At 43.7% G+C, this 115,846-nt stretch overlaps 2 protein-coding genes across 3 annotated transcripts; one reads left to right on the top strand and one right to left on the bottom strand.

Moving 5' to 3' along the window:
* Positions 1-9,357: 9,357 nt before the first annotated feature.
* On the bottom strand, positions 9,358-28,858 carry ZBTB21 (zinc finger and BTB domain containing 21). 2 transcript variants are annotated; one of them, XM_082278662.1, is made up of 3 exons: positions 28,827-28,858; positions 20,335-20,389; positions 9,358-17,546 (listed from the first exon to the last, which is right to left on the bottom strand). In XM_082278662.1, exon 3 carries the CDS (start codon positions 17,531-17,533, stop codon positions 14,357-14,359), a length of 3,177 nt encoding a protein of 1,058 aa, XP_082134788.1. In that variant the 5' UTR covers positions 17,534-17,546; positions 20,335-20,389; positions 28,827-28,858; the 3' UTR covers positions 9,358-14,356. The 2 variants fall into 2 exon arrangements, with proteins under 2 accessions (XP_082134788.1, XP_082134789.1); XM_082278663.1 differs by lacking the exon at positions 20,335-20,389 and having other exon boundaries at positions 28,730-28,839.
* A 26,885-nt stretch (positions 28,859-55,743) lies between these two features.
* On the top strand, positions 55,744-97,023 carry UMODL1 (uromodulin like 1; the record flags this gene model as incomplete). The annotated part of the gene is given in 21 exon segments (XM_082277860.1): positions 55,744-55,981; positions 62,351-62,421; positions 62,423-62,513; positions 62,921-63,027; positions 64,098-64,290; positions 65,131-65,218; positions 65,220-65,269; positions 66,043-66,162; positions 67,419-67,673; positions 69,108-69,220; positions 71,732-71,951; positions 75,749-75,886; positions 76,467-77,105; positions 79,991-80,103; positions 84,569-84,782; positions 87,882-88,339; positions 89,157-89,299; positions 90,417-90,653; positions 91,475-91,634; positions 94,229-94,316; positions 96,836-97,023. Coding segments are annotated over 21 exon segments (3,864 nt in total). The 5' UTR covers positions 55,744-55,803.
* Positions 97,024-115,846: the final 18,823 nt, after the last annotated feature.

The following is a 115,846-nucleotide window of genomic DNA, read 5'->3' as shown; positions in this document are numbered from 1 at the left end:
GTGGTCTTTTTTTCTTACTACTGATGTTTCTTAAATTCAACCTTCACCGTTTTGGAAGAATCATTTAAGTCACAGTCCTGCAGTGATGTCTCTAGAGAACCACCTTCCATCTGTGCCCATTCCTTGTGGATACAATCCCAAAGGACCAGCATGTAATCCTTTCAGGATGAGAGGAAATGGCCTTCCATTCCCCCGGGAGAGGTTCAGATTAAATATTAGAACAAGTCTTCCCTGACACAGTGGTCAGGTATTGGAAGAAGTTGCCTAGGGAGGTGGTAGAGTTGCTGTCTCTGGAAGTGTTGAAGTTGTCTGGATGGGATATCTGGGGACGTGGTGGTGCTGGGGGGCCAGTGGGACTGTACCACCATCAAGGTTTCTTCCCACCTTGATGATTTTCTGGGATTCACCCCTGAGCCACCCGGCACCAAGTGTCCCCCATGGGTGCTGCTTTGGGGGCTGGCCACACCGCTAACTTTTGGTCTTGGGGAGATGCCCTTGGGGTGATGCAAAGCAGCTGGGGATTGCTCAGCCTGGATGGGCACGTCTAGGCAAAGGCAGCCCGTGTGGCTCCCTCAGGACACCGGGCAGGCTCCGGGCCGGCCGCCACCTGCGGGGCCCGGCCTGGCGCGGGCAGCGGTCACTGATTGTCCGGCCGTGGCCTCAGGCAGGGGCAGCGGAGCAGCGCCCGCAGCGCCCGCAGCGCCCGCCTGAAGCGGGACAGGCGATTCTTGGGGGCCGCCAGCCGCTGCCCGAGGGCTCCCGGCTGGGAAAAGCACAGAAAGGAGCTGAGCGAGGCAGGCACCGAGCTCTCTGTCCCTGCCTCTGGCACCTGCTCCTCGAAGGCAGGAGAAGCTGCGTGTCCTCTGAGGAGCCCTTGGGCTGCCAGGTGGGGAGGCGAGGCCCAGAGCAGCACTTGGTGGCACAGTTCAGCTGCCCCACGCTCAACCCAGGCCTCCTGAGGGACAGGCACTGGGAGCCCGTCTTCTGCAAAAACTCCCAGTCTCTGCTCCCTGTCTTCTTCCTCACTCAGCTCAAAGAAGCTCAGTTTGTCCCACACGTCCTCCTCCTGCAGCAGGGGCTTGACCCCGATGCTGTGGACGCTGACATGTTCCCACTTGTCCTGTGTGAGCTCTTTGTCATTGTCGTCTTCCCAACTGGACTGCACGGACGGTCTGTTACCATTCCCTTTGGACAACTCCTGACCAATGGAGCCTTCCTCTTTGGAAAGCTCTTGGCCAACAGAGTCCTCCCAGCCAGACAGTTCTGGGGAGCTACTGACTTCTCCCTGGGACAGCCCTTGCTCCAAGCATTCTTCCCAGTTGGAGAGTTCTCAGTAGCTAAGGGCTTCTCCCTGGGACAGCTCCTGCTCGCTGCACTCATCCCAGTTGGAGAGTTCTCCAGAGCTACTGACATCTCCTTGGGAGAGCTCTTGCTCAAGAGATTCTTCCCAGTTGGAGACCTCTTGGTAGCTCCTAATATCTCCCCACTGGGAAAGCTTGTGATCCCTCTCTGATTCCCATTCTTCCTCCATGTTGACAAAGGCCCCCTCCTCCTCAGTCTCTGACAGGGGCAGGACTGAGCCACCCACTGCCCCCACCAAGTGCCCACTGAGGGCCTGCTCTTCTGGCCAGCTGGGCGAGGGGCTGGGTGGCTGGGAGTTGGGGTTCACTTTGTCCTACTCCAGCTCTGTCGTGCTCTAGTGCAGAGATACTGGGAGCGGCTTCCTCCTGAGAGATGCCCCGGGGCTCTTGAATGGCCTCCCCAAGGACACAGACAGTGGATCCAGCTCATCCTCAGCACCTTTGCAGGGACGGGAAGCTGAGCAGGGCAGGGGCACCACGGAAGGCGGGGGCCGTGCACAGGGACCTGGACAAGCTTCACAAGTGGCACCACAAGACCCTCACGAGGTTCAACGAGGCCGGGGCCAGGTCCTGCACCTGGCCTGGGGCAATCCCCGAGCCCCGGATTCATGAAGGTCGGAAGAGACCTTCAAATGCCTCCGTTTAGCGCTGCCTCCCTGGCCGCTCCCAGCACCTCCAGACCAGCGCTTGCTTGGGCCCTGGGGCTTTGCCCTGCCCGTCCCCGCTTCCAGCAGGGCTGGCCCGAGCGGAGCACCCGCAGCCTTTGCCTCTGCCCCACAGCCCCTCCGGTGGGGAATGTCCCTGCAGCCTCAAGGGCCGGGGAAAGCCCAGGGCCGAAGAGTCTCTGCCCTGCAGGCCCCGCTTGTTCGGGGCTGAGCAACAGCTGGAGCCCGGCACTTGCTGGTAGCAGCGGGGGCGAGCCCCGCGCTGCACGGAAAAGGGGGCTGGGGCTGAGGGCGATGGGCCGAGGCCCCTCCCGCTGTGTCCCGGGGCCAGAGCCCGGGCCGGGCTCGGTCCCTGCTGCCCCAAGGGCGCTGCCCAGGGCTCCCCGCCCGCCGGGGCCGGGCCGGCGCTGAGGGGCGGCCGCCGCCCGCTCCGGCCCCTTGTCCCGGCCCCTTGTCCCGGCCCCGAGCTCGAGCAGGGCCAGCCAGAGCCGCTCGTGCAGGACCACGGCCACACTGATGGCTTTGGAACATCTCCTTGGGCTCTGCAGCCTCTCTGAGCAGCCCGTTCCAGTGCTTGCTCACCCTCCCAGTGAAAAACTGCTTTTCCTCCTGCTCAGAGGGAACCGCCTGCGTTTCAGTTTGTGCCCTTTGTGTCTTGTTCTGTCTCTTGGACACCAGAGCCAAGAGCCTGGCTCTGTCCTCTTGGCACCCTCCCTTCAAGCATTTCTATACCCTGATCAAGCCCCCCATGGACTTCTGTAGCCTCTCCTCCCCAGTTCCCTCAGCCTTTCTTCCTCTGAGAGATGCTCCAGCCTGTGAATCATCTTCATGGCCTTTCAGTGGCCCCTCTCCAGTGGAGACACAGCACTTCAGGAGTGGCCTCACCATTGCTGAGGAGAGGGCAAGGACTCCTTCCCTCAGCCTGCCAACAACATCCCTAACACTCAAGTATTTTCCTTGTGCACCTGTGTACTCGGAACAGCCCCTGTGAACATTCAGGATCTTACCCATGAAAGCATAGCTCTGGGGATGTGATTAATAAAGCAATTAATTTTTCATATCTCCATGAACTTTGAGCATGGGAACTGACGTGCTCCTAGTCTCTGCTCTGTGCTGGTTTTTTATAAAGGAACTTGTGTACTTCCCAAATTCCAGATTTCCTTTTAATTTGCAAGTGTATATGTATCTCTGTCAGTGATGGCTGCAAAGCAAATTTTGAAAACGTAAAGTGAGGGAGATTGATACAGAGGTGACTTCACAATGGTTGTGGAACAAGGGAGTTATGAATGCATCTTCGTCAGGGTTACCTCACATCTGGTTTTGGTTCTTTGAAGTATGAATTTCGTTCACTGTTTCACTCCATGTTGGAGAAGCAAAAAGAAAACTGCAGACCTGGAGCTTTCTCTGACCTAGAGTGATGTCAGAGTAGTTCTAAAATGTTTTGCTGGTAGAGCTACCCAAGGCACATGAACGACTAAGAAACATCTCACCTGTCAGCTAGTGCTGCCACGTTCTGCATCTGCTCTGGATGCTCTTTTTCACCCCATAGACAGAATCAGGGCAGAATTTTAGGACCTTGACTATGGGTTTGAGGTTTCAGATTTTTTGCAGGTGGGTGGAATGGTGGCTTAGACTTGACACAGATAAATGTGTATGACAGGGTGGGACATAGCAGGGCGTACACTCTGGAAAGTCTGGAAAGTGTTGGATCTGAGATTACCCGGAGTCCCGTCTTACAGAAATAAGCATCATAGCTTATAGTTGTTCATAGCTATTTAATTAATTTAATCATAGTTATTTAATAAATTTCATTTTTAAAGCTGTGAACACAACAATTTAGGAAAAAAAGAGTATATTCAGTCACTGCAATTACAGTAACAAATACAAAACCAAATACACCGGAAAGAGATAAAATCAATACAAACTTTTCCCATTAATTCTCTGCCTCTGAACTCTAGAGTCTATTTTCTACACCTGAAAGGAAGAGAAGGTTCACAAGAAGCCATACATGCAGTCTAACATGAAGTTTGAAACAAGTGCTTGGTCAGGAGAGTGGAACAGTGTAGAATATGCTTAGTTCATAAAAACTACACTTTGGCCAGCAGAGCTTTGCAGCAGCATCCCAAGACTCTGTGTGATGCCACCTTTACCTCTGAGGTGGCTCTAACCATGCTTTTATAGAGATTTTATAGCCTCAGCCTGACACGGTACCACCGCACACTCCTCACTGACAGCTCTGCTGGCAGAGGCAGACCTGGTAATCTTCATTCCTGAAAGGTGATCCCTCAGCTTGTTACTCCTCAGGGAAGAGGGGACCATTTCCCCTTTCGCATGTAGCATTTCAGCCTTTCCCCCAGAGACAGGAAGCAGCTCTGTCCTTCTGCCTGCTGCCTTCTGACTGTGGCAGGTTTGCTCAGGAGTTGTGGGGCCAGGAGAGGCACAAACCCAAAGCCAGAGTGTGGGTGCCCCATTTGGTCCTGTCCTCATGTGCCCTGTCCAGTCTGTTTTCTGTAGCCCCTTTCTAGGTGAGACTCAGCACGTGTGACACATCCCATCCCTTGTGAGTCAGCACTGTGAGTCGTGGTGACAGCTGTCTGAGGAGGAGGGTGACGGGCGTGCAAAGATGTGGCACAGTGGCCAGGTGGGATGCCCAGAGAAGCCTCTTTGGAAGGTGGTCAGCAGCCTGGCACCAAGGACATGCCTCCAAGTAAGCTTCCACAACCTGGAGCTGGTGTGGGGATGAGGAGGCTGGTGCACGTCTGGCTCTTGATCTGGAATAACCCTCTCAACTCGTGTCTTCCAGAGAACATCCTCTTAATGAAAGAGTCTTGCTCCATACAAAAAAAGCTCAGAGGTGATGACATCATTGGACTTCCACTTCAGCTAACTGCTCTTATTTTCAGTTCATTTGCAAAATCAGGAGACATCTGATCTATCCAAACACCAATCTCTGTAGAAGAAAATGTAACATGTCCACCATGACCTCATAGTAGTAAAACTGCAATTCATTTAAGGTCATTTAGCTCTTCTTTGCCCAAATGCCTACATCTCTTAATTGCTTAAGAAGACACACTGCCAGGAGCTGAGTGTTTCATTAGATCAGAAATTAGCTTTGCTATTAAAATACAGGCCTGGTCCTAAAAATGTCTGGAAAAAAACAACATTCCCCATGAATATAATTGTTGACAAATTGGCTAAGTTTCAAAGCGAACGAGTCACAATGTTTTATTTCATCCAAACATAGTTTTGAATTATGTATTTAGATATAAAGCAAAGCTGCAGAGCCATGTTTCAATTCTATTAGAATTGACCCAAGTTGGTTCACCCTGGGTACTTGTACTCGCTTTTGAAGCCCTTTGTGCACTAAAAATGCAGCCTATCACAGGGTCATGGTTTAACCCCAAAACCAGAACACAATGAAAAAGAACAACATATGAAAACAGACAAATAATGGCACCGTGGTGTTTGTATCAATCCCATCCCACCAGTATTCCACTCACTGATTTTGCAAGTGTCATAAATTGTAAGTGTCATTGTTTTGTCATATTAACAATTACATTTTTTCCTGTAGGATTGCACTTTTCCCTTTCTCCAAATTTGGCTTCAAACGGAGAGAGAGCAGGTTTAGATTATATTTTAGGAAGAAATTCTTCTCTGGGAGGGTGGGCAGGCCCTGGCACAGGGTGCCCAGAGCAGCTGGGGCTGCCCCTGGATCCCTGGCAGTGCCCAAGGCCAGGCTGGACATTGGGGCTTGGAGCAACCTGGGACAGTGGGAGGTGTCCCTGCCATGGCAGGGACTGGAACTGGATGAGCTTCAAGATCCCTCCCAACCCAAACCATTCTGTGATTCCATATCTGGTAATTAATCTATTCCTGAGCAGTCACAATTTTGCAAAAGGGACAAGGCTAACAAGAAACATTTTGCCTGGAATGTATCTGGCACTGCAATGGAAAAAGGAAAAATATTTTTGGGGCTATTATTTTTTTCTATGATGATGACTCTTCAAAAATATATTGACCAAAACTTCAGTGAAATACCCCAAGTTTTTAGAAACTAAATCACGCCAAGCTGCTGGTTTTTTTTTGTTTTGTTTTGTTTTGTTTTGGGGTTTTTTTGTTTTGTTGGGTTTTTTTTTGTTTTGGTTTGGTTTGGTTTGGTTTTTTTGTTTTGTTTTTTTTGCCTCCTGTATTTCACTGCTGGATCCGGTTCTTTTCTCTCCACCAGAGAGCGCCAGGATCCCCAGAGGTGCTGATGCTGGGACTTCCAGGAATGTGTGCTTCTCCCGGGCAGTACAAACACTTGTGTACTCCTCAGACAGATGCTCGAGGGCACTCAGACCAGCTGGCTTTGGGAATGTGGGACGTCAGAAAGAAAAAACGACTTGGTAAGTAGGAAAAGACATCTTCATGTTTTAGACTCAGAGCAGCAGCACTTCAAGGAATTTTGTAGGAAACCAACAGGCTTTGAAAAATGCCCTCCTCCAGAAGAACAGTGAAAATGCTCCGATTCAGCTGGACAGTTAGAAAATCCAAGGACCTGTGCATATATAGAGAGAGGGCTTCACCTTCAGTGTGATGCTTTTGAGGTCACTGTGATGGTGCAGTCTTTTGTTTCTGCCTCCTCCTTGATTCCTGTACACAGCATTAGAGGCACAGGATAGATTATAGGATCATCTCCATAAAACAAAAGTTTTATGTGATTCTGCCTCTCTTAAGCCTTGTAGTAAATACTTGGTAAAAAAATACCCAATTTCATATCTCATTTTAGTATGTGTGAATCCCCTCTAGACTTAGAATTTGGTGTTTTTACAGGTTTTTTTCCTCAGGATTTTAAAAAATGCATTTACATGCCTTTACATACCTCTGTCAAATTTCTCCTGAAACAAATAACCTGAATGTCAGCTAACAAAGCAAAGTTTTCTTCTCGTGGCATTTGGCTGCTCAGAAGACTGATGAGTAAAGAAGCATCAGCAGCAAATATTGCACAGCTGTCATTGTCACATCTGGGGAAGCCCTCAGGACTGCAGTCTTCAAAGCCTGTTCCAGAGCACCAAAACTTCCCCCAGTGCAAGACTGTAGAGGAAATATTATTAAATATCTTTTGGGTAGATTTTTCCCTTAAACTATTTCATAGACTTTATAGCATAAACTAATGGATGACAAGAGTAACTGATGTAGTTTCTGTCAGCCAAAAAGGGTTAGAGGTGTCACACCCCAGGAACACCTCATTCATTAAGGAAGAAAGTAGTAAGTGGGAACCAGAAAGAGCCATATTAATCACAAATGACACCTTAAAATAGAGGCTGTTCTTTTTCTTGCTGTTGTTTTTGGCAGGCTCGCAGCGTGCTCTCTTCTGTATCTTACATTCTTCTGCTGTTGTCATCATACTTTCTTGGGCCTCTTCTTCTGGCTCATTGCCCTTTGTTCCTTCAGCCACCTGCCTGCAGAGCCTGCAAACCTCAGCATGGTCTCTTCCTTCCAGCAGAAGCATCCCTGGATGTCAGTAATCCCAGCAGGTCTTGTTTCTAACACCAGTGGACTTCACTGAGAGATGCACGTGGCTGGGTGAGAGCCTGAGCCCTCAACCATCAGCTCAAGCTGATGACTACAACCAGAGCTCCATGACACTGAAGAGCTGAATCCATCCCAGATCCTTGACTGACATGACATTAATAAATTGAAAAGTGTTTATCGAAACTGCAGAGGCAATTTAAAGCAAATTCTTTGTCAGCAGAAATTGACTTTCAATGTACTCTTTCAACACATGTAAAATGAAAAGGAAATAAAAGTTGTATATGTTGCTTCATTGCAGCCAACACCTTGAAAATTTTTATTGCCAGAGTATTTCAGGACTGGAAACAGAAATATTATCCACGTTGGTCTAATAGTAGGGATGCTCCTGTTAGTGTTTGTATACTGAGTGATAGATGGAGATATCATGTGAATGGAAAAGTAAACATTACTGGATTTGTTTGCAGACCAACTGTCTTAGAAGGGGACAGCTGGAATTAGAACAAAAATAACCACAAAAAAACAGGTGCAATGCTCATGACATTATCAGTAACTTTTTATCATTTTGGTTTGTTTCTTGAGTTTTATGTCAAACACAGGCTGTATGGTCTCTGGAGTATTTTCTGTGAACTATTCAAGCAGAGGTCAGTCTGTGCTGGAACAGTGATGGAGAGAGGGCTGCATGTCAATATTAACTGGATGCAGGAAGAGCTGAAGGAGTTCCTATCTGAAAGGAGAGAGAGCCAAATCTTTCGGGATTTAAGACTGTGAATGGGTCAGAAAGCAGCTCTCTGCCCTCCTTCTGCCTTTTCCACAGCTCCCCTAACTTGTGAGGGGCAGGGATAGCCCACAGAGGGACAGGCCAGGAGCCCTTTGTCCCTGCTTTCAAGGAGAGGCCCCAATCCTCCCAAGCTCAGTGCCTTTTCAACCCCTGACCCAACCACTTGGCAGAGCTGGTCCTTCAGCTCTGCCCTGTGTTCTGCCTGAGCCATTGCCCGCTCCCTCTGACAGTCAGTGCACACACAGTGACAAGGGCTGGGGTAGAAAGTGCAGGTAAGTGCTCAGCACCTCCTCTGTGCAAACATTCTCCTTCCCACTGACACCATTCCTTGACACCCAGGCAGTGATTTGCATGAAATGTGTGCGACATTAACACTCGAGACCTTGTCTCCTCTGTTAAATGTGGGTGAAACTGGTCAGTGGGTCCAACCACACTGGACAAGGCAAAAATGGCAAAGGACAGCAAATGTGGAGTCCAAGAAGTTGAGAAAACTGGCTTAAGTGTTCTCTAAGATAGATCACATCTAGTGTGAAGAGAGGAACTGAGTAAACCCCGTTCCCAAAAGATAAAAAGTTCATTTGCTGCGTTATGGGAATCCACACGCTACATTCCCACACAGGGGATTTTGAAGAGGGAAATTCATGTAGCAAAACTGCTTTGGATGAGAGTGCTGCAAAACACCAGAAACATTGCTGTATCTTTTCAAACATCTGGCTCAGTCCAGTTTGAGATGGAGACACTTCCTGCCACAAACTCCCCTTTTAATCACTGATTCCACATGAAGCAGGATTTGGGCTGTGCTCAAGTTTTTAAGAGGTTGTCTAGAGCAGTTGGTTTTCCTGTATTTTCCAGTAAAAGGTTCAGTGAGGCATTTACTAAAACAAACAAACCCCCATTCGTTTAGTAATGTACAAGTAGCACTTACATCCAACAAACAGAACAAAAGATGCTCTTTTACAAACACACTTCCCACCCCACAGACACAATGGTTTGTGCAATAACACCACCCTCTGCCAAGAGATTCCAGCAGAAGACACGGTGACTCAAAAGAAACAAAGTGTAAGTTTATTGGACGTCAACATTTCTTAGTCAAGATCTAAGTAAAGAAAACACACAGTAGAAAAAGTTGTACAAAGCAGCAATGGATTTACATTACATTAAAGAAAAACTTGCCTTAAGCTATTAAGTCTCAGTCCTAAAAAAAGTAAAAACCCATCCTGGTGTATTGAACAGAGATAGAATGTATAAGGTATACAGGATTATAAACCCAGAATTGCTTGTCTTACCTCTATAATCCTTTAAAATGACAAGTGATTTTGTGTAACTAACCGGAAACTCTCTAGAAAATATATTGGATAATTCCAATTTCTAGTAGGAAACTATTCCCCTGTACCCAAGCACTTAAAGTGATCCCATTTTCCTGCTTTTTAAAAAGGGACACTGTCAAGAATAAGCCTTAAAAGACATACTTTATGTGTATTTTGCACTTAACGCTGCAAAAGAGGGTTTGTTCTGGTTTTCTGTACATATTTGACTTAAAGCTGCTGCTGCAATAGTGGGAAGCTTGTGTCTTTAGAGTGTACTACTGAGAGACTGGAAAAGGTAAAGGAGGATCGAGTCCTTTATTCTGAAATAGTGAGAGGAAAAGCAACAGGAAAAATCAGCTCAACCCACAGAATTCAGATATATTTTCCAGACATCCTTGCAACAACTGAGGCTGCCCATAATGGGACTTACATGTCCAAAAAGCTCAAGTGTTATGACTCAATTTGTTTTTAAATTCTTCAATATTATTTATTAATATCAAGTATTTCTAATGTAGGTATGTCCATTTTCTGTATCCAGCCTTTCTCTTGATAGTGTCCCTTTTTGTAGAGCAGTTACAGTACAGTTTTTCACAAGTCATTTTAAATAAACAAGAATCAATAACATTAAAAATACTATCAGGCTGTGTTCAGCAACAACAGAAAGAGATTTTAACACTGATTCAATAACAGCAACACTAAAAAAAACCCCAACCAAAACAAACAAAAAAAAAACCCCCCCAACGAAAAACAACCCCCTAAGCTTGTTTTGATTTTTATCTAAATCTTCTGGTAGGAAAATGTAAACAATTGTATTGAACAGTATAGGCACATGCCAGATTACAGGCTCATGCCAGATATTTGCACCCTCACTGTTAGAGCCAAGAAATTAGGCATAGTCTGTCCTTATCCCATGGGAGGAACTCAGTTTAACACTGGAAGCTTGGAACAGAAACAGAGAACATGCAGAGCTTTGGAGCAAACCTGCATGTCCTACTTGGGGGAAAGCAAACAACATCAGGCAAAAAAAACCTCCTGGATGTTCCTGCCTAAACAGGAAACACAGGCCAAGCCTCTAAGAGCTGTTTGGGGTCACAGATAAGGCAATATCTCATTTTTGAAACACCCCAGACAAACTCTGGGGTCAACCACTTCACCAGGTTATCTTCTCCATCACCTTTCACAGGGTGTTTCGCTCTCCCTTACAAAAAAACCCCAGAACTAGAGACAGTTTCGTGACTGGTTCATGTGTTTTGCTGCCCTTGCTCACTTTCAAGGTTGATCATGGTCCCAATTCAGCAAAGAACTTGCACAGAACATTTTAAAAACATTAAGACTGATTTTAATGGACTTAAGATAGAGGCTTTTAGAGGCTTTGCCAACAGAGTGCCTGAAAGGAAAAAAAGTCCCAAACCAAAATACATTTCATGGCTCAACCCTGCTCCCCTGAAATGCAACACAAGTTTCCACTCCCACTGACAAGATAGTTCTCTGAGATTTATCTGACAGGTTATAAAAATAGCAAAAAAAGGACAGAATTATAGATTCTAATCTATATATTAAAACATCTGCACATTCCTGTCACAAATTTTAGAAAAAAAAAGCAAAACACTTTTTATATTTAACAAGACCTCTAACTTTGTGTCACTTCAGTACACAGCTATAAAATTAAACAAAATATGATGAAGAGAGGCTTTTGTATCAATAAATTTGCCTTTTATTTTGGCTGTGGCCAAACTAGACACTCTTCAAAAACCTTTATTTATAAACAAGCAACTAACATTTTTTTTTTCCATAATTTAAATTTTAAGACATATATTAAAGTTATATAAGTGGAAGCATATTTATTCCGTATCCTCCAAAATAAACACTTCTATCAAGGGCTTTTAAAGATACTGTATAAAAGCTAATAGAAAACCAGAACTGCTATATAAACATCTCATATTTAAATTTTAGAGATCCTGAATTCCTTTACTAAACAACAGGAACCAAATGTAAAAAAAAAAGAAAAAAAAAATCACACAGAACATGCTCAAAGTGGAAAACAAAACTTTAAAAACCCCCCAAAAACCAAAGCAACTGAAGAAAAACTTAGGAGGCTACTTAGACCAAAAATATTTTATGGATTCTTTATAATACCTAGTAAACTAGGAAAAAGGTCAGGGTTTCTTCAAAGATGTTGCACAAAGTTTTGATTTAAAGTGTGTAGAATTTATCATCATATCACAGAGCAGAATCCCAGCTGGAAGGGAGATGGCTGTGACCCAGCTGAGCTGGTTGCCACCTTCCTTCAGAAAGCACACTGAATTTTAAAAGGCTACAGCTCAACTTTCAGGCTGCTGTGCAGAGGAATCACTGGGGAAAACTTAGGAACCATTCTACAAAAACACGTTCATATTTTATAAACACAAATTTCTTAAATATATATAAAGGGTACTTAGCAAGGCTTTATGTTTTTCTGATTTTTTAAAACCAGGTTTAAGTGCAATAACCATTTTATTCTGAAATTGTATCTGGTAAGAAAGAAATGTATAGTCTTATTAGGTGGAATAAAAAAGTCAGTAACTGGAAATGTCACTATTAAGCAAGTACCTTGTTTTAACTGCAATGCCACTAAAGAGTTTAACTGATACTCAAGCAAATCAGCTTAATCATACTCAGCCAGAGTTTGCCTGAAAGAGGACAAAAAAGAACATGTTACTTTTAGAAGTGTCTAGCAGCAATTTTAGATTGTAATAAAAATGAAGCAGAAGAGGCTTGAAACTAACATTGCAACTTTTTTGGTAGCCGAAAAAAAGTCAGGGGTCCGTCCTGAGCTAATTCTTTCAAATTTCACCTACAGGAAAAATAATTTAAAATCTGTTGGGGAAAAAAAATGGTAGCACACTTGGCTTTCACTGAGAAAAATCTGGTGTGTGCCTGAGGGTGCCCATCCTCAGAATCTTAAGAGTTAACACTTGTGCTTGATTTTGCTGAATCTCAGCATCAGCTTGGAATTCTAACTTCTGAGCTTGGGATACTGAATAAACAGTTACACACATGGTTACACAGAGAATTCAAGCCTCACTCCTGCTGCCCCTGAAATTGGTGACCAAACACGCGCTGGTTTCACTGGACACAGACTGGGCTCTGACTCAGCAGTGTGGAATTACATCCCCTTTCTCCCAACCCTGCAGGGGGAAAGTTGGTCAGGATCATAAACACTGTTTGCATCATTTTTGTTCACTCTAATCCACCATCCCTCCATTAAGTTTAAATTCTAGCAGAAAAATATCTCACTGTAGGAGGTCGGTTCACCTCCTACTTCTGGGTAAATATTTCCTTGACTTACGGAAAAAATTGGACCCTTACCATAACTCCTGGTAAATATGTGTGATCCTACTTACACTAAATGCTCCAGTTGCCATTTGAGGTAAAATAATGGAACCACACAGAGTAGCTGCAGCCCATTATTACCACAATTTTCAACAAATTGGAAAATGCAACACAGCATCACATATGATAGAAAGCGGCAGAAAGAACTACTCTATATCCATTGTATCCATAAAATGCAGTGATTGTAGTGTGATTTTCTCCTCTGCTTTGAGCTGGATATGTACGCTTAATACAAATTTCAAATACATACTTCTTCATTTATACAGGTGTCTATATAAATATTTACATTTTTAGGTTTTGTTAAAACATATCTTTGTACTCATGGCCGAGCTTATTATTTGTGTTTAGAAACACAACTCCTCTTCTGTCCCTTAATGAGCTCTCTCTTGTTGATTTAATAGTTATACATTCCTTTGTAGTTAGAATTACAAACAGTTGTACAAATAGTGGAAACAAAACTATGAAACTTGTCTGACATCCATCCAACCTCAGTTCATGTTATAAACAGTACCATTTGCATTATCATGGCTGTTACACAATGACTCCAGCTACCCAAGTATCCATAGGAAATTAGTCTTTGGGACATTATATAAAGCAAAGTACCCCCTCTCTCAATTTTCCTTAGAAAGTTATAATTAAATGGCTGAAAGCAGGCTTGCTGCTACTTCTTATATAAAATCTTAGTAATAATATTGCTGACTTTAGATTCTGTTTTAATTTGCACAAGTTCCATACAACAACAAAACAATTCTATGTTCCCTTAAAATAGCAAACATTCGTATCCAATAACATCAGGATTACTCAAACTTGAGGTTTATTTGTTATTGCTAAAGGTTTCTAAGACCTAAGTCAATACAGCAAGACGCTCCATCCACTTCCTCCCAAACTGCCAGCACATGGCAACCACTTATATGGAGCTTGTGTGTGTTGGTTTCTTTTTTAAAAACAAATTAATGACGTCAGTTACAGTATTTCACTACTATAAGCTCACAGTTAGAATCCAAATTGTTGTTTCTCTTTCGTTTAATATATAACTTTATATATAATACACACGCACACACCAACATCAAGGGATGAAGATCCATGCATACAATCCAGATGCAATTGTATTTCAAAGTCAGATGAAATAAAATAAAATTTATTCTGTTACTATTAGATCCCAGACCACGGTATTTTAAATTACTCTGCTTTCTACCTACTAATCAAGTTAGTTTTCCCTAATCTCCAAATCCAAGCAGCATCACAAATTCCAGATTTTTCATCATCGTTTTGATCCTCTTAAATTTGTAGTCTATGTGGCAGACCTCTGAGATCCTGAACACAGGCCCCCAAACCAGCTCTGCAAGGGTTCTGTTAAAGCTAATTGTGTGTCTGTTCATGGCTCCAGAGACTGAAAGCTGTCTTGAAAGTCCTGTGGCAGAGTTTGCACATGTATTGTCTCTTGAAGGTGATTGCGGAGAGCGGCGGGGCGTGGTAGAAGAGCGTGTCCGACTCCTGCGGCACGAACAGCTTCTCAGTAGTACTGGAGCTTTCCGGCAAGCCTGTGGGGCTGTCGGGCTCCAAAGGCTGGATTTTGGGGAGTGGTGGGGGTGGGGGTAAGGGTGGGGGTGATGGGGAATTGGCTGGTGGACATATCTCAGGCTCCTTATTTGTGGACTCCTCTGCAGCCTGGGACATGTGAGACTGGAAGTGGCTCCAGAGCCGGAAATTCGTTCGGAAGGCCTTGTTGCACACGTGGCAAATAAACGGCTTCACGGAGCACAGGAGCTCCTGGTGACGCTCCAGCTGTTTGCGTAAGGTGAAAATCTTCCCACACTTTTCACAGGGCCACAAACTGGGATCTTTCTTGGAGACTACTTCCTTAGGTTCCCTGCTTGTTTCGGTGACCTCGTCCTCTATATCATCTGCAGGCTCTTCTTTGATCTGGATTTTGAACTGCTTGGAAACACTTAAGTCTTCAGGCAGGCATGAAGAGTCTTCAGAATCAAAATTGATTTGTTCTGACGAATCACTGAACACACCGTCCTCCTTTGCAGCAACAAAATTGTTCATTTTATTGGATTCTGACTGCGGAGGCGGCCGTGACGAACTGGTGATTTCTCCATTGTGATCCATGAGAGGTAAAGAAAAGTTCTCTGATGGAGCCATTGTGTTCTGATTGTGAACTTCAACCTGATGACGCCAGATGCTGAAGGATGATTTGAAGGTGCGCATACACTCAAGGCAAGTCAGCTTCTTGTACTCACACTTGCTTTCATGCTCGTGCTTCAGCTCTGAAGAAGAAAACCTAAGGCTGCAGTAAGGACAGACAGTGGCGTTTCTGCAGAGTCGCTCGTGGTTTCCCTGTTCAATAAGTGAGGAGAGCTTGGCATTGCAGAGACGACACTGATAAACCTCCTTGTTTTCCACCGGGTTTTCAATATGAATGTGATCTTTCTGCTTAGGAGCCTTATTCCCTCCAATGGGTTTCTCCCCTGGGTGCATTTTTATGTGCTGTTTGAACTGGGAGAGGAAACGATAAGCTTTCCCACAGTAGGTACAAATATAGGCTCCTTTGGTTCTCGACCTCAAATTCCTTTTGATGACTTGTTGTACTTGTGAAGCAGACTGGCCCGGAAAGCTCTGCTTGCCACGTCTTAGTTTCACAATCAGAGCTTTTTTGATTTCTCTCTCCCTCACTATATCGATCAGTTTTCTTTGGAATTTTTCATCCAAAAGGGCATGTGAACTGGAAGCTGGTGAGGGATTCTTCACGATTCCATGTTGTGTCTGGCAGTGCGTCCACACTTTGAAATTGGTGTGGAACCTCTTGTGGCATATGTCACAAGCATAGGGCTTCTCTGGATTGTGATACATGTTAACATGGCGATGAAGACCTGCTGTTGATCTGAAAATTTTAAGGCAGTGTTTACATTTAAATTTTTTATTTGGTCTTGCTTCTTCCATCTCGCTGTATTCATCTTTACTGACATCAGAATCAGGGAAATCTGCATCGAGGTGCGTGGGGCTCGAGCCTTCCTCAAAGTTCTCCTCTGAACCAGGAGAACGCTGCTCATCTGCCTTCAGTTTCTTGAACGGTAGCCTCTGATCATCCTGGAACCTCCTTTTCGCTGGAAGTCTGCTTGGTTCCTTACGGTCATCCTCAGTTTTAAAAGCAAAGTCTTTGTTTGCTGATGCTGAAGCATCACCCACTGTAACTCTTATGATTTCAGCAGGATCTGAGAGGGGACTGCTGGGCTCAGTTTTTATCCGCACCTCTGAGAGAGGGGACGCGACCTCCCGATCCGTTGACTGAGAGGCACTGAAAGACCTAAGGCGATGTGGGTGTATTACCTGTGGCTTTTCATCCAAGGCTGACTTCTCCGATGACTCTTTCGAGGATAACTTTTGGGATGCAACATTAAATGTCTTCTGGGAATCGTTAGTTCCTGGTGACAGGGACGAGGATACCTGTGCAGGTTTTAGGTCAACAGAAGGTGAGTAAATAGGAACCTGGCTATCCATGGACAGTGACCTTCGAAGGAGACTTTTTACAAGGGGCCCACTTCTGTCAATACTTTGGTTTTCTGGGCCAGACCCACTAGATGGGATTACCAGCCCTAACTTGGAGTAGTAGAGCAAATTCCTGTCTTCCCCTTGACCATTTCCTTTTCCTGCCTCTCTCAACAAAAACGTGGATTCCACTGCCCCACGCAGAGATAAGACTGGTGGACGTGGTCTTTTCAATGACATCTCTGCAACTTTTCCTCTCAGAAGCTGAGCACTGCTTCCTGGCTCGCCACTTGCCATTTCTTTCTCTGCTAAAGACATCTGAGGCAGCACCATGTTCCTTTTCACTGAAGCACCTCTGCTCTGATCCTCCACAGTTCCAGAAGTTTCATGAACCTTTGTGTAACTCACAGGGCCTTCTTTCAGCCACCTCCTTTCAGTCAGTGATAAGTTGTGAAGGGTTTCAGTTGGTTTTGTTACCTGTGGTCTGCTGCTAGCTTTGACAGCCACAGAGGGTGAAGGTTTAGGAGTATGGCTTAAGTCATGTTTTGTTTGATTTACGCTTTTCACTTGTGCTTCGATTCTGTTCTGACAGACAATAACACTTCTCTTCTGAGAACTACTTTCATCTTCATCTTGATAGAGTATTTTTTTAATAGGACAAGAAGGAAAAGGAGCTTGAGGACTCTTGGAAACAATGTTTGTAAGAAAAGATATTCCAAGACTGTAACCCAGTTCTTGCACAGCTGCGAGACTGCCTTTCTCAATGAACAAGGATGAAGAATAAATGTAGTTCAACACATTATCAAAAGCATCTGGCTCACAAAAGTCGAGCTGAAACACTGACTGAGACTCATTCTCCTTATTTGTGAACAGAGTCTGGAAGTATTCACTGCTGGCAGCCAGAACGTTCTTATGAGCTCGGAATTTCTGGTCTCCTACGATCAGCACAACGTCACACAGCTGTCCCTTGAGACGCTCCTCGTTCAGGGTGCTTAGGAGGGAAATGGCATGTGCTGGATTTATGTAATGCAAGAGCCCCTCCATGATTCTGATGGCCCTGAAAAAGAACAGCAACAACAAAGTTGTAGGTTGCCTTATGTAAACTGGTAGAGACAAAGTAAACACACCTCCTGTAGTTTGTAAACTGGCTAAACCACCATCAAACAGTGATTATAGGAACAGCTTGTGTGGAGGAAAGGTCTGGGAATGAAAATACCACTGTTAGCTCCAACAAAAGCACAGCCATGGGAAGAACCAGCTCATCTGCCCACTTTCAAATATCCTTTTAACTGCCGATCATATACCAAGAATATTACACCCAGCTAACTGAGGGATGGATGGACAGATGGATGAGCTGTGTTCTCTTCCTGTAATACACCTCTCCACAGGGAGGAACAGTTCAATCATTTCACTCTTGATCATCTCTTTTTCTGCTTCAGCTTTATGAAGATCTATCTTGACAACTGGATTGATAAACTCTTGGATCAGGTATCTAAAGCTTAGGTAGAGGTACTCACCTTTCTGAGGCTAAGCAACCCTGACAGTCTCTTACTGACTAGACAAATTAAGGGGGTTTTGTTGTCACTTTTAATAGGATGATGGAAAAGGCATTAATACTGGGAAGGGAGAAGGAAACAGGATTATTGTCTGTAATCTAAATTCATCATATTTACTTACGCTTAGTAAGTGCTCTTAATATCTACTTCTAACTGTGTGTGTCACTTAAAACTGCACTGGCAGGATCTGGTTTCTGGGAAATATCACAGTTTTCACTGAAGTATCCCTGCATTGCTTTGCTCAGGATAAAAAGCAATCAGAGAACTGAAGTCCCCATTTCATTCATTAGCAGAAGAGCACTTTATGCCCACAACCCATATATCTGAGGAACAGTTACCCTTGGCTGCATCCAAGAGTACAATAAGCACAAATTAAGCTGCAGTGCAGAAATCTACATGATCCGTATGCTTCAAAACACAGCCCACTCCATACTGCAGGATGTCTTGATAACTCAATACACTGCTCCTGATGAGAGCTTAACAAAAGAAGAGAACCAGGTTTTAAGTTAGTTTAAACAAAGAACTTCTGTGGCAGGAGTTGCAATTTATATATCTGTGCACAAGAACACACACACAGAAATCAACAATATTCAATTTTCTTATTTTTTTCATGGACACTCTCTACACTACCTCCATGGTGGTCATAAAACAAGTCAATGATGTGTTAAAAGCAATTCTCTTATTTTTACAGCTGATTTGAGAAACTACTTTTTAGTTTCATTTGTACATGATGTATGCAACTACAACAAAAAGGTTTCACTGTTCATCAGCTTACAAGCAAAACTGTAAAGTTTATCAAAATAAAAAAACAACACCGAGAAGCTATAACCACATGGTTAATAAATGAGGATGGTAAACCTTAGAACTAGTGGATATAAATAAGTCATCAAAGTCTAAACTGGTATTATTGAGAAATGACTTAAAGGATGCTGCATGCAATGTCTCAGGGCACTGATCATACTAAGGACTGAGCTACCACTTCTACACCTAAAAATACCAAATGAGTTAATGGTGTCATGGCAATAGCTAAAGCAGAATGCTGTTTCCTCACCAGATCAGTCTTTACTGAGTATTTCAGTGCCTTGCACTGTCATTTCATAAACACTAATTTATCCTTAATTCACCTTACATAGTTATAATGCATAATTCCCCCACACCTCCATCTATAAAAAGCAGTACAGTCAATCTTAATTTAAGAAAGCAATCTGGTTTGTTTTGCTTTCTACGTTTTGCTTAAAAATGCTGGGAGGATGGAGGTGGGGGTGTGAGAATGGTGGTTCATTACCCTCCTCGTTTGTGGATGCCACTGCAATTTAAAGTGGCAGGGTTTGACTGGTCCTAATCCAGTTTCACGGTCTGAGCACCCATTAACACATACAGAGTTATAAGTGCTCCAGGAGGGCATCTTTCCCTTTCCCTTCACCTGTATGAAAGCGAGTTTGCAAACTCAAGTGATTCATCTGGAATGCAAGTTGCAGAAGGTACACGGAGGTAACAGATCAACAGAGCTTAGGAAACTTTAACTGTGGTATAGAATGACACCCAATAGAAGCTGCTGCATAACCCACACTTCAAGGACACAGTGGAAATAGAGTGTATTAGTCAAATGTTTTGAAATATTTTAAGATCTTTCATTTTAATCTGCTTTTCCCAGGCCTTGTGTTTTTAAGACTTGCAGAATAAACACCATGTAATTACGAGGTGTCCCTCTACCCGTGTAACACAGCAGTGCAGTATAAGCAGTAGGGACTGGTGTAAAATCTGCAGGACTAAAGCAGAATCCAACAGTCACCATCCTTCTGGCCACAGTTTCCTTCTTCATTCCTACAACACCTTCAATTCATCACATTAAACACAACAGACATAAACATCCCTCCCGCTCATGCTCAGAGCACAGTGAAGGAGGCTCCAGAGTAATAACTCTGTCAATTTAACAGTAACCAAGGCTGTAAGGTACACAATTGGCAAAGAACCAAATTAATCCTTCAAAGGCAGCTTTAATCCTGGTATTTCCTAATTCAAGTGCTTGACTTTCAGTTTAATAGCCTTTAGACACAACAGGCAGAAATTAAGCAAACAATACCAAGAAATACACCTGAACTGTTTTGCAGAACCATTTAAAGACATTTACCCAGATCACATGAAAGCCTGAAATACTTAGAAGTAGAAAAAAAAAAATCAACCCAAAGAATACCTGAGTCCAAGTGCAATGTGTTAAAATTTCACTACATAAACACTTTTCAGTAACAAAGTTGATCCAAGTCATCTCTGCTCTCATGTTCATCTTACCTGCACACTGCAGGTCACTCCTCCTTCAGCTGTGCCAGTACAAATATTTGCAGGCCTGTAGCAGAACAGACAATAAATAAACCCCCAACATTATTTCTTTTCAAATGCGGGTCAGTTTTTATAGTAAACCACATCCAGAACTATTGCATTGGCATAACTGAAGAGGCAGCAATAGGAACAGCCATAGGAGGACAAGAACTCCGTCCCCAAAGCCAGTCCTTGGCTGCCTGTGCTTAGCCCCACACAGAAGCTTCCCTGGCATAGTGTGTACATACACAACTCTGGCAGTCTCCTGTAATACCAGATTTGGTTCCAGGTGTTTGAGTACTCCTCAGCTGAAGATTGTTTTGTGATTAGCTACCTAAGATCTCTCTTGCAGATAATCTACTTCTAGTCTCTCTAACCTTTTTTCCAGCCACCTTCACTACTGACTGGAAACAAAGTTCTTTCTTCTTTTCTTCCATGATGTTCAGGTGACATCATGGAAACAGCAGGAGACCATCAGAAAACCTCCCACTGCCTGTATGCAGGTGCCTCATGCTACAGCAGCTGCTGGTCCTCACAAGAACAGTGACATTTAGACTCCAGACCCAGGAAGGGCCAATGCAGAAGGAACCTTCGGGAGGCCAAGAAGAGGTTTTAGTGTCAGCCTTCACAGAATCACAGGAGGGGTCAGCTGGTCCCACCTCCCTGCTCAAGAAGGGTCACCCCAGAGCACACAGCACAGGAATGTATCCAGATGGCTCTGGAATATCTCCAGTGAGGGAGACTCCACACTCTCTCTGGACAATCTGTTCAGTGCTCGGTCACTGCACAGGACAGAAGCTCTTCCTCATGTTCAGGTGAAACTTCCTGGGCATCAGTTCCTGCCCATTCCTCTTGTCCTGTTTCTGGGCACCATGGAGCAGAGTCTGGTCCCTCCTCTTGGCACCCCCCCCTTTAGACATTTATATACATTAATGAGGTCCCTGCCCAGTCATCTCTTCTCCAGGTTGAACAGGCCCAGCTCCCCAAGCCTTTCCTCATAAGAGAGATTCTCCAGTCCTCTAATTCCTCCTTCAACAGCCCTCCACTGATCTCAGAACACTAGATTTCAAAAGCCTAAGTACCATATTTGGTACAAGATTGTCTTTCTTTTATATTTTGAATAAGGATAGAAAAAGATGCCTCCACTATTTCAAAATTACTTTTGTAATAAAAAAGAAATCTCAGGAAAGCTCCTCACCAGGAAAGGGTGAAAAAGCTTAATCTTAGGCCCAACAGTTTTTTGATCTTCAACAGCAACCCCTCTTTGAAGTGGCAGTTCTCCTTCCTTTCCTCTGTTCCTTACTCTCACATCTCCTCCTCCCAGCCCTGTGGTACTCTCCTCTTCCTTTCACCAACTCTGCTGCTCATTTGATCTCCCAGTGAGTTGATTCAACTCCTTAAAATTAAGCAGGAAACAAACAAACAAACAAGATCATTCCAGCTTTTTAGATCTGTTTGCTATTTTCTAGGATAGGGAGCTTAATCAGCTCACTGAGGTCAAATGAGCACCAGGGTTCCAGCAAGAGAAGCTATGCACCTGCACATTCTTTGTCAGGAAGTTGTTCCATCAGCTTCCTCCATCTGAAATTTCACCTTTAGAAACAATGGAGCCACAGACTTTACAGCTGAAGCTTTACAGATAGAATCAGGCAGATATTTATGTGTGGTTTCAGTGTAACAGCTACACCCTTAAACACACAAGCAACTAAGAGATGTTGATGTTCCCATCTGACTTCCATGATAAGGAAATTGCTGTCAGCTAAAGCTCCATTAACAGCATGCTGGGGGTGGCAGTGGGAAAGATGATGTTCTGAAACCCTCAATGAGATGGAATATTGCAGCAAGGAGGTGCCAGGGCTGTGAGAAAGTGCTTCTGTGAGAAGCAGAGAATACGAGGATGGAGAAGGAAATATACAGAGGAGACAGAGACGGAACAGGGGTTTAAACAGGGAAAACACACAAGAAGCGTGGCAGGGACAAACCCACTAAAGAAAGCAAAGAAATGTGGATTATAAAACTCAGCCAAAAATTGCAAGTGAGTTCCTGGGGCATCCTCTGGAAAATACAGGAATGTTGCATTCGAGTGCTTTCCTGAGGATCTGATGGCTCTGACAATTCTGGTGCTGTTTCAGACACAAGAAGGGCAAAAAGTCCTCTTACTTGTCAGAAGTCCAGATGAAAAAGGAACCTACACTGCTTAAGTTTCTGCTCAAGGACCCTTTGCTGGATTTTATTATTTGACAACAGTTTATAAAATGTCTCTTCTCCCATCAACAACCTTTGCAACACAGATACTCTCCCGCAGTATATACAGATTTACACATCCCCCTATATACTCCCAAAACCTGTAGGGAAAAGCTGCAAACCCACATAGAAACATTGCTTGCATTTCTATAATCTTTTTCTATCTAAATACTTAAATAATCCCTTGCTGCAAGTTTGGGGATTTTGTCTTGCTGGATTTAATTAAGTGAGATTTCACTGCTATTGCTGTTTTCCACTGCAGACAACACTGTGAACTTTCTCCATGAAGACAAATGTTTCTCATTTCCAATAGGTCAGCAGCACAGAGAGACTCACTGGTATGAAGACAGGCATAAAATCAGATAAATAACATGCTTGCTAGTGTGTGAAATTGGTGGACTAATTTCTACCTATTAATCCTCCACACATAGAAAACCAGAAATTTAGGTAGAGGAAAAGAAGAAATTTTATACTCATAGGATCACAGAATGATTTGGGAAGGGATCTTAAGGATCATCCAGTTCTAACCCCCCTGCCATGGGTAGGGACACCTCCCACTAGACCAGGTTGCTCAGAGCCCCATCCAATCTGGCCTTGAACACTTCCAGAGGTAGGGCAACCTGTGCCAGGGCCTCACCACCCTCACAGTAAAGAAATTTTTTTCTAATATCTAATCTAAACCTACTCTCAGTTTGAATATTCTGCAGTCTATTTTGCCCTACACCATAGACAAATAATTATCAGTTACCTGACACAGACATGAAATTCACTTAGAAATTAATGGCTACTTTTCACATTCAGATCATACGCTCAGTTTCATGTTCTGACACTTAAAACAGCTCCCCCTGACGTGCAGCAAACTACAGAATGTCAGAGTACAAAGCTCCTCCTGTCATTCCCGTTCTTGTTTACTACCCAGCAGCAGCTCAGGGTGCAATTTCATCTTACTCTCAGAGCAGTCTAACGAGGGATTTGCTCCTGCAAGGAGCAGCCTGTGTCTCCTCCCCCTCCGAAAAAGGGCTGCCTTGTGTCAGAGCAGTGAGCAGATCCAGCTACAGGGATCTGGAGATACACAGATGGAAGGGATAGGGCAGGGAAACGCTGGCTGGGAGCTCTCCCAGTTCTTCCTGAAACACTCAGTGAAGATTAAATCACATCAAACACAATTTGATAAAATATTTGTCCTGGCCTCCATGCTTCAACTAAAAGGTGTGTAACTCAGCCTCCAAATTGCTGTAAAGTAAATCAAAATATTAAAAAGTTTTAAAAACACCTTTCCCTAAGGAGTTCTTCAGCTTTCATTCCCTTGGGCTTTGTGATGTTGCAAATAAACTCTCTGATGGGACAAGTCTGAAAGGCTTGACAGCCATCTAATTTAAACACCTACAGAAATCTCATCCCCAGAAATATTTCCTATCTTTTTTTTTTTTTTGGTAGATGTGTGAAATTTGAAGAATTGTAGACCAAATGTGCACACTTGTATCTTTCTACAGGTTGACTTTATTGTTTTATTTGAAACACTGTGATATACTTACCAAGTGGAATAATATTCAGTCATCTGCTTTACTAGATGAGACACATTAACTGGCCTAATTCACAATAAAAACTCGTCTACATACAGCTTTTAATTTTGCTGGTATAGTCAAAATGACAAACCCTAATTGTGGCTGTATTTCTATTACTATAATGGGGCTTTTTACAGGCACAGTGTATTTTGGGTAGCAGAGAAGCCATTTATACCCATGTAAGATCTTTTCTATCAACAGAATAGTATTTACACTAAGGTTTCTTTAAGAAAATGAGACGTGAGGGGGAAAGGTCCTACATTTAATCTGAAAAATGCAGAACTAATATAAAAGCTGAGCATAAAAATTTGCTGAGTGGGAAAGTTATGATTCAGGGAATGCAGGTATCTTCCTCTCACTGAAGGGATCAAAAGAAAATGTCATTCAGCTATCACTGACTGGCCAAGATACTGGGAGGATAATACAGGAAAAGGGAAAGACAACATCAATTTTACCTGAGTATTACCTTAAGAGATTTACAAGCTCATTAATAACATGTGGAAGATTTTCAGTTTACTCCAAGTCCACAAGCAATTGAAGTAGGCTACGTCTTACATAGCTAAAAAAAATTAATTAAAAAATCCAGCTCCATGAACAAGAGCACTTTATTTTCTTTACTCTTCAAAAGTATTTATGAGAATGGAGATGGTCATATTTTTACTGAAATTCCAGGAAATTTGGCCCTTAACCTCAACAGCTGAAGGACTGTACTCATTATGTCCTGGTACAAAATAAATTCCTTTTGGTTAGGGCAGATTGAGTGTGGCAGTGATTAGATATCACTGTAATTCTACTGCTTTTCCATCCATGGCTCTTAACTTACAATAAAAGGGGCTTTGTGGGGCATATTTACTGTACCAAGTACACTCTTTTTTAGAAGTCCTCCAAAGATACTCACAAATGTGTCCAGACCAGACTGTGAGGGGGCAGAGGGGACACTTACTGTGCCCTGTGTCAGAACTGTCCCTGCACTAACCACAACTTGTCAGAGAGATTGATGAGAATGAACTACAACCTAAATGTTAGTGGCACTGTTCAATACTGAGGCAGGATAAACCTTGGTTAAGATTAATGCTCCAAGACAAAAAAGGGAAAAATTTCTTCCTTTCCCAAAGAATGCAATTTAATTGTATACGAAATACTATTGATGGAAAAGTTTTGCAGCATTTAAAAAAAAAATTACTTGGTCAAAGGATTTTTCATGTCTTTTCGTCACAGACTGCATGGAAAGAATTTGCACAAGAAAGATGTGGTGTTTCGCTACATCTCAGAGGGAAAACCCCCCAACAATCAGGACCAGGGGATTTTAAAACTTGTATTTGTGGGCAGCAAGACTGATGAACTGATGGTGGTAGAGATGGAAGGAGCTTAGGAAGATTGAGACTTGCTCAGCACTTTCTTTCCTTGTTCATAAAATATGCTTGAACTGTCCCAGAACAGCAAAATACATAAAGTAGTCAATGAGAAAAGACAACAGATTTCTTTTTATTTCACTGCTGATTGAAAGAAAATATAAGAGAACTGATGTCTTTAATATTATCAGTAAGGGGGAAAAATAGAAATATTACAGTACAAAGACTAATATTAAACTACAACAAGTACTTGGAAAGGAAACCCCCTCTGCACGCACCTATTTTAAAGCAGGGCATACTGCAGTCCTTCCACTTGCACCAAATGCCTTTGCTGCTTCTAAAGACTTTTCTTGCTTTCTGAGGATCTCAGATCATTACATGTGACAAATTTCAAAATGAAGGAGGCTCGGTTGCTCAAAAGTTTAATGAGAGCTGAAATTGTTGCAACTGCAGCATGTGACTCAGAGCATAGCCGCTCCCAGTGCAGAACAAACCATGTGCTGATTGCAGCCCAACTTCCTCTCCCCTCTGAGTCCACACTTGGTCACACACTGAAGTTATCACTATCTAGCAGATAAAGCGAACTTCAAAACCCTGAAAGCTACAAAGGGAAATTACTTGGTTTTTAGCAGTAACTGCTTCACAGCTCCTGAAGTTCAAAACAAAACAACTTCAATACAGTACGAAAGCTCAAGGCTTTCTGCAAACCTGTCCTTTTAAACCCAAATGTTGACCTGTCCCTAACTGATTTTAAGGCAAGTGTGATCAGCCATCATTACAAAGCTGATCAGGGCACTTAATTCTCTGCATGCAAGTATTATCTAGCACCACACACATCCCCCTACCTCCCCGAGCTCAGAATACCTAATTTGTTAGTAATGTCCAGCTTCTAGTGATCAGGAGGGCTCTCAGTGTGAGATGGACGCGGCAGTTATCACCGTGGCACTTGGAACCTACACAGCAGGAACAGGAGGCACAAATGTTCCCATTTATCACTAAATGTACAGCACAAAAAGGACTTTGGGAACTTCTTAAAAGCTGCTGCCTGTTTTATATTCAGTAAAAGTAATAATATGTGCTAAAGGATAAGCTACCTTGAACATGAAAGCAGAATCAGGGGAGCTCACAAGTGGTGAAATCCCCAAGGAATCCTGGTCTGGCTCTGTAGCTGAAACCTCCAGAGGTTCTAATTTGTGACATCTCCCTGCAAGTCCCTAATGAGACCATGTAAATGACAGTTCTTGAGATGATCACACTACAGTCAGGATTGGTGGACTTTCCACAGGTAAACAAAATATTCTTAAGAAATTACAACTCTACAGCATGTGGGTGAAACACAGGTCTGAGAGAAAGGGATGCCAGATCCCCTTCCACCCAAGAGATGGCCACATAACTTGGGTTTTTTTGCAAACAAGGTTTATAACAAGTTGCTTAAATTTGCTCAAAACTTCCCCTCAAGAGGATCAGCATAACACGGGTGGAAAATTTTAGTCAGAGCACTTTTTCAGTTAGAGCAAAGTCAGAACAGAACACTAAAACACATAAAGCAGTACTAGATTTACCTGTAGTGTGTATTTACTACTCCTGATTTAATATCAAAAGACTTCCTGCACAAAAACACATTTTAAAAAGTCTATTTTCATATTAATTTATCTAAGGATACAATATTAATTTATCTACAAGATATTCAGTGTATTCACAAAAAGCTCTGGGACTGTGTAATTCATCACAATCTCTTCTTGTATGTACAGCCTACCTACCTCTCTTACTTCCATTGGGAGACCAACTACAAAAAAAAGGAAGAGCTACTAAAGCAATTACTATTTAATTATTAAGACGAGCTTACTCAGCACACACACATTCCACAATTATCTCCTGTCTAGCAGTAACTCCTTTAAGTTTTTCTGCTGTTTATTTACACGAGCGTCATCCAATCTGAACATAACATCAGCCTGGGCTTTAGGGAGGATTAAAACAAAGTTTTCTCTCTGACAGCTGTGACCAGGTAAAACACCTTCCACAACTTTCTGCAAAGGCACAGCCCAGCGCTGAGGATCTCCCCACCTGGCTGTGAAATGCACTTCATCCTGCAGATGAATAATGCAGCCCAAGAGTGCTCGGAGCAGCAAAGCCACACTTTGTTTACAGAACCACAGGATGGGTCAGGCTGGAAGGGACCACAAGGGGTCAGCTGATCCAACCTCCCTGCTCAAGCATGATCATCCCAGAGCACACGGCACAGGATTGCGTCCAGATGGTTCTGGAATATCTCCAGTGAGGGAGACTCCATACCCTCTCTAGACAATCTGTCCAGTGTTCGTCGCTGCACAGGAAAGTTCTTATGTTCAGGTGAAGTTTCTGTGCATCTGGTTCTGCCCATTGCTGGGTATCAGCGAGCAGAGCCCGGTGCATCCTCTGACACCTCCCCTTTCCGTACTGACAGACATTAATGAGGTTTGGTACCTGCCTGCACTTACACGCGGGGACCTCGCTGGGGGGAGATGAAACGCGCTCTCCCTTCCAGACACACCGGGGAGGAGCCGTGTCACCGAGGCACGGCCCTCCCGGAGCCTCTCTCGTGTTTTACAGTTCGGATCGGAGCGGGGGGGAAGAGCCAGGAGCCACCGGCGGAGGGGGAAGCGCCGGACCGCCGGTCCTCACACCCACAGGCGGCCCGTCCTTCTCACCACCGGTCCCTGATCTCCCTCACACCACCGGTCCACAGTGCCCCTCATACCACCGGTCCCTCACGCCCTGGGCCGGCCGGACCCTCGCGGCCCTCACGCCCGTTGCAGCGGGTAACGGGCTCCTGAGGCGCCGCAGCCGAGGCAAGCCGGAGGACGGCGCGCCGCGTCCCGCTCCCCCTCCTCCGTTCCGCTCCCGACCCGCCTCTCCCCCTTCCTCTCCCCGCCTTCCATCCATCCTTCCTTCCATCCCCGCCGGCCGCGCTCATGCGCCTTGAGCGCTTCCCCCGCGCCTCCCCCTGGGGGCTCGGGCCCAGGCGGGGCGGGCGATGTGGCGGCGGTCGCGGGCACCTCCCGCCCGCTCCGGGCGCCTGCGCCGAGCCCCGCCAGGGAAGGGGGGGGGGAAGAGTTTCGTAACCGGCGCATGCGCGCGGGAACCGCATCCCCGCTCGGTGGAGGAAGGGAAGGGGGGGGGAAGGAGGAAAGAGAAAAAAAAAAAAAAAGAGAGAGAAAAAAAAAACACCTCAGAGTTACGTCAGGAAAAGACGGATTTGTGCGCGGGGAGACCCGCGCGGCGCGGGCAGCCCCCGAGACGGGCGCGACACGCGGGCGCTACTCACGCTGTCCGTCGCCCCCCCCTGCTCGCCCCCCTCGGCGCCTCCGCTCAGGGCTCAGCCCGCGCTGCCGCCGCCGCCGCCGTGATTCCATCCATCTTGAATTTGACGTCATCCCACAACCGAGGGATGAGGTCATCGCGGGGAGCGCTCGTCACGTGCGCGGCGCCGCGATTGGCCGGGCCGGGGGGGAGCGGGGGGCGAGGGGGCGGCGCGGCGGGGGGGGGACGGCGGGGGAGCGGGGGAGCGGCAGTGGGAACGGGAACGGGGATCCCCCCCGGCCGCCCGACCGACCGCCCGACCGCCTTCCACCGAGGGCAGCACCGCCCGGAGCGCCCCGGCAGCCGCCCTCAGCCCGCCCCGCCACGGGGAAACTGAGGCAGCGGCCGCGCGTGTGGGGGGTGGCCCGGCGCGAGGGGGACACACGGAGGGACAGGTCCCTGTCGCTGTGTCCCTGCCGGTGGCGGCGGCGCTGGGGTTTGGGAGGTGCCGCTGTGGTAACCCGCACCCCCGGCCTGTGTGCTGCGGGTGTGTGAGGGAACCCGCGGGCAGCGTTAGTCTGCGATTCGCCGGAATTCGTAGTTGTTTGATCGTGAGTTTTTATTGCGGTGCTTATTATTATTAATTTTCATGTGGTGTTTTTTTTAAGTGTAGGGGTAAGGCCCAGTGTGATCTGTGAAGAAGCACCATGCCTACTGCCACCCACTGTGTCCCTCACAAAGCCACCCCTCAAGCCCTCACAAGTCATCCCTGTCCCTCTCAAAAACCACCCCGTCCCCATCAAAAGCTGCCGACTCCCCCAAGCCACCCACTATCCCATTCACATGCTAGCCATTGAAACCCTCCCAAGCCACCCCTGTCCCCTTCAAAAACCAACCCCACCCCTCAAAGGCCACCCACTGTCCCTCAAAAGCCACTCACTGTTCCCCTGACAAGACACCCCCGACCCCTCAAAAGCCACTCCTGTCCCCCTCAAAAGCCACCACCATTCCCCTCACATGCCACCCACTGCCCCTCACAAGACACCCTCTGACCCCTCAAAAGCCACCCACCGTCCCCCTCCCAAGCCAGCCCACTGCCCTGCATTGCCATCAGGGACACACCACGCCCAGATCCCCGTGGGTTTTGGCTCGAGCCTTTTGTAACTGCTCTACTCACTCGTCTCGATGTGATTTGAAAAAATTATAATGGCCATTATCATTGCTTTAGGCTGGCTTCTCATCGTGATTATCCGCTTTGAATTAAATACCTGAATAGGGCTTTATGTGTCAAAATGCAAGTATTAATATAGAAATTAGAATTACAAGATTTCTCTTGTTTTTGTCGAGAGCTAATCCGGTGCGTTATCTTTTCATTAAGGCCAGCTCTAGAGATTAGCATCTAATCCCATACATGTTTTCAGTGTGCTTTTAGATATCCCACCTAAGTCACAAGTACTCCGAAGCAGCTATAAAATCCCTGGAATGTGTTTAGTGATGTGTTTAAACCTTTTTTGCCAAGGTTTTGTTGCAAATGGGCTAAAACCCGTGTAAGGGAAGGCAATGTACCTTACTGGGTCTGGCTCCTTTTTTCCCTCTCCAGATCGTGTGGGTTTTTTTGTCATTGCTGGCTCTTCTGGTGGCTTTGGAAACTTCGGAAGCTGCTTGTGAAAGAAGTGGGGCTTTTTTTCACTCAGGGACTCGTGCCCTGACGCGAGTGTGGCTTTGTGAGCCAGCACAAAACCCCAGCAAGCTCTTTGGTGTTGTTTGGAAGAGTTCCCTGGTCTGGTTTGCTGCGCGGGTGTGCAGACAACTGCTCTGGCACAGGGGCTGCTGTGGTGATGGGAACAAGCAACTGGGAAAGCAGTTGCATCTGTTCCCATAAACCAGTTTGTGCAGTGACGCTGGCTGTGCTGCCAGGGAAGGATTTGGGGATCTAACCTGAGTTTGGAAATCTAGCAAGGCCCTGATAACTTTTTTTTTTTTCTCATGTGTACGCAGTTATTTCTCAGCCAAGCAGAAACTGGTCTTGCATAATTTCTCATCTGTGCTTCCCAAAAGGGCCTGTGGCACAGATGGAGGATCTCTGTCCCAGAATTACCCTGCTGAAAGGTGTTCTTATACACGTGTGTGTGTGTGTGTGGTGCTGTGCAGGTATTTATTACCAGTATTTTTAATTTGTCAGGTTCCCTAGTGAAAGTGCAGGCAGTAGAACAGAGCCCATGTAGTGGCTTGTATAATTCTGTTGGAGAGAGTCCAGAAGAGGCCATGAAGTTGATAAGAGGATTGGGGCACCTCCCCTATGGAGGCAAGCTGGGAAAGCTGGGGTGTTCAGCCCGGAGAAGAGAAGATTGTGTGGAGACCTCAAAACACCTTTCAGAATCTGAAGAGACCCTCAAGGAAGCTGGAGAGGAGCTCTTCAGGAGGAACTGGAGTGGCAGGACAAGGTGGAATGGGTACAGACTGGAAAAGGGGAAATTTAGGTTAGATATTAGGAAGAAATTTTTCTCTTGGAGGGTGGTGAGGCCCTGGCACAGGTTGCCCAGAGAAGCTGTGGCTGCCACATCCCTGGAAGTGTCCAAGGGCAGGTTGGATGGGGCTTGGAGCAACCTGGGATAGTGGAAGGTGTCCCTGCCCACAGCAGGGGGTGGGACAAGATGATCTTTGAGGTTCCTTTCAATGCAAACCTTTCTATGATTCTATAGCTCTGTACTTCTTACAGGTAATTTGAGAAAATTTTGAATGCAACCCTCCAAGATTTCATGATTCAAAAAGACATAAAACTTAAGACAACTCTATTTCATGATCAAATCTGATTGACTTGATGTTATTATAGTTTATGGATGTCTTATATCCCTGTAAATCAGATTTTTCTTGATTATAATGAAATCTATGCAAGGAATTAATTCTGTGGAATTATTGAGGGTTTAAGTTGTCTCTAAGTAGGTTAATTTTGTCAAATGTACTATTCCCAATTATTTGAATGTATTCTGGCTTTTCAAGATTAGCTTGTTTATGAACATATTTTCCAACATTTCTAATTTTAGATGCTTTGATGGAGGGCTTACTTTGATGTATTTTTCATCTATATGTGTGGCTGCAGCTGTTATTACCAGATGAATGTTTGTTAAATATAAGATTTGTTCTCCGTTCGGAGTATCCAACAACTGCTCAGATTAACTTTGGATCATACTTGCCAGCAAGTTTTATCACTGGAATTTTGTTAAAAACTGAGCTCCTGCAAAATGTAGAATGTAAACAAACTTTAAAGAAAATAAAGGATGGTTGTACATGGACTTTGTGAGCAAATTAAAATGTAAAAGCTAAAACACTTGCATTGGTTGAAAGTATGAGAATTACTGGGTTTTGTTGTGTAAATATTGTACTAAAAGGCAAAGTTGTGTACTGTGAATAGTTCAGTGTTTTTAACAGGTAACATTTTCAATATAAAAATAGTTGGAATACAGTCATATCCTGGAGCTAATATGTCTTTTTTTTTTTTAGTTCTGTAATTTCAGCTCTTTTACATGTAGAGACCCTAAACTTTTTTTAATGAAGATTTGGACCTTGTGTGATTAATAGAAATCTAATGACATCAGGTTCTTTTCCTGTAGAGAGCCTAATTAGTAGCTCAGATACCCCGAGGCACTCCTCTATTAGCAGCTGAGAAAGAATTTCGCAGAGAAGACCTTGGTTTTGAGGGGGGAGGGAGGATAAGGGCAGAACACACCTCTGAAGCTGCTTCATTTTGGTGGGGGAACCTTGACTAGATGGAGATGCTATGATTTTTCATCTTGGTAAAATCTCTTTGAGTCTTCTGTCCATGTAGAGGGATCTGTTCTGTACTTCGGTAGATTTAGGAGTTTTTCCTGCTGCAGCATCCCTTCCTTCAGGGGAATGTGGCTTTTCCAGCTCCAAGGTTCTCCTGTAGCCCCTGTAAAAGCAGAAATCCAAAACCCCAGGCACAGGGTTGTGTCTCTTGTTTCTCACCAAACTTCTGGAACTGACTATTGCCAAAGACGTATTGCAGAGGGAGATAATTAATCTCTGAGAAGCTGCCTTCTCTCTCAGCTGGCCCTGAAAATCTTAGCAGTGGAGCAAGTGCTGTGGCTGTTATCCCATTCCTTCAGATACCAGCTTCTATCCCAGAACCTCTAGCATGTGGAGCACAGTTACTTGGGATCACAGAACACACTTGAATGAGCCCTTTCCTTTGAATGCAGCAGATGTTCCTGGGAGCTGCAGAGGTCTAGCTTTATTGATTCCAAATATTCTGCCAAAACCTAACGACTTGACGAAATGCAAACACAGAATTTTCCACCAGTTTCTTATGGCTGACAGCTGTGCATGGAAAAGGGTGCCTGGATTTTTATTTATTTTTTCTATTTCTCTTGTGCTCAGATGACACTTCCTATAACAAATACTAGCAGGTAAGTAAGGAATCTTACGTTTTCGAGTTAAAACCTGTCACTTATCTTGTCATAAAAGTACAGACACTTCCCAGTATTCAGAGGGAAAACCAGACAGTGAGATACACAATGTGAACATTGCAAAAATGGCAGTATTTCCATTACTGATGTGATCCAAGGCACACAGACAAGACTCTTCCTGAAGATGTAAATTTCTTACCAGGAAAATAACTATAATACGGAATAATGTAAAACTGCCTTCATTCCTGGTATTGCTTCTGAGTGCCAAGTCTTGAGCTTTTTTAGCTGTCACCCTTGTTCTTCTGCAAATAGCACAATCTAGTTAATATTTTCCACTTGGAGCCCACATGCAGCAGCTCGGACAGATTCAGATAAATGGTGCTAGACAGCATCAAGCTGGGTGGCAATATTAACCTAGAAAGCTGTTAAGTAGCAAGAAACACATTCCTTTTATTTAAAAAGGTGATTGTTCCACAGGTTGGGCAATGATTCAGAGACAAATAAGCTACAGGTTTTGGTGCATGTGTTCTCTAAGTAGGCAGATGGTCATGGGTTACTGTGCTTAAAGCATAAAAGAATTTTCATTTGCAGCCAGTAAGGGGTTGCAAATTCGTGGGCATTTCTAAAAAACACATTGATGAAAGGCTGCAGGAGCAACTGAAATAGAAAATCTGTCACAGCACAGCAGATACAGTGCAATTTTGTGTTAGCAGCTCTCCCAGCTCTGCGTAACTTCAGCTGGAGTTTGGTGTCTGAGCCTTCTAAAATTGAAATCCTGAGTATTCTGATTACAGTGGAAGTGTGTAAGAATATTAAAAAGTGGCTTCAGTTTCCTAGTTACAAGTATGTTCATCACAGCTCGCTATGTACGTAAAGAAGTTGAGGAAAAACCGAAGGGAGAGGTGGATGGTATGGCAAGCATTTTCTCTAATTCTGTCCAGACAATAAGTCCAAGCAAGAAAAACTAATTGTTTGGTGCTTATTATATTTAAAAAAAAAAAAAAAAAAGGAAGGCTTATGTTTTTGTTCATGTTTAACAAAGTTAATTTTCAGGAAGAGCGAATGGAATGATAGTGCGAAATTTTGCATTAGTACAGTAATTCTGTTAATGTCCTGCCTTCCCGTAAATGTGGCTTTAGGGATCAAGTTTCTTGGCAGAAAGCAGCATGGCTGTAGCCTCAGTTCTTGAGAAGGTTCATGTAAGTGAATCAAAGAGAGCACCAAAGAGCTATTAGGGCTATGGTGTACTGGAAAAGGGAGCTTGATGCTTTCATTCCTCAGTATCAGTCAGACAGTTTGGCCTCAAATGATGATCTTCTGGCGTTAGAGATTGCACAGAGATGGACAGCAGTTTCCAGAATTTCAGCGAGTCCATTTGTGTTTGTGCATTGCTGAGTTGCTGGAAAAGTGTGGTGTGTGTTGAGTAGATTATTTCTCTTTTCAGCAATTGTATCCAAGTGTTAGAGGTGATTTGTGGTAAGTTCTTATCAACTAAAAAGTGAGAAGTTAGGAAGTAAAGGTACTGTCTTGCTGGAAAAATATGTTTTCATTTTTTTGTTTCCTCAAATAGTGCCAGGGTGCTGTTGTTTCACTAATTTCATATCTGATGTTAACATGCTGGTCCTTAGACAACAAAATGTGTATTTCAAAGGGAATTTGCAATTTATAACAACTTCAAACTTATTCTTGTGCCTTTGCCTTTCTCTGCACTATAAAGACATGCCCATGGTGTGAGATGAGGAGCTAAACCTTGCTTTGAGGTCATGAACAGAAGTTCTGCCCTGTGACAGCTGAGGGTCAGCTTTGCATTTCTATGGCCTGGGCACTCTGACTGATGTCATCTCCACGTGGATTTATTCATTACTGAGTGGAAAGCTCAAGTGGCATAGCAAAAATAGTCAAGATACAGAATTATTGATGTCTTTATGTTCAGGCTACTGACTGAATTTATTGTCCATTCTGGACTGTGAAATTACATTCTTTGCATGATGAATTCAGCCCCCAAAACAGAATGAGGATTTATTTAGTAAGTGTTGCTTTACAGTTCTAAAGGACAGAAGCAGTGCACTGGAAGAGGCCTTTTCGCCTGACCTGCTTTTCTGTCAATTTAACACTTTTCCCCCAGTTCCCTGTGCCAGTTCATTACACAGGAGCCAGTGATACATGGGCAAAAGAGAGACTGATTGCCTCTCCAGACCCAGCATCCTGCTGGGGACCAAACTGGCTGTAATGTGTTATATTCCTGGGATTTGATAGCTAATGTGCTTACACAGCCCTATCCGTACATGGGATTTTGAATGCTGAATGTGAAGAGACAAAATTTGTCTGTGCCATTACACAGTTGGCTTCCCCTCTCTCAATTATACAAATGACACCTCTCCAATGTCTTTCTCTTAGTTATGTTCACAGAGATCACAGCTCTGGGTCACATGTGACCACTACAACTAGAATATGTCCTGGAGAACCACAGCACAAGTGTTTCTGTTTGAAAGCAATCCTGATGGTAAAATCCCACACATGAGCTGTTTTGTTTGCCAGACCCTTCACAGTCTGATGACTACTTAGAGCATCTCCCTTGGTGTTGTCATGGACCTTCTTGAGGGAAAAAAACCCCACAACCTTTAAAAAAAAAGGATTTAATGGGCAGAACTATGCAGATCTACTGAAAGCTAATCAGAATAATTGCACAAAGGCTAAAGATATGCAGACAAATCTGGCTTTAAGCTTTTTATATTTGTACTTTGTGATGTTTGTGTGTCTGAAGCATTATTGTCTGTACTGCACGTTTCACTAGGTATGGGAGCTGATGACTCAGGATGAGAAAAACATTATGTTGACATTGGGCCTTGGGTTGAAATCGCCTTCAAGGTTATGCAGATGTATTTTGGTGCTGGGCTAAAAGATTATGGCACTTATCTGGCCAATTAATGGCTAATTAAAGCACAGAAAATACTGAGAGCCTCCAAGTGGCATAGAAGGACCCAGCCGTGGCATTTCAGTTTATGTGGCTGTTCTTTCTCCTCTTGAGGTCCCCTCGTATTTCCAAGTAGCACAAGGTTTTAGTAAAGTTGTCTTTAAATACAAAAGGGAAGTTCCCTGTTGGAGAGGACGTGGTGAAAATACAAATTTCCCTTTGCATGTGGACGATGAAGTGGGATAAGGCAGAGGGTGTCATGCTGCAAGGATGGCATAGAGGGGAATTGCAGCTGGAACCTGACACACTCACAGGAGAGATTAGCATTTTCCAGGCTAATCTAGAGTATCTGAGGAATCTGACCCCTGCAGTCTTGTCAAAGGACTCTCCAGTTACTGAAGGGGCATATTTTTTCCCAGGAATCTACAGAAATGTGTGATGTAGAACAGAAATTGTCTCCTCTCCCATCCGACACGCTGCTCAGCTGCCTGGATATGGGGTTTTCCCCCTTTAAGCAGGAGATTTTTTCATTTAAAATAGGATTGTAATAGTTCTGTGAATATGTGAAATCTCTTCACTGGAAACTTTTCCCCCATTGCCTCCCAACTGCTGCAGACCTGAGAGCTGCTCTGGTTTCACTTTGTTTATTAGGACTACACTGGCCTGGGAGACAGAAAGTGAGAGTGGGATCTGTAATTCATGACATATTTGACATCCTGTTTTAAAAAGATGATAAACTGATTTTTGATTTATTTTATATCTTTAACTGGCAGTGTCACTCTTGGAGACGGGCTGGCATGTGTGCTACTTTGGGTGTTGCCTGGCTTTTGTGTCTGAGAGCTGCAGAAGGGCAGACCTGTCCATTTTAGCTTGTAAGAGATAAATTCTCCACTGTACCTGCATATAGCTGCACTAACCAACACTGCCTTATAGTTTCTGTTTGCCAAATATTTTTTGAGAGATTATGTCTGGAATTATTTTGCTGTAAAAGTTAAAATGACACACTTTGTTCCCTTATATGTTTCATCATTCCCTCTATTTTAGGTCAGATGATTCATCTCTGCATTACTGGTTCTGCATTTCCATTGCCTTAATTGGGTCTTTCAGAGTCATTACAGTCTGTATAGAATTGTCAATGCTATTTCTAACACCATAAAGATTTGATCCCTCCCTTCATTCCTCCCTTCCATGGCAGGGGATGTTGGAATTAGATGACCTTTAAGGTCCCTTCCCATCCAAATCATCCTGTGTTTCTGTGACTCCTCTCTTCCTCACTGCTTCCTCTTCTCTGCTTTCCCTGATTCCCCCTCCTCACCTTCCCCACTCCCAGGTGTTTTCTTTCCTCCTGTCTAAGCTGCAGACCAGCTTTTCAGGGAGCAAGCTGGGTTTCACTCACTCTCCTGCTGAGAGGTGTTTTGTTTTTTTTAGCCACAAGTGAACTCTTCATGCTGTTTTAAGGTACAGCCAGGTGCCTACAAAAATCCTCGCAGGCCAAGGGTGTCAGGAGATGCCCTGGACCGGCACATTTACTGAGTATTTCAGGTACTACATCAGCAGTTACTGATTCTCATTTTTAGCAGCAGGTCCCAGCACACAGAGGGTGATATGGTTGCTTTTCTTCCCACTTTTTCCTACCAAGGTGCCTGCAGACACCAAGAACAGCCCCCACCCGAGTGTTTGCCAGCACAGGACAGCACTTGCTTCTGTGTACAGCGATTAAGAACTGGGCTCAACCTAATTGCACCTCCACATGTCAGTAGGGTGCAGCTGCTGGGTGTGGAGAGGCCACTGCAAGTGCTGGAGTTAACCACATTTTAACAGATTATCACTGGCCACCTAAACTGAAAAATCTGGCTGGAGACATGCTTTTACCCAGTGGTGAACAAAATAAAATACTAAGAAGAGTGATTAATATTTAGAAGTGCCATGCATGGGGCCTAATTGTTCCTAGATTTGTGTTCAAAGGCAGTGTGTGCATTCACAGTTGAAAGGAAGCAATTTGTCATTACTGCTCACAGAGAAACTTTCTGTTTGCGATTTTAAAATCCTGAAGTTAAAGAGGATGATTAATTACAATCATGTAATACACCTCTGCATGTAAATAGTCCTCATTAACCCTGCACTAAATTTGTACCTTCTGGTAGAGCTGTGCCTTTTCTGCTCGCCTGAAAGACTTGAACACTTTCAAAATCATCTCCTTTCCAATTAAAACTTAGGAAAGAATGAGCATTTGCTCTCAAAATATTTTAAGCAAAAAAAGGTAATTAATATTATAGTTTCCAGGACTGGGAGCTATAAATTCAAGACAGAAGGAAAAGGAGGGTTATTTTAACCGTGAGGATTATTGAGCACTGGAAAAATTTGCCGAGGGATGTGGTGGCTTCCCTGTCACCAAGGCTGGGTTCCTGTGGAGGTTGTGCTACAGCTGCTGCATGTGCCCAGCATGTTCCCCAGGTGTGGTGGTGTGTCCAGCAGGGAATTTCCCCCCTCAGATCTCCTTGAATCTCCAAATGGAGCAGCCCTTCAGGTAATGCTCAGGTAATATTTTAGGGTAATGTTGAGCAGGCACAGCCCACTCTTAATTCCTGCTAAGCTGCCTACTGATTGTTGTCACTCAATAGCTACAGAGTTTGGTGAACTAAAGAGATTGGAGTGTCTTAAACTGCTCAAATTTCTGGACATCTGTTTAGCTTCAAGATTGGGCTCACTGGAATAAAACCTGGGTGAAACTTTGCATTGTGTCACTAACAGATGACCTAAAAATAATAAATTCAGGGCATTCTCTCAAGATAGAGCAATAATTTTCTGTTGCCTGGCAATGTCTCTGGCACTGAATACAGAGCTGGGAGTTTATTTTATGATGCTGTGCAGAAAAATTTGTTTACAGTTTTCCACTGTGATTCCCCCGAGAGGAAGGACCCATGGCTCATACAGACAGAGCAAACATTAATGACACCTTCTATTCATCTTGACAAATTTATGACCAAGTTTCCATTCCTCCTTCTGTACTTCCAGAAATATTTATGTAGAGACTTGTGTTTTTTCAATTCAGCCCTATTATTTTCAGTGGGAATTAGCTTGAACTTATGCTAAACACCTTATTACAGCATAATTTAAATTTTAGTTGATTTTTATGTACTCTGTTTTTAATAATCCTGTCTTCATATGGCAAGCAAAAATCTTTACACATTTGTTTCATGGAGGACTGAGGAATTTTCTTATGTAATTCTAGATGACATTTTATTAACCATACAGTATGTTTGGTATGGTTTAAAGGGAATGTTATTCACCCATGATGTCCTGTGCTTGATAGAAGAATCTGAAGACTCAAATTTCATAATATCCTTCAGGCAAGTAAGCTGCTGTATCCCCCCCAAACAACAGTATTTGCTATCACTTGTAGGACTGGGATATTTTTGTGACTGAATTAAGCCCCAGCAACAAAAAAGATAAATTGAATATTTGTTTTTGTTTTTTTCTCTCTTGGAATATACTGCTAAGAGGGGGACAGAAAGCTCCATGGTTTCTTGGGCTGGGATAAGCTTTTCCTATGACCTGGGATAGGCCCAGCCTGCATTTTTTGGGGAATACATTAACACTGGGAAGAGGCTTGCATGAACTGACTCCACAAAGAAGGTCGTGAAATAAATCATCCAGAGCTATTCTGGTGACAGTCACCTATTACACATTTAGAAAGCAAATGCCTGCTAAAATCAACAGTTTGAAATAACTCTGAGTTTCTTCTCTCCATTGGTATTTTAACATTTGGTCAATCCCTGTGATGACTGTAACCCCCAAATTTCCTTTTACGGTCAGTTCCATTGGAGAGGATCCTGCTGATGAAGGGAGAGCTGATCAAAATTAGGCTTGGCTGGTGATGAGCTCAACAGAGCCAGAGAGATTTTGTTCTTGTTTTTCTTTTGTTTACATGGTAACTGTCTCTTTCCTCTTCCCATACAGATGAATGTCATGTAGCACAAGCAGAGATGTGCTGCCCTTTGCTTGCCAGCAGAAGTTTCTAACGATTGAATCACTTGAATGCTGAAATTTAGAGGCAAGACTTTTCAAAAGAAAAAAAAAATTAATATGCAACCAGTTGAACTTTGTGGCATGTCAAGACCACCCTGTCACTCCCACATCTTAAAAATAATTAATTCTTTTCTTCTTGTGGGAAAGGTGATGAAGTTGTCTAAGTCATCAAAATTCACTGTTCGAGTCACAGATTTTTTTGCAGCATCTTGGTGGTTTTAAGCAAAGCCTCAGCAGCAGCTTCTTTTCACGGTACAGGAAAAATAATTCAGACATCAAACTGATCCTAACTCAGTCTGTTAAATACTTTTTGAAGAGGACAGATTTTGAACTGCTCCTTCAACACAGGAAAACAGAATAAGTTCCATTTGTTTTCATAGCAGCTAATTGCATAATATGATTTAGCTTGAATGCAGAGGGCTGGAAAGAATAAACAACTTAATAAGGTGCTATGGGACTTGCCTTTATGATGCACATGTAAAGACTTGTTAAGGATAGAGGCTTAAAGTAAACTGATAGATAAAAGCTTCTACAGGGTGTTGACAACATCCAGCTCAAGCACCCAACGTGCAGGGAGCATTTCCCTCCTCATGGATTGCACACGGTTACAACCCACTGTTTCTATTTCTTTGTTTCTTTTTCATCCTTATCACATTTGTTTCAGTAAAAAATGTGATGCTTAAAGAGTGTAATAATCGTGGTTGAAAGACCAAGAAAGCTTCAACAGGCTGATACAGTTCCATCATATTAAATTTAAATATTAACAGTGCTGAATCAAACACTGTTCCTCTTGCAAGGGTTGTATCTTTTCATGGATGTGTTTATCCACTTACATGTGGGGGGTTTTTTGTGCCTATATGTATTTGTTTATATCTACAAAGCACATGTGTTTGTGTGTACATATATACACGTATAGACATGCATGTATATAAAAATAAATGTGTATTATGGCAGAGACATGTAAAGGAACAAACCTGAGCAAAACATCAATATTCAGATGGATAGAAATGTGAAAAGGGGAAAGGCAGAAGAGGTCCTAAAAGTAAATGAGATGAAAAAAACTTTTCTGTTGAGATAATCATTAGTGCTGCTCATGGGAATGCGGAAGAGATTTTCCAAGTGGACACTGAGTTATGTGCATAACCTTTGCCCTTTTGGGAAAACAGTCCTCTCAAATTTATTTTTAGACAGCCCTAGATAGAAAACCAGCCCATTTTGTTAGGGACTAGGTAGTCGCATAATGTAGGCACATGATTCTTCAAAATGTGGATGTTTGCTTTTAAAAAAATGAAGCTGGGCTTCCCACTTTTGTTGTTGGTGCAGCAGAAGGAAAGGGAATACAAGCATTAGTGGAATTTGACTTTGCCTACTCTTGATCATGTCTGCCTTGGTGGGTGTTTCAGCAGCATCTGACAAGCAAAAATGTTCTGACTAATCCTTCTGCCTCAAGGATCTGAGAATTACACAGATTTTTTCAGGTGTACATCATCCTTTGTTCCGCATTAAACTCCAGGTAATTTGCTGAGTTTTTGGCTGTTTCCTGGCACTTGCTGCAGCTCTTCAGAGTGCAAAACTGCCTCAGCCGTGCCATTTTTGACATGGAAATGTTGCTTTAGTTGTGGATCATATGATAAATCCTTTCTTACTGGACCCTTGTTATCCATAAAATATCCTTGTTACCATGAGGATACTTTTCTGTGTCCTACCACAATGTGAAGTTTCCACCTTGCTGGTAAGGAAACATCTTCACCACATCCTGAGGAAGCATCAAATACCGGCACTGACATCAGGATGGTTTTCCCAGACTGATGATTAAGGTTCTACCTATCTGCTGCTGTTTATAAGCCCTCAGGGCTCATCCTGTGAACTTTTCCAGTCCCTAAAGTTGTCTTAAATATTTTTGTCCTTTTTGCTTCTGGAAGGACAAGGTCTATCAAAAGCAGATCTTTTGCAAGCAGGGAATGATGTTGCCCTTCAATGTTTTTCCTTTTGGTTAGAAACAGGGGCATTTAGGCAAAGTGTTCATTTATCCTCATCATCAGCTAAGCTTTTGCATTCTTATTTAAGAAATAAATTGCAGGAAAGGCATGGAAGTTTTGTAGACTGCCCTAAAGCCTTTTGTGACTTTGCCAGTGGGTCCCAGTCCATCCATCCCATCAGATCTCTAAGAACAGTGAACCAAACAAAAATGTGGTAGACGCAAACTTATTTCATTTGCCTCCCTCTTTTTAAGGCATGCACACATGTTCTCTTATCTCTCATTAAGCTGATTTCACTGACTCAGGTAATTAAATCAGCAGTGCTGCCTTTTGGAGGAGGCTGACACACCCTTGGCTCCCACCTTTCCGTAAGAATTTGAGGCCTTAGATCAATTTGTGAGCTCTGTCTCTCACATAGGACAATACTGAGTAGTTTTTATAATGTGATAGAAACTAGTTGCAAAGAAGGAGAGTGATGAAATATGTGTGCTGATATTCATACTTGGCATTTTAGTGATACATGAATGTTAATCACAACAACAGTCATGTTCTTATCATCCTTCAGTGGCAGCATTAGCATTATTGTGTCCATAAACTGAAATTCCTGTAATTTTCAGCAGCGAATGACAAAGAAAATCCTCCCTGCCCCAGAGCTCTTGCAGTCCAAATATCACGAAGGACAGGGCTGTGTGCCTCCTTAACCAAAGCCAAATGTTTGATTTCAAGGAGGGAATTAAAATCTATTTTCACTAGGGATTTTTTCTCATGCAGAAGGTCAGCACACAGAAAGGAAAGCACACAGGAAGTTCCCCTACTGGCATTTGTGCTAATTAAGGGTGCAGAACAGATTCAGTAAATAACCCACTGCTTTCTCAAGCCAATAAACATTTTGAAAATCATCTCCTTGTGAGCTTTAAATATCAGCTCTCAATATCTGGCAAAATAAGTTCTGTTGTGAGATTTTTTTTTTTCTTTTGGTTAAATAGAGAGAGATAACTTTAGTTGGGGTTTTTGTGGGGAGAAAAATCACCAAAATTATTTTCCTGCTGTTTTACAGTGCATGACCACATACTTCTCTTCACCTGAGAATGCCAAAACCTGGTGTGAAGTCTCTTTGAGCTCCAAACAAGGAACTTCCTTGCCAGGCATCTCTTCTTTTTCCTGATTAGCTTTGCAAAGAAGGTGATTGATGGTTTCTGCTATGGGTTACCAAGCCAGTGATGCAATATGTAATCTTTATTCCAAAGCATTTACATTTCTGCTTCTCCTTTCAGCACTCTGGTATCGTAAAGAAGCTGGCGATGTTTGTGTCAGCACCTGATGCCTTTAGGAGGTACGAATGATTTTCTTTTCCTGAGTACCTGGAAAATCCAACAGTGCTGTTTAACTGAGGCAGGGGCTGCACATTGGAGAGGGCGTGGAAAGAGCAGGAGTTTTCCTGGCATCAGAAGTGGAAATTTCAGTGCTGAGAAGCTCCTGGGAGACAGAGGCTCTTCCCCAGAGTGGTGCGAAACTCCTGCTCCGAGGATGCAGTCCTGAAGGTGCCACCCTTATGAGAGACCTGTGGGTTAATATTGGACTTCCACTCTTCCATTGCTTAATTCCCAGGTGCTGATGGAATAAACCCTGCTGGGGAGCCCTGTGCAAGCTGGAGCTCTGCCCTCCTCTGTTTCAGCAGCAGCTTCAGCTCAACAGATGCTTCAGAGTGACTTGTGGGCGAAACCATGGCAAATGCCCACGTGTCCAAATGCAGAGTCAGAGCAGCAGCAGGAGCCTCCTGTGCTGAGCAATTCCGAGGGCGGATCAGCCCGGCACTGCCTTCTGGGCAAGGCTGGATTTTTGTTCAGACTTGGCTTGTTCCTGACAGACACCTGGTACAGGGGTTCTTACAAGGAGTCTGCAGTCTTTATTTAGGGAAAAGGTATGAGCAAGGCCATGGAAAGCCCAGAGACGCTTTGATTTTAATCTCGTGGATGATTTAATGTCAATCTAAAAAAAACCCCAAAATTAAATTTCAAAGCAACAGTTCCACTTGACAGCCGGCCAGGATCTTCTTTAAAAAAAAAAAGAGAAGAAAAAATAAAAGCACTTCCTCACTGTGTACAGTGAGTGAAACCACCAGTGAATTTTCTGTTTGTTCAGAATCCCCTCAGAAACACAGGTATGGGTTCATAACTTGTCTGGCTGTTACGTTTTGGCAGCTAGATTAAAACATTTATTCTTTTTCTTGCAGATGAAGTTTCCTTGTACCTCAAACTTTCATTTCATATTGGTTTTAATAATTCGTTGTTTCAGTCATCTGGTGCTTTTCTGCCCACTTAAGAAGCTCCCCACCTCCTTTGTACTGAGTAATCCAGTATTTGTTCTGGGTTAGTCACAATTACAGGTATTAACAGGGAGGAAAAAAGAAACAATACACCTCCCCCAAACAATTTACTTTGTTCCTTCTCCTAAGCAAATCTATTTAAATGTTTGTATCTTCTAACCAGCTTAAAATGTGCTGGATTTTTGCAAATCTGACTGAGTTCCTTACTCAGTATTCACACAGTAGGAGCAGGATGCCATCCCATACCTTGATCTTAGGTTCCCTAAATCCAGTGTTTCTGCTTTGAAAGGCTCCTTCTCCTCCTTGAGCTGCTCTGCTTTTAGTTGAGCTGGCTCAGGAGCACACACAACAGTGTGCCTTTAGGTCCTTCAAAGTGACAAGCTTCCTGTAAACATTTAAATTTAATGCATCAATAGAAGCTCTGACACAAATTGTGAAACAAGGACTAAAGATTTGCCTCTGAAACGCCTTAGGAAAATCACCAGAAACATGTACTTGGATCTAAGTCTCTGTAACTCTTAGCTGGCAGTGAGGGTTAAATCTTCTGTTGACCAACAGCATAAAGCAGATTGTGTGTTTTGGTTGGTTTATTCTGTGCTTCAAATCTGCTGAACAGAGGCACGTTTTGCATCTGTGTGCAGGAGACAGATGCACAAGTGGAATTTCCAGTTGCATGCACAGTCCTCTGTCCTTCCCATCCGTGTCTCAGCTGTACGTCAGATGGGATTTGGAGGGATAAAAAAGGTGAAGTCATCCTTCTTCCAAGAGGAGCAGCAGGTGCCTTCAGTCAAAAACGGGTTACAGGCAGCAGCAAGGGCACAAGCCAGTGAAGCAGGGCCAAATCTTTGGGCTGGTCGCTGGTGTTTGCTGTTCTTGAGCCCTGTGGCATTGGGTGAGCAAGGAAGTGGGATTGGTGTCAGTGCCCATTCCCAAACCTTTGCTGCAGGGATCTGATGGCTCAGCCAGCGAGGCAGAGCGAGGAGGGGCCCAGTCCCATCAGCAGCTGCTGGCAGAGGCCAGACCTCTGCCCTGAATGGGACCTTCAGATGCACTGGCCCTTGTAACCCATGCTGGGATGCCGAGCAGGAGACCCTCTGACTCTTCTCCCAATAAACCTCCATAGCAAAAGGCAATTCCCACCTTCCAGGTTGCTTTCCCTCAAAAATGCCTGGTTTTAGAGCTAAAAACAAGAAGCAAGCCACAAAATATCTCAGATGGGATTTACTCCCCTGCAGCACTGCTAAATCATGGATGAGGTGTGATCAAGTCTCATCTGGTGCCCAACTCATGCATGAGGTGTGATCAAGTCTCATGTGGTGCCCAGCTCGTGCTGGGGATGGGACCCTGCCCTCCAAGTGCTGGAGGGAACAAGAGCTTCCCCATGCTGAGATTGCACAACCTCCTCTTGGAGGAGCAGGGCCAGGCAGAGGTTCGGCGTGACCTCTGCCTGACTCATATTTTTTCCTCCTGTTACCAATAAGAACTTTTTCCTCATGAGTCACTTTGAAACAGTTTGTGCGCGTTCAGGGAAAAAGAAAAAAACAACAAAACCCAAAGATTTTCCTGAGGAACGGTTTGTTGGTGAGACAGAACAAATCACTGGATACTGTCAGGGACCGTTCTGCCTGCACAGTTCAGCTAATGAGCTCCTAGGGCTTCAGTGATTTTTTGTTACTGTCATTTGTGTGTGTCCCTTCATTTTAATGCTTTCTTCTCTCAAATGCAACAGTGAAAACCACAAGTGCTACTCTTCCACTCTTTGGATGCCTGAAGCTCAGGGAAACAATGACCCCTTCAAGAAATTGCCAGTTTAGCTGTGTCCATCCTAACATAGACCTAAAATAGGCTGGCAAAACTGTGCTTTTTCTCTTCTACTTTCTCTTCAGGTAACATAAACGAAAGCACATTTGTAGTATTGTAGCTGTGACTTTTACAAGGTCTGAAATACTGGGATTTCTGCTCCTTCCCGTCCCCATGGCTTCCTTGCAGTGGCAAATTTGACCTGTGTGACTCACAGCACAAGAGTTCTGTGGCAGTGGCAGGGAATTCAAGTCCCTGGAATCACAGACAAGCATTTTAACTCTGAGAGTTGAATAGGTCCTGAGAAATTCTTTTCTCTGTAGGGAATAGGCATTAAGGTGTCCATTATATGTACTCATTTTCAGAAGCAGGAAAAAGTTTGTCTCCTGATGGCAGGAATGATTGCTTTTTAGTATTTGGCTGCTAAAAGGTTATTTCTGGCTAAGTCAGCTTGTTCCTCTCTTCTAGAACATTATTGCCTTGCTGATTGATTTAAGCCAATTTTGACAGATCAGCTGCAGGCTCAAAGACAAGTTTCTGCAGTTTTTGGGAAGTTTAGAAGTGTAGAAGAGGGAAGAAACCTTAGCACTGCCCCACTTTCCCCCACTAAGGGAAAGACTGGCTTGAGCTCAAACATTGCTAAATATCTGAAATGCCACAGCAGGAGCAGTTTTTAAGACTGCCCTGATGGTGAGACAAAATTCACTGGGCACCACAAAATGCAGTCATGGGGCAGAAATCAGGTGGAAATCAGGTCTCCTCTCAACTTCTTGTCACCTTCATCGGCAGCATGGTTTTGCCTTTGCCTTCCTGTCCTGGATTTGTTCATTCCCACAGTGAGATCTTCAGGACTGGTGGCACCGCCATTCATTCCCACAGTCTGCTGTGGCCACAGCCTGGACTTTCTCAGACTGACAGGCTGTAATCAGGCTGAAACTGTAGGAGCTTGGGTGAGGTCTCTGGCTATTTACTGACAGCTGATTTTAAGAGGTTTTTGAGTGGTCAGAAGGTCAAGGGACGTGGTTCTGCCTCTTCTCTCCGCCTTCGTGAGACCCCACCTGGAATGCTGCATCCAGCTCAACAACATAAGAAGGTTGTGAACATTTCAGGGTATATCCAGAGGAGGCCATGAAGATGATCAGAAGGCTGGAACACCTCTGCCATGAAGACAGTCTGAGAGAGCCAGGGTTGTTCATGCTGGAGAAAAGAAGGCTTTGGGGAGAACTTAGAGCACTTTTCAGTGACAAAAGGGGGCTTATAAAAAGGAAGGACATTTTTTTGTATGGCCAATAGTGAGGGGAAAAGGGGCAATGATTTTAAACTGAAGGAGGGCAGGTTTAAATTAGATATATGGAAGAAATTCTTTACTGTGAGGGTTGCCCAGAGAAATTTTGGATGCCACTCCCCTGGAAGCGTTCAAGGCCAGGTTGGATGAGGCTTGGAGAAACCTGGTGTAGTGGGAGGTGTCCCTGCCTATTGCAGGGGGTTGGAACTGGATGATCCTTAAGGTTCCTTGCAGCCAAAGCCACTCTATGATTCCATGACTCTAGGTTAAATGATTTAATAGTTCTCAAGCTTTAGATCCTATTCATCTACAGGAAGATGTGCTGGCTTCTGAAGCACAGAGCAGTTTTTGTTGTATTCCCAATGATATATTCCTCAAATGTATATTCCCAATGAGCCCATGGTCCTGTTCCCCTCGTGCAGATCAGTCTGTCTTGAAATGTCATGACCATTTTCTGCATCTGAAATAATGATTGCTTTATAGACAAAATAATACAAAGCAAGAAAGAAATGTTCCAGCAATGACCTTTCTGTGTCAAACCCCTTGCCTAGAGAAGATCAAGATCTTCTAAGTGACTAATTAAATCAGAAGTGAATCTGTCTAAGCCAATAAATGCCTAAAAAGTATGATGAGAAAGCCTGCTGTCAGCCACAATATTTCAATTACTGATAGTACAGTCTAGGAGAGTCAAATCCCATCTCTAATAATCTGCTTCTTGATCCTGTAACATTATCCACAAATGGATTTTGATGTGGCTTTTATTGGCGGAGCCCTTCCTTGTATAAATTGCAAACTTTAGATCAGTTCAGACATTAGAAACATAACTGCAGAAAGTATAAACAACAGAGCCAGGAGAAGTGATCAGCTCCAGATGACTGTGCCAGGAGGACTGGGATGAGCTCCTTCCAGGCTGGAGCCCAGCTCACTAGCAGCACCACACAGGGTTTTTATTCCACAGAGTATCTTCTTCTTCTCCTTCTCCATTCCTCTCTCCACTGTCCTTCCTCACCACCAAAGAGAGAGTGGGCAAATCTTCTGCTGGAGTCCTGAGATAGAATCACAGAGTCATTTAGGCTGGAAAAGCCCTCCCAGCCCATCCAGTCCCAGCTGTGCCCGATGCCCACCTTGTCCCCAGCCCAGAGCACTGAGTGCCACCTCCAGGCCTCCCTTGGACACCTCCAGGGATGGAGACTCCAAACCTCCCTGGGCAGCCCCTTCCAATGCTTGACAACTCTTTCAGTGAATAAATTCTTCCTGATGTCCAACCTGAACCTCCCTGGAGCAACTTGAGGCAGTTTCTTCTTTTTCTGTCCTTTGTTCCCTGGGAAACAGACAACACCTACTTGAAAGGAACAGGGGAGAAAACACCAAAAATTTATCTGTGAAATACAATGATGGTTACTAAAAAGGTAGTTATATGCAGTCATCCATGCATGTACAGATGGTCAGTTATCCAAAATATTGGTGAATCTGTAGTTTCCCTGCAGGAGACTCTGTGTTGGCTTGTGCTGAGCAAGTGCAACTCATCACGGTAATACAGAGATCAAGCACTGCTGCAGGGGATGCAGCACATCATATTCAACTTGCTGCACTTAACACAGGACAGGAATGTGGCTGGAAGATGTGGAAAGGGCTGGACAGGACACAGGATGCATCCTTAATTGCCTGAGTGGTCTTTTCCAGTGTCTGCACTGCATTGCTAAAAAGTAAATTGCTGTGAGCCTAACTGATTGTAACTGAAGAAATAATGCAGATATAAATCATGGACTTGCATGCAGAACCTCATGGAATTTGCAAGTTGCGAGATAAATCCTGAAATACACATGATTTCTGTATCCATTTCTTGTTTGGATTAACCATTCACTGACTTTTCTGGTTTTTTTATTTGAAAAAGGGGGTTCTGCACATTCTGTATTTAGGAACCATTTAATTCACTACTGCAATGCAGTTTCAACTCAGATGCAATCCAATTCACATGCCAGTCTGGCATTACCTATATTTGAAATTGGACAAGACATATACTTCTTTATAGGAGGGACCAAGTAATTTCTAAGTGCTAAAGATCTGGTTTTTGTCAGTTCTAGCCAAAAAATTTCAACCAAGATATTTTTCCCAGAAAATTTAGATTGTTCAAAAAAAATACAGATCATAAAGAGAAATATTTCTATTTAAACATTGAATTTCACTGACTTAAGTAATCTTCTTTGATTATTTATTTATTAGTGGGGTTTTTAAGTCAGATGGCATCCTCTGCCCAGCCTGCAGCCAGGGGCTCATTGTTGCCTCCCTGACAGGAGATGTAGGTGGTGCATCTGTGGATAAAGCCTGGCAAGACATCCTGGTGCTAAGAAGCACATTCTCCTTGGAGCAGAAATGTTCCCAAATCAGTTCTTTTTTTTCTTTTTTTTTCTTTTTTTTCTTTTTTTTTAATTTTTATTGAAGCATTCTACAACTGATTTTGGTTGGTTTTTTTGGTTTTTTTGTTTTTTTTTTTCTGGGCAAGCTTTATTTTTCCTTTGTTTTTCTTCCTTTTAATTTTCTTTTCCCCTTGATGAGCTTGATACTTGATTTTCCAAGCCAGAAGAACAGCTCAGAAGTGCCTCAATGTTACAAAAGGCCCCAGCTCTCCTATCTGAACACCCACAAATGAGAGGGTCTGTGGTTCCAGATCCCTTTCATCCACATGGAATTGTCTACAACACTGTGATACGTATTTAAGTGCTTCTCTGAACATATTGCCTCAGCTCCAAGAGCTGTACCTGTGATTTTCCATCCTTTAGTGTCAGCTCCTCAGAAAATATCATCCCGTGTTCACTCCTTGTCTTTGCATGAGCCAAGTGACATTGCACTGAAGTTACTGTCGTGTGTTGGAAAGCTGGAGGCACATCTATCTTGGGAATGTGCCTTCATTATTTAGGCAATAAAAAAAAAAGGGATTTTTGGTTTCTCGGACCTGATTCACACCCTGCTTAACAAGGTTCTTGATTGCCTGGCATTGCTCTGGCTTAGGAGATGCTGAAATTGCAGTGAAATGAGGGGCACAATGAAAGCTACTGGACAAACAGTTTAAACTCAGGAATGAACACTGGCATAGATATTGGCTTTTACTCTTAGTTTTTTTTCAAGGTACAGAATTAAAGACCTTCAAAGTACCACCTGATGTGTGGACAGGAACTGAATTCAGGATGCTTATAGCTGATATCTGAGGTGCGTAAATCTGGCTCTGAGGTGTTGAGTTTAAGGTGTGAGTGCTCTGGAGGATAAACAGGGACTAAACCAGCAGCTTTAAAATGCCTTCCTCTCAAAATCAGGCCAGGGGAGCCAAGGTGAACAGGCAGAAGAGGCAGATTCCCCAGAGGGAACACAAAGGAGGGAGAACCAGAAAAATTCCCAGCAGAGCCTCTTTGTTTCTGTTGCCAGCAGTTATCACCTCCCTGCAAAAGGTAACAAACCCAGAGCACCATTTTCCCCGATCCAAAAGCCTACCTGTAGGGACAACCAAGCTCTACCACCTTGGAAACAAAGGGATAAGAAAGACTTATCCAGGATGGGTCCTACAATGGCCAGGATCACTCTTGTTTCTGTTCTCATCCTCTGGGCTGCTGCACGACAGGGAAGGGGAGATGAAATTACAGGTGAGTGAAGCAAAACTGGCTAGAGGACAGCTTCGTTTGGATGTGGGATAGATATTTCTTTGAAATAAACCAGCCAAGGTGGCCCTCTCTGGAGAACTGGCAATGTCCCAGCGACCATTTAAGGATCCTCTGTTGATAATTAAACAGAGAAAATCTAACCAAGCAAAAACGCAACCTTTGTCTCCAGCCTTTCATCCTCGGGCAAAATCCTTGTCTTTTCCTTTGTGCCAGAAATAAACAAGGAGAATTTCTGCTTTGTCTTCAGTATTGTGCAAATTTTTAATGAAAGTTGTCTTTAAAATAAGCTTTAGGAGGAAATGATGTAGTAATGTGCCTGGCAAATTCCTAGAGGTGCATAAAGTGAGGCTGTAGAAGACATACTTAAATATCATCTGTGGTGTGGGCTGTAATTTTGAAAAACCCTAACCCAATTGTAACTGCTAAATGAACTCCTAATTTACTCTTCATTTCTGCTTTGATTTATGTAGATGAGAAAATACTGTGATTTTGGCTGCTCTTTGTTGCTTTTCTTTACCTAAGTGGTTTTGTGAGCCTCAGTTAAATATAAACCATATTTCTTAGAACCTTGCAGACTTTTCTGTTATTCTGTCAAAGCCACAGGTGAAAAGAGGCTTGTAATGATTAGGGCCAACAGAGCCCCCATCCTAGTGCCATTTAAAGTAAATAGTGTTGACTTTAAAATTTGGAATTTGTAGAAAAATCGAGCCCGTGATCAGTTTTTTTTTTCCCTGTTTTTCAAAAGTGAACTGGAATCTGCCCTCCAAGAACCTGTTCCAACAGACTACGTTTAAGCTTATGTCAAGATAAGAAAGGGGCTTATCTTTTGGTCTTGCTGCTCTCCAGTGAGAAAAGATTTTGCAGATCCCAGTGGTTCCTGTATCACTTGAGGGGTGAAGTTTCCAGAACTGCAGCTTTGTCTGTGGCGTAAATGCTGTGAAGCATTTTTTACTGCTGTTTTTTGATCATGCTCTCAGTTCTGACCTGGGTTTAACCTTGAGTTCTAAGGAGCCTGCTCTTGTGCAGCCTTTGCTCCCAGGCTTTCCTCTCAGTATTGGTTTCTGTTAATAAAGGGTTTTGCTTTAATTGTTTATGCTCTTGCTTAACATTAAAAAAAAAAAAAGGTATTTTGCCTGATGGTGCTGAAAGCTGGTGGTCTCTGAGAAAAAACTGTAAAATCCAGAAATGATAGGTGTAACATATCCATACTAACAGCAGGTGACTGCCTTCTGCTGTGCCACTGACTTCAGCTTTGAGTCACTGAAAACAACAGCCAGTGCATTTTAATTCCATTTGATTGTGCCATAATCCCATAGATGGGAGTAATGAGAACAGAAAGCCAATTTGCTAAAGAGCCCAAATCGATCCAAGCCACATTGCTCAGCAGCAAACTGCTGTCAGCAAAATAATTGAACTCTGTGAGTGTCAAAGCTTGTTTTGAACGGTACAGAAGTGATGGATGGGGCAAAGGTTGGTGGTGCTGCACCTTTCCCTGCCACCTTCAGTCCAGCTTCTTCCACTGAGGGCATCTTTTTGTACCACTCTAACTTCATCTGAAAGCTTCTCTTTAGGCTTTGGCAGCCTCATTCTACACCTAGTGTGTGTACATATATATATGCCTACTATTAATGTTTAAGTATGAAATATGACTTCATATCTGCTCTGACAGCTGTCGCTTCCAATTATAAACTGTGTCTAATTCTACACCATCTTATTCTCAGTTTCATACCTGTATTTATGTTGCACATTGCTGTAGAGACTAAGCCAGCTCAGCTGACACTGGAATTTTTAACTTTCCAGTGCTACATCCTCGCTGTGGCCTCAGCTCTGCACGGACAACACGAATCCTCAGTGCTCTCCTTACTCAGTTTTTCCCTTCCAGTCCCTGCTTTGCTCTTGCCAGGCTTTACGTGAGCTCTGGAGAAAAGGAGGGGTCATAGGGATGAGGAACAAGGCTGAGCTCTTGCTTCTTACCTGCCCTACTCTCCTCTAATGTGATTTTATACTATCACAGTCTGGTTCCTTGACACATGAGTTTCTCTTTCTCATTTTCATAGAATAAAATTTGTCCTGCTCCTCCCTCCTTCCCTGGTCACAACAGATGTTTGTGCACTTTCTCCAGGGAAAGGCTGTAACCAAAATTATTTAGCTATTGCTTCTGTTCCACTCTGCCATTCAGGTTACAAACTAATTAAAAAAAAAAAAGCCAAATAAAAAAGCTGAAGCAAGATTTTCCCCCCACACACCTACGTGCCTAGAAGCATTTGCAGAGAAAGGTATTCTTGGATCACTCTTAACACATGGCAAGGGAATGCTTTCCAAAATGCAATGACAGCTGCCTGTTTCTTCTCAGGCACTTGTGCCTCATGTGAGGTGTTAATGGATCAAATGCAGTGAATAAAAAGCACCCCCTGATCTCTGATTTCTGCTCCAGAACTCATGTTTGTTTTCCTTTCCCCTTCTCCCAGAGAGTTACCCTAAAGTTAGCCAGAGGGAGATGCTTTCTCTGGCTCACTTCTCCTTCTGTCTCCTCCTGCACAGCCACAGCTGGGTCCTGGGCAGTACTCCATCCCAGCCATTGGGATCCTCTCCTGGCTCAGGCAGGGTCTGGGCTGGAGCCAGGCTTTGAGCCAGGCTTTGAGACAGGCTGGATGACTTCCTGCCCTTCTTGACCACCTCCTTCCACTCCCTACTTAGGCACAAAGAGCAGCCCTGGTGCCTTTCAGGGATGTGAAGACCTTTCAGCCACTCTCCCAGAGCTTCAGGGACCGGACACAGAGGTGCCCTGCTGGAGGCTGGGCAGGAGGAGCAGGCAGGGAGTGGGGCTTCCAGCTATGCCTTCACTCAGTATTTTCCTGCTGACCTGCTCCCAGCAGCAGCACAGAGTCCCTGGAGCCTGCTGGGAGGTCTCTGGCTCTCACACGCACTCCCTGGAGCACAACCCGGCATCAGCTCTGCCTTTTGCTGCAGGAGGATGCACAGATGAGTGAGGCAGGGCAGGGCTGGGCTTCCAGGGGCCGTATCTAGACATCATGTCTAGTCCATGTTTTCTTCTGGACTGTCCCCAGAAGAAAACATGGACTAGACATGATGTCTAGACCCATTTATGCTACAAATGGATTGTCCAGTCCAAAGCTCTTTTCCTAGTCCTGCTCAAATTGCACAAATGTCTTTTGTTTAGCTGGAAAGCTAAATGTGATAAAAGCACAGGATTCCTGAAAGCCTAACAATTCTGGTTTGTCTTCTTGAATTGTTTTTAACATGTTTCATCTTTTCAGGCAGGAGATAAGTTGTACAAATAAGATAAGCTGTAAATGTTTTAATTGTATGCCTGTTGTGTATATTGTGTTAGCTTCAGTCTGTCTGTTGGCTGACCCTAGTACCCTCAGAGCTCCCAGAAAAAAACAGTCCTGCTATATTTGAATCTCTGCAGCTAATTCATATTTATTAAAGTTTCTTCTGCTTTGGCTAGAGGATGATACAGGCATTTTAATTCCATCCGATCTGTTTCCCAAATGGGACACAGGGTGACTCAGCCCCTCTGGCTCGCTCCTATAACATCTCATTAGGGAGCCAGCCTGATGTCTGTGACATGACTGTAGGTTGCTTACTGCTAATTCTTAAACTCCATCTGCTTTTGTTGCTGTTGTTGGGCTTTCTTTCTGTTGTTTGCTGTTGGAGTTTTTTTCCCTATCCCTGCTGAAGTATTTCAGTTTTAAGTAGAGCATGTAATGAGTTCACTCCTCATCAGAAATGGTTTCAGAACTCTGGAAGCTGAGTCCCTTCCCCAGACCTGTGTGAAATGATGTCGTTAATGGCCTTATCACTGACTTTGTTTATACTCGAAGTCAATGATGCACTGCAGGTTTCCAGTGGCCTGATCAACAAGGCCTGCTGCAAATGCAGAGAGGCAGCACAGGATCTCCAGGAACACCTTTTGTGTCAATACGTGGAAGTGCTTCCCACTGATGTATGAGTACCCAGTTTTAGCCTAGGGTGATGTCTGAAGGATGTCTTATTCCAGACATCTACTGTGACTCATCTGCCCATGAGTTCCTCACCCTTTGTTCCCTTCATAACAGGGGGGAGTGATGAAGGCTTTGGCAGCAGGAGGCTGGAGCAGGCATTTAAAATACTGGGATGACTCTGCCCTGGAAGTGCCTATTGTGCTCTACTGTTAATTTAAATTAACATATGTAAATGTCCTCAATATTAACTTGAGTTAAATTGCCCTTTTTCCACCTCGAACCCGAAGGCACCAAGAACTCTTTGAATTTTCTGCCAATCTGCATCCTTTCATGACCAAAGTGATGCCTATGACAAGCAGTCACTACCAATTCTTTCTTGTGTCTGTTTTTTGAAGTGATGCTCTTCCCAACATCAGCCTTCCTGGAAATCATTCATCTGTGTTGGTTCTGTCACTGCTTTCTCATAACACTGTTTTTAACTGGATACTGCAGGGAACTTCTGCTCCAGGGTGACAAGTTAATGCTGATCCCTTTCTTTCCTGTTTCTCTCCCCTAGAAAAAGGGCTCTCTTTGCTTGGGTACCATCTGTGCAACTACACCCTGACCAAAAGTGTGTTTAAAATGGTTACCTACCAGGAGTCCTATGAGAAGAACACATCCTGTGGAGGGTGGATCCCGTGGATGGTGTGTCCCCGGACACACTACAGAACACAGTTTCACATGGTCCAAGTCCCTGAAACCATCACCCTCACAGATTGCTGTGAAGGATATGAACAAGTTGGACTCTACTGCTCTCTAGGTAAGTTTTAGTCAGATGAAGAGAGGAAATAAATGCTTCTTAGGGAAGAAGATTCACTTCAGCTGAGATGTGTAAAGGCTTAATTCAGGCCTAGGCCACAGGTTCCTATTCACTGAAGTAAATGAGTCTGCAAAAATGTACAGTAAACTTTGTCCAGCGTGGCAAGGAGTAGACATAGCAGATTAAAGCTCCTCATTCTTGCTCTTTGCCACCCCTAGTCACAAATTCACTAAACTTCCAGGGGAGCCTGAGGAAGGCACCTGCTTGTTACCCCTCCAAGGGCTCATTACCTGTCTGGGTTCAGGCCAATATCCCTGGCCAAGAGCAATAATTCACTGCCTGGTGCAGTGTCTGCTCTGAGCCTGCCTGCATTTACACCAGGAGCTTTCTCCTCAAAGCTAATTCAGGATGCACTTGGTATAACATCTCCTTTGATGTGGAGCAGGGTTTGTTCCCAGATTACAAACCCAGTTTGGGTTCAAATTTAAAACAACCTATGACCTCAGGGCAACTTGGTACTAGATGCTTTCCAACCAAAACTGCACTAGGACCCATTTTCTTAGGGCTTCTGTGGTTACCTGGGACTATGTGGGAGGTCTGAAAACTGGTGAACTTTTTGGTGGATCTGATCTAACATCTGAGTCTTAATGAGACTGCTCAGGAAGACTTAATCACCTTTGTCTCAAGATGGAAACTTTTTCCCCTTCCCACATCAGGGTTACCAGTTGTCAACCAGAAATTCCCAATTTTAATATAACTTGAGATGTAGATGGAGCGGATTACTTGGGGAAAAGGAACTTTCTTTCTCTAATGGATAAATTTAGATGCTCTTAAGATGAACAGGCATCTTGAATTATCTAAACTGTTGAACTGTTCTGTCATCCAGAAAAGTTCTGCAGGACATAGTTTTGTCTCCTATTTTCGTATGACATTGCATTTTCTCTATTTCCACTCTACAGTAGGGCCCTGGGCATTTCCACAATCACACACAGGAACACCAGATTGAAAGGAAAGGTCCTGTTGCAGCCCTAGCCCTTGTTTTGGGTCATAAGACTTGGGTGACTCAGATCTGTGGGAATGTCCCCAAACCTGCTCCTGCACCGAATCATAATGTGGCATGACGGGGGATGAGCTATATGTCCTGTCATGGGATCTGTCAAGAGCAATGTATTCATCCCACATTTAACTTGCTTCAGAGCATTGGAAAAAGAATTTCCAAACTTTTTTTTTCCCCAGGCACTTTCTCCACAGTCACAGGTAGAATATTGTGCCTAGCAGGATTTTAACAGAAGGAAGCAAACACAGAAGTGGTCGATGTGTTTTACTTGTTCCTAAAATGATTTGCTAGAGAAGAGAATTAAAGCATTATTTTTAATTTACTGTATCCTGCCACTGTTTGGCTCCGTGGCTGTTGTGGAGTCTCAGCAAAGCAGAATTTGAGCTGCAGATTACTGTGTGTCCAAGCAGATTTATCAGACAGGCAAAGGACCTGCTGTTGATCATCTGTATTTTCCAAGCATCAGTTTCACGCTGGGGAAAGTCTCCAGTATGTCTAATTATGGTTGAAAAGTTACTTCAGTGAAGTCTTTTGGATATACAGGCATGTGTTTACATGTGTGCCTGTAAGCATTAAATGGCAAGACTGAGGTAACCAGAGAAAATGGCTTTTTAATGCTGTAGTACAAGGAAAGAGCTGTGCCAGCTAAATGTGAAAGAGTCACCGTGGTTGTCACTGTTTGCACAAGAAATTCAGGTGTTTCTGAACCTCTGAAAATCAAGACCATCTTCTTGTGAGGAAAAAAAAAAGCATCCTGTTAATGCTTGAAATATTTTTCTCCCAGTATAATCTATGTCTCTTAAAAGCATCTCTAGGGATATTTTAGGCTTGAGAGCTGTTGATGATTCTGTTTCATCTAACAGGAACAAATCTGTAAATCTCTTACTGCAGAATTTCCACCCTGCCCTTGCCATGTTGTTGATACACTGGGCAAGTTTGTCCATGAAATACTGTGGTCACCCTGACACTTCTTCCTGTCAAAGTTAATTTGGGAATATTTTAAACCATTTAAGGATTTGTATGGCTTCTAGGTGATTTCCATGTTTACATTATTCTGGTATCTTTGCTTTTCAGGGCATTAGTCATAAATTCTGTGAATGGTAATGCACTGTCTAGACACAGTCTTAAATAAATGATGAGAAGAGAAACTGGAACTGCAGAAATTACTGCACAGCACGCTGTTGAACTACTGTTATTTTCTTCTTGATGTTATCCATGCTGACGTGCTCTCCATCCTGCCAGGAGTGGAAAGGTCTCCACGACCTTTCACAGCAACCTGCTCCTGGCCACTGCTCACCTTCTCTTCCTAGAAGGAAACATTTACCCCTGCCTGGGATATGGCAGGCCCTGCTTTTATTATTTCTTTACTGTTGGGGAAAAAAATGTCCAGATCATTGGTCAAGTTGCTGTGGTATTTCTCACTAGTTGTGTGTCTATCCATTGGGATAGTGTTACAGATACATACACAAATGACTTTGACATTTTGCAATAACAGCTGGAAAGTTAAGTATCTAAAAGTTAGGAAGTGCTGGAATTAATTCTAAAGGTAGAATTAAACAAAACAGCCTTTGTTTTCTCTCTTTGTGCCCGTGCTTGCAGATTAGTGAGTTCTTTTAATTATCTAATCCAGCTTTGCAGTGCCCCAAGGACCACATTTCCCTGTGCCCAGGGATGATGGAGTCCCTCTAAGGAGCTCCTCAGAGTGTGCCATCCTGACCTCCACATTCAGTGCTCTGCTCAGCCTCTCACTGAGTAGAGAATTATTTATCACCTCTTAAGGTGAATCCTGGGGAATTCACAGGCAGCAATTTGTCTTCATTAAGCCTGTGGGAAGCGAGGGAGCTTCTCTGTCTTTCACAGATGGGCACCTGTGCTGCAGAGAAACTGAGATCAAACCATTCTGTGTTGGTTTCAGACCCACTTTCAGACACCTTGGGTGCAGCTTTAATTTTTTCATAAATTTATTCTGATTTTCATGGTGCTTAGTGCTGCTTTTAACATGTGTGGTTGGGGCACAGGGCTGCAGGTCAAGCTTGTGGACCTGTGAAACCCACAGCTCTGAAAGGTTGTTTCACCATACAAAACTTCTCCCTGCATCTTGTCTTTTAGGTAGAGATAGGATCCAATTCTCCAGGCTTGTTTCCAGCTGCTTGAATGGATGGTATGGTTATTTCTCCTGGTGACTGGCTTGCTGCCCACTTTCCAGCATAAGATGAAACCAGAGAGCTCCTTATCTGCCATCTAACCTTGCCTGATCCCCAGCTAGGGAGGGAAAGAGTGCATCAGCACGTGATGAAGGCTCGTCTTTAAGCACACATGTACAAAAATACCTTGAAATAAGAAGGCCCAAGACAACTTTAATTGTGGAGTTTTTTGAGAGCACTTGATTTGCATTGTTAAGGTCACGCTTTAATCCGAGTGTGCTTTGTGTGCACAGCTTCCTAAGGTTTTCAGAAAAATGTCTGCAAAGTAAAAAAATGTTCATTGTAGGTGCCCAAGCAGCTCCTCAGCAGTGCTGGGACCTTTCAGAGCTGGCACACAGATGTTCCCATGCTGACTGTAACCAGAGCAGCAGGAGCTGGGGCACAGCTGTCCTGAAAGCCAGGGGACAGTGGTGCCACATATGGGCAGCACTGCAGCTTCAGCCTGGGGTGGGAAAGGTGCCAGAATGTCCTATGGGACTTCACCCAGAAGCAGGTGGCTCTGGCTGCCCTGCAGTTTGGGTCCCTTGTGTGCCCCCAGAAGCTGCAGAAATGGGATTATCAGTGTCCCTGCCTGTTCCCAGTGATGTCTGCTGATGGGAATCCCTTCTGGGAATTGCCTTGTCCCTTTCTGAGCCCACTGAAGCTGTCTGCCTCCACACGCCCTGTGCTGACAAATTGCAGAAGTTCCCTCCCGTTTAGGTACAGAAGTGAGTTCTTTCACCCATTTTATTCTTGTGGGCTTTGGTGAAAACCGGCTCTGCCTTCACCTTGCCTTTGGGATTTTGTAAACCTTGATCACATCCCCCTCAGCCTTCTCCCCTCCAAGGCAAAAGTCCCATCCAAGAAGGGTGCTAAATATTTGTCAGATGCTGGACCAACATAAAACTCTGTTAGCCCCTGGAGAGGCAATCAGGATGGAAAATGTCCATCTGAGCAAGCAAAGCCTACCAATGCTCAAAGACCCCAAAACCAGGGTTGTATGATGAAAACTGCCAGCCTGCCTTTGGAATAGACTTTCCCAGGAACTTTCTCTATAATTTCATAGATTTGCCTCCCCCTTCTGATACCTGAGACAAATGCAGGGTGCTGGTCCCTGGCTCTGCCACACCTTCTGGATGAAACCATCCCTTCCAGATGGAAGGAGGGAGAGGGAAGGGGTTATGGCTGAGTTAATGTTGTCCCTCAGCATCACTCTCCTGGGAGATGGCCCATCCTGCAGTCACAGCAGATCCAGCAGCTCTCCAGTGGGCAGGCTGGCAAGTGACCTTTGGTTGCTAAGCTGCAGTTCTGCTTCCATACATTTATGTAAATAACGGAGGAGAAAAGCCTGTACTTCATCCAAATGACAGAGGAGTTGGCTGGCTTGCTCCTCAGTGCTTGCTTGGTAGGTGACTGTCCCCAGCATGATTGAAGAGGAGAGCATAAATTGGATTTCCAAAGTGCATCTGGTACAATTAGGCAGAAATGTGAAGTGAATCCATCTCTGCTTCCGCTGATCCGAAAAGGATGACCTTTTGATTTCAGATAAATATCTGCTGTGGCACCCAGCCAGGATTCAATAGTGTTTTCTGAGATTGCATGTGACTCATTAAACCATTTACACTGCAGTTAAACACACCAAAAAAAGAGACCCAGGTGGGAAAAAAAGCTGCTTTGAACCTCAAACCTGCTTGAACTGCACCTGAGTCTCAGAGCTGGAGGAATTTACACGCCTGGGTCCAGCTTGCCAAGATCCACCTGGTGTGAGCAGTAAGGAGCACTGGTGAACAGGGAATTTCCTAACACAGGGCAATCCCTTGGTGCTTGTGTTTGTGCAGGCTCCAGTGTGAGAGGCTGCTTGGCTCCCTGCACAGGAGGCTGAGAAGGAGCAATCACAGGAGACTGGGAATGCGTGTGAGACTCAGCTAAGGACAACCGAGGCTGTATCACACCTTAATGGGGCTTTAAAAATCAGGAGGGATATTTCTAGGAGAAGGACCTGTTTGGGGGAACCACCTGTAGTGCCAGCCCCAGAGAGAGGAGGACCTGGAATGTGCATGTGGCAGCAAGTTATGTAGATTTAGTTTAAATCTTGATTAGTCAAGATAATTTCCTTCATTAAGAAGGTTACTTTGCTGAGGCCAAAAGCGCTAGATTCAATATCCCCTCTGCTTCTCAGAAACCTCACATTTACTCTCATTCAGAGCCTTGGGATAACAGAAATTGGAAAGCCACAGAACTGACTGTTCATGATAGATTTATAGTTTGCAGTGAACCTTTCACTTGCTATGGGCTTTATGACGTCAAACGTGGTTTTCCTGCACCACAACGGTTCCTATTGCAACAATCAGGTTCATTTCTCTCCTGGCTGACTTTAATTGCCCAGTAAAGGATCAAAACCCTGTAGGTGCAAAATGAATGGAAAAGAGAATTCTTTCAGGTTGATTAGAAAGACCAGAGCTGAGCATTACTTGGAGCTGTGTTTGAGAGTGTGGGTAAAGAAATGAGTTTGTAGGGCTTGGAAATATTTTCTCTTTCCACAGAAGAGATTTTGTGCTGGCACTGACCCAGGACCACTGTCTGCCCTTGGCTTGGGAAGCAGCAACCTCCTGCCTTAGCTGCCCTCTCTGCAAGGCTCTCTGGCATGGGCTACCAACCTCCTGGAGTGGCCAGCTGGAACAGAATTACTGCAACTAAGGTTAAATTTGTGCCACAAAATGTTAAATGAAAGTTCCCAATTTCTATCTTAAACAGTACCTGTTTCCTTTATCATTATGTATTATTTGGATTAGTCACAGCTGACATCAGGCACATTTTCTGTTTCGCAGTGCTTCAGTGTCTCCACATTTAGAAATGTAACTGTCCACCCATCCATCCATAATTATTAATGGAAAGTTATAAATTCAAAATTTCTATAACAGAAATGTCATGGACAAGAGAAAAATCTGAGAATATTTACACTCTTGGAATGAAATAATGATATTTTAGGCTGCTGTTTTCTCCCCATTAAAACCTCGGAACAGACGTGCTTCTAAAATGAGGAGGAGGTGTTTGCTATAAATTAAATATCACAATTTTGTGGAAACAACTTTCTGTATTTTTGTTCTCAGAAATGTTTTTGTTACTTAGCACTCAACAGATCCAGTGTATTCTCCTCAAGACCTGGTATTTGTCCAGTGAAGGATATGGAAACATCTGATTTTTCCTTGCACGTTCGATACTGAATGTCCAGGGCTGAAAAAATGCTGCAGCTCTTCCAAAGGAGCAGGCTGTGTGGATCCCATGCCAGAGGGTATGTTACTGATAAATTCAACACTGCTTCTAATAGAAATATCCTTAATTTTCCCTTCTGAGGGTGGGAGTGGGCAGGAAAACTGTTACCATAGCTGTTCCTAAAACAAATATGGGAATCTGCCTTGGTTGAATTCCAGGATATTCAGCTTCAGTGCTTGCACCCGTGAGCACTGAGTGGTGTGTGGGTGCTGTGGGTCCAGCAAACCTTCACTGGCTCCCTCTCCTTGGCTGGCTCCTCTGCCTGTGGCATATGGCAAACGAGGCCCTAGCTGGTGGCTGTTCGTGGGCCCTTCACATTTGCCAAGTTAAATCTTGCTTTGTTTCCTCAGAGACTCCCTAAAGCTCTGTCGCCTTCTGCAGCACCAGCCCTCAGATGACTTGGCTGTTTTATTTCCTACACTGCAGGGAGGACGTTCTGGTACAACGTGACAGTGCTTGTGAAAATGGATTTTAATGAATTAATCCGGGTGGATTCCCACCTTCTGAATCATTCCCGCCTTTTGCACTCCGTGGTATGTACAAACACAAACGCTTCCCTCGTTGTGCCCATGATTCTGTTACTCAGGGCCCACTCTTTGCTCCCCCTTTGTTCTGCCACATTGATTTTTTTTGGCCCTATTTCTGATTATTTCTGTATTTCTGATTACTGAGTGCCAGCTGCATCCTTAAGCAGCTCAAGTATAATGAATTTATCAGCTTCTTTAGCAAATTTTTCAGGTCTCTTACCAGGGCAATTTAAAGACATGCTGAAATAAAGGGGTTTTTCCTGCTTAGGTGGTGCTTGCTCCAGTTCTGTCTCAGTTCAGTTTTGGGACTATGACAGACTGGGACCAGACTTCAACACCTTCAAAGCATGATGTTTTCTGATATGGAATTCCCAGTTAAAGTTTTCCAGAGACAAACCTATCTGCCATGATGTGCTGGCACTGATGGGCAGGAGAATAGAAATGTTAACAAAAGCATGGGTGTAATTCTTCCTCCTATTTGATTTCCCCTTCTCATATCCTAAAAAAGCAAGAAAGCCTGGTCCTGTTGCTGTGTAGTAGGGAGTAGAGGACAAGGATCCACCAAGGCTTTTATATCTTGGTCTAAAACAAGCTATGTGAAAGACAAGCACTCAAGAAATGGGGAATTGAGGTGGAGCTGTTCAATAAGCTTCTTCTCAGAGTGTCCTGCTGTCTGTTCCACTGACTCCTGATGTTCAGCCCAGCTGGTCCCTTCTTTCATTCCTGACTCTCAGCTGGGATGGTTTGGTCTCTCTGGGGTCTCTCTGTGGCTCTGAATCCCACCCCTCATCCTGAGTCTATTGCTTTTCCTCTTTTTCTTTCTATTCAGTCATTCTGCCAAAGCATTTTGAGTTCAGCTCCACACCCCACCTTAGCTTGGCATGTCTGTAACATAAATCTGTTGTGAAATGGGGTAATAAGAAGAATTCACCTTGCATAAATACAGGCCTAACTGTTACCACTTTGCCATGGTGTCTGAATTTCTTTCTACACTCAGATTATGATAATAACCATTCCATAATTCATGTGCTGGGAAAGGAACAAGGTGCTCCAGTGTTTGCTGCCCTGTTTTGCAGATTACTGGTGCACTGCAGCACCTGAACACCTCTGTGCACCACATCCAGAGTAATTGTGGGGAAACCTACGCTGGGACAGTGGCCTCCCAGGTTCTCCTTGGAATGCACCATCCAGCTCCTCTGGCAGAGGTTTCCTCCTCCCTGAAGGCCATGGTGAAGCGCGTCTATGAAGTGATTGACACTGAAGTGCAAGGTCCTTGATTGTAATTCTGTCATATTTTAGGGGTTTTCATCCCTCTTCGGTTGGGATCTCATTTACATGACCATTAATTTGCTTTCAAAGATAGCATAGAGGACCTTGCAAACTTTGCAAACACGGCCCTGACCTTTCTGTTAGCAGATGGAGAGTTGATGATTATTTTGGAGTGAGTAGTTTGGAAGGGAATGCTCCTGAACCCTCAATTAAAATTATTTTCTCCCAATAACATAGTTTTTCAGGTGAAAAAGCAAATAGGTGCATATTTGTAGCACAATCATTAGTTGTATTAAACAGGCTCTTAAAAAATCTGTTTTCTTGGGAAGCAGATGGACTCTGTTGCCATGTTACTTCCAGTATCTTGCATGAAACAAGTCACATTTATAGTTTGTTAATTACTATAGCATACTACTACATACTACATTTCAATAGATTAATTTTAAATTCTGTCAATTTACTTATTGCTCTGTATTTATCTGAACATTTTCACTTCTGCAGTGCTTCATAAGCACCATTTTCAACTCTTCTTATTCTGTGTTTACTCAGTCCAGCTTTCAGTGAAATCATTGGGTAGTTTTCCTTCCTCCTGTGCTGACATCTCAGGTTTGGATGGCATCCTACAGGTGCAAGCAGGAGCTGCCCCTAACTGTCCTTCAATTCCAAAGAATTGGGGTAAAAACTGATAGGGTGATAACATCCAGAATGGCTTTAACAGCATTAGTGCAGATTTACACTGAATTTATCGTACCCAAAGCCTGATCTACACACATCAGTCAGACGTGTGATCAATCTTGATGCTGCTCTCAATATCTGTGCAAGGTGTGCTGTTCTTCCTAGATGTCAATGAATGCTCCTATGCTGAATTCAATGCTTGCCCTGAGAAAAGCAGCTGTGTAAACCTGGAGGGTCATTACAGCTGCCACCCTGCATGAACATGCCAGGGTCACCCCTCACCAGCTGAGCCCAAGAAAGGAAGGTAAGAAATGTAGGTCTCACCTTGGGAAATACTGAAGATGTTCCTGCAGGACTTTGTGCTCCTTCACAGGAGGCACCTGCTGGGATTTCTGGAACACGAGTGCCCCTTCTCCTCCTGTTAGGAGAAAATGCCACATAAACCTGTTACCTATTTCTGATTGATGAGCAGGGTATTAATTTCACAGTTTGCTGTTTCATCTATTTCACCCTCAGCTGTCCTCACTCACCTGCCAAAACCTGTTAACTCCAGACCCTGACTGCTTCTCAGAGCAAGTCACTTGTTGTCAGTGCACCTCCCCAGCCTCCTGAGAAACAATTAATGGCATTATTTCTACTATTTTCTTTTTTCCTGTTTTGACTGCAGCCCAGACTCAGTGGTGGTATGGTCCCACCCCAAGCTGCTGCACTGCTGCTGAGCCCTCTGCTGCAAGCAGCTGGAGTTTGGCACTGGCTGAAATAATTCCTTGTGGTACCAGTTCAGCAAAATATACTTACAGCCCACAGACATCAGTGGGCCTGCTAATAGGCTTTAAGCTAATGAGATTAATAACTGCTTGCAGATTCGATGCTTTAGTTAGAAAGCAATTTTACAATCCCTTAATCTCAAAAATTAAGGTAATGTATTGCTTCATGCTTTTGTGATGTGATAATACTTTTATTTTCTATTTATATTTCTTCTATTGCTGCTCTTCATGTGGAAAACATGAATGGTATTATTTTGGATTTGCTTTCTTAGAAATACTCTAACTCTTTGATAATATAATTTTCCCCTAGGCATTGCAGCATTTAGTCCAAGTTCAGCAGTAAATGCTGTTAACACTGGCAGTAGCTCTCCTTCTGTAAGGAAATCAAGTCTCTTGTCCATAACCAACCAATCTACAAATGCTGGGTGCTGTAAGTAACCTTGGATTTTAATAAATGTTTTCTTGATTTGTGATGGGAACAAACCTCAGTAGATTTGTGCTTCTACGGATGTTCCAGCCCTTTCAGGCAAGAGCTACCACAATCCTTTTAACAACACCCTGTTCTTCTTGTGGGAGGAAATAGCTTTAAGTGGTTCTTTTAAAGTTCAGAGAGACAGACTGGATATTCTTGATCTCATCCACAACTTCTGATCAAAGCTGAAGCCAGAGGAATTAAACTGAGGCCCCTCTAGTGCAGGGGGGAGTGGCTTTTGAGGCATTTGGCAGCTACTTGGCTCAGAGTGCTGGAAATAACTGTGTTCTATTGAAGCAATTTATGAAAACAACCTTTTTTTCTTAGTCTAACCATCAGCATAAAAGAATTGGAGCTGTGGCAGCAGCATGCCCTGGTCTCTGGGTTAGCACGGGGTGTGATGCTCATGTTGGCTGGCCCCAGCTCTCTCCAGCAGAAGTGTCTAGGCTGGGCTCTCTCTCACCAGACAGACTGGCTCTGCTGCAGGGCAACTCACCCTACCCAGTTTAGACACCTCCTCCTCCCAGGAGAGGAATCATCTCTGAAGGGCCCTGTCTTTTCCCATTGACATGACAATGATTGCACTGGACTGGAGTGGAATAACAGGTGAAGTGCTGCACGCCACTCTGCCCCCAGCCTCTGCTAGTTGGGGTCTGTGTGGGTTTTCCAGGATAAATCCAGGCAACCTTTGCCTGAATAGGTGCATTTTGATGATTAAAGTGACAGGAGGCAAAGCAGGTGTCAACACATGTAGACTACACAGAGTCACTCTTCCAAACTTATTCCTGTTGCTTGCACCTGTAGCTCACTGGTTGGTTATTTGTGTGACTGGAGATTTGGAGGAGATTTGGTTGTCCAGAGGAATTGTGGCTGCCTCATCCCTGGAAGTGTTCAAGGCCAGGTTGGATGGGGCTCTGAGCAGCCTGTCTAGTGGAAGGTGGAACTGGATGGGCTTTCAGGTCCTTTCCAACCCAAACCATTCTAGGACTCTGTGATTCAGTGGAAATGCATATACTAGAAGGAAATAAAAAGATTAAGCTCTAAATCAATCATGAGGGGACCTGGTAATGTGAGAGGGGAAGATTCTGTCCTGACATAAAGAGGACCTTACCCTATTGGCTGTCAAAGTGCTTGTGTGTAGTGGATTTAGAATAGCACAGTTTAAAGGAGAAATGTTGCTTTTTCTGTGCCAACTCTTCCTGGGACTGCAGCAGGTCCCTCTGCAGTTACAAACCATCGAATCCTCAGCGTCACCAGCAACAGCTTTGAAATGTCCTGGCTTGTCAGTTCCACTCTGAACCACACTTTCCAAGTCCAGGTGCTCAAGGGCAATGAGACTGTGCAAACCCTGAAGACAGAGGAAATGCAAATGGATGTGTCTCACCTGGAAGCAGGTGTGATGTATTCAGTAGAGATCAGTTATGAAGCCTGTGGAAAAAGCATCATCTCCCGTCAAAATGTTAAAACAGGTAAAGAAACACTTAAAAAAAAAATTAAAAAAATATATACATTTTCTCTCCTCCCTTCTCCTCCCTCCATCCCCACTCGCAGTTCAGCAGTGATCCTGTGCTCCTCACTGAACAACATTTCCCACCTTCTTCAGCACTTTTTATCTCATCTACTCCAGCATTTATCCAACCCAGAATATCAGGCAGCAGAACTTTGGCCTTAGTTGATAAAGCAGTGCTGGAGCTGATTAGACTATTACAGATATCAGGCTAAGCTATAATTATTTTTTTAAAATTTATTTCTTTGGTGCCTGGCACTGCTTTCTGCTGCCACCTATCTCCCAACAGGCCTCATTTTTTCCTGGTTGATGGCTGTGGCCAGTGGGAAATGCAGGCAACCAGTTTGTCAAGGGCTCAGCTGAGCTAAGAAGAGTGCCCAGAGGAAGGGCAGATTCTGCTGAATAGAGGATTAAAGGGAATTACAAGGGCTGAGTAAGAAAGCTGCAGACTACCTGCCCAGTTCTGTTCAATTAACTGGTGATGGTAGCTTCCTGAGGCCCTAGTGTGTTGATCAAACATAATTTTGCTTTTCCCCTAGTCTTAAATGATTTCCTAAGCCTCTGTGCAAATAAAGAAATAAATCTCTCGCCATTTTTTTCAAAAAGCAAGCAGTGAACTATTTACTCCTGACCACAGTGAGAATGCTGCTGTTCATGTTTATCCCTAAGAGCCTTCCCTTTGATCAGATGAGGGATGACTCCAGTTTGGGTCAGAAGGGAATTACTCCTTTTGTGGAGGGAAAGTAGGAGGTCTAGTGGTTATGAAAACAGAGGGCTGAACTTCAGAGTATGAAGTTGGAGCCCTTGAAAAAAAGAAAAGTTTTCCAAGGATCAGTCCAAGGAGTAACAGCCTTGGGGTGTTTATACAGGACAAAGCAGTTAGAGATTCCTTGGCTCTTGGTTTTGGCTCCTGTGCTCTGTACATTACCTGTCAGGGCTCACCACACAGACAAGGGGCATGCACTGCTTTTTGTTGTATTTTCAGTTTAAGAATGTATTTACTATCCCCACTACCAAGATCAGGAAAATAAATAAAAATTGTGACCGGTGGGCCAGAGATGAGCCCACAGGCAATTCAACCCTGGGTGTAACTTCAAGGCAGGAGCTGCATAGGGCCAGGCCCAGCTATGTGTAAACCCACACATAAAGGTATATGTACACCCAGTTCTCATGCAGTTGCAATTAGGCACCTAAATATCTCTTTAGGCTTGACAAAAGTGCATGTTCTCAGTGTATCAGAAGCTTGTAGGACCCTATTGGCTTTATTTTTTTGATTTAATACCAATCTCTCAATCTTGTCCTCCCTTCTTTCATCGTCAGACATTTGTTCTGGCTACATCAGTTTTAATTGAATCCTTTCCTACTTTGTCAGTGTGTTTTAATGTTGTGTCTACAGAGGCCAAGATATTTGCTGTTACTATGAGGATTCTCAACTACAACTTCACTGATGATTTCCATAATTCCAGCAGCTCAGCATATGAGGAATTTTCAAGACTGTTGCTTACAGAGGTAAATGAAAATATCTCTGGGTGATACAGAGTTTTTTTTCAATTTATAATTGATTTAATCGAATAGAGGACTTCATGCCTGGATGAAATATTCCCTCAAAATCATCATACTGTTTCCTGTGACCTTTCTTTATAATTAAAACAAAATTCAACTGACTAGACAGATCAAGCCCTTGGCCTTGTTAGCAATGAAGCCAGTGAGAATTTTCCCCTACAGAAGAGTGAAGGAATTATAAATGCAGGCATGCAACAGAGGCTCCTTTCCTTGGATCTTTAATTTGGCAATAAACTACCAGTAAATTAACTTGAGGCTTTTTAATGGATTATTGAAATGGCATTCCTGGCACTCATTTCAGCACAGTCTTCTCAATAAATGTCTTACTTCTCTCAAAGCTCTTTCTTCTTTTAGGAAAAGTGTCTGGATCAGGCTTTCTTCTCCAGCCCCATTCCTTGCCTGCACACGTTTCCACTGTCCACAGTCAGGTGTAATCAGCCAGAAACAAAACCTGAGTCATGAAGTCTAATACGAGCTCTCAGCTTCCCAAAAAAAAAAAAAAAGCTGGAGCAATCTCCTACAGTTTTGTTGCACAGAACAGGGCCCATACAGTGGAATTGGGGGGATCTCCATCCAAAACAGGGCTTCCCCAAAGCAAAGGGTGACTCATAATCATGTGTGAATTTAAATGCAACAGAAAACCCCAAAACAATAATGGAGCTTTACGTTCAAGGGCAGCAGAGAAGAGGCATTTGCCCAAAAGAAATTGCAAGTTGAATATCCCGACGTGGTTTTATTTCCCATAGTTGCAAAGTGTTCACTTTTGTTGTGTAGGAGGATTTTGGTGAGTGAATCTTCTCTGAGATTAATGCAGACCTGATGGGCTTCATCGGGTTGGGAAGAAAAAGGAGCATCACCCATCTGTGTTGCTGCTGCCTCCTTGGGTGTTGGGGAGCACAACATCCCCTTCTCACTTCTTCTCTCCTCATTTTCTTGCCTTCCTACCCTGATGTGAGCCTGGACCAGTTAAACAGCTTGTTTGTAGGAATCTTTTTGAGCAAGCTCTGACTGAATAGGAACAAAGCTGTGCTGATTTATGGCTCTGCGATTCGTGCTCCAAGGCATGCTCTGAGGTGTATGCAGGAACAAAAGGCTCAAGCAAGGAGCTGCCTTCTAGACATGCAAGGTAAAACTACCAGCTCCTGCACAGCTCAAATATTGACAGCAGTGTGCCAGCTTTAACTTCCAGAGTAATGCCATTTGTTCAGCTGAAGTGTCTGCTCACTGGTTTGGTAATTAACCATGATGTAAGTGTGATACTGCCTTGAAGCTGGGCTGTCTCAAACACTTTTTTTTTGAAGTTACCCACCTCCATTTTTCTGGTCTCTCATCCTGAGATTTCTTTGGTTTTGGACTCGGCTGCAGGCTGAACTTGAACTGGGGAGTTTCAAATGCTCCCTGGGAACTAAAGCCATGCCCACACTCGTAAATAAAACAAAATGTGTATGTGACATATAGAGATAACATCAAGGCTCTGCTGCATGCACTTACCAGAACAGTTCAGCTCTGTTGCAAGCAAACAGGTCCAGGGGGAATTCTGCTCCCTTGAGCCAAAATTTGGAAGTTGGTTTGTAGGACCAGTGCTCAGATGGATACAGTTTTCAAAGGTGTCATAGAATCATATAGTCACAGAATGGTTTGGGTTGGGAGAGACCTTGAGGATCATCTAGTTCCAAACCTCTGCTATGGGCAGGGACACCTTCCACCAGACCAGGTTGTTCAGAACCCTGTTAAACCTGGCCTTGAACACTTCCAGGGATCCACAGCTTCTCTGGGCAACCTGTGCCAGGGCCTCACCACCCTCGCAGTAAAGAAGTTTTTCCTGATATCTAATCTAACCCTACTCTCTGTCAGTTTGAAGTCATTCCCCTTTGTCCTGTCACTCCAGGCCCTTGTAAATAGTCTTGCCTCATTTTTCCAGTAAGTTCTCCTCAGGTACTGGAAGGTCACAATTAAGTCTCCCCAGAGCCTTCTGTTTTCCAGGCTGAACAATCCCAATTCTCTCAGCCTTTCCTGACAACAGAGCTGTTCTGATCTTGGTGCCTCCTCTGGCCTCTCTCCAGCAGCTCCACATCCTTCCTGTGCTGGGCCCCAGGGCTGGGGCAGCTCTGCAGGTGGAGTCTCACCTGAGCACAGGGGCACAGGGGCACAATCCCCCCTTTCCTGCTGCCCAGCCTGATTTTGGTGAAGCCCAGCACAGGGGGGTTTTCTGGGTCCCAGCACACACAGCCAGGGCATGTCCAGCTTCTCATCCACCAGCACCCCCAAGTCCTTCTCAGCAGGGTTGCACCAAGGAGACTCATATTACTTTGTGCCACAGTAATCTCTGAAAAATAAGACTTCTCAAACACTTTGAAACTTTTCTTTTTACAGCATCTTCTATGTTGTGTTTATATAAATATTTAAAGAGGTACCTGTTGGCTTCCTCATTCTCAATGCTTCTCTCCCTTTGTTCAGCTTGAAAATTCATTTCCACCCAATATTTCTGCCTTGTACAAATATGGGAAGCTGAAAATGAAGACTGAATCCCTGGCAGCAGGAAGCATCATTGTGAGGCTCAGGATCACTGTGCAGGATCCTGAGTTTCCAGTGGATGCCTCCACGTTTGCCCCAGTGCTTTCCTACCTGCGCAATGGCTCTGTGCTTGTGGTGGATGAGCAAAACACTGCAGTAGAAGGTAATCTTTATTATTATTTTTTCAAAGAAGAAAGCAAGGCTTGTGTTTCGATCACGTGCAGTATCACCAGTATTCTTCACAAAATAGAGAAACAAAGGATGTGGTTAGTTGAAGAGAAAACCATGGTGCGAGAATTCTTCCAGGGGTTCTATCCATAAGCCCAGAAGGGCCAGCCAAAGGGACATTGGCTGTCCCCAGGTACCTGCAGGCACTGCTTCCCCTCACTGTGTTTAACCCAAGTGGAGCCCTTGGCTTCCCTATTCATTTTCCTCCCTCTCCTCTCTGTCCCTGGCTGGAAGTTTGCCATATCTTCTGGTGCTGAATGGCAGACAGGATTACTGTGGAATATTTGTAGCCTTTAGATACACACGCCCTCTAGACAGTGTTGTGCTCCAAGACTGGGGGACTGTATTTGGGCCAGGGTTTAAGAAAAGAAATCTAACATCTTCACTCTAGAAACCCAGCCAGAGAAATTCCCAAATGTCCTTACTGTGAATAGGACTGAAGAAACATGCATGGAATTTACATTAAACCAGGCCTTTGTTTGATCTTCAGTAATCAACACTTTTATCTTCAAAGGACTGAGTTCTGTCCTCAGGTTTCCCAGCTGGCAGAGACAGCAGAGTTCAGAAAGTTGCCTAAGCCAATAGAATGGGTTATTCTTCTCTGTCTGTGTATTAAGCCTTTAAAAGCTTATTTACTGTGAGCAGGAAAAACTCCCTTTGGAGTTGCAGAGCATACGGAGGTTAAGGAGAACAGGACAGGAAAAAACCAGGAGACAAATTGCACTCAAAGCCTACAAATATCACAGTGGCAACAGAGACTGAACTGCAAGATGCTGATGTGTGCCAAAATACTTTATAAATGTTATTGATCCTGGGACCAAAAGGCTGAGGAGGAAGAAGGCAATAGCTCTGGACTGTCACTTTAGCTGCAGAAAACCAAGTGGCTTCCACACTTATCCAGGGGCACAGCCAACACCTCCACTCCTCCTTAGGGGCTCAGAAAAGGTGTTGCAGTGCTAGGTTTGGTTTAGCAAGCTGCAGCCTTCCCAGAGAGCACAGCTGGGCTGCTTAGGGCAGGGCATTCTGCCCTCCTGTAGTCCTTTTGGATTCCCTGAGCTCCTGCTCTGGCTAGCTGGGCTCTGCAACACACTGGTGGCAAAGCAGGCGAGAAGGGTGTCTCCATCAGGAACCTTTATTGTTTCCTGTTGTTGGCTGGTTCCCAGAACCAGAGTGCCCAAGAGAGGCCTCGTGGTCGGGCAGCAGAGGGGTTTTCTCAGGGGCCCAGGGGCAGTGCATGGGCAGAGCTGGGGTACAGGAACCAACAGGGAGAACCCGAGGGAGTGGCCAGGGCTAGGGACAAGGGGAAGGGGAGGAACAATGTGGAATAAGAAAAGCAGTGGGTAAATAGACCACCACAAAAAGGGGTTTATTTCTTAGGTCTAACCAAAGAAGAGTTTCTTCAACATGAGTTTCCTAAGTGGAAAATAAGGAGTGAAACACACGAAGGAAGGACTTGTATAATGGGGTGTTTTGCTTCCTGACCCCAGAGAGGCCCAGGACATGACCTTTGGCAATAAACCCACCCAGATCCTGTCCCCTGGATCCTCCTTGCAGCCTGGCCACCACTAGGCTTTGTGCTTGGTTTAGTGACAGTCCATTTATCTGTCAAAAGCAGGGATGAGAAGTCAGAAGGGACAGCACAACAGAAGGGAGTGGACCAGATCTCTTCGAAGATTCATAAATTATTAAGCTGACTGCCATGATGAAGAGAAACAATAAAATCTGTTGCGTGGGGCATGGTAAGAGAAGAGAAAGGGATGTGTGCTGAGTCAGGCCCAAGATCCTTCTAGCACAATGTCACGTCCTCAGTACCAGCGAGGAGCCAATTCCTGGAGAGGCATCGCCTACCACTAATAATCCCTTAGCCAACAACTGTTTTCAGCTCCAGTACTCCCTGAATCCAGAGGGATTTCTTTGGGTTTCTCCTCCATGAATGTCCCCCATGAAATCAGACAAATCTTTAGCATCTGCAACATCATGTGGGAGGGAATTTCACAGATTTTTACCCTTTGCACATACCCCTTACGGGTATAATATGTAATCAGAATGTACGCAAAGGTGGCTTTTTAAAAAATTTTTGGACTAGGACTGTTGGTTGAGGTGTGTGTGTAGAGAAGTGCCAAAGGTGAAAGGCCAGAGAGGTGCCAAGAGTGCAGAAAGAGAATCCAAAACACATCTTGGCTGAGATGTGATGGTTTAGAGAGGAAAAAAGTGCAGTATGTGTGTGTGTGGACGTGCCCAAGTGATGCACCAGTCAGCGCCAATGTTTTGACCCGATGCATGATTGAACGTGGCCATCAGAGGTGAAGGAATTTGCTTAAAAAGCTGTGCTAAGTGAGGAGAAGGGAAACCCTCAGGGACAATGGAGGCAGTGAATGTAAATGATTTGGCAATTAGCATCTCTCAGATGGTGTTGGAAGCCAGCAAGAGTCACAATTACTTCACAGCGCAGTAAGGAATTCACGAGATTTCGTCTCTGGTGTTCAGTCGATCCCGCACCCTTCTGCATTCCCTCTAAGTGGCTTAGGCTGGAATGCAGTATGGCAGCTGCTGGCCACAGGCACATGAAATTGTCTAATGGAAACTATCATGGACACAGCAATTACCCAATGACAAAAAAAGTAAAAAGAATTGAAATACTAGCTGGAAGGCAGGAAAAGCAAGCAGCAAGATAAGTGCATGTATGTGCATACACAGGGAATGGGGCACTCCTTTGTTTCAGAGAAATAATCATCCTCATTAATCTGCAGGTTTGCAGGACGAGGACTTAATGTTAATTTGTTATTCAGAACAATTTTCTAGGCTCTGATCAGAATGATTTGTCCCAAGACACAGTTTTTAGCCTCATTTGCTGCTCTCCCTCTCTCAGGGCTCTGAGGCAGCGAAGGTGAGTGCACAAGGGAGTCACACAGGGAGGGCTCACCTGGGATTCACTGGCATTGTTCCTGTTCAAAGGACTAACTCAGCCTTTGCAACTTTTCTGGAACAGGGTGTGAATGACAACACAAGACTCCAGATATAAATTCCTCAAAGGAGAAGAGACTCAGCAATAAAATAGGTTTACAACTGCATGAAAAAGCATCTCTAACTGATTCAGAGCAGCTGAAATCAAACATAAGGAACACCCTTAGAGCATCTTCATGCATTGATGAATCAGGATGTCTTTTCTGATACTACCAGAAAGAGGGTCACAGTTTTACAGTACAACTTTTGAGAAGAAAAATTGTATAAAAAGAGATTTTGCCCTTAGCACTTCCTCTGTTAAGAACAGAAGAGTGCTTCCCGTGGGAGTTACTAGCATTTACTTTTTATTTGAAGCAGAAGATTATTTGGATTAAGTCTCTATTTAACGTTGTATCTGCTGGTAGCTAGTGGTAACAGATCTATTAATTACCTGATACATCTGGAGGTGCTGTACACAGAGCTTGGTATAGTGAGTGCTTTTGATATAATTGTAGTACAAACCTCGAGCATTTTTTCACTTTAAATGTGTTTACTTCTAAAAACAATTATTTAAAAAGTCTTTACTCAGAGAAAATACTTTTCAGAGTACAAGAACAAGAGAATAACAAAACATAGTGTTCTGCATCACTCAGAACTTGGCTGACAGGTAAATGATGAAAAAGGAAGACCACATAAATGCATTTAAAAAGGACTACTTAATGATTATTTCTAGCTTAATGCAGCCAGCAGGGAGGCTCTCTGACCCACGTTCTTGTTTTGGTCCCACAGACTGGGATGAATGTGCTTCCCAAGCTGAGAATGACTGCTCTGTGTTTGCAGAGTGTATCAATTTGATGGGCTCCTACCTTTGCAGATGCAAGACAACCATGGATACCAATCCATCCCAACCTGGAAGAAACTGTGAGGGTGAGAAAAAGGCTGGCGTGTAGTTTTTCTTTGCCATGAAACATTGGAATAAGTTGTGGGTTTTCACATTTTCACATTCACATAAAATGCTTTTATTGCATCTGTTCATATAATTGCACCTTTGCAGTCTGTGCCTGAGGGATTATATATGACTGATCTCTAACTTTATTTATTTATTTATTTATTTAATATATATATATATATATATATATATGTATATTTTCAGATGAAATCTCCCTGAGATCCTCCTTGATAAGCCTGATAACTTCAAGGAGTACTTTTCCCTCTTTGCTATGTCTGTGGCTAATTTCCTTCCGTTGAGTTGATCCACAGCCTTGCCAACCAGACCCAGGAGACCCAGGAATCAACTCTGCTTCTTTGTGTCAGCACAAGCCCATAAAAATCAGATTCAACCCCATAAAAATCACAAATTCTGCAATGCATTCATGAACATCCAACACCTGTTTTTGTAATGCTGCCATGGGTGCTTGAGTGGCCTTGGAGCCATTTTCAGGCCAGGCCCTGGTGCCTCCTCACCCAGTTTGAGGCCCCATTTCAAGGAGTGTTTACTGTGTTGCAGGTGAGATTGTGGATCCTCTCACGGAAACCATGGCTCCTGAAATAAGAAACAGCACAGACTTTACTCTTGAAGAAGGAAGCCTTGCAGGCCCTGCTCCCACTGCCACCACCGGGACAGTGGCTGCTGCAGACCCGGAGTCAAGCACTGTCACACTCCTCCCTGCTGCGCTGCCCCTGGGTGACAAACAAGCATCCCACAGTCCCACCAGTGCCCCTCCAACCCCTTGGGAAAAAGGTCTGGCCCCACAGATGGGTTTCAGCAGGGACAGCAGCCCCACGGCCACGGGGGTCACACCCAGCGGGGCACTGGCCATGGGCACAGAAGCCACAAGTCCATCACAGCAAAGCTCCGTGGCCAAGGCTGCTCTCCCAAATGTGCCCATGGGCACGGCCAGGCAAGAACAACTCAGTTCAGTTTGGCTGTCTCCAAATCAAACAGCCTCTGCTGCCACCAGGACTCACACGGGAGGTGGCCCTGACACAGCTCTGCCGGGCACAGGGAACATTCCCACCCTCAACGCCACTCTCAGAGCAGATGGAGAGGTGGGGAGAGAGAAGAGCTCTTGGTCTGAGGAGCACACTGGAGCCCTGGGGTCACCTGCTTTGCCTGGCACCTCTGCAGCCCCCAGCCCGGACCACAGTGAGTACACATCCCACGGGATCTGCACATGTGGGAATTCAGCTGGGGGAGAAGCGAAGCCTCGCTCAGAGCTGGGAAAAAGGCATCTAAAACTATTTTTTCAATGTCAAAATAATTTTCTTGTTGTCTGCAATTTTTTCTATATCAATGATGTTTTCTGCAGGAATTGGCACTCTCTCTTTTCTGAATCATCTTGTGAAAACGATTCCTCTTCCTGGCAATTTAGCAGTTGCTTTTATTGATGTTACATTTCTTCAGCTCAAAGAGGAGGAAGCACATCAAAGAGTGCACTGCGAGTGGCTCACGGCAACATTTGCTGCTTGTCCTTTTGCCACACATCCTGGTTTTTCCTGCAGCCTCTGGCACCAGGGCACTGCAGCAGCAGCTGTCTATGGAGTTAACTTAGGGAGCTGGGGAGGAAAAGGACCTGCCTTCCCATTCCTCTCAGCAGAGGATGATTAGTCAGAGTCCTTCACAAATCCCCTGTGAGGCAGGAGCTGCCTGGAAACCTGTGAGACACAGTTTCAGGAGCTGTAATTGAGAGCAACAAGGCTGGCAAAGGTTTCATCTGTTTGGGTTTGGGCAGATGTGTTGCAGCTAATGAGGGGATTCTTCTGTTGATTGGAGCTGAATCATATTTCAAAGAATCAGATTTGGTCTTAAAATTATGGTTTTGTTTGGGATAGGACAGCTGCTGTCTCTGCCCATCACTAAATGTATTTTTTTTCTGTAGTGTGTCACTATTCAGTTTGGCTCTATCAGTTCTGCTTCTGCTTGTCTTTGTTGTGTCTCTCATACCCTCCACATCTCTCTGATCCCAAGTCACACTTCACTCTGCTCTTTTCTCTCCCCCTCCCCTGTGATCTCGTGTTCCTGGTCTCCACTCATCCAGCCCCACTTCTGGTTCTCCTTCATTCCTTTCTCCCTGGAAAATGCCTTTTTCAGCCATGTAAGGCCAGTTCTGCTGCTTCTCCAGCCTCACTCCTCCCCCAGCCCTGCTCCCCTCCTGCCACCCTGCCCTGCCTTGGGCAGCTGTGCCAATGCCCTGTTCAGCTCCTGTCTTCTCTCCTCCTAAAAAATGTGTTTGGTTTTTTTTAAATGAAAACAAAGTGAGTTTGGGGTTTGTTTGTTTGTTTGTTTGTTCTCAGTATAAAATTTGCTAATCTTAACTGACAAAAATCCCCCCATAAAGGTTGTTTTCTCCCAGCTGGAAAACAAAACGGAAGGATTCTACACAAAAAAAAAAAAAGTTCCGTTTATAAAAACTTGTTTTATATTCCTTATGAGTCAAATATTTATCCAAGAGCTTTTGCTGGGAAAGAAGCTTGTGAAGGGATTATGCCTAAGGAATAAGAGCAAGAGCCACCAGAGTGGCCCAGGGCAGCAAATTCAGAGGGCAAATGCCCACATTTGGTGAAGTTTCATATGCAGCTCCTCCTTGTGGCATCATCTCTGACCTGGAGGCTCAACCTCAGCCAATTTTTCATGGTCTTTTAAATACCAGGGGTTTTATTATTATTTGAGAATTGTCCAGAACATTTTCCCCTCTCACCTGAGATGTGTTTTATCCCCTAAATACCTGTGTTCATGTGACAGGACAAGCGATGGCAAAAAACCCTGCCCAAATCCTTTGATCTGACTGGTGGTGGTGAGGGCTCCTTTGGGATCAGAATTATGCTGGGATAAAAGAACCCTCCTTCTGTGGCTTGCTTCAAGCAGGCAATTCTCCCCTCCTCTGCAAAGCTTTACCTGATTATTTTTTCTTTTTCTCCAGTATCTGTCCCAGTTCAAATGATTATTTTTCCAGTGTGAGTAGAACTCTGATGTAAAGTCATCCACAGAGTTTATGCAGAGCTTTATAATTCCTGCTGCTTCAAGGAAAGCAGCTAAAATGGGAGATGAAAACTGAATATAGGAGTCTGACAGTGTCAGAGCTGGAACCTGGTGCCTGATATCCTGTGGAGATGCACTCAGGTGTGTGCAGGGAGGAAAGCAGGTTGCTACACCAGAAAGTAAAGACTGGTAACTTGATTCACACTTTTAAACTGAATCCTTAGCCAGATGGCAGAGTTCTTGAAGTTTTGGGTGAAGACTATCCTATATTTATATAAACCATTGAAACATTAGGTCTTGCTGTGCCAGGAGTGATGATTTGTTAGGAGCTGGGGGCAGAGTGGAGGCAATTTGCTGGCAATGGTCACAGTGTTGGGTGATAGCAGTCATCACTAAATGGATGCCAGGGGCACAACCCATGCCTTGAGAAGCCCTTTCTCTCATCTCTGATCACCTCCAGTGTCCACAGTAACAATGCCAAACCCAGAGATATTGGGAAACACAGAGAAATCAGCAAAGAAACTAAAATGTTTGAGTCTGCCTTAATGCCATTCAGCAGATGTGAATTAATGGGGAAGTGTACACCCAGTTGGGATTCATCTTGTCCCACCACAGCTGTCCAAAGTGTGGGTGTCTAAGCTCAGGCAGCCACCCAGCCTTCCTCTGAGGCTGCAAGGAGGACTTGGTACTGCAGTGGTTTCCCTCTGGAGGGACTGGTGGGACAACCAGCTGAGCCAGGGAGAGCAATTCCAGTGCCCGAATAGAGCAGCATTTCAGACATCCCAGAGCATCCAAGGCAGAGCTGGCAGATACAAGATCTACAGGAGGTCAGTGCCTTTCTTGAGAATCATCTGGGGCTCAGACAGGGCAGACTAAGATGCTGGATGTCTTCTTTTTAGACTTTTGGGGTTTTGGCTACATTTCAGAGGGCTGGCCTTCTGCTGCTATGAGTTGATGCGTGTGGCCAGGAATGCTGGACACTGTCACACACCTGTCCATGCACTACAGTCCATAAAACACGTATTTTAATTGTCTCTTTTCTTACTTTGCAGCCTTCCAGAAGCTTAGTGGCACAGTTTGGATAACAAACATGGAATACTTTCCAGGCTTTAGCAATACAAGCAGTGAGGAATATCAGACCTTTGCACAGCTCTTTGCTGATGAAGTAAGTGGGGAAGGAGGATGTGACCTGTTACCTGTCTCAGTAAAACCCCGTGTATGGTCTTTTCTCCCAAAGCCTGGATAACTCGTGTGTCACTTGACACACCTGTAGGGTCTGGCTTTCCCTGACTGCCTGAGATGAGTGTGAATCTTTAGAGGGAGATCAGGATTTTGGGATTCTCTGGCGCCTCCATGTCCTCTGCTTCTCATGCCTGGTTATACTGAATTATTGATCTCCTCCAGGGGTGTGGTGGAAAGTTAATGGAACTCACAAAGTGCTCTGATACCCTTGCCCTGAACAGCACTATACTAATTAGCTGAATGATTGTTGTTATCTTTTGTAGCAGTACCTCCAGGCTGGGAGTTCTTGTAATCATCCTGGATTTTGTAGCCCCATATCTGGAAAGGGAGTGGTTTCTTGAAAAGTCACCTCTACCCTCACTTCTAATTAGAGTGCAGGATATCAAAGCACAACATGATATCTGCTGTGCCTTTAACCCTCTCAGGATTCTCAGGCATTGCCTTTGACAGAATCTAATATTGTAGTGAATTTATCAGAAGTTTGCTCCTTCTGGTGCTCCCTCAAACACACCCATGCCTGGAAAACTTCTGGTTATGCTGGGCTGCTTTATTGCCTTCCTTATCTCCCCTTCACTGTCTGTGTTTTCAGAGGCCTTGATAAGTGTGGTGATAAATCCATCACTGGCAATTTTATGGATTTTCAAATCCTGCAGAAGCCTCCCCAGACTTACTGGGGACAGAGCCACGATGTGCCACTGGAATACAGCTGGCACAGGGGCACAGGGCACAGGCCAGCCCAGCCTGGGGTCACAGACAGCTGCAGGGAGGGAAGAGGGTGATCCATTTATCCTTCTTGGACATCAGTTTCCCACTGGTCCTGACTGGTTTGCACCTTTCTGGGTGTGTTAGGAGAGCACAGCTTTCCTGGAGCTGTTTTGGCCCCAAGCTGTCACATCAGAAAAACTGTGACAAAACGAGAGTGACGTGATTAGCAAAGTGAAAAGGGAGCAATTCTCCATTGACCTCGCTCTCATTCAGCACCAGGCTCTGCCCGAGGCTGTTTCAGAACAGCACAGTATTAAAATGGACTGAAATTAATGTATTTTCTTCATTCAGTCAGGTATCTTAGTCCAGAAAATCAGGAGTACTAATATAGTTAGGAAAAATTGTAAAATGTTTGCATAAAGGAACAAAATGAAGTTTTGTGTCAGTTTTACCTGGGTCTCAAGTTTTCAGGCAGAAAGTGATTGGTTGTGATTATAAGGAACTAACTCCTTTTCCCAGCACTCTGGTTTTGTGGATCAGCTGGAGAGATGTGTTAGTGTTGATTCCTTCCACCTCTGAGCCACTGTATATGGGCTATAATTGCATAGCTGCTGTAAATAATATTACAAATATTGCATTTCTAGATGCCAAAGAAAATTTAGGTGACCAGAAAAATCTGTATATTTTCTTTTCAGGTTATGAGGACCAGAAATGGGTCTTTTAAAGTAAAGGAGGAAAGTTTTATGAGCTTTAAAAGCACTCTCAGGTTCCAGTTAAATACAGTTTGGCAGAGATTTTTTTTAAACTTTGGACTCACCATCTACAATTCAGAGGATTTATAAATCCTAATGTGTATAATGTTCTTTAGCCCCAGCACTTAAGTGCCATGTGGTTAAATTGGCAGCACAGCAAATGGAAACATCATCCTTTAAATAATGAGTAGATGAGAAGGAGGTAAAAACTTGATGTTACAACTTGCACTGTCATTGTCCAGGTCAGTTCCACCACCTTCCTTGTAATGCAACTTAAAAAACAACATGGCTAAAGGTAAAAGAGTATTTAAGTCCTGGGATTCATTCATCTTGTGTTTTACAACACCCCAAAAAGAGTACCATGGCTTGTCCTCAAGAAAATCAGTCGGGAAAGCAAAAGGTTTGAATTGAAAACACATTCACTGAGGTGCAATAAATTCCCAAGTGGAAAGCTTGTTTTGAATTTGGGTGTCTTAAACTTAGCTGAGTGACAAGAGGTGTGAAACTAATAAATGATAATGCCTTATGAAAGTGACCACCTCATTTGGAAGGCACAAAGCCTATGTTTGTGTAGCTGAATGCACCTAAAATGATTGCAGTTAAAGCCATCTGAATATGGGATGACTGTTGGTACAGGGATTAAGGAAGTTTCACTATTCCAGTGTAATTTCACCCTTTTTTTTTAGTTTGAGTTTGCCCACATCCACATCCTGGAAGCTGCTGGTGATGGTGGCTGGGCAGATGTCTGCTCTGGTTCCTTCTTCCTGAAGGTGCAGCCAAACCACAGACAGTGGGGAGGGATTTTTAATCTCTGAGTGAAAAAACAGGCTTCATGCAGTTTTCTGTTCAAATTAATTTACCTTTTACTTACTTATTCCCAGTTACCAGACTATCAGTGCATTCCCTGCTTAGGTTTCCTTTGTGTGCTACAGAAATTGCAGGTACAATGACAGACCTGAAGATAATTTCTCTTGTAAGAAACCCCCATACTCAAGGGTATTATATATTGAATATATCTGTCCAAAAGTTCAGTTTCCCCCCTTTTTTTTCTAGCCCTGCTTCATCAAGCATTATTTTGATAACCCAGGGTGTGGTACCTGTTGGGAAATCCTGGAGTCTCTTGGATAAAGGGTTTTGTAGTGTCACCTAGTGGCTAAATACAAATACTGTGAATGTGCCCCGACGCTTTTCAAGCTCCGAGTCCTGCTTTGGGAGGAAAAATAGGAATAAGGACAGAAACAAACCAAACAAACAAACACTGTAGCCAGCTGGGGGCCGGGCTCTGCTCCCAGGGAATAGGGACAGGAGGAGAGGGAACGGCCTCAGGCTGGTCCAGGGGAGGCTCAGGGTGGACAGCAGGAGGAATTTCTCCATGGAAAAGGTGCTCAGGCCTTGGAAAGAGCTGCCCAGGGATGTTTGAAGTGCCCATCCCTGGAGGTGTCCCAGGAAGGCCTGGATGTGGCACTCAGTGCCCTGGGCTGGGGACGAGGTGGGCATTGGCCAAAGGTTTGACTCGATGATCTCAGAGGTCTTTTCCAGCCTAAGTGATTCTGTGATTCTGTGAAAAAAAAGAACTGATGAAATGAAATTTCAGGATAGACAGTGAAAGAGGATGAAATCAGGGTGGGCTAAGAGGATGTCACAGATGTCTGTGTTTAATGTTGAGAATTTCAGACAAAAACTATGAAAGCTGAAAACTTAGGTCTGACCTCCAAATTCCAGTACCTGCTTGTGAAACAGCAGAAAGAAAGAGTCAAAGGAGCCCAAGAGGCCCTGTCTTAGTGAAATGGGAGATTCTGGGTCTGACAAGGCCAACCTACATTCTGCCCAGGTTTTTAGACAGGAGTCAGCTGTCTCCATCCTCCCAGCTCTGCCTGCGTGCTCCATGGGGTACTCCAAGCTTTGCTGTGTGGGACTTGCAGGCACATGAGAGCCCTTTCCAGGGGCACAGGTGGGGTTTGCTCTGTACCATGTTACCTTGGCACCCAGCACGAGAAACACATCAGCTCTGGTGACTCAGGAAAGGGCTCAGGAAAGGGCTGCAGGACACCTGCAAATCCTGGCACCACCTCAGGGCTGGGTATCAGACAGCAGGGAAGTCAGGGCTGGGTAGTGCCCAGCAGGCAGGGCACAAGGGGTGCAGAAGCTGTGAGAATCCAGCACTAAATGCACCAGGCTTTGTGTGTGGGTGCAAGGCAAACAAGGATGCTTCTCCTGATGCCTCCCAGTGCTTGCCTCTTCCCTGGGCTCTTCCTGGTGGGAATCACTGCTGGCATCCCCAAGCATTACCACTGAAATAAACTTGGCCTTAAACTCATGGCTGAAATCCAGCCCTGCTGCTCCAGAGATTTCCTGCAGGAATCATGCAGAGGAAGATGTGGTTGGAGGTGGCCACAGTGTAGCCCCCACCTGCCCCCTTAATACCCTGGTCTGGGCATTTAAAAAGAGGTGGGTTTTGCTTGGCTCTGGTGAGAAATCAGCTTTAAAGCAAGGCTTGAAGGTTACCTGCTCTAAGTTGTAACACTTCTGGGCTGAGAGAGCCCTCTGAGGCAGTGTGGAGTGTCAGGAGAATCTTTACTTCCATCAGCAATTCCTTGTACCGGATTGCTCCTCTCCCCAGAGGCGTTTTGGAAGGCTGAACATGGGAGCGTCCCTGCAGCCTCCTCCCTCCCTTTCTGTTAGCAGAGGCAAGGTCTTGTGCCAAATGACAGATGAGATATCTTAATCACTTGGCTTGTTTAATATTCATGCTTAAATATGCACCACATCCTTCAGCTGCTCTGGAATGAAAATGTTACAAACCAAAAGGTCAATTTTCTGCTGCTTCCCTCCAGAGAAGGAAGCACAACACTCATTTCTGGGCAATGTACACAGCCTGAAATGTAATTGCTCCATCTGCCCACCTCCACATACATTTTGTTTTTATTCCAGGTGCATAAATCTCTGCCCCTTGAGGTGCTACAGCAGATGGATGCTGGTCTGATTAAAGTGCTGGTAACGGGTGTTACTAGTGAGACCACAGTGGTAAGTTTCAATCTGCTGGTTGCAGAAGATGTGGATGTCCACCACGTCATCACCACTTTTCGTGAGGCCTTGGAACACAGCTCCTACTTCACCATCGACAGGAGCAGCCTCTCCATGCACAGTAAGGAGCAGCTTGTGCCCCAGTAGCTCTTCAGAACTAGACAGATGACAAAGGCTATTATTAATCTGTATCTTCTGAGGTGAAAGCATCTGTAAAACACGTGGATGAAAAGCCTTTCTCTCTCCTTATATTGCTCCTGCTTATCCATCCAATAAGTTTTTCAGAGAACACCCATAGGTGATGTAGGAAGTGAGGTACCACTGATCCAAAAGGATAAAACCAACTGGTCTTTTTGCCTATATCCAGAATCAGTTTTAGAGAGAAAAAGGTAAGGGGATGTGATGCCTTTTCCTGGTCTTAAAATCAAGAATCAAACATGGTTAGGAGGGAAAAAGGGATTTTATCTTTGTATTTATTTTAAGGATCCTTAGGTGCACATGTCCAGGTTGAATGCACTCCAATGCACACTGCAGTGCACACACACAATAGATCAGGTATAACATTATAGGCTTTACTAATTAGCAGATCTATCAAAGATTCCCCAATGAGAGGCTTGACTGAGCCCCCCTCCCCAAGGAACCTTCCCCTGGATGGTTCTATCTTGGTTTACAGAATGTGTTCTGGAGAGGACCTTGGGCTCTGGGGCACACTGATCCCTGGCTACCAAGCTTCTAAAATGTTTACTCTCCTAAGCTTGACAAACAAGTCCAAGAATGTAGGCAAAAAGCACTAAGAATAAAGAAGTTGTAAAAAAGGTACAACAGGAGTATAAAAGAAAAGGCAAAAAATCTTCATGGCATCAGATGTTAGAAAAAGTGGTCATGACATGACTACCAGTGGAAATGGGTCCCTGAACACAGCTGTAACTAGCACTGTTTAAAATCCTTCAAGAACACATTATCCTGTGCTTTGCACTGATAATTTTTCCATGAGATAGAAATCCCAAGAAGTAAATGAACATGTGAATTCTTCTGCAGTGGGAGTAGTTGTTTCCCTCACACACCTGTGGGTCTTCAGGTGAAAGCCCACACTTTGCCAAGCCCAGCATGATGGCTGATTTTACAACTTCTTTCCTTTTGTATGTAATTGAGGTAAGTAACAAGAAACATTAGTCTCCTGACTGAGAGAATTCTGCTGAATTCTGTTTCACAAGTCACCTCTGAAAAAAAACCAAATCCCTGACACAATCCATTTGTCCAAAGAATGTTATTATAAGCTATCAGTAAGAATCTCATGCAAAATTACTTCAGAAACGTGTTTATGCTCTGCTCTATTTTTTTTTTTTTTTTTTTTTTTTTTTTTTTTTTTTTTTTGCCTGCTACACTCACAGCTGTAAATCTGGAAATTACCTATCGTGGGAATTAGTAGGATCACAACTATCTTGTGGTAGTGCTTTGTAGAGTGCTTGCCTCCTTCAAACCTGGGCTAAAACAAAGGGTTTGTTGCAAGGACAGGTCCCCATAGAGCAGTGGTTGGTGCTGCTTTCTGAGTCCTGCCTATGGTAAGGTTTGCTCTGGTTTTTAGACTTTGGAAAGAGAAAGAGAAGTAAAAGCATGTTTCTCCTCTCAAAAATGAAAATTTTGGCCAGGTAAAAATTAAGACAGCAACTAGACTGCAACCTGGACCAGTCACACAAGCTTTCTACTTCGCTCATGCTGGGCATTTACTCAGCATCTCCTCAGGAGTGTGAAATGGGGAAAAACTGAGGAGGCCCCTGGGGTTAGAAGCATCCCCTTGGGCTGTTGATCACTTCAGGATGAGAATGTACTATAATAATATTTAATGCTGTAAGGTTCTATTAACAGTTCTGTTTCTCATATTTGCCTCAAAAAATAGACAGGATTGCCAAGATTATTGCTGATTTTCATTAGCAGAGGCAGAGGGGACAGAGGAGGTAATAGAGAAGGTGACAGAAAGTACTTGATAGGTGGCTTGACCTCTGTATGGCAGCAGGGAGGAAATGCTGGTATTACAAACTACCTTTCTGTATGAGCTGATTCCTCTGGCTTCTCTCTTTCCTCAGGCCATTTGTTAGCTGATGTATGATGGGTCTTTAATCTTCTAAATTCTCTTAGGCTTCTTCAGTAATTTATATTTGGTTTTGTAACCACGGCGATAAAGAACGTTTTTACTGAAGCCACAGTGATTTGTCAATTGACACCAGCCTTTGTTCAGTTTTGTTTAACTAAGATATTAATGTGATAGCAAGTTTCTGGGAGATCCAGCTCTGCAGGAGCTCCAACTTTATTTTCTTTCCTCTATTGTGCAAATCAGCAACTTTTTTATTCGGGGCATTTCTAGAAGCTGGGCAGTTCCAGAAAGATTTACGTATGTGTACAGATTTTATATATTGTTTGGGAAAGAGATGGCATTTTTATGTTTAAGCCACTAAAATTATTTAAGGGAAGTTTTGAGCGATGAGACACGTTGTTCATGCTTGCCTGAAAATGGAGTTTATTATCTTGATTCTCTCTCAGTCAGTGGTGGGTGAATACTCAGGGTGTAACCAGGGAGTAACCCCAGACCTGTGCTGGATGTTGGGTGTTGGACACACACATTGATCTGAACCTGTGCTTCCCTCTTCGCCCACTTTTTCTTCCTGGAACCATTACTGATTGCTGCATTTGTTCATCAGTCTGAGGAGACACTTGTGCAATATGGAGCTGCCACAGGAGGTTTGTCCCACACTTCTCCCAAAATGTTTTCCAAAGCACTCAAGGTCCCACCTTTTGGGTAGTAACTGGTCACAAATGAGGCCAGCTTTTTTATCAAACTCCTTTCTATGCCCCCAGCCAGAACTGGGCAGTTTCCTACAGCTCCAGGCAAAAACATACAAGCACTTGTTGAGCAGCTTCCAGTGGGGGATATTGTGCAAGTACTGATCTTCCAAAAGCTGTATGTACATGTGTTACACACTAATTATTGCAGCTGCCAGGAAATAAAGCACTTCAGCTTTACTGATGGGCACTTTATGTGCCTCTTGGGGTCCTTTTTTAAAAAAGCCCCAGCTTTGGCAGTAAGTAGAGCAGGTTAAAAGAACCAAAGAAGCTAGTTTCCTGCCAGTAACCATGAGTTTCCTCCTAAGAGTTTGCTTTTGCCTGATGAGACCAATCTGAACTTGTAAATTACAACAGTTCCTTTATTTTTGGCACTCTTCAGCATTTCCCTTCAGCCAGAAGGCAACAGTGACGGATGAGAAACCTGTGAGCAGCACAGTTCTGCCTGTGACATCTTTGCAAACCTCAACTCGTGTTTCCTCCCCTGCTTCACTGGACTTCTCTCCTGCTGAGCATGAAGCTCTGGAGGACACCATGTTCTCCAGCACAGTGCTGCCTCCTCTCACCATGGATCCCATGGCAACTCTTGGTGTTTCTCCTCGAGCATCTCCAGTCCCCCTTGTCAAACCCGCCCAGGAGGTTTCCATTAAAGAGGCAGTGAGTGTGTTTTGTGAAATTGAGAGGATCGTCCTCACCATCCAGAAGAGATTCTTGCAGCAGGAGTCTATCCCAGAGAGTTCCCTGTTCCTGGGGGAGCCTGGCTGCAATGTGAGCACCAGCAATGGCACCCACATTGTGCTGCAGGCAGGCTGGAGTGACTGTGGCACCCAAGTTGAGACCGTAAGTCCTCTGATCAAGGGAATGCCAACAAGCTCTGGAACACTTTTTTTTCTCTTTCAGGAGGGGAGAGGCAGTGGCAGACCCTTAGTTGGGTGCACAGTCTATTAGTTGCTGAAATTCCTTTGGAGAAAGAAATCTCCTTCCTGTGATGGAAAATTACCTCTCAGTGTGTGATGAGAAGCACGAATGAGAAGGGGACTCTTTGAGGTCAGGCAGCAAAACTCAAGGGCCTCTCCAAACTGAGAGACACTTACCATGCCTCTTCTGGGTTCCCTTTGCAGCTGTCTTTCCTTAAAACCAATTTCATCATCTCATGCTGACAAATACTTCAGTTGCTACTAGGTATGGGGACAAAGAGTGCTAGCTCTCTTCAGACCCCAAACCACTGGCTATGCTCAGACCATGCCTAAGTACAGAAATTCACTTCTGGAGCAATGACCATTGCTAAGCAATGATCATTGCCCCATCCCTGGAAGTGTTCAAGACCCAGTTAGATGGGGCTCTGAGCAACCTGGTCTAGTGGAATGTGTCCCTGCCCATGGCAGGGGGTTTGGAACTTAATGATTTTTAAAGTCCCTTCCAGCCAAAGCTGTTCTGTGATTGCATGATTCTGTGATATGGTAAAAACGAAAAGGGGGAAGACTGGTGGATTTTCATTGTCTCCCTGTGCAGCAAGAAAGATACTGGAGGTTTAATCTGTTTGATTTTTGCAGTCAGGAGAGTGGGGAACACCCAAGCACTTGAAGATGGAAAGCTCTGCTAGCTCCCTGGAAACACTGATGTTCACAAGCTGTGCTTTCTCCTTTCTGTGCTGCAGAACATGACTACTACAGTAGTGAAAACCACCCTTCGGAATGAGGTTTCTGCTCAGGGAATAATCCACCACTTGAACATTGCCAGTCCCATTCACTGCGTGTTTCAGAATGATGTCTTGACTTCCTCTGGGTACCCTGCAGAAGGGTGAGGAACAGCTCTCTCTGTTTGAAATGCTGCTGCACTGGGAAAACTCCCAGGGACTGTAGCTGTATCCAGTGACAGTTCTTTGATCAGTCTGCCATCCTGAGGGTGCTGTGTTCAGGAGATCCCTGCTATGTGCTTCTCTCCTACTCCAACTAATGTGCCAGGAGTTCCAACAAGCTTGGCCTTTACCTGGCTAAACCACAGGTGAAAATAAAGCTTTGGGAACTGCTGGTTCAGGAGTCAGAATTCCTGACTCCTCTTTGCCTTCCTGGGCAATCCCTTGTAGAAATAACAGCATTTTCCTGCTTTTGGAACATATGTATCTTTTCACTGATGGGGGCCTGCAGACTGCTGTGTGGCTTCTGAGAATGGCAATTTTTAACCCCCCACAAATCCTTATTTGGTCAACTTGAAAAACCAGTAGATACATCATGCAAATACTTTTTTCTTGTGGAAGGCCCCATCTTCAAGTAAGATGAAATCAGAGCCACACTTCACAGAAAATCGAAGCCGTGCTCATAGAAAAATGTGACACCACAAACTTTGCTCTCATGGGGAGTGTTCTCCCTTCATACAAGTGCACCTCCTCTCTTGCCTATCATCGTGCTTCAACTCTTGGCACCAAACCCAGTTTCTGTTTCCTAGCCCTGTCCAGAGATTGTATTTTCCTTTCTATTCCTCAGCAAAGTCTTTGTCAGGCCACTTCTCTTTGAGCTCTATAATTTTCTCATGCCTTTCACTTTTTCTTCAGATTTGCCCTGTCTCATTTTTTTGGCTCTTCTCTTCTGCACAAAGCTTTTACTGTCCTTATTTTGAGCTTTCAGAGAGGTCATAGTCTTGTTCCCCTTCTGCTCTGCTCAGGCATTTCTCTCTGCCCTATCTGAATTGCTGAGACATTCTACCCTTGGGGTTTTCCCACTTGTGTTTCCATGCTCTCTACCTTCCCAGCTGAAAACTCGATGCATTTTCACCTTTCCTTTTGAACAGTGTCTTGACATCCTGGACTGCAGATAACCCTTCGCTATTTAAATGTGTGGAGTCACAGGCACTGATTTATGACTTGCAGAAACTTACAGTCAAATTTGTGGTCTTTAAAGAAGGATCATTGATTTTTCAGACTTTACACCATCTTTGAGGATTTGCACGGATCAGGACACTTCAGAACAGAAATGCAGTTGTTTATTGGAAACTCCCCAATCCCCCAAAATTTCAGCGTCTCTGCCAGCGAGGACGTGCTGATCGAAGTGGGGATGCAGAGGGCAGACAGCAAGCTCAAGGTGGTTCTCACTGACTGCTGGGCCACTCCAACCAATAATTCAGTGGATCCCCTGTCATTTGTTTTTATCAGCAACAGGTACAGCAATGTCAGTGGTACATGTTATATTTTAAATGCCTTTTTGCGTGTGTTCTCATCATTCATATGCACGGTCCCTTTGCATTTGGCCTGGTTACACCTTCTTTGAGCAAGAAAGGTAGATATGAAAAGGGATTTCGAAGGGCCATGTGGAAGTTTCTTGAGTTTTGTTGTCTTCCCTACAGTTTTATCAGGGAATTGTGCTTCTGACCTGAGGAAAACACTTGAAGGTGATTTTGGCAGTCAGTAGTGAAAGAGCATTTGAAAAGTGGGTGCTTTATCTCCTTCTCTGTGGTTCAGAGATTCCTCTGGTTTCAGCTTTACCAAGAGCTTATGTGCCTCTTGTCAATGAAGAAATAGGTTATTTGATTCCTCACACACGATATTAAAGCAGCCTCTGGTGAAAGAGGATGTTTGTTCCTGTCTTGATCTCTGATCTCACCCCAATGTCATATTTCTTGGGCTCACCTGCCACCTTAAAATACAGGATAATCCTTTTGCTCAAAAAAACCACCCTATTTCTTTTAATATTATGTTCTTTCAATTTGTGTTTGGTGAAGCCAAGTTTAAATCCTTCTTTCTGTTACTCTTTCCCTTCTTCTCCAACTCTCCAACCACTTCTCAAATCTCTACTTGGTTACTGTGAGAATAAAGCAGCAGACAGCCCCTTATCACCACTGCACTGCCAGAACTGCTTCACGGAGGGTCTGGCTCTGACTTCCTAGAGGAAGGAAAGCCTTGAAACCCAAGTTCTGTGCTATAACCACAACCTGCCTTCTCTAGCCTTAGCTGCTCTGTGTGTTTTTTGTCTCCCTTTTCAGCTGTCCCATCCCCAATACTTATACCACACTGCTGGAAAATGGGAATTTGAGCAAAGCACAATTTAAGATGAAAATCTTTTCCTTTGTCAACAATTCTGTGGTTTACTTACACTGCAGGATTCGTATTTGTATGGAGACACCAGGAAGCACCTGCAGGACTGTAAGTGTTTTGCTCTGATACACCGTTTTTCCCCCCAAAATATATTTTTCTCAGTGCCATATGGAGTCCTGCAAAGCAATGGAAGGAGTAATGTTTCCAAACAGGGTTTAAAACAACTCTTGAGGTTTCCTTTGTTCTCTGCTGAGAGCAGAGAGGAGTGGGGAAACACTACAGCCATATGGAAGTGTCAGTCTTTCTTCCCGTTCCTCATCCTCCTAGATAAAAGCATGGAGCTTGCACAGAGCTGGGGAACCCGAGAACTGGACCTTTCACCTCTGCACAAAGGGATGACTAAAAAGCCATGAAATTAGGCTGGTTAGAAAAGTATCAGCTGAGGTGGATGTGTCACAAAATAGGAACTCCCCGAGTAGCAGTGTCAGAAGAATGTCTGAGTAAATTGATACATTTATCTGTCTTTTTTTTTTTCCCCCTTTGCAGATTTGCTTCTTCAGCTGAGAGTTTAGGTGCCAGGAAAGGAAGCTCAGTGTCTTTAAGTTTCTAGGGCTGTGACTTTAATAGAGTTTACTATGGCTTTTTAAAGCCTGAGTACTTTTTAAAGCAATAAACCAAGCCACGTCCTGATAAGAACTGCAGTTTTTAATTGTCTGTGCTACAAAGCATTGCTTTGTTTCTTTTCTCTTCCAAGTAAGTGATACACAACTTTATCTAAAAATGTGTTGCTAACATAGAAGTAAGAAAAAAAATGTTTTACTGGTGGCTTTTTTTTTCTTACTAGCAGACACTTGGGAATTCTCCTCTTCCTCTGCCAACCTTCCTGGCTCTTTTTCTATCAAGGATGTTTTCATTAGCAGTTTGGTGTTCCCCCATTGTTTAACACTTTCCTCTAGCTCTAAATAACACAGTTCAAACCAATTATAAAGCAAATGATCTCTTCCTAAAAGATTAAAAAAGGCTACCAGAAGATGCTTGTTTCCTTTCTCAAAGTATAAGGCTTCCTCCAGATTAAAAAAAAAAACAAAACAAAAAAAGTAGGGGCAGGAAACGTGACTGACAATGGTAAGATGGCTCCAGTTTTTGCAGCTGAGTATGAATATAAATATATATGATGCATTGTTCTTTCTCCTATGTAAAATTTACCCCTATGAAAAGTCAGTGAATTCAGTATCTTAGATTGAGGTTAAACTGTGATGAGGGAAAGACAAGCACCAGGCACATCTACACAGGGTGAGCAATGGCTTTACAAAGAAGGGGAGAGGAGCTGCAGAAGATGCAAAGATCAAGGAAGATGAGCAAGAACAGAGGATATTTGTAAATAATGTAAAAATGGCTGGGAAAGTGCCCTGAGTCTGGGATCTGACCCTCTTATCTGTTACTCTGGGGAAGACTAACTTCATTCAGGGCAGGTTTAGTTCATGCAGCTCTTTACCCACAAAATTGAGACTTACATCTTGTATTATTTCCTCTTACTCAGTCTATTTATTCTTTGTTTTCTCTGTGGAAGAGAGTAAGGTGCTCTAAGTTTAGAGCTAAAAAAATAGACAAGTTGAAGAGTAGTAAGAAATGAGTAAGAAACATGACTTTGAATGGGAAGAGGAGGGATGTGCCATCACCATGCAGATGTTTGGTGGAACGTGGCTGCTCCATGGCCATGTGGAACCAAAAAATCATTGTCATCAGGGAGCAACTCCATAAATGTGTTCTCTAACAGACCCACCTACCTGGGAAAGCTATTTGAGGGCAGGCCAAAGTCATAAATAACCCCATGGGTATTTTTCTGGGGGCTGACCCAGGCACTGTTGCTGGCAGTGGATTGTAGAGGTTTTCCAGTGCCAGACTGGTAACACTGGTGAGACATTCTTGAGTACACAAGCTGGTAAGACACCCGCTGGTTTTGCTGATCGTGGTATGATGCTGCAGTTTCTCTGGGGATTTTTTGCCCTTCCAGTATCCATGATTCAAAAGTATCTTTTGAATAATGCCAGTAGGTTTTGGTTCCCATCAGAGACCTTTAGGCTGCAACTCAAAATGATAAGGTAGCAAACAAAAAAAGGAAGTGTGCAAAAAATGCATGTGCAAGTGCTGTTCACACAGAGCTAAAGCAGCTGACCCCCAACATCCCACAGGACAGGGACTCCAGACTTGCAGTTCCCAGATTAGTTGTTCCCATGTCACTGAATTTGTGGGTAGCTTCAGAATGACATGTGGCTCGTCAGGGTCTGAAAGCTGCTGCTGCTTTTGCTGGTGCTGGTTGCAGTATCTGCTGTGCCTGCCATGGGCAGGAGAAACATCCAAACAAAAGTGCTTACAAAACCCTGGCATTAGTGATAAATTTATTCTCCCATAAGATTTCTCTAAAATAAACAGAAAGTTAATGGAAAGGTTGTCTGTGCGAAATGTCTGTTCACAGCAGTGTGTTCCAGTGTGACTAATTACAGATTTTATACTGATTTTTCCCTGATGCCATTTCTTTTGGACTTCCTTTTAATGCTAATTTCAGTTTAACAGAGCATAACATTAAGAAACAAAAGCCCGATGGTGAGAGTAGCACTGGGCTTTCGCAAGCTCATCAGAAGGCTTTGTATTTTTAATTAGTAAGCCACATGACTTTTTGGAGTTTGAATTGATCATTGCAGAGATGCCATGCAAGGGCTCGACTCCTGAAGGCTGGAGAAACCATCGCCCTGCACAGAACATCCTGGGGACCCCTGTGTAAATCAGCTGGTGAGTTGTGAACAGATGCCTCAAAAGGGGGGCACAGCATAACTATCATGCCAAGATTATTTTGTACTGGCAAAGGAACCCGAAGGCCTGTGATACACAAGGTTTTTGTGCCCCTCTCTATTCCTTGGGAGCAGGCATTCCTGCTGGAGCCACGTGGCAGCGTGGAGAAGCACGTGCCCTCCTCGGAGCAGGGACTCTCAGGCTGTCAAGGGAATGTAGAAGGGAAGATAAAGTGCCTTTGTGTAGCTGTTTGCACACGGTAGCAAGTGCAACAACCACAAAATCAAACAATTATTTATTGTAAAGTGTGAAAGCAGCGTCGATCTTTCAGATTGCAATCGGTTTTCCGAGTGTTTACACTGCTGTTAGCCTGCGATTATTTTGGGCTCTGAAGTCCCAGACTGGAGGATGTAAAAGATTTCATTGTTGTGTTTCCTTTGGCTCCCTGGTATTGACTTCACGGTGAGGGGGAGTGGCAGAGCCCAGCTGATGCACAGCACCTTTGGTTAATTTGGTGCAGCACAGGTTAATTGAGGGCAAACAGCAGCACTATGGACAAGCACGGTCTAATTTGTTATGCACCTGCCTTTTCTGCATTTAATCTGAGTGATGCTTTCCAGGGCACCTGGGGTCTCTCATGTTTTCAGTCATTTGGTCCCCTCCAGCTTTACATTTATAACTTATTAACATAAAACATTCACTGAGAGTGTTTTGGCTCACCAGTATCAGAGTCTTAACATGTGGCTACCGTGAGTAGACAGTTCATAATGTTCTTTTGGACCTAGGAACTGACTCTGTCTTAAAAGAATGTATTTTTCTTCCATTACACGGTCTGTTCAAATAGGCCCTCAGTGCTCATTTCTGAATTAGTTATTAGAAAAAAAAGTAATTAATGCAGCTTTCTTTGTTTAGCTCTTACAACAAGTAGCTCTCACTCCCATTTTTGCTGGAGATCCTGATGCATTTCTAATTTTGAAAAATGGCCATTTGCCTAAAGGGCCTCTGGTGAGGGGAGCTTTATTTGGGTTGTACTATGTTGATTTCTAGGCAAAGGTAGCACTACTGGCTGCTGTGTCCTGGTGTCCAATTTGGATACTCACACCACATTTTAAGTGATCTACATCTCTGTGCTGAAGGAGACAACGTGAATTATGATGTCAGGTAAAACAGGTGTAACTGCTGCAGTGAAACATGAAAAAGCTTTACCTGCTCTGCCAACACCTGGTCACATGTTACAGCAAAAGCCACTGTTCCACATCCTCAGGAGGGCCTGCTCTGTCTGTGTCTGGCTACAGGCTGCCATTTCCACTGTGCATGTTCTGCTTTATTCCTTTGTTTTATGCTGAAATTCAGAAATAAGACTAAATATATTACACAGCACTGCTTTGCTCTGTCTTAGAATGATGCCCTGGGTGTTGTGTAGCTTGGACACTGCTCTTACTGACCTCTGTGGTTGCTAGCAGTGCACTTTGGCCACAAATTTTGTTCCTAATTGCAGGCATGTGTGCAGTGGCATTTGTTTTCTGTGTACCTCAGGCACCACAGAAGTGCCTGGCAAAACAAGTGCTGTCCTGAAAATGTAAGCAAACAAATGCATGTTTTTGTAGGTGCATCGAGCCTTTGCAAGCAGGAATTACAAGAACTTGTACAAACATGAAGAGAGGCACAATGAAAAAGGGAGAGGGGTTTCTGCTTGCAGATTTGGACAAACATATGGAAGTGGCTAAAAGGGAACCAGAACACTTTCTGTCTGTGGTCTGTGGTGCCTTGGGAGGCAGTTGGCAACGTGGGACTTGACTCTTGCCCACACTGGGGCACTTGGTGTTTGTTCTTTCCTCCCCCTCAGAGTCTGGGTGATATTCCAGCAGAGCACAGGTCTCCTGCAGGTCCTGTGCCCTGTCTGCCAGACTTGTGCAGACACTGCAGACAGCTTTGGGCTGCTCAGTTGGCTCTAAATAACTGCTCAGGTGCAGAGTGGAACCCGTGGTGACCAAGCCAGGGTGACTCCAGTGACCACCCCAGCCACACCTCTGCTGGCTGAGCTGGGAGCTTAGAGACCCAGCACACACAGAGAATCCTTCCCCCAATACTCCGTGTTTGAAGAGCAGTTACATATATGATAAAAGCAAATCCAGTCATTTGTATGATCATAGATGGATGGAGGCAGGACTAAGGTCGGAGAATGCTTCACCTCTAAAGTCCTTCTGAAGGTAAGGCAGCATTTCAAAAAGTCACCAGCGCTGATTCTTTAATTCTTATTTTAGCTGAAGATCACACTCATGTCTGCAAGGACTCTACACTTGTATGCAAAAAGAGAACATGGACTGTTCTCACACCCTTTCCAAGAGAATCACCCTCCCCAGAAGGCTGATACACTTCTGTAGCACAGTTCTGTACTGGCATGTTGGCCAATTTGTAGGCAACTGTTTCTCTCCCCAGTAAAAGTTTTAGCAATTTCGAAGCTTTTTTCTTTCACCTCTTGATTTTTTTAATTTTTTTTTTTTTTTTTTTTTTTTAAGCAGCTGGTATGAAGAGAGAGAAGAAGGCTGGAATGGGAATTTGGTACATCATCCTCATAGCCCTTGCTGTGTTTGGTTTTGTGCTGGGAGTTGTGACCCTTCTCATTTTCCAGTACCAGCGAAAGATGGGAAGATACAACTTCAGGATCAAGTCTGACAACTTCAGCTACCAAGTGTTCTATGATTAGTGATTCACAGGTTACCACATGTAAGTACTGAACTATGATCAGTTACATTTCTTACCTGTTTATCTCTTCCTGAAATGGTGAAATACTTGTAGATGATCGTCCTTATTTTGAGAGTGTTTGAACCTGCTGTCCTTTTTGCTGTGGGTAAAGGCCATATAAGTAAGAAAGAAATTCCTGCTGTTCTTCCCTGTTTTCAAATACTGCAGACTGTAAGACGAGGAAGACAGCACTGTGTCCTTCATCTTCCTTCATGCCTTTGATCTCAGTCTGAGTAAATGGCACATCACTTTAGAAAACACCAATAAGCATTTCCACAAAAAAACCCCATATAATTTTTGGGTTTAAACCAGTGATTAGTATAATAAAGGAGAGAAACTTTACCACTCTCTTTATAAATTTTCTTCAGAAGTTATCCCTTTCTGCAAAAGCTGGGGTTTAATTATTATTTTTTGAGATTTTTTGGAGAAAGTAGTGGAATGTTAAATATAGAGAGCTTGAAATATTGATGATGCATAAGCAGTGCTTATGTGTGCCTGCAGAGAGTCTGAAAAGATGGCTCTGAGGAGACTTAACCACTGCCACATTTCTGCCTCTGAAACCTGGGAATTCAGCACTTTTTCTGTGAGATTAGTGTGCTCTGGCAGCTCACCATCATTTGCATGCTTGCGTCTTTAAGAGGAGGAGAGAGAAGTGAGAAAGCTGGCAGGCTGAAAAACAACACCTAACGCTACTTCACAGCTCAAGGATGTTTCCTGTGGGTCGAACTCTGCTCCCGGGCTTATTTGCCATTATTGCCAGAGTTAGTTAGTCAGTGACCCTTCCCTGGTGCTGGCCTCACATAGGACAATGCCCTGGATTCATCACGATGGCATTTGCAGATATTTCATTTCAATTCACCGAGCACAGTAATGTTTTATATACACCACAGGGAAAGGGCAGGGAATGCTGTCCCAGCTTCCTGCTTGTAAATCTTGAATAGTCACATTTAGCTGTATTTCCCTGTCTTTCATCCCACAGACCACCCTCTTATCCATCTCTGGGCAGCTCCTGGGAGGTAAGGGTGATGCTCTGGTGGCTTCCCAAGGGCTGGATGTGTCAGGAGTCCCAAGGGAAGGTACCTGGGACTCCTTGGTACAACTCCAGCAGCTGTAGTTCCATCAGGGATACAAATCCCACCATGGAGCCAAAACCCAGCATAAAGGGCATATCGAGGTTCATTAAATTAAAACCTACACATGAAACCTCTGAGTCTCTCCCCAGAGGCAAGAATGGCTCCTCCTGCATTCATCATTCTGCTCTCCTGAGTAATAGCTCATAGTAATGGGAATTCTGGAGTTGTGCAAAGAGATTTGTAGCATAAAGGAATTAGCAGGCTCATAACGCTTATACATCATGTTGGAGTCTCAGCTAATGGCTCCTTTTAGGAGCTGGAGCTGCTCAGCTCTTCTTTCCTCTGTATTTACTGTCTTTGGAAGGTAGTTGATCATCTGTCTCAATCCTGATTAATTTGATTTTTTTTTTTTTTTCCTAGTGGGGGTCATGTCTCATCACATGGAGAACTGAAGTTTGTCTTCACTCAACATTTGGCTCTCCTTGCTCTACACAACACTGACTCTTCCAAATTAATGTCATATATAAAAGGTTCCTATACCCCCTTTCCCCCCTCCACCTCTTCTTTTCTTAGCAATCTGGTTCCTCCCTGGTGTCCTAAGAACTCTTTGTGACAACAGCTCCAGGTTGAAGTGAATTTTGGTAGTTTGTCCATGGATAAAATAGAAGGGAAGAAAACAAAGACCTCTGGTTCTCTCTTCAAGTTCCAAGATCTGTCTTCTCACTGTGACACATCACTATGTGCCCATGTTAGCATCACTTGTGCCAGTAATATTGACAAGCTGCATGTTTCCATAGATATTAGAGGAAGTAAATCAGCAAACCCCCATAAAGATCTCTTTTTCAGTTTGTAAATTGCTGTTTACTTAGGGTGAGGTTGAAACTTTGAGCTGCAACAGCGTTGAAGACCTAATTGTGCAACGCCTTAAGTAGACAGAAGATGGGAAACAAGCATTGGATTTGCCACCAAGTAAGGAAAAGCCACTGTGGATCTGGGGCTTAACCTACTCAGGGTGTCCTTCAGCATGAGTTTTTAAATTTTATTCATTCTGTAATTGACAAGGACTCAGTGGAAGAGAAAGAAAAGAAAAAAGAAACTATTTTTGTTGCTGGCAGCTCATGTTTTTCCAGATAAATCAATTGGTACCTGTGTATTCTGCTGAATCAGACCTTAATGATTGTGCAGTCAGGCCACACAGTGCTGCCCACCTAAGAGAGAGCTCCCCAATTGCAAACAAAGAGTTATAAATTTGACCTGGGTTTTTCCTGGCTGCAAGACCACCAGTGCAGCAGCACAGGCTCAGTTTACATGGTCCATTGGGTACAACCACAGTCTGTTCAGCTGGATAAACTGGAGCAAAAATCTCTTCCATGCAGTCAGCATCTCCTGCAGGGCTCTTTACTGGGCTGCTCTTCCCTGCTGCCCCAAATCTCCACCTCAGCGAGTGTGTTGGAAGATGGGGGGTGAAGAGGAGTCAGTAACCTGTCCCACCACCCTTTGGTTCTGTTTGCTGCACTCACTCCTCCTACTACACAGTGATAATCTGCTGTGCCTGGGTCACATCTAACTCAGTAATTTATAGACAAACTAATTCCTCCTTAAGCTCAGTGGACACCATTATAACTAACTCTTAGTGAAAATTGGTCCTTAGCTTGAAGCCATGAATGTTTCTAGTGGGCATAGCACTTAAGTGCTGGTTTTTTGGTACAGAATAGCACAAGAAAGTGGCTTTTCTATCTTCCTAGTCCAATTTCTATTAGGTAGTAAGATTACTGGGTAAAAGACTTCCACATTTTGCAAAAGGTTGTAGTGATTGATTTTAGAGCTTTTATATATACACCTTTTAAATACATCAATAAATTTCAGAGTAATCATTTGCATTCTGCTTTAGACTCAAGGGACTCTGTAAGGAGTAAGACACTGACTTGCCTTTTTCTTGTGGAAATAAGAGTTACCAGATCGCAATCTAAAAAACCAAAAATCCATTTAGTTGTAAGTGGTGAAACTGTAAATTATCTTCTCAGTCTTAGTCTGATGAACGTGGAATCATAGAATGGTTTGGGTTGGAAGGGACCTTAAAGACCATCCCATGGGACACCTTCCACTATCCCAGGTTGCTCAGAGCCTCATCCAGCCTGGCCTTGGACTCTTCCAGGGGTGGGGAGTCCACAACTTCTTTGGGCAGCAACAAAACCATTAGTTCTTGTTATGTGGGAATCTCTTAACTCTTGCTCAGCTTGCTGTCAAATGTGACCTGTGTTTGCCTTCTGCACTCAGTGACAGGATCAGCTATTTTACTATAAATATTTTTCTAGTTTTTAGTACTTACAATCCTGAACTTCTTGGAGGTGACAGGATGAGAGATCTGCCTGTTTATTTTGGTGGAGCTGTGCCATTTACAAAAGCTGAGCACTACTCCTCAGGATTAAATGTGAACCAGTTGCTTGTATTTGATACCTTGCATGCTCAGTAGAAACTCCTATTTGTATCTGAGTCTATTTATAGGAAGGAATTTTGGTATCTTAATAAAAGCAGTCTTGTAACTTATTGTTGACTTCTGTGCTGTTATGTTTTCCTGTGTGATTTAGTCACAGGTATTAGGATGATGCACTTGGTGGCTGTGGCAGCTTCTGAACCATTCAAGTATCAATATAATGTTCAGACATCACTGAAAACATGACACAGGACCTTATCCAAACCCCAGTGGACTGTAGTTACCAACAACTACGTACATGTACTTCCTAAGGGTCTCTTTCTTCATCTTTACAAAGGGTAAACATACTTTTTCATGCTTTTTAGCAGACAACCAAATGAATATTTAATGTTCCCAGTCCAATTTATTGCAATGCATTGCAACGACGTGGTGATTCAATCTGAAGCTACTGTCACACCAGCCTCCCTAGGTGTTTAACTTGCACAGTTCTGACAGGTGCTCCAAAAGAAGAATTGAGTGTTCTTTGCTTGCAGAAATAAGTTCTTAAAGAGTGGACAGTTCTGTACAGCTCCTTTATCCCTGAAGGAAGTTGTCCAGGGGGTCCCATCCACTGATTCCTTAAATAACTGCAAGTTTGCTCTTCTAAAATTCAATGTTCTGACTCTTTGCCTGGCCCATATACCTCAGACTTGTGAAACCCACGAGGGCATTGTCACTGCAGCCCAGGCTGCTGCCAATATTGACATCTCTACCATTTAAAAACATAAATGTAACTAAATAAATATATAAACATATAAACATAATTAAACATAAGCAAAGCCCCAACATTTATTTTATCTATGCTGGTAAGCAACAGGTGTAGTAATGCTTCCTCTCTTTTTGCACTATTACCTGGATTAAGAAATTATCCTTGTTGCATTCCAAGAGTGTCATGGATTGCTTTCAGATCCTGTGCTGCTTTTTCCCCTTTCCAATTTGGCATTGCCCATATTTTGTTTTTTCAATGAAGCACTGGCTCTAAATAATTATTTAAAACGATGGATGAAAAATACATAGAAATGAAGATTTAGTTTTGACTTCTCACACTGTTTCCTAAGAACCACTTCAGGCCAGTGGTGTGCGTGTCCAATGTCCCCATTGCTCACTGAGAACACAACACTGCTGACACCTGATGCAAAACATCACTATTCCTATCCCCCATATCATAATGCTGCCAAATTCTGACCCCAGTGGGATTGGGAAAAAGCTGAGATAATTGGAAAATTTCCTCGTCCATTAAAATATAAACAAGACTGGTTTTTAATGCCTGTTTGGAGAGTTTTCTTGCAGGCTGCGGAAGGAAACAAGTTAAAGGAACTGAGAAAGTTTGGCTGCAAGTGAGCTAAAACCATGATGTTGGCTATGATTTAGTCAAAGCCTAGAGCAGAGAGCCGCCTAATGGTTTCCCTGATCCACAGGTAGAAAATTCCCTTCCTTGCCTCTCCTGCCCTTCTTTCCCCGGTGATTTTCCCTCTGAAATCCACAGAAAGAAGAGTTTCAGAGACCTAACACAAAGATTTATACACTAAAAACAATCACAGCACAAATGTAAAAGAGGAATTGAGAAAAAGCAAGAATATTTGGAGATGGAAAGCAAAAGATCAGAGCAATGAAGTTCAAATTCTGTGTGGAAGTTTCACTAATAAAACACTGGTGTAGTGCTTGCAATGGATCTCAAAACATCCACTCACAATATTCCCTTAAAATCAGCCGGTGCTCCATCCTATCTATGATGAAGGCTAAAGGAATTGGGATGGTCAGGGTAAATGAGTGTTTCTGCCTAGAAACTGGATTTGCTGAAATAATAACTGTAAGGGAAAATACCAGTTTTATCAAACTACCTTTTTGTGTATTTAGGTGTGTGTTAGAGAAAGTTCAGCACATTTAGGAATATTGCAATTTTACAGTGCAGTATTTCCCTTTCCCTCTCCCTGTCCTTACAGAGGAAATATTAGTAAAAGTGTTTTTTCCCTAGGTAATTTTCTCACATATAAAAATATTTAATACCTTCTGGAAAATTGCAAGTATTTGTAGGAACAGTTGAGGTAATAAACCTTTATTTAAACAGTGATTTTCTGCTTTTCCTGCTTTGCTACAGAAGTAATCAATTTCAAAAGGAACGTGGCATTTCTCTTCCACACTAATTCTGTTTAAGCCCATAAAGAACACAATCATTTGGCAGTGGCTTTTCTTTGAGATGTCTGGTGTCTGGTTTTGCTGCAGGTAACTCTGAGGAGGACCACAACCTGAGGAAAATGAGAAGAGAAAATAAGCTTTGATTAGTTTATTACTGATGCAGTGAATGTTTGGCAAATTGCTGCAGGGGACTTTTTACTCTTTCCTCACCTGGATGGAGCCTTTGGGAAAATCCAAGGAAAAAGTTGATATAAGCATTGAGGAGTTCTTGGGACCTCCAGGTATGGTGGCATTAAGGAGTTACTTTCACTGGTGTTTGGAAGCAGATCAGACAGGTTTCGGTAGGATGTGAGGAGCTGCATTCTCAGCAGGCTGGCACAAATCCATCCCAAAAACCTTGCTCCCTCCAGGACTGTGAAGGTGACTCTGAATTCCAGGAAGAGGCTGCCTTCCTGACAGAGTCATTTGGGTAGAATTTTCATTTAGGTATAATCATGCCTGCAAACAATATCACCACATCCTTGGGAATGTGCTGGCAGCTAGTAACACTACAGACAGTGTGGATTCCTCATGGCTTATGCTCAGTAATACTGAAATGCTGCAAATCCACTCAGGAAATGTCTGGCTTTGCCTCTCAGAGTGTCTGGAGCTTTGATACAGAACACTGGCCACAAACAGTCCTCTCATTTATTAGCTGCCTTTGGCATCTGGCAATTTGAAAAGATGAAGGAAGGGATTCACAGCAATATTTTGAACAAATACAGCTGTTATTGGTACATGGAGACAGAAGGGTCTTGTGTTTGTTCTGGTGCCAACCTTGAGAGGCTAATTACTGAGTGTTACAGATGAATAGCATTCTCAGCCTTATTCCAGCACGTTTAATTGTGTTCTGTATCATACCTGCCCAGTGAGCAAAGTTGTCCACTGGGTTACTCAGCCATAAAAGTGGAAATATGGAGGAACTGGAATTCAGAACGTCATGTTTACTGAATCCAACTTTAATTTTTACCAAGCAGTTCTGGGGCCACACCTTTGTCTGTGTCTGTAAGGAATACATCAGGAGTTACAGATGAACAAGATGCTATTTGCTTCTGGGCATGTTTTTATTGACCCAGCAAGATTTGCAGCTGATAAGTTGTTTGAGATTGCATTTTGAAGCCCATATAAAAATCAGCTTAGTCACAGGAAATGGTAGATACTGCCACAAATTTCCTGAGTTTCTTGGCATCTGACTACCTGTTAGCATTTAATTGACTACCTGCTCTCCTCCTTTTCACTTGTTTGGCTACAGCTGTGACATCAAATTCTTGAACAAGAGAAAGACACCTCTGTTTTCTGAAAGATCTATGAGAAGCACGATCTTGTAAAGTTTAGCTTCTTCCCTGGAAGGGCATCCAACTCTCACCTGACTTCTAAGAGAGCCAAAGTCAGTATGCCAACATGTCCAGGCTGTGTCCTTGTCCTGTATCTTGGTTGTCCTGTATCCTAGAATTCTCTTATGAGAGCATAGTGCCAAAGATAATGTATTTCTTATGTTCTTATGTACCTCTTCTGGTACTCCCTATACAGACCACTGGAGGCTGTGTGGCCTCCCTGAGAAAATACATATTTAGCATCTTACAGGTTTGTTATTTCTAGCACTTCCCCCAACATTTTATTTCTTAAACTGATACTGGGATTTTCATAGAATAAAGTCATACACACCAGAGAAAGGAACACCTGGGGTAGCCTAAGCTACTGATTTACTGCCTTCTTTTGTTGTGACCACAAATGGAAGTGTCTTCCCCTCCATATGAGCAACTGACACTTGTGCCATGTCTTGGTGTGGTGGTCCTTTGCTCCTTTGCTTTGAGTTCCCCAGCAAAGCACCAGTGCCACTCAAATCCATTCAGCTGCTGTGAGTGCCTCAGGCACTTGTCACTGAAAGCAAGATGTGACACACATTTGCCTTACAGCAGCCTTCATTCAGGCATGTGCAGGCATCTGCTCAACTTTTTCAAGGAAATTCAAAATTAAGTGTAAGAGATACAGTTTGAGGTTAATGTGATGGTGCCTGGGCTTTTTGGAAGTGGGGTGCTGAGTGAAAATACAACCTCCCTTTGTGCAAGTTACTGATATTTGAGGTAAAGTCTTCATGGCAGCTTCTTACTGGAATTCCTGCTGTGTTTGGCAGATGATGGATGAAGCAGGAGATACCTTAAAGGATGAAACAAGGCCTTAAATTGTTTCTGTGACTGTACAGCTTTTGTTTGCTTCAAAACAGGTATTAGTGACTGTCAGCTGAACAAATTGTATCTGTGTTCTAAAGACACTTGCTTGGAGTTTGTTTTCTTTCCCAGTCTCCATAAAGACACCAACAGATCTGTCTCTATTTTAGCACTTCCTCGGGGAGTCAGATGGACCCTGCTAGCCTACATCTGACAGAATCCCTTAGCCACGCTCTGCACATCGAGTGACACAGCTTTACTCACTTGCAAGTGTCTAGTTACACACAAAATCTGCAATTACTGCTGCTGGAGTTAATAAGTGCTTCATGATGTCCTTGCAAACCAACCTTACATTATTAATATGTCCAAATAAAATCTCATGGAAGGTTTTACTGCATTTTGCCAGCCAACGCAGCCTTGACCAATTCACTCAGCACAACCAGGTGAGTTAATTTTGTGTACCTGTTTCCCAGTGCTCTGAGCTCTCTCCTGGGAGCTCAGAGCGGTGCCTTTGGCCTCTGCTTTGCTAGGAGAGGATCTGCAGTCCCCAGAAACAGCCCTTCACAGTTGTAAGCAGCTGTTTTGAATACTCAGAGGGATTTGAACTGGCAGAGACCAGGAATCTGGCAGCTGATAAAACACCTTCCTCTGAGGTCACACCTGATAAAACACACCTTCCTCCTGGAGATGCCCTGGTTGAGGATCAGCCATCCAGCCCCTGATCCCTGGGCTGGCAGTGAGTGGTGAAGGGAGAGGGCAACTCCTCCTCTAACTTTTCACACAGGAAATGTTTTCCCTCCTGCCAACAGGGTTTGGGTTTGGGGTTTTTTTCCCCTAACCCTGCCGTTGCTTTGCCATGTGCAGCTGCCAGTGGTAGGGGAGCACCCAAGGCAGGCAGAGGATACTGTAAGGGTGGTGAGGCCCTGGCAGAGAAATGCCCAGAGAAGCTGTGGCTGCCCCATCCCTGGAAGCGTCCAAGGCCAGGTTGGACGGGGCTCTCAGAAACCTGTCCTAGTGGAAGATGTTCCTGCCCATGGCAGGAGGCTGGAAATAGGTGATTTTTATGGTCTCTTCCAACACAAATCATTTTATGATTCTAAGTCCTAAAACTAATCTCCTAATGTTTAATTCTTGCCCTGTTGTGTGACATTGCAAAGTCAATTTCCTCATTTTCTTTCACAGACTTCATAATCACAAAACCAGGGGCAGGCAGCTGTACTACACATGCCAAGGTGAGCCAGCACTGAGTTACATGTGGACAAAGTGCTTTTGTCACATTTCTTCCTTGTCACATGATTTGGCACTGATGGACTTTCCTTCCCAGCAGAAGGTGGAAGCTGCTCAGCATCTGAAACGAAACTGTTGTTTCATTCTCAGTACAGTATTTCATTCTGCAGTGAGAACTCTTTAGCAATCTGGCAAATTATTCCTGTTTATCTACCAAGCAGAAGAAGACATAAAAATAACTCTTCAAAGTAGTTTGAAAGCATGTCCCAAGAATACCACAGGTTCCTACATTTTTTTACGGGCAAGCAATAAAAGGTTTTGGGTTTTGGTAGGGTTACTTTTTCCTGTTGTGACCATACTTATATTTCACATTCAAACTTCTCAAAATATTATAATTTCTGCCATGTTTTAAAGCTCAATGACTGTCCATGTCTTGGCAGAATGCATTTATTACTGCACACTGTATGTCATATTCTTTTGTACCACAGATATATGTAAATCCTCAATGTGTGGTTTTAGCTGACAAAGAGAGTTACGGAGTCGTGCACAAGAAATGCACGTGTGATCAAGAGATCACACACAAAACATATAAAGAGCATTCTTCCAGAGATGCCTGACCTGTAACTCCCTCTTAAGTCTGTGCAGGTGGTTCTGACCACAGCACAGAATTTTTTTACTCATTCCTCCACACCTTTCTCAAGTGCTCCCTTTAAAGCAGCAACATATACAATAATTCAGTTTTTCACAGTTTGTTGCTACTCGCTGTGTACTTTTATCTGGTTAACACACATTGCCTGTGGTTTTCTCTTTCTTTGCCCAGTGGCAAATGACACATTCCCATAGAGATCAAAAGCCATATCACTTTCTTTATAGACCTGGATACTCAGTTATTTCTATGTTTCTTCGTGTGGAAATGGCTTTTGTAATACAGATCCTGTTCTGTGGCTTGAGTCACTCAACTGAGCAAATAGAGAGATTTTATATAGGAGCATGTAGTGATAGGACAACGGGGAATGGCTTCAAAGGGAAGGAAAGTTGGTTTAGATTGGATATTAGGAAGAAATTCTTCCCTGTGAGGGTGGTGAGTCCCTGCCACAGGTTGCCCAGAGAAGCTGTGGATGCCTCATCCCTGGAAGTATTCAAGATGAGGTTGGAGGGGGCTCTGGCCAATCTGGGATAGTGGAAGGTGTCCCGGCCCATGGCAAGGAGTTGGAACAAAATGATCTTTAAGGTCCCTTCCAACCAAACCATTCTATGATTCCATGAAATAACTCATCTCTAATTGCAGCCAGTGGCACGATCTGAGAATTCGTGGTCAGATGGATTGAACTCAAAGAGGAAATGCAGCCCTCTGTAGCTCACAGGATGACCTCTGGTAGCAGTGAAGGCCCAAAGCTTGGAGAGAAAGGGTAGTGCAAGTCTTCCTTCCTGTAGCTTTTTCTCTGCTGTGCACTTGAATCTACTCTCAGGAATATACCTGAGTACACTCTCAGGAGACATTCCTGCTCATTTGTCCATGACCTCTCTGGAATGCATCCCATGGCCTAACGAGGATTTGAGACCTGATGCATGTGGGCAATATTTTAGCTCTTCCAACTACTGCATTCACAGAGGTGCAGGAGCTTGCACTTTGTACTTTCCCTTATTTATCTGCAATGATGAATTTATTTGTAACTGATCCTTAGAGATGACGTAATTACTCTTTTTATAGTTCCAGTTTCTGTTGATAACCATCTGGTGAAGCTGTTGACTCTCTCCTCACATTGCTGCAGGGAATTTCCCCAGGTTGGGGGGACAAGTCAAGGACAGGCATAAATGAGGTGTGTCATTATTTCTGTCCTTCCCCTCCGCATTTTTTACCAAGTTTTGACCAGCTAGAAGGGCAACAGAAACTTTCTTAATTAGAACTGCATTATAGGTGTGCCTTTTGGAGGTATCTTACTGTGCTATTGCATCACTACTGAAAACTGCTTTTTCATTTCTGCTCATTCAAAACTCTTCCTGTTCACCTCTTTCCCCCTTTCACCTGGGGTAGACTCCTCTCCCTCTTCAGCCAACAATTGTTTGGCTGAAAATACTTTGAAAAACTATAATACTGGGGTGTCACAAGGCTGAAGTGTAGCTGGTAAATTCACTATACCAGCAAGATGAACCCACTCGTGGTGTCAAGAAACCAGAGTTTGGAAGGTAAATTTAAACAAAACCAGAACTCTCCTTGGTTTTATTCTTTTATATACAGAAAATCAAAGGTATTCTTTACTTGGAAAAAGGAGGAAAAGCTTTGGGATTTTAAGGGAGTTTGAAGAGCCAGCCACAAAGAGCCAGATCTCAGCCTTCATGGGATAAGAGTGAGTCCTTTCTGGAATCCTGCAAGAATATCTTTGCATCAATTGCTTAGTGGAGAGAAGACCAGCCTAGGATAGAAAACATGTTTTTCCAGTCAGATAATGAACCCCTAACTGCTTCTCACTCCACCCCCTCTATTTCTGTATTGGCAGCAATAACAATAACTATTAATTTCAAGTGTCATGAGTTTGGGAAAGTGTTGCTTTCCAGTGCAATTATGCAGGAAACAAGCAAAACCACAAGCCTGTCTATAGATACAGACAGATAATGAGACTCTTTTTCCAGCCTGACCTCATGGAGACCTGCTGTGCTGTGTACTTTAGCCTGGAGATTGTTTTGTCCTGCTTACAAAGAGATCTGCCACTCCTGGCAGCTGATCTGGTTACCTGTCCCCAGGTGACCCAAAACACAGCATCTTGCCTGCATACGAAGCAGTGAGGTGAGGGGTTTTACAAAACCACATTTGGGACAGGGAGAAAAAAGCTTTTAAGTGTCTGCACATCACAGTACAAACCCAAGTGCTTATAAAGTGACTAGAGCAAAGACAAATTTTAGCACGTCACCTGGACACGCCAGTGGGACGTGCTCTGTTTCTAGCTGGGATCGACCTTCTGGTGTTTGGAGAGTTGGGCTGTGACTGAGCCATGGTTTCTTTCCAAACCTTCTCTCAGGCAGTGCAGTCCTGGTCCCCTCCTTCATCCCTCACGTTTACCTTACAGTCAGCCACAACGTGCCACTACAGTAATGGACAATGGGAAAAGCCCTTAACAATCCTGCTCTCAAGCTGGGCCATGAGGCACTTACACCCAGGAGCAAGGAGAAAAGAATGTGCTGAAGAAAAAGCAAACACAGATCTGCAGTGATAAGATCAGAAATGGCAACGGCGTTTTTTTGTTCTCAAATGAATGGAGGTTCTGACCTTTGTGGGTTAATTTTGGAGACTTGACATTGAATTCCAGGTAGTGTTGCTTGTTTGGAGAGCACCTGTAGTGAAAATTGGCGTCAGGTTTATGAAAATACTTTCACTCAGCCAACAAATCCCACAGTTGAATAAGAAATCTATAGGGAAATAGATTTGAAGAGTATTTGAATAATTGCTTTTCATTAAATATCCAAGGTGTGCCCTTTTCTTTTACATGTATATACAAATCTGTCCCCATGAATGTTTTTTTCACCTGCTGTTTGAGGCACTCCAGTTAGAAGGTAGTTTTCACCTGACTATTAACATTGCAAAGTGATGTGTGGATTCAGGATTGCACTATAAAGGAGGGGCTCCTTCCTTGGCTTATCTCCCCCTTCCCTTTCACCTCACCCACCAGTGTAATTTCCCCCATCCCTGTTACATAGCAGAGCAGAGCAGAAAGTTGTCATAGAATCAGAGAATCACTGGATGGTTTGGGTTGGAAGGGACCTTAAAGATCATCTCGTTCCAACCCCTGCCATGGCAGGGATACCTTCCACTATTCCAGGTTGCTCAGAACCTCATCCTACCTGGCCTTGGACACTTCCAGGGATGGGGTAGCCCCACCTTCTCTGGGAAACCTGTGCCAGAGCCTCACCACCCTCAAAATAAAGAATTTCTTTTAAATATCTAATTTAAACCTACCCTCTTCCACTCTGAAGCCATTCCCCCTTGCCCCATCACCACCTGCCCTCACAAAGTCTCTCTCCATCTTTCTTGTAAGCTGAATTGTCAGCAGCTTCTTACAAGACTAATTTAGAATTTGTAGCCAGTTTTCACTTCTTGAGACTGAGTTTATGGCTGCTTTTGTGTCTTCAACAGTAACTGGAAGACAAAGGCAGTAGAAATGCCAAGCAAGTGGGTTTAATCATTTGTGTCACAGTAGAGCAGGGGAGGCAGATTGGCAGTGGAGTCACTGTGCTTGGTGCTGACACTTTGTAGGACATGACTGTCCCTTCTCCAAGGAGACCACAGTGCAGTAAGTGACGGTGGAAGAAATAAGCTGTATGCAAAACAGCCAGCCACTGATCTAAGAAATATTTATGGGGCTTTTTATGCCGTGCAGCAACACGTCTCCCATGCAGTGATATATGTGGCATCACAGAAAAGGAAATTACTTACCAACAGCTAGAGGACTTGGTGGTTTATATTTCACATGTGCATATATTTATGTCTTTTCTCTATGCTGTACCTGTAAGGACACACATGTCACGAAGACCTCAGCACTGAGGCTTTTTCATTTCAGAGACTTCTGGACCCACCTCCCCTTATGTTCCACACAAAGGGGCCCTTACCACCCTCCACACCCAATCTATTTTGCACACTGGTTTTCATTCACCTTCAGGAACCTGTTGATCAGACAGACACGTGGTGGAGAATGAGCAATAAATGTGCACATGGACAATGTATCTCAAAGTACTCTAGTTAGCAGCAGATAACCATTTCTTCCCTTCTTGAGGAAATACATTTACATCTTCTCTATTTCTGTCCACCTACATCTCTCCACAACTTACCTTGCTATCATAAAAGTAAATAAATAAAATACATACCCTCACATTGTTTAGTCACTTAAATTTATTTGGGTTTTAAGCTTTCTTCGGGGAAATAGAAAGTTTTCCAAGTGCTTGCAATTTCAACACACCAGTTCTTCACCTCTTGTGGTACCAACTGATCTGCTGCACTAATTAATGTGAAAGCTTTCCGTGCCAGATGTGGGCAGATTTTTAGTCTCTGAGGAGTGGTATCCATAGTCTGCAGGAAATCTTTGTGGAAGTACTTGAGCCAGCTACTAACCACTAAATTTCTCTGTTAATAAAACCAGGGAAATCCATCTCAGAGAAACCCTTGGGGAAGATGAATTATGAAGTGTAGCCAGATCATGTTTCCAGAAGATTCTGAACATCTCAAATGGCAGCTGCTGCAGAGATGCAAACTTTAAGGTTGTTTCATAATCCTTTGGCCTTGAAATAAAATGACTGCCAATGTCAACACAAGCTTGGAGGACTTGAGTGGATATTTTAAATTATTTTAATATTGTTTTATTTGCTAGTGATCATAGATCCTCTCATTACCCTATGCACTCTGTACTTGAGATACAGAATCACAGAATATCCTAAGGTGAAAAGGACCCACAGGGATCATCCAGTCCAACTCCTGGCCCTGCACAGACACCCCAACAATCCCACCCTGTGCCTGAGAGTGTTGTCCAAACTCCTGGAGCTCTGGCAGCCTTTGGGCCGTAACCATTCTCTGGGGAGCCTCTTCAGTGCTCAATCACCCTCTGGAGGAAGAACTTTTTTCTAATATCCAGCCTAAACCTCTCCTGACACCACTTCATGCCATTCCCTCAAGCCCTGTCACTGATCAGAGAGAGCAGAGATTGGTGCTGCCCCTCCACTGCCGTGGTTTGCACTTTGTCACATTTATTTTCTTTGCAGGGCTCATACAGGAATTTGAAGATTTGTTTTGTGGTGATTCATATAAAGAACTGGTGCTTTAGAGAAGGATCATTAGTTTAATTGCTTGGGATAATATCCCTTTGTTTCTGGGTATATTCTTGCTAGATGAATGTGCCAGTTTATCATATGTTTATTTTGAAAACTATGGACAGATCAGGCTGGTGGAGGAGAAAGTCTCCAAAGTCAGAGTCTAGGCTAGAAAATTATTGAATTAATATCCCTCTGGAAAGCAAACCAGACCAAATTATGGTGAGGAAAGAAAAGAGCATTCTAAGGAACTGAGACAGAAAAAAATAACAGCAGAGGACAAGTCTTAGTCATTGATCTCCAGCTGGAGCCCTCAAAGGAAGACAGCAACAGGGAAACAGAGCCTTCCATTATATTCAGTCCTGAAATGAAACAAGAATATGGGTTCCACCCTCCTCCCATGAATGTTGGCAGGCCCCAGAAGAATAATTTGCATTCCAGCTAAGCCCTTGTTCTCATGTCTGACTTGCAAAATGTTTTCTCACAAATAATGCTGGAACAGGCACAGAGAGCTGAGCCCACCTGGCACTTGGATTAACTCAGAAAGGAGCTTGATGTCTTTGAGCTGCCCCAGAGCTGCCCCAAATCACAGGCAAATCCAAAGTCATCTTAAGCTAAAACACCTTTCACAAACTTATGGGGTGGTTGCAAACAAGACTGTTTAAACTCTCTGTACCCTTTTCACAAATGTCACCAACTTCTTGTTCCCAAAACTGTGTTGTGTAGGGACAATTTTGTGAGGCTTTGGAGCACAAAAAGGGATTGTGCTGCCATGCCAGGTATTCTGAGCGCTCATTACAGGTAATTAATTTTTTTTTCGAAGCACACAGAGGTTGGGACTGTTTTTCATCGGGAGAAAAAAGCAGCTAGAAGCATTTGATAATCCACATATTCATGGAATTAACTTTGTCACTAATTGTAGTAATTGGCACTGACATTCTGTTGTGGTGCTGAGGATAGGCAGAGAGTGGGAGAGTCATGCTGTGTATTTTTAGAGATGGAAATTTCTGTAACTCTGTATCCAGGTTGGATGGGGCTCTGAGCAACCTGGTCTAGTGGAAGGTGTCCCTGCCCATGCCAGGGAGTTGGAATGAGATGATCTTTAAGGTCCTTCCCAGCCCAAATCATTCCATGATTCTATGTTGTGCACACCTTCAGGGTAATGTGTGTTATAACGCATGCAATATTCATATTTTTGTAATTATATGAGTCACCTATTATCTCATTTTTATATTTGCTCACTGCTTTGAAATGTTCATTGTGTTGTCATTTACCTGATCCACATCATTTATTTGCTGTTTTTAAGGACAAATACCAAGATTTAAGGATATTTGAGTGTTTAAGGATAAATCCCAGGTTTTCCCTGGGACAATTCTACGTAAGGGATACGTGCCTAGAAAAACAGGTTGCAACTGCCTTGCTGCTAGTGAGCAAAAGTCATAATTCTTTGTGAAAGAAAACTTGAACTAGTGGAAGAAAATTTAAAGTAACTCCCAGTGTGTTTCTCTGCAGGCTGGGCTAGTGAGTGTCAGTCCCTCTGCCAGCTCCATTGCCCTTGTGCTATTTGTGCAGAGGGATACAACCCAGACTGGATTCCAAGGCTGTTCAAACAGGGAATATTTGGCTACTACACACAGTTGGTTAACTCAAATGTACAGAGTGAATTCTTGGAAGGAAATCACTTACTTAGCACAGCAATTATGATCAGCATTCAGTCCTCATCCAAAAGAGATCCCCACATACCCTTAGCACAAATACATTTTATTCATGGTGGTCTCATCTCCTAATTCTGATCCTGAACCTTTTAGATCTTGCACCGGTCAGTGAGACAATGGAAAATTTGTGATTGGAGCCTTTCCTTGCAAAAAAACCCAGAGAAAAGCTTCCACAAATGTATTTTCTGAACAAAAAGAGATAACACATTCTCCCCAGTGACATCTGTTCTTCTAAAAAAACACGGGCCAGGGAGAGAGTTGATGCACAGAACCTCTGATCTCTCACAGTGCTTAACTCTAAGCTCACTCCCTGGTTCTCCCCAAGATAAACCTGCTTTAGAAGCATGAGCTCTAAGAAGTGTAACTTTAGCCAGTTTTTGTCTCTGGCCTGGGGGCCCAGGAGCAGTCCAGAGCTTCTGTTTAGTGATGTTCATGCTGAGAGCGATCTTTTGGCACCTCCTTTCCCTTTTCACTTCCCATTTCTAGAAAAAAACACTTTGTTGTTTTTTTTTTTTAAACCTCAACCCTTTGAAAAAGGTGGTGGAAGTCTGGAATCCTGATCCTGGCTGTGGAGGTATTTGTTGTGTTGTGTTGTAGCAAAACCAATGATTTACAATGAAAAGGGTGCAGGGATGAAAAAAGGCAACATGAGATGGAGCAAATTTTCTTGCACAGTCATTGCCTAAATCACATCAAAGAAAATGGTCAGCACAGAGGAGTCACTGGCAAAAAATTGCTCCATTGAAAGGTCTTTAATTACTTTTTTTTTTCCTGAGAGAACAGACTATTGAAAAAACAAAACCTGTTTACATGAAAAGAAAATCTCCTTCAGAAGTAGACTGATTTCACTGGAATTATCACGGAAAACTTATCACAACACTTTATCCCAAAATACTGTCAAATAAGTTTTACTTTGCCCTTGTAATTGGGTATTTTAGATAAAATTGCCATTTTACATGATTGGGAAATCAAAGTGTTTAAATTAAAGACTTTGGCTGTTTAAACCAAACTGTTCAGCCTTAATGCAACCAGAACTTTCCTTCTGACTGAATTTTTTTTTCAGAACACTTCATTCCAGTGGCTCTTTGGAGAGCAGTGACATTTTGAGTCTTGAGGTTAAGGTTCAGAGTTTTGAAACAACACAGTGATTCCCGTGGCTCTCACACCTACTACTACTTTTGTTAACGCTGAGCCCAAATAATTTTCAAAATTTTGTGGCTCACTTCTGTGGACTAAGGCTGGGAAGAAGAAAAAGTGAATTATAACATACCCTTCTTAAAAACATACCGAAACACCCGTAGCAAAAAGGTGCTTATTAAATGAATTCCAACATCTATAGATGAAATATAAAAACTGACCACAAGGGTTGATACAGAGCATCAGAGTTGTGGTTATTGAAGTTACACTGCTACTGTTGGCAACAATCCCTGGCTTGGTGCTCTTGAATTCTACCCTGGAACCCACAGCTAATTTCTTTTTTTTCATCTGTGGTCTATGATTAACACGGGTATTTGTTCTCTGCCAGTGGGGTATTTTAATATGTTCCTGCAGCAGATGTTGTGTCAGTGATGCTGCTTCATGAAGAGCTGGAATTCCTTCTCTGGAGAAGAATTTTCTCTTCATTTTCCTGTCCAGACTTAGGGGGACTACACAGCTTTATTTCCTGATAGAGCAAACTACTGCAAATGCACAGGACAAATGCACAGAAGAAAGTAAAGAAAAGTGGCTAATGAAGTCACAGAAACAGCATGGTGTAATTAGTATAGATCAGGATTACCAGGGCTTTTCTAATTCTGGTTCTAGAGCCACCTTGGCTGCTCTTACCTGAGTTATCTCTCTGTGCAGTGCTGCTGGGTGAGATAGCAACATCCTCTGATGATGTCGTGCTTTTGGTTTGGTGCCCTGCCCAAATGCTGAACACACCTCCCCTCTTCCAAACTCCTCTCCTGCACAGAAAGCTTCTCTGTATTTTTGCTACCCTTATTTCCAGAGCGTTTTTACAAATCCATGAGATGCTTGTTTGGAAGCCTCAGGGATTCCAAGCTAGACTGTGACCTGTGGGCATTGATTTATTTCAGCTGCATCTCTGATTCTTTACCTGTTCTGTTTGTCCTGGTATTTTGTACTTGATTCCTCTTCCATTTGCTCTTTTCAGGATAAT

This window comes from Coloeus monedula (genome assembly GCF_965178545.1).
Source record: "Coloeus monedula genome assembly, chromosome: 3".
Taxonomy (NCBI): domain Eukaryota; kingdom Metazoa; phylum Chordata; class Aves; order Passeriformes; family Corvidae; genus Coloeus; species Coloeus monedula.
The sequence above is the reverse complement of the archived record's forward strand: the minus strand, read 5'-3'. Positions and strand labels throughout refer to the sequence as shown.

Excerpts from the sequence above, each read along its gene's own strand:
- ZBTB21 (XM_082278662.1), bottom strand. The coding sequence starts at position 17,533 with ATGGAGGGGCTCTTGCATTACATAAATCCAGCACATGCCATTTCCCTC.